General features: G+C 37.7%; 2 protein-coding genes across 6 annotated transcripts; both read right to left on the bottom strand.

Annotated features, from left to right (window-relative positions):
• Positions 1-11351: 11351 nt before the first annotated feature.
• LOC127419207 (6-phosphofructo-2-kinase/fructose-2,6-bisphosphatase-like) lies at positions 11352-35960 on the bottom strand. 5 transcript variants are annotated; one of them, XM_051660420.1, is made up of 16 exons: positions 35869-35917; positions 33690-33877; positions 32895-33020; positions 32342-32438; positions 31761-31827; positions 31318-31392; positions 31163-31219; positions 27215-27336; positions 26455-26662; positions 26033-26179; positions 25820-25924; positions 23100-23229; positions 22845-22907; positions 18794-18858; positions 14224-14349; positions 11352-13072 (listed from the first exon to the last, which is right to left on the bottom strand). In XM_051660420.1, the coding sequence occupies exons 2-16, from the start codon at positions 33778-33780 to the stop codon at positions 13013-13015; spliced, it is 1539 nt and encodes a 512-aa protein (XP_051516380.1). In that variant the 5' UTR covers positions 33781-33877; positions 35869-35917; the 3' UTR covers positions 11352-13012. The 5 variants fall into 5 exon arrangements, with proteins under 5 accessions (XP_051516380.1, XP_051516381.1, XP_051516383.1 ...); XM_051660421.1 differs by lacking the exon at positions 33690-33877 and having other exon boundaries at positions 35869-35960; XM_051660423.1 differs by lacking the exon at positions 14224-14349 and having other exon boundaries at positions 35869-35911.
• An 18921-nt stretch (positions 35961-54881) lies between these two features.
• LOC127419202 (structural maintenance of chromosomes protein 1A-like) lies at positions 54882-107212 on the bottom strand. Its single transcript, XM_051660410.1, has 26 exons — positions 106265-107212; positions 105466-105654; positions 103806-103918; positions 96633-96836; positions 92883-93121; positions 90461-90719; positions 86114-86254; positions 85945-86027; positions 85764-85863; positions 83929-84036; positions 83666-83851; positions 77927-78106; positions 77491-77637; positions 77262-77399; positions 73293-73409; positions 73101-73207; positions 71864-72005; positions 71637-71782; positions 65480-65633; positions 65230-65343; positions 64980-65136; positions 62981-63135; positions 62689-62840; positions 59299-59368; positions 58709-58819; positions 54882-55408 (listed from the first exon to the last, which is right to left on the bottom strand). The coding sequence occupies exons 1-26, from the start codon at positions 106371-106373 to the stop codon at positions 55328-55330; spliced, it is 3702 nt and encodes a 1233-aa protein (XP_051516370.1). The 5' UTR covers positions 106374-107212; the 3' UTR covers positions 54882-55327.
• Between the last annotated feature and the right edge of the window lie 497 nt (positions 107213-107709).

Raw genomic sequence — 107709 nt, 5'->3', positions numbered from 1 at the left:
TCAGGAAAGGGCGGTCCTGCACAGATGCCATATTTTCTGTCCGTCTGCTACAGCAGAGGTGTAGGGAATTCCAACAAGGCCTACATCTCTGCTTTATTGACCTGGTCAAGGCCTATGATACCATCAGTAGCCCTGGGATCTGGGTTGTTCTTCATGCTTTCGGTGTCCCTAACCCTCTACTCGCGATCATTAAGGACCTTCATGATGGTGAGCGGGCCCGGGTAAAACTACGTGGCCAGGAGTCCGAGCCATTCTCTGTACACTTTTTGGGTGCGACAGTGATGTCCTCTTGCTCCCACATTATTTTACATCTATTTTGACCACGTAGTTTGAAGCCTTCAATAGCTGTACCGGAGGAATTTCCATCTGGTACAGATCCAATGGGAGGCTGATCGATGGCCGGGTGCGATCAAGGGATGGCTCCCTATTGCTCAACCATGTTATGTATGCCAATGATCTAGTAATTGCTGCTCACTCGGGAGGAGTTGGGGGTGCTGCTGCTGAACCTGGAGCTTGCCACTAAGAGGTGGCGCCTTAACCATCAGCCCCACCAAAACTAAGCACCTGCCTGGGTATTTTGTACCATCGGACACTCCCCCCCAACTCCCAATTGGTGATAGAGCAGTTGTGGAGAGAGTGGAGAGTTTCCCATACCTGTGCAGTGTGCTCATGACCGGCTCCGTTTTAGCAGCAGAGGTCTCACTCCGAATCAGTCAAGCGGCATTATCTTTTCATCAGTTGCGTAACGCTGTGTGGAAGCTACCTGGTCTGTTGCTCCGCATGAAGCTTCAGGTCTTCTCGACCACGGTCGTTCCCTCCCTTCTCTACGCTTGCGAAACGTGGACCCTGTTAATGGAACATCTTCGCCGGTTAGAAACATTTAGGTTGACCAGCCTATGATCCATCCTGGGTTTAACCAGGCTGGATTGTGTGAGGAGCTCACAAATGCTTGAAAAATCTGGAAATAGTCCCATCGTTGAGCTACTCCGGCAGGTAAGGCTGCGTTGGCTGGGCTATGTAGCCCATATGCCCAGCCACCGCATGCCTAAACGGCTTTTGTTCAGCCGGATTGAGGGGGCTAAACGGGCACAGCACGGGTTGGAGAGGAGATGGAGTGATGTGGTACAGGAGGATCTGGAGCTGAGTGGACTTGCCGCTGCTTGGTACCAGCGGTGTCAAGATCGGCCTCTGGAGGAGGCTTATGAAGGACGCTACTGGGCAGTTGGAGGCAGTCGCCCTCCTGCAACAACTGAGGGCGGAGGAGCAACACTCACAACAACGAGCGGAGCGTCGGGTGTCTAAAGCACAGCAAGTTGGCACAGTAGGGGGCACAGGTGGTCCATCAGCCAGTCGTCTCAGTCAGTCGACTGTGTGGCATCTGGGTCTGCCCCGTGACCTCCTGCCAGTGGGCTTTTGACACTTCACGTGGCCTCAAGGTGCACATAGCCTGGCACAAGCGTCATGGTGATGTCACCGCCACTTAGTGGTGGTGGTGGTGGTTGTTGTTGTGTGTCAACACCGATATACAGAACATGATGTTAGTGATAATTGTGTGTGCTGCAGGGCTCTCCGTTAGTGCTGGATGAGGTGGATGCGTCCTTCAGTCAGGTGACATCACAGGTCCAGAGAGCCCAAGAGATCTTCACAACTGTCCAGATCGACTGCAAGGTACCCAACATCCACATCTTTACGTTGTATTCACTTATACTGTGGTACAGAACTATCATCTCAGGAGGACTGAACCTGTGTTATATCTACTTTAAGACACACAAATGTTCAAGCATCCGCTAATGAATACATGCTTGCTTTATTTGCCATTTTATTCAAATGAATCTATCAGTGACTTTGCTTACATGCTTCATCATTACTGATTGAGGTCTGATTAATAGTTTCATCATGCAGTGCCTTCATTTAACACCAAGACAAGCTGATATTTCAAGATTAAAATCTCAGCTTCAGTTTAAGGCAGCACGCTGAGGTAAGTTTTGGCTCTTATGCTAAAGCGGGCTTTTCTATGTAATGTGATGGTCATTTTTAGGGTGATTCTGTAACTTTGCTCTTATGACATCAGTTTTTAAGTGTACATTTTTAAATCAGTGCAGCAATATATCAGTGCGCATAGTCCCGCGTCCCGCATGTCATGGGCAGTATTTACACATTAACTGGAAACTATCGCAGCTACTTCGGGCTGATTAACTGTATAAATCCATGTAAACATCCAAGTTAAGTGTAAATGCCTTTTGCTCTTCTGTTCGCGTGATTGACAACTGGAGTACGAACAGACAGCATTTCTGCGCTTGCACAACGAGGTGTGCGAGGCGATTGTATGGCGAAGAGAGTAGCTGTGTCCGAAATCTTCACTCATTTACTATTTCCTATATAGTGAATGGCAGTTAGTGCACTATATCTCAGCAGTGAGTGAACGAAATGAGTGAGTGAATTCGGATGCTGACGTATACACCGAGCATCGGAGCTCTAGGTCTGTCACAGAAACAACATCACATATGAACTTTTAAAATACTTGGGCCTTGTTATTCTTAATATATTAATACAATAAATCTTCATTCTGTTTGTCATTTTTAATATATACTGTATGTTAATATAAAGAGTAAACACATTTGATCAAATAAAGAGTACATTTTAAAATGTATCTGTATGTTTTGCCTCTCTATATGTATTTTAATAAAGTAATGATTTTTCAAAAAGTAATTTAATACATTCAGCATGAAAGAAAACATTGCAGGAGTGAAGTAAACTCCCAGCTCGTACGTCTTCCCCGTGGTGGATTGTGGGCAATTAACTGTTGTCGAGTGTACATCAAATGTACACTCGGAATTAGAGTGCATTGTGGGTAATAATGAAAGTAAGGAACGAGTGGCTCACTCAGAATTCAGACAGTCCTACAAAATGGTGGACACTCGAAATGGTGCACTATATAGTGGATAGGGGTGGTTTTTTAGACACAGTGAGTGTTCCACGACCGGGGTTGGTGCCCTACGCAGGCTGCGTACTCTGCATTTAGAGAGCATTCTGCTGTACAGAACTAATGATCTAAATTCTTTTGATACTGAAAACTGTAACTACACTGAAATAAGAATCCACACAGTATTTTAAAAGCTATGGAATAGCGAAAGAAGGCATTAATAAAGCATGATCTTGCTTTGGTTTATATTTTAGCATTATAAATAATGACATTTTCACATTTTCACCATAATAATTACTAGAAAGGTTTCCAAACCTCTCGTCTTATTGACATTCATCCAGACCTGACAAGAGACCTTAAAGGGATAGTTCACCCAAAAATTAAAATTCTCATTATTTACTCACCCTCATGCCACCCCAGATGCGTATGACTTTTCATCTGCTGAACTTAAAGATTTTTTTGAAGAATTTCTCAGCTCTGTAGGTCCATACAATGCAAGTGAATGGGTGGCAACATTTTAAAGCTAAACAAAATCACAAAAGTAATCCATAAGACTCCAGTGATTAAATCAGTACCTTTAGAAGTGATGTAATAATGTGGATGAGAAACAGAGAAACAGATCACCTTCACATTCTTGTCAAAATCAAATCACTTTTATTGTCACACAGCCATATACACAAGTGCAATGGTGTGTGAAATTCTTGGGTGCAGTTCCGATCAACATAGCAGTCGTGACAGTGATGAGGCATATACCAATTCGGCTCGTTCTGTGTAATGTGTCCAAAGACGATCCATTTCAGTCATTGAATAATGTCTATTTTAATATCCATTCTGCTTTTTACAGTCATTTGTTGATCAAAAACAACAAAAGATAAGTATGTAATACTTTTATGTGTGTGAAGTTTTTTTTATTAGTATGTTTCACCGATAAAAGTCACTTACAAAAGTTCTAAAAGAACTCGCGCACACAATGTCCATAGAAATAATCTTCCAGGATTTTTAAGAGGCCAAAAAGTGTCAAAGTGCTCAGTGCAGAAACACAACATTTTCAATTTACATTGTCATCAGTGTCTGAAAGAACAAATAAACATTTAATTCTAATCACTCATAGCACGGATGAAGTAAAGAAGCCATTCGACTCCACTCTCTTTAATATGCGTTCAACTGAAACACTTCTGTGACCCCGTTTCCACCTGGTATTATGATGCGTTATTGGTGAACCAATCACATGTGGTCAGCGCTAAACACAGGTCTAAACGGGGTCTAAAACTTTTTGTGATCGGAACACAAAAACCACATACGAATGTGGTCACAAACTCATATGAACGCATCACATTTGAGGTATAAATGCTAATCCGTCCTGTATGTGTCCCGGCAGCAGAGAAGCTCCACCCCTCACCTGTCAATCAACGCTGTGCTAAAACAAGAGTTTAGACTTTGCCGGTTATGAGCGGTTTTAAAAGGAAATAACCGTCCGATTGAACATTTTTAAAAACCGGATGTACTGTATACACAAGCATCAGAACTTCATGAATCTTATTCAGTGTGTCTGACATCAACATGCAGGGACACTTATGAGAAGCACAAACATCTGCAGCTCAGGTTGATACCACTAATCCACTAAAATAACAGACAATTCTGCTCTAAATGTTGCGTTTGTGCTTAGATTAAATTTCAGCTGAATCTGGGAGAAATAGCACATCGTTTTTTTCCGCACTTTCTTTGTCTTTTCTGGATTTGTTGTGGTTTATTATCATGCAGTAATACACTGACAGTGATTGATGTATGTCGTCATGAAACAGAGTCCCTCCCCTCCAAATCCGATCACAAGTGGTCATGGGATTCGTTTAAACAACCAGGTGTAAACCGTTTTGTCTCACCTGACTACATGTGATCGGCTCACCTTAAACACATCTTAAAGTGACAGTTCTCCTCCCTGCTCAATCGCAACTTCACTAACTTTCACTTTCTCCTTCTGTTTTTGGTGATTCACAGTCATCATGCATATCGCCCCCTACTGGGCAGGGAGGAGAATTTATAGTAAAAATGACTTAAATATTGATATGTTTCTCACCCACACCTGTCATATGTCTGGACACATGGATTTAACCACTGGAGTTGTATGGATTACTTTTATGCTTTCATTATGTGGATTTTGGAGCTTAAAAATTTTGGTCACCATTCACTTGCATTGTATGAACCTACAGAGCTGAAATATTCTTCTAAAAATCTTCATATGTTTTCTGCAGAAGAAAGTCATACACATCTGGGATGGCATGAGGGCGAGTAAATCATGAGAGGATTTAAAATTTTGGGTGCATTTGTTTCTAAATATTTGTTCCCAAAAGTACTAAAATAATCGTTTTTGGAAACTTGAAGGAATCTTAATCAGTTAAAATAGTTAAAATCCTTATGGTTCCCATCCCTAATTGGAAGAGACTTGAGTTGAAGGCTGCAGGTTCAGTTACATATACTGGTGGCTGTAGAAAAGGAAAGTTTGTGAATTATGATTCTACTTTTATCAAGACTGTTCTAAATGTGACAAGACCTTTAATACTAAGGCACATCTGCAGGTCCTGTTCCTGTCTGTTAAATACTTGTTTGCATATTTTCATAACAGGTATTTGGTGTATGTGAAGATTCCTCACACTGAGCCAGTGGAATATGAGTTTTGCTGGGGTCTGCGAGCAGAGAAGGAACTGTCCAAACTGGAGTTTGTTGGAGAGGTTTGTGCAGTTTTTTTTTTTTTTTTTTTTTTTTTTTTTTTTTAAACCTTACAATCAAAAATATAACCAGACACACTGTCTTGCAATTATGACCAAATTATATGCACTGATTCATATTTGATTTTACCATGTTTACTTGACTTAAAAAATGTTTGCATATATTACACACACAAACAAACTTTTGCAGCCTCATACATCAGTTGAACACATTCAAGTAATTGACGTGCAAATAATGCAGCTGTTACTAAATGACAGACCGCTGATGACTGTTAATTATCTTGCATTTCTCAAAGAAGTTACCAATAGAGTGCTAATGACAGAAACTAGCCAAGCTTACACCAAATCCAACATTTGTAATGAATAAGGCTGTTGATTTAATGAGTTAATTGTAATTAATAATTATTTTTAATTCTATATTAATTATATAAGAAATAACATGATTAATGTTTCCTGTAGCTTCACAGTTGATTTAAATATGGCACTGCATGTCTTGATGTTTTTTTGTGATATGATGGTTAATCCCAGCTCTGAGACTATATTTGCATCAGGTGGTCATTTGAACAGAGGCAAAAACTCACAATGTCTCATTACAGAGGACAGCAGAGTAGGCACATTAATATAGAATGGTGATTAAAACGGAACTACCTGTGTATTAAACTGTTTTAATGCATAAATTAGAGTAGTCATTGTGTTAACGATGCGTTATAATCTTCTCAATCACCAACCCAACGCTTGTCAATCTACTGATGATCAATATGGACATTTAATGAATGGAGGGCCCCATTCAATCTAACATCTGCACACCTATGTGGACAGCAACTCCATCTTCTGCTCCTTGAGTGAGTCATATATGATATATGCAGGGGTGTAAAGTAATGAATAACAAATACTTTCGTTACTGTTAAGTAGTTTTCCCAGGAAATGTACTTTAAGTAGTTTTAAAATGGGATAATTTGAGTACATTTTAAGGGCTGTAACTGTACTTTTACTGCGCTATTTTTCCTCCATCTGTGTTACCTACGTCTGGATTTTATTTTTATCCATCAAGGTGATTTGACGGGAGTCACAAGACTCTCGTAGCCAATCAAAATATGCATAGAAAACTTGTACGGCAGCAGTAGATTTGGCTGAATAACTTTAGTAGCTTTAAAAGTATTAATGTAATATAAAACAGTGACATTTTAAAAATATATTTTTTAATATTGTTAGTTTTTTTTTTATATTACTGGCCCCTGATTTGAATCATAAATCACTATGGAAGTAGAGATCATAAATGTATTTATAATTACGCTTAGCCTTTATCAAGTCTAATGCTGGATAGAAAAGTATCAACCTTTTGTAGAGCAATACTTCAGGCAGAATATTCCCATCATCAGTCACAAATACACTTCAGAAAATTGTGCATCATGCATTAGAATGAGAATAAACTATTTCTGGGCTTAAAAGATATAAAAACTCAATGCGGAACATTGCATCTCAAAAGGAATAGAATGTGGCTCCCCATGTACTACTAAATGCCCAATGTGGCCCCTGTACCAAAAAAAAAACTTTGCCTTCCCCTGCTCTATACCCCCTCTATTGTGCTGGACGTGACATGTCAACTGCTAAGTGACAGTCTTTTTCTGCTTTTTAGCAGTCTTTGCATTGTTTTGAACATGTTTTATGCACAACAATAACTTGCTCTGGCATTAAGGGCAATTTAGACAAACTGATTTTAATGTATTTAAGAAACAGTGTATTGGAAATAACTTTTTCATCTGTTCAGTTGGCAGTTAAAAATACCTATAAAATACCTATATTTTTCTTTCTGGCAAACAGCCATAAAAGGGAATGCACATTACGGTATGTGTGCAACATTTTGAAATTGCAGCAAACAATGTTTATTATAAAGGGTCATGGCATTTGAAACCCATTACTCAATTCTCATTACTCATGAGTACTTTTTAAATGAGCTACTCTTTTACTATTGAGTAGTTTTTAGGACAGGTACTTTTATTTGAGTGATTTTTCAGGACTCTTTCCACCCCTGGATATGATCCTGCTGTTCAGTCTTGTTTTGAGGTTCTTCAACAGTTTGGATTTCATCGATATTTTGGATAAATCTGAAAGTCCTCCTTCACCTGTCACATTGCGTTAAGTCCCCAGAACACTTAGGGAGAAGTTTGAAGTTCGAAACAGCCGAATAACAACATATTGTTTGCGAACATTCAGACATCGGTCACACCATTGTGGGAGACGTTTAGAGCAGCATTTAAATATGAGGACACACAAGACTACATGTAAAACACCCAGTGTTGTGGAAGCTACTTTGAAACTGTAGTTTAACAAGCTACTCATATATTAAAGTAGTTAAGCTACACTCAAGCTACCCTTTTTCAAAAGTAGTTGGCTACATTGAAGCTACTTAATGAGGCAACATTTTTGCAATTTTAATATATAACCAATAATATTATTCTTATTTATTATTAACAATTTACACATTAATAAATTTATTAAATACAATAAATGTATTTAATCAAATGCATAGTAACACATTTAATAAATACATTTAATAAGTAACATTAATGCATTTTATAATGGCCAATAAAAAACAAACAAAAATAAAAACCAGAAAAAAAAAGAAAAAAACAAAACATAAATGACATTTAAACACCATTTAAAATTTTTTTTTTTTATTCTACAGGTGTACTTCACACTTTTCAGTCCTCCTGCCCAGGAGTAGCCTACTTCCCTAAAGATCATATTTTTAGGACAATCTCTCCTTGGCCTGACATTTTGTCACTATTTAGCATGGATAATATATGAATAGGGACTCTGACCTCGCCTGTGTTTGTTCATTGTATTTTCTGATATTTTTGCCATTGACACGAAAGTGCCAGCATTACAGGTCACATACAGAGGTTGTGCTACAAATATCTGACAGACTAAGTTGTAAAATTTCCATCATGGTCTATTTTCATCCATCATATTAATTTCAAATATCCCTGATACATAGTAAAGGCTATTTGATGTCTCAATATATTCAAAATTTTCAGTTAAAAGTGACTGCGTAGTAAGCATGAGTCTGATAAAACCAGTGTTCTATTTAATAATTTTGTGGAATGTACTTTTAAAAGTGTACTTACGTTATTGATGTTTCCTGCTGAGAGTGGCAGAACACGTCTGGCGAGAACGAGCAGGTAAGCACGAGAGAGAACGTGTAAATAGCAAGAATAATCACATAAGGACACATGTACACATGAAAACTGATCCACAGTATGAAATATACAGAAAGAATGATAGTGCTAATTGTAGAGATCACATCAACATGAAGACAAAGCCAATTCCTGGACATTTAGAGGCAATTTTGAAATGCCGACCGGACACTTTTTTCCAGGTCCAAAAAGAGAACATGTCTGGGGTGAAAAAATGAGGTGTGATCACCCTGTAATAGATAGTCACATAATAATACATGCCATAATAAATTCTTTATTTTACCAGTCATTTTATTTATTTGACATGAAAATAATAGTTAATTAAATACTAAGAAATGGAGAAAATGTGTCATCAAATAGTTATGCATGATAGGAATTATTTATCTCGCTGCTCCCGATAATGCACAGAAGCGAAATAAACATACTCAGAACAGAAAATGAGTCCCTCAAAAGGCAATAATAACTTATTTTATTTTAAAAGTCTATTAACAACAAAGTGTCTAAAACATTCTTTGTTTCATAGAATTATTGTGTTTTATCATTTTCAGATTTACCCACCCCTGTACTCTTGTAAAAGAAAACAAACTGTGGTTGACCAATAACTGTTGGTGGCTTTTCATAACCATCAGACAGCCTCTTATTATCCAAGTGAGCCGTAATAAGCTGCCTCATAGTAGATGGCAGTAATGCACTATTTTAGTTTGTGATCTGTCGTTACAAAAGAAGAAAGACGCTGTCTGATTGTGAGCTGCCAGTTCGTCAGACGCTTTGCCGGTAGAAGTTTGGATCCTATGCAATAAAGAAGGCTATTAGTTATAACCAGGGCCGTAGCTAGTGGGTCGAAAGTTGGTAATGATTCTAGGGGCCCACAGGTCCAAGGGGGCCCCACAACAGCATGTTTTAATAGGAAAGGGACCCAGAGCAATATAGAGTCAGGGTGGCCAGAATACTTTGCTACGGCTCTGGTTATAACCGTTATAATCTGACCAAAACATGATGTGGCATTTGGTTGCGCTACACCGCTACTTGATGGAAAATGTAGTTCGCTACTGGAAAAGCTACCCCGTTTTAAAAGCAGTTGAGCTTTTAAGCTGAAAAATGTAGTTAAGATTTGAATATCGATTAAAAAAAATATTTTTTTTGTTTTTTACATTACATGCATACAGATACTTGAGTTATACAGATTAATAGGTAAATTGATTTAACAACTGTTTATTAAAACTGTTCATTTAATTGTTATATTCATTTTGAAACATTTTTGAGGCTCGGGCTCCCTTGCATTACGCCACTCATAGTATGTGTCTTCTGTTTTCCAATCTGCATCTGATACATGCAAGTGCATTTTATCTGCACACACTTTATTCCTCCACTGAAATCTGCACTTCCTCAATTTAAAAATGGACGGTCATTCTGGTGGATGACTCACTGACTGACATTTATGCATCTCCTCATTAAATAATTGCTTCTAGATGTGAGATTAAATATTGACTTGATAAAGATATGACTCATAATTGAAAAGAACATGATGTAGGAGTGTAACTGAATAGTTTTTTGTTTATTGACTACTTCATTGGTAAGAAATGTATCAAATGTTAGTCTAGGTTTTTGATGTCTGTTAATTTCTGATTTTAAAAACCCTCTACTGTGTTGAAGTCATTGGTTATTTGGAATAATTTACTTCAATATCAGCATATTAATGTCTGGTTCTGAGGTACAGTGTTTTAGAAAACACCAAATCGAGGCTCGGTTTTCAGTATGAAACATTCCCAAAAAGTTCTGGGAATCAAAAATTGTAATAACGTGTAAAAAGTATTCAACTTTATCATTAACTTTTCATGGTTTTTTTAATGTTGTTGAACCAATGACAAGCCAGGATGATTAAACTTCACAGCTCAGGGTAAAAACATCATGGCTTCACTTGTTTGAGACGTCTGTGAATGTTAAAACCTGTCATCCATTCATCCGTTCCCAAACTGTTGACTCTGCTAGTGTGCTAAACAGCCTTTATCATGATACACTCGTGGTGTGAAATGCTTCTCACGTGAGCACATAAATTACACTAATGCAACTCATAATAAGATTTCAATTGTGTTCAGTACTATTGTTGATTGATGGATGTCTTCTCTAACAGCTTCATGATCAGGATCCTCAGAGCTGGACACAGCAGTTCAGAGAGGCCAGTACTGCTGACAACACCAAGAACATGAACCACTGCAGTACGGTCCTGTTAGACATCTTTCAATAAGTCAGAGCGCAAGTTTACTGAAACCAAAACATGCTTCATTTTAACAGACTGCATATGTGAAAATGCTACTTGTTAAATGTTTGAATTGAAATATTGTTTGAAATCAAAATTAAAGTTCTTTTCACAATACTCCCTGTACAGTATTGTATTTACGATCACAGTTTGTTTTCGTGCACCAGTCGTGACTCCAGCAGGGATCTGTATTACATTTCCTCTGTGCAACATTGATACAGATGAACACTGAAAAGACTTTCATATTCATCTTAAATCCATAAAACATTTCAAGAATTTAATAAGTTTAGTTATCATGACGTTGTAGGCCAACACATTTACCACAGGTTCCCTCAGGAATTCTTCTGGGTTTTTCAGTAAAATCATGTCTGTTTGACATCACTTGTAAAGGCTTTTGTTTAGTTGTACAATCATACCTTGTGTCATGAACAGCACGACCAATGAAGTCAGATTCTCTCATGAGTTGGCTCTTTTGAATCTATGCTGCAAAACATATCAGCTTGTTCTTTTTAGTTAATGAAAAACGTACTGAACCACAAGTTATTCATTTTGTCATGTCAAACTCGAAGCGAGCTGGCTCGTGAGACTCGATTACTTGAGGGTTGGTGATTGTAAGAAAGTGTAGTTAAAGATACACGAGTTTTTAAAAAACACAACAGCTTTTAAATGCACATCAGAGGTATGAATGTGTGTAATTTATGTTGCAGAACACTACGTGATATTCTTGTCATGTTAACCACTGGCCTTATTCATAAATCACAAACCACCATTCTAAAAACCTATTGGAAACACCTGAAGGAACTCATGGTTTAGGTTTCATGACAACACCCTGTACAGCTCTATTCCACTTTTGTCTTATTACATTGGCACTGAAGTCATGTGATAATCCTGTGACGGCACCACACAAACACTTCAGTACACTTGAGGTCATGGGCAGCTGATACAGAACTCTCACTTAATGTATTCTACTCTGGAAGAACCAGAAAAATGAGTTTCATACCAGCCGCCCATGTCAAAGTGAAATATCTCCTTAAAAGAAACTGTTCATGGCAACACAAGCACAAAGCAACTGCATACAACACATTACAACAGGCACATGGTTGCAGACATTACGTTAAAAAACAATTGCATATTTTCATAAAATATTTCACGTGCAAATTGCATATCACTACTTCCATGTTCTGACCTGCCTGATGTGAGATGGCATAATCCAGGACGTGCACAGCCACTCCAGCTATCAAGAGGCAAAAAGTTCATGATCGTCTGACAAGTGTTGGTGTAAAACTCTACAGTTTCATGCTGCTTGTTTTCATCCAGTATCAATGCCAATACTGTATTCACTCACTGCTCTAAAATACTAAAAATGTAATAGATTTTAAATTATTCTGTGAACTATAAGTCTTAATCAGTACTGCAGGTCACTTCTGCACTAGAAAACCAGCCTGCATTTACATTAAATGTTTTTCCCGATTTTGAGCAGCTACATATTAACATGTATACGAGTTCTGATTAATTTCTACACATTGATCTCCATTTTCACCGGAATGAACCCTGTGTGCTGTAAAGTTCATCAAACATGATCTGGACCAGCAGTCATCAACATCTGTCTCATAAAGGAGCTGCAGCGCCACTTTTTACCATATAATTAACATTATGAAAATGTAAAATAACTGTTAAAATGTCATAATACTGAATTCTTGCGAGCTGGCTTTCTCTTGTTAAGTTTTCATTAAAGTATTAAACAAACTTATGTGATTTCATGACATCTTCCTGACTTCATCTAGTCCACTTAACATAATAAACCACAATTATTGCCATTTTCATCACAATTATTAAAAAATGACACGTCAGTTCCCTACAAATAAGGAAAATATCCTGTATGTAGTGTTTCATGGAGAATTGCACTTGTCATCTAGTTGTGTTCTGGTACAGTCAGTAAAGCATCTTCTGGGTCTCGGTCCACATCAACATTCTGAAACATCACAATAACACCACATCAGTATCACATAAACTCATTTCTGAAACATACTGAGAGGAGGATGAAATAATTATTTTGAGTTTGTAAAGTCATGCATTTGTATGTCCACAGGATGTTCAATTATTGTGGTTTGTGTTCATGCAGGATTATAAGACTGAATCCCAAATATAAACCATATTTACTTAACACGTCTTCCAAAGTATCTTGCTTGTTATGAACATGCAAACTGTTTTGAGTGCTGTTGACCACTAGAGCTGACTGGATTCTATTTGTGCTAAAATATACAATATAGTAACAGCTGTGGCATGAAACACCTGTTCATCACAGATACTGTGTATATCTCACTGCACAGCACCCAACTATTAACTAAGGGATGTCAGGGGCAAATGTCAGACTATTGTTCCAAATACACAATGTGGGCAAAAACACCCATCAATTTAAAAACCATTGGTATCAATTCCCCCTTTGCAATAACAGCTTCCACTTTTCTGGGAAGGCTTTCCACGATAATGTGTGTAGCAACACGACTGCAGGTCAGACACTGATGTTGGATGATGGGACATGGCTCACTGCTGGGCTTGAGGTTGTGCCATATTGGGAATATTGTCATGACTGAAGGGCCTGCGCATGCACTTCTACACATTTAATAAAGAACATACAAGGGGTGGGGAATATGTTGGCACTCTCAGCTCCCTTTAACACGTTTCAGTGTGTTTAAACCTCTTCCATAGAATTCTGCAGCTTTTTCCTCTCAAAATCAGCACAGAAAATGTGAAGAAAGTCCACAGATTCCATCTGATTCTGCTTATTGCTTATGCTTATTTTGTTTTTTGTTTACTGCTTTATGCATATTTTGAACACTTTCAAGCAGCAGCTGTTGATAGAACTAAACGGTGTGGAGTACAAGTGAAAGTAAAAATCCCATTCATTTTTTCCATAGCCCAATTGATTTTTAATGTTTACTTAGACACCTTTAAAGACAGATCAGCCTTGAGTTACCATGAGTAAAGTAAATGCATTGTTTGTGTGAAAGTAACTATTGTGAGTATATTAGCACCTCACAGCATGAATAAGACTTTAGGAATTAGAGGATTACAGACCCTCAAGTTAGTAGTAATTGAGTGTATGATCTATCAGTCTGATACCTGCAGACTGAGTTCAGTCAAGCCCAGATCCTGCAAACAGGGCGCTCTGGTGGGTGCGGGACTTGCCATGGGCTGGACACGAGTGGAGCGGTACAGCGAGCTGTGACTGCAATGAGCATCCTCATTCTGTGGGGTGGTGAGGGATTCAATCTAATGCCACTTACACAAAGATCTCACCCCACAAGAGCTTCATTTGAGTTCAGTTTCGTCAGAGTTTTATACCTTTGATTAACATCACTATTGAAGTATAACTTCCATTTTAAGACTTAATGAATGTTGAGTGAACAGAAAAGTTGAATTTGTGTGTATTGTACTGGCACATTATCTCACATCAGCATAACATTTCTTACCAGTGCCAGCGTGCTAGTTAAACATCGTCTTGATCATCTATATATGAATAAAACTGTATATGCACCATTGCCTGTATTGAATAGGCTTACACATGATAGCAGTCACATAGCATGGCCAGCTGCAACATATAAAAGTTAAATGTGGGATTGGCTGTGTCTCAAAATCTAGCGAGCTGCCACTATAAATAGATTTTCTGGCTATCGCAGATGTGCTCCTCAAATTGTAAGTAGCAAAAATATGCTTCCGAGATAACTCATTAATGACCAAACTTGAGGAATCACATGATTCATGGATAAGGTAAATGTAATGCTTTACCAATGTAATGCAACAAGCACAGCACAAAAACTCAAGCTTGTGGAATGAGGCAAGGGAAATGTCAATCTTCACTTCACAATTCATTGCACTCTAGGATCTTCTTTATCTGTGGTCCGATGAAGACACCGGCTTTGACCTTTGCCTTAGACAGCTTAGGGAAGAAGTCTTAAAGGTACTTGAAGGCTGCCGACTCCTTATCTAGAGCTCTGACAAATCGTTTCATAAGGCCCAATTTGACGTGCAGTGGTGGCATCAGCACCTTCCGGGGGTCCACCAGTGGCTCCCAATTGATGTTGTTCCTCCCCACAGAGAACTCTGTCCGCTGTGGCCAGTCCCGCATGTGGTAGTGTGCCTTGGTGTCCCTGCTGTCCCAAAGGCAAAGATAGCAGGGAAACTTGGTAAAACCGCCTTGGAGACCCATCAGGAATGCCACCATTTTGAAGTCTCCTATGACCTCCCAGCCATACTCATCATACTTCAAGGCATCCAGCAAGGTCTTGATGCTGTTGTAATCCTCTTTGAGGTGCACCGAGCGAGCCAGGGGAAGAGAAGGGTACTTGTTACCATTATGGAGCAGCACGGCTTTGAGGCTCCTGGATGAGTTGTAAATGAAGAGGCGCCACTCATTCTGGTTACAGGCGATTCCGATTACCTCGAACAGGCTGGTCACATTGTGGCAGAAGCAGAGCCAATCTTGATGGGTGAAGAAGCTGGAAAAAGGTTGGTGATGCTTCCTCTGATCTGCAACTTGCACACTTTCATCCAACAAGTTCCACTGCTTGAGCCTAGATGACAAAAGCTCGGCACTGGGCTTGGTGAGACCAAGATCTCTAATCAAATCATTGAGGTCTTTTTGGTTGGGGTAGTATGGGTTTCTCTCCTCAGCTCCACCTCTGAAATCCCTAAAAAGTTCATATCATTGATGCTCATCTTGATAAATTCAAGGAGAACATGGGAGCGTACTCGGAGGAGCAAGGCAAGCGCTTCCATCAGGATATACTGGACTTTGAACGCCACTACCAAGGACAGTATAACGAGAACATGATGGGAGACTACATTTGGGGGCTGATTCATGAAAGTGATTTACAGTATTATTGTAAATCTCAAAAAACTACTCTTCTAAATCTTTTGTAGTCATTTTTGTGTTAATTTGGATTCATATGTTATTTTTTTCTGACTTTATGTGAACGAAAAGACACAAATTCACCCGTTTTCTCATTGGAAATAGGTACATTTCAAAATATCACTGTCCTGGTCACAAAAGCAAAGTTTGTGGGGAATAATAGCCATTTTCTATACTTTTGAGGCATAAGCAATTAGAAAATAACACTTACTACCCAGGAAAAAAAATAAATATATCAATTTGTTACACAGTGTAATGTTTGTCAGTTGAGGGTGCTATTGTGCTACTGCTGAATTTGACAGACACAGGAACAAACAATGCTGCTCTTTTGCTCGGTTTTGTTTTCAAAATTATCTTTGGAGGGCAGGGTTTTGAAATGAGGGGGCATGGCTATCAACGGCTCAGTCACATGAAAGCTTCAGAACGCTAAAATTGCTTACAGCACCATTAAAGCTCTTTTTCAGCAGAAATGTTTATTATGATGTGAATGAGGCGGTGAGCCTACAGTACTTTAAATTTTAAGTACTTTTTACTATTTTAAGCACAACCTGACTTTCTACATCATGTCTAATTTTCACTATTACTATTTTCCGGTGGAGATTACAGCCTCAAGTCTCTTTTGAGTATGATGCTACAAGCTTGGCACACCTATTTTTGGCCAGTTTCTCCCATTCTTCTTTGCAGGACCTCTCAAGCTCCATCAGGTTGGATGGGGAGCGTCGGTGCACAGCCATTTTCAGATCTCTCCAGAGATGTTAAATCGGGTTCAAGTCTGGGCTCTGGCTGAGCCACTCAATTGTTATCTTGGCTGTGTGCTTAGGGTCGTTGTCCTGTTGGAAGATGAACCTTCGCCCCAGTCTGAGGTCCAGAGTGCTGTGGAGCAGGTTTTCATCAAGGATGTCACTGTACATTGGTTCATTCATCTTTCCCTCGATCCTGACTAGTCTCCCAGTTCCTGCCACTGAAAAACATCCCCACAGCATGATGCTGCCACTACCATTCTTCACTGTTGGGATGGTATTGGCCAGGTGATGAGCGATGCCTGGTTTCCTCCAGACATGACGCTTGCCATTCAGGCCAAAGAGTTCAATCTTTGTTTCTCATGGTCTGAGAGTCCTTCAGGTGCCTTTTGGCAAACTCCAGGCAGGCTGTCATGTGCCTTTTACTGAGGAGTGGCTTCCGTCTGGCCACTCTACCATACAGGCCTGATTTTGTGGAGTGCTGCAGAGATGGTTGTTCTTCTGGAAGGTTCTCCTCTCTCCACAGAGAAATGCTGGAGCTCTGTCAGAGTGACCATCGGGTTCTTGGTCACCTCCCTGACTAATGCCCTTCTCCCCCGATCGCTCAGTTTGGCCAGGCGGCCAGCTCTAGGAAGAGTCCTGGTGGTTCCAAACTTCTTCCATTTACGGATGATGGAGGCCACTGTGCTCATTGGGACCTTCAATGCTGCAGAAATTTTTCTGTACCCTTCCCCAGATCTGTGCCTCGATACAATCCTGTCTCGGAGGTCTACAGACAATTCCTTGGACTTCATGGCTTGGTTTGTGCTCTGACATGCACTGTTAACTGTGGGACCTTATATAGACAGGTGTGTGCCTTTCCAAATCATGTCCAATCAACTGAATTTACCACAGGTGGACTCCAATCAAGTTGTAGAAACATCTCAAGGATGATCAGTGGAAACAGGATGCACCTGAGCTCAATTTTGAGTGTCATGGCAAAGGCTGTGAATACCTATGTACATGTGATTTTTATCGTTTTTTATTTTTAATACATTTGCAAAGATTTCAAACAAACTTCTTTCACGTTGTCATTATGGGGTAATGTTTGTAGAATTTTGAAGAAAATAATGAATTTTAATCCATTTTGGAATAAGGCTGTAACATAACAAAATGTGGAAAAAGTGAAGCGCTGTGACTACTTTCCAGATGCACTGTGTGTATATATATATATATATATATATATATATATATATATATATATATATATTTTGGATCAACGCATTTTCAAAGTACTGCATTACAATAATCTATCTGGAGGAAATATAAGTTGTGTATTATTGACATTAAAATAAAAATTAATTTCATGTTTCCTGAAAATGTCTCCTAAGGGAAGCGAATACAAGGAGAACAGCAGAGGACCCAATACATAGCCTTGTGGCACTAAATACTTAACTTGTACGAATATGTATGTAACCATGTAAAATAACAACATATTGAACAGACAGTACATCTAACAGCCTCACAGCAAAGCAACATGCTAACATCAAACTCTATTGAATTCAACTGTGACCGCTTATTGAGTCTTGTGCGCTTTACATAAGTAGTGTTATTTGTGTGGTGCTTGAAGGACCATTAACAGAGTTCCTGCTTAAGTAGAGCATTTCAAATGAGTCACTTATGAGGTTTCATGACATTTAAGATGCTGCCTTAGAAGATTGCTGCCTATGTCGACAGTAAGCAGTGAGGCAGCTCATTAGGGATTGAGACAGCCTGTGTGTCTTTTTCGCTTTTCTTTGGTTGAAACCTGACAGTTAAAGAGCAACACCTGAGTTTGAAAGGGTTTGAAGGCTACTGAAGAATAAAGGAGAGCCAGACACTACAGAATCACATAAATCATCTGGTTACTCAAAAGATAAGCGCTCCTGACATGATCTTTCATACACTGCTTTGTATTAAACTTTTAAATGTGTACATTGTAGCTAATTTTTCCAAAGCTTCTCAGATGTAACTGTGGAAGTACTCTTCAATTCAGTGGTATAATGAAAGTCTGACTGCTCACCACAGGTCTGTCTCTGTGAGTGTTCACTGCTTCAACATTCAGGAAGACGGACTCAACCTTACAACCTGCGAAGACAAGAGGAAAGAGATCATTTAGCTTTGAATTGCTCTAGTCCCTGTCTCTGAGTCATAGACATTAAGGAAAAACAATGTTATATGCAAATAATAAAATACAACTGATCATAGATGAAGTTACTGTTTACAAACATATGCTCTGCATTTTTGGGTTCTCTTGGCACCCCAGTGCTGTTTATGTAGTTCAAACACCCCGTTTCCGAAAGATCCATTGAGATTTTGGCTTCATAAAATTTCCATCAGGATCGGTGGATCAGGACAAACTCAGGGTTTTGAGTTTTAAGTTATGAGATTTCACAGCTCACTGTCATTGTGATTGCATCTGCTCTAAGACCCATTTGCCACACATCACGAAGTGAAAAACATCGATAATGGCTGTTTTTAATTTCCAAAGTGCAAACCCTGGACAGATAAGAGACCAAATATGATGAAACGATGATCTTGTATGAACAAGACCAACATGTATGATATAAAGTGACCCCATCTTTCCCAGACCACAGCACATCCTGGCTGTTTGTAAAAGGGTATGTGAATAAAATAGACTACTTCTAAAATATGTCTTTCTTACAGAAAGTTACTTATTCAATATTCAAACTTAATACAGCCAATTTAGATTGAACAAGTCAAATATTATTAACTGTATTTGGACCAATAATTTTAGCAGTAAAGGCATATAGTAGTTTTAATTTTTATATGCCACATTTCTGAGGCTTTAGAAGTGTGTTAAGCATGTGAGGATGTGTATTCATCAACCTGTTATCAACGTCTAAATCATACAGGGCAACTGAAACAAAGTTAAAACCTTCATACTGTATATCCCTGTATAATAACTATTATTAACATTAAAGGGATAGTTCAACCAAAAATGAAAATTCTCTCATGATTTACTCACCCTCATGATATCCCAGGCGTTCATGACGTTCTTTCTTCACCAGAACACGTTTGAAGAAAAATAGAAAAATATCTCAGCTCAGTAGGTCCTCAAAATGCAAGTGGATGGTGATTCAACTTTTGAGGCTCCACAAATTACAGACAGTCAGCATAAACGTCGTTGATATCTTCTAAAGCGATATAGTCATTTTTGGTGCGAAATAGATCAATATTTAAGTACTTTTTTAACTCTAAATCATCACTTCCATTCAGCAATGGTATACGCGTGACAGTCGCGTTGGCATGTTCGCGCGAGAACTGACGCACGTGCGACACACACGGAAGAGCAGTGCTGTTTACAACTGTGTAAGAGGAACGCTGTGCAGAAGCTTTGTTGGTTTTGGTTTAGATCTATACTTGTATCTGTTTCTTTACTCACAATAGGGCTTTACACACTGCACTTAACCCCAGGTGATCTCCATTCTAAAACGTTTCACACTTGTAATTTTGAAAGGGGGTTAGTACTGCTTTTTAACCGGGGTTAGGAAACCCCGCTCTGGAGCAGGGTTAGCACCCCATTTGCGGTGTTAACCCCACGTTGCGGTGCCAAAGGTATACAGTGTGAAACAATGCGGTCCTCAGTGCTTACCTTATTAAATATTCATGGGCTTTGTACCATCGCCGAAAATTTCACGCACCGTTTATGTTCTCCATCTGAGTAAAGTGTCGAACAATGGTGGCAAACAAGATAACTGCCGTGATGAAGAGACAGCATTCTGTGTTTTCGTGGCATATTTCAGAAGACGAAAGACAAACAGAGCCGATTTGCTTGCCGACATTTTACAGAAGAACAGAGCTGCACCACTGACAGGTCCGTCGCTAGCTGCATTCGTCCAATCAGTGTTATCGACACTGCAAATATGCAAATAAGAATGTTAACCCAGGGTTTATGAATGTACAGTGTGAAACACTGGAACATGAATACCCATTATTTTTTTATTTTTTTTATCCCCAATTTGGAATGCCCAATTCCCAATGCGCTCTAAGTCCTCGCGGTGGCGTAGTGACTCGCCTCAATCCATGTGGCGGAGGACGAATCCGTGCATCTCATCACGTGGCTTGTTGAGCGCATTACCACAGAGACATGGCGCATGTGGAGGCTTCACGCCATCCACGCACAACTCACCACCCGCCCCACCGAGAGCGAACCCATTATAGTGACCACGAGGAGGTTACCCCATGTGACTCTACCCTCCCTAGCAACTGGGCCAATTTGGTTGCTTAGGAGACCTGACTGGAGTCACTCAGCACACCCTGGGATTCGAACTTGCGAACTCCAGGTGTGGTAGTCATTGTATTTACTCGCTGAGCTACCCAGGCCCCCATGATTATCCATTATTAATTATTAATCCAGGGTAAAGTATGAACAGTGTAAGACATGAAAAAGGATAACCCAGGATTCTGATTACCTGGGTTTAGAATAACCTGGGGTTAACAATTTAAAGCGTGAAAAGCCCTAATGGTGCGTTTGTGTGCTTTCCCTGGATGTCTCAACAGAGAGAAAAACGTGAGATTACGTCTGTAACATGCCAACACGAATATGTCACCTGAGAGACCACATGAACTCAGTGCTCTGGTGAATGCATATACTGTTCCTGACTGGAAGCGATGGTTCATATTTAATCAATTAATTGGCTCTATAACTCTTCTCTCTCCTCACCACCAGTAGCTGGTGTGTGGTGAGCGTTCTGGCACACTATGGCTGCCGTCGCATCATCCAGTTGGATGCTGCACACTGGTGGTGGTTGAGGAGATTCCCCCTATACTATGTAAAGTGCTTTGAGTGCCTAGAAAAGCGCTATATAAATGTAAGGAATTATTATTATTAAAAAGTACTTAAATATTAATATTTTTTTGCACCAGAAGTGATCATGTCGCTTTAGAAGACATTAATTTAACCGCTGGAGTCGTATGGATGATGTTTATGCTGACTGTCTGTGATTTTTGGAGCTTCAAACATGAAATCACCATCCACTTGCATTTTTTTATTTTATCCCCTTTTCTCCCAATTTGGAATGCCCAATTCTTAGTAAGTCCTCATGATGGTGCGGTTACTCACATCAGTCTGGGTGGTGGAGGACAAGTCTCAGTTGCCTCCGCTTCTGAGACCGGCAATTCGCGCATCTTATCATGCTGTGCATGACACCGTAGAGACTCACAGCATGTGGAAGCTCATGCTTCTCTCCGCAATGCACACACAACTTACCACGCGCCCCATTTAGGAGACCTGGCTGGAGTCACTTAGCACGCCCTGGATTCGAACTCACGACTCCAGGGGGTGGTAGTCAGCGTCAATACTCGCTGAGGTACCCAGGCCACCCCATCCACTTGCATTTTAAGGACCTACTGAGATGAGATATTTTTACATTTTTCTTCAAATGTGTTCTGATGAAGAAAGAAAGCCCTACACACCTGGGATATCATGAGGGTGAACTATCCTTTTAACAAACATTTTTACATTATATAATTTTTAAAAGATTTTTAAAACTGTAGCACTGCTCAAAAACACCTTTAAAATCTGCTGCTCTGAAGAGCCCGGAAGCGTGGTTGCCTGCACTGTGACATCACGTTCATCTATAAGTATATATACCTAGATTAATTAAATAAACAAGCTTATCAACAAATGCTTCCCATATCTTTGTTGTTGACATCAAAGGCCGTGAGTCAAGTCAAAATCTATTGTACTGTGTCATTTGGTAGAAGACAGCCAAATCAGACAGATTCCAACATGGACAGGTTGTATGACATGCCCTCATCCTCAAAAACTACCTTTCACAAGGTAAAAGAAAATATGGACCAGACTACATTAAATACAGGTTAAACATGGTTTGTCCTGATGACAATGTGCTTCGGCTGTGATTTATTGGCATAGTAAATATAATAAATATATAGCATTAATACCAATACATTTCAATGTTTCATGTTTAAGACATTTGTGTTCACTTTTGTATGACAAGTAATTTCTGTGTTGGATTGCAACGTGATGTCCTAGTTAGGAACCACTGCTCTAGTGTTTAGACAGATTTGATAACATAAAAGAGACTGACCGTAGGCCACAGGAGTGAGTTTCAGCACAGTATGGAGAGGACACTTCAGATACGGCAACTCATCTAGAAAGGACAGATCGTTCATTACACAACAACAGAAATTACATTTATACAAACACATTTACATTTATACTCTAGACTGTCCACTCAAGATATGTACAAGAAAGAGTACAAATTCAGTGATATGCAGATTGTAATACACAGCCACTGTGTGAATGATGGATTATGGGTAATGTAGCCCCAGTAAGTCTATACCTGCACTTTTGTCCAGGAAGTACGCAAGCAGACAACGCATGACGGCCTGATGACAGATAACCAGAACATTCTCCTGCCGCTCCAGCTCCATGATCACAGGCTCTAAACGCTGCACCAGATCCTCATATGACTGGACACACACACACATTAAAATACACAATTCAATAGGACAACTAAAACAAGTCTTGTTTTTTTAATTGACAATATTCATTCATTTAAAGCATGGGCATTGATGTATTCCCAACAATAGCTCTGTCCTTTAATTAATGTTGGACTGATATCTAGAGCGAGGGACACTGATGGCTAATACAAAATTAATGATAAGACGGATATATCAGTCACGCTAATTAATCAGCCCATATCTGCCTTTTTATTTTTGGCCAGTTAACAAAAGTGTGCTAGTTGTAAAATCTCCCTGTTTGTGTGTCTTGTCTTTATCACTATCATTAAATTGTATTATGTACAAAATCTTAACTCATAAAACCTGTCAGGAACAAGTTCAGGTCATATATCATCCCAATAACAAGAAATTAAAGAAATGAGAAATTACATTCTGAATGAAGAAAATGAACCCTATTTTACATGCATTGTGACATTATTGTCCTGACAATTAAGCACTTTTCACCCCTACCCCAATCCAACCCATTATAATTACCGTGATTTGAAATAGACAGATAGATGGATGATTAATTATATAAAAAATAAAGGGTTAAAAAACTTTATGCAATTAGTCATGCTTCCTGACCCATTTGTAAATTGCATAATAAAAAGTAAATATTTTCCTAACATCAGACCCATTCAAGGTTGAAGTACATGTGTTTTTATGAGCCGCGTCATCAGGGTGCAATCAGCGCACCTCAACAAACCTCACAAACCTCACATTGACCCAGCATCAGAAATCACGTATGCGCTACATTTGATGACGCACGCACTTCTTGGCTGGTGAAACAGTTCTTGTTCTTTAGGTGTGCAGGTGAATGGATTCCAGACATACAGTACTTAATCCAGGAATGTGGGCATTGTCCCGTGACCTGAACATGTGATGTAATAGGTTTAATTATTACACGGCTCTCTGGAATACTCAAATCTGATTGATCAATGGTGCCATCCAGAGGTCTGATATTTCTCAGTAACAACCGCATATCCATGTATCAGACCGCTCGTCCAGGTATCTGAGCCATCGTTCCTGCTTATCTGATCACTGTATGATCTCTACAAGTGAGCTAATAAAATAATTTCAACTCAAATCAATGTTTTATATCCATGTATTCGGTTAGTAGCCGTGTAATAAGTGGGATAATGTTCAGTCAGCTGGTTGTTATCGCAAAATAAAATTATTTTGCGATGACAACCGACTGACTGTACATTATCCCTTACTTACACAAGCACTACATAAGCACAAGAAACCACTTTCTTGGTATATATATCACTTACAGTTTAAAAGAGCCACTTGACTCGTGGTTCACCACCATTTGTTTAAATTCAGCACTTTGAACTTGAATTTACCTCAGCTCCCAAAGCAATACAGGACAGTAGATTCTCCAGTTGATCCGCACTTCACAATCTCGCCTGAAATAGTAGGTCTGAATACTGAGGATTCGGACATACGTCTCCATTGGCATACTGTTTATAATATGGAAGTATGCATATTCAGATGTAGCATAAGAGACACATTCTTACAGCTTGACGAAGCACAACAGAATGCAGGGATCTCGAGACGTGATTTTCAAAGACAAACTACTTTAAACTTGACACAGTGTCCTAAAAATGCGCCGTTTATGACGCTGAAAACTGAGAGATGCCCCAAAAGTGTCCGTCTGACTCATATGTACATAAACTGACGGTGTAATTAAAAATACCACAGACGGACCGTAAGAACACTTCCTGTAAGAACAGGACAAATGACGTTTAGATTGAGTACTGTTGACTGACTCTAGGCTTATGTTTAATGATATGGGAATAAAACAAACAATATAATAATGACATCTAAAGCCACTTTTTGTAATGTCCAAACAATACTTTACTCGTCTGCCACAATAATGCAATATTTTCAATCTGAATATCTTAATTATTATATTTATTACAGGCCCTAAATATTAGAATTGGTTTATTATGTATTATTTATATATTATTTATAATGAATCTGAAATAATTGTATTTGCGATTAATTGTGATTAATTCGATTAATTAATCAGCATGTCATGTAATTAATTTGATTAAAATATTTTATTAGTTGACAGTCCTATAATTTAGGCATCATGGTAGCATTTGTTGTTCATTTAGGCTTTCATTTATGATTTAAATTTTTTTTATTTTTATTACAGTACAAACACTATTGCAGCAATAATAATCTAATGAGAATCACCACTGAGAATAATGAAAAAGACAAAAAAAAAAACTCAAAGTAAAACATCTGAATGCAATAAAGCAATGCTCAATTGTCAAGAAAAAATAATGTCACAATAAAACAGTTCCTAAAAATAGGACCGTCTCCAAATATGTTTTGTTCAAAATATGATTTTCAATTAATTTCTTTTGTTTAGTAGAATCATGACAAGGAAATGTTTTCATGACATTCACTCACTGGGGGAGCTTCGCTTCTATTAATAAGATCAAACAGTTTTTGACTGATGCCAATATCAATATGGTCAAACTTTGCCCTAATATTAATTAAATCATTCATGACTGATCCAATCAGAGAGCAGCAGGTATAGACTTACTTCACCCTTTGGATAGCGGTAGCGATATTTATCCTGGTCTCGGAGCGCAAACTCCTCCGGAAAGTGATCCTGAATCTCCTCATATGTCATCTCCTCACACACACCCTGCAGAATAAACACACACACTTCATGACAACACTATCACCTCACACACACTCTAAACCCAATGCCATCTGCATCTGTGGACCTGTAGTTGCCATCTGCCTCACTCACAGCATCGATCTCATTGAGGGCTTTCCACTGTTCATACGGCACACCGATGGCTTCTGCTGTCTGGATGGTTCTTCTCATGTGGCTGGTCCAGATCTTCAGGTCCAGGATACACTGACCTCTGATGTATGAGCCCAGAGCAGCTGCAAACTGACACACACACAGAAACACTTAGTGACTGCATGAAAACAAGGAGCGTGTACTGAGACCAGTTGGTGTCTGGATCTTGCTGTGCTGGTCTTGCGTGGAATAAGGTCCCGGGTCACTAAATGCCTGAGGTAAGCATTTAAGGTTAATGTCCACCAGGTAAAAATCATAAGTCTGATCACTTAGAAAAGTAACAGCACACTTCTCCTCAACAATCCACATGATTTGACCTTTCATGTTTGTACACACTCAAGTTTAAAACTTAGGCGTTTTCTAACCTTGATTCCTCGTGCTGAGAGGCCTGAATCTCCTCCAATGCGCCCCAAAAGGTTGAGTTCACTCTCTCCATGACGGCAGAGGTAGATGGTGCGAGGAGTGACATGGATGTTCATCAGGTAGTACACGATTCTGCTCTGAATATGATCCTGCACCTGATTCACCAGATATCTGCTGCCCACATTAAAGATCTTAATGTACGACAGGTGCCTGCATATGTGAATAAAACCTGATGATCCTGTTATTCAGCATGATTTGAGAATGTTTCAAAGAGCATCTTGTGTGTTTTTAAATGCAAGCAAGAAAAGAAAATTTGAGATTTTTAAAAATGTAAAACAAAGAAATGTACAGTGAAATAATTCATATTCTGCACTATTTCAAGGTTGTTCATGTTTGAACTTATTAACACAAGCGAAGCTCCCCCAATGACTGAATGTCATGAAAACATTTCCTTGTCACGTTTCTACTAAACAAAAGAAATTAACTGAAAATCATATTTTGAACAAAGAATATTTGCCAACCAGTCCTATTTTTAGGAACTGTTTTATTGTGACATTATTGTAACCATCTGTATAGACCTTTGTTTAGATGTCCAGAACAAACATGAACAACCTTGAAATAGTGCAGAATATGAATTATTTCACTGTACATTTCTTTGTTTACATTTGTAAAAATATCTCAAATTTTCTGGGGGTTTTTCCAGGTTTAAAATAAACTTCCAGATTTTCAGTGTGTTCTCAGACTCTATGTAAAATGCTTCACCTGTCTCTCTCATCATCCAAGGGAACATATGTGAGTTTGTAGCAGTCGATCCTCTTGAGGAAGTCAGCGACGGCCTCTTCTTTATCACAGTTAATGTAATCAGGACTGCTCAACTTGACTTGCTGCAGAGACAAAGAGAAGCTGATCTTCTAACAGTCACAGAGAGATCAAGCAAACTGCTTCCGTCTTTTACAAGAGTCGCTTTTATTAGCAACACACTGACTTCTACAGCAGCCAACTGAACATCACGAACAAGAAATGTTCAGGTCATATTTAACCCCAAAATCAAATGAAAAACTAAATCAATAAATTTTATTTTTGCATAAGAACTTTAGTATTGACAAGCACACACAAACACCAAATTCGAATTACTGTAATGCATTCGGATGTTTTAGATTTGAGGGTTTAACTTATAGCAACTGTATTTTTTTATTTGAAACCTGATTTTTATTTTATATTTAGTACAACAGTTACTAACATGATGTACTTTACTATTTAAATATAATGTTATTTTTGTCTAAATAAAATATTCTGTATATATATATATATATATATATATATATATATATATATATATATATATATATATATATATATCACACACACACACACACACACACACACAAACACACAGGCGGCCAAAAGTTTGAAATAATGTATAGATTTTGCTGTTTCGGATGGAAATTGGTACTTTAATTCACCAAAGTGGCATTCAACTGATCACAAAGTATAGTCAGGACATTACTGATGTAAAAAAATAGCACCATCACTATTTGAAAAAAAAAACATTTTTGATCAAATCTAGACAGGCTCCATTTCCAGCAGCCATCACTCCAACACCTTATCCTTGAGTAATCATGCTAAATTGCTAATTTGGTACTAGAAAATCACTTGCCATTATATCAAATACAGCTGAAAGCTATTTGGTTCGTTAAATGAAGCTTAACATTGTCTTTGTGTTTGTTTTTTAGTTGCCACAGTATGCAATAGACTGACATGTCTTAAGGTCAATATTAGGTCAAAAATGGCAAAAAAGAAAGCTTTCTCTAGAAACTCGTCAGTCAATCATTGTTTTGAGGAATGAAGGCTACACAATACTTGAAAAAACTGAAGATTTCATACAAAGGTGTACACTACAGTCTTCAAAGACAAACGACAACTGGCTCTAACAGGACAGAAAGAGATGTGGAAGGCCAGATGTACAACTAAACAAGAGAATAAATACATCAGAGTCTCTAGTTTGAGAAATAGACACCTCACATGTCCTCCGCTGACAGCTTCATTGAATTCTACCCGCTCAACACCAGTTTCATGTACAACAGTAAAGAGAAGACTCAGGGGTGCAGGCCTTATGGGAAGAATTGCAAAGAAAAAGCCACTTTTGAAACAGAAAAACAAAAAGAAAAGGTTAGAGTGGGCAAAGAAACACAAACATTGGACAACAGATAATTGGAAAAGAGTGTTCTGGATCTTAACCCCATTGATCATTTGTGGGATCAGCTAGACTGTAAGGTGTGTGACTGTCACATCTATGACAAGTGCTACAGGAAGTGTGGGGTGAAATGTCACCTGAGTATCTTGACAAACTGACCGCTAGAATGCCAAGGATCTGCAAAGCTGTCATTGCTGCATGTTGAGGATTTTTTGATGAGAACTCTTTGAAGTAGTTTAAGAAGTTCTGACCATTTGTTTTAAATTGTAATAGTAATTTTTCATGTTATTAATGTCCTGACTATACATTGTGATCAGTTGAATGCCACTTTGGTGAATAAAAGTACCAATTTATTTCCATAAGAGCAAACTCTGTACATTATTCCAAACTTTTGGTGACAAGTGTATATATACACATATATATATATATATATATATATATATATATACACACACACACAGGTGCATCTCAATAAATTAGAATGTTGTGGAAAAGTTCATTTATTTCAGTAATTCAACTCAAATTGTGAAACTCGTGTATTAAATAAATTCAGTGCACACAGACTGAAGTAGTTTAAGTCTTTGGCTCTTTTAATTGTGATGATTTTGGCTCACATTTAACAAAAACCCACCAATTCACTATCTCAAAAAATTAGAATATGGTGACAAGCCAATCAGCTAATCAACTCAAAACACCTGCAAAGGTTTCCTGAGCCTTCAAAATGGTCTCTCAGTTTGGTTCACTAGGCTACACAATCATGGGGAAGACTGCTGATCTGACAGTTGTCCAGAAGACAATCATTGACACCCTTCACAAGGAGGGTAAGCCACAAACATTCATTGCCAAAGAAGCTGGCTGTTCACAGAGTGCTGTATCCAAGCATGTTAACAGAAAGTTGAGTGGAAGGAAAAAGTGTGGAAGAAAAAGATGCACAACCAACCGAGAGAACCGCAGCCTTACGATTGTCAAGCAAAATCGATTCAAGAATTTGGGTGAACTTCACAAGGAATGGACTGAGGCTGGGGTCAAGGCATCAAGAGCCACCACACACAGACATGTCAAGGAATTTGGCTACAGTTGTCGTATTCCTCTTGTTAAGCCACTCCTGAACCACAGACAACGTCAGAGGCGTCTTACCTGGGCTAAGGAGAAGAAGAACTGGACTGTTGCCCAGTGTTCCAAAGTCCTCTTTTCAGATAAGAGCCAGTTTTGTATTTCATTTGGAAACCAAGGTCCTAGAGTCTGGAGGAAGGGTGGAGAAGCTCATAGCCCAAGTTGCTTGAAGTCCAGTGTTAAGTTTCCACAGTCTGTGATGATTTGGGGTGCAATGTCATCTGCTGGTGTTGGTCCATTGTGTTTTTTTTAAAACCAAAGTCACTGCACCCGTTTACCAAGACATTTTGGAGCACTTCATGCTTCCTTCTGCTGACCAGCTTTTTAAAGATGCTGATTTCATTTTCCAGCAGGATTTGGCACCTGCCCACACTGCCAAAAGCACCAAAAGTTGGTTAAATGACCATGGTGTTGGTGTGCTTGACTGGCCAGCAAACTCACCAGACCTGAACCCCATAGAGAATCTATGGGGTATTGTCAAGAGGAAAATGAGAAACAAGAGACCAAAAAATGCAGATGAGCTGAAGGCCACTGTCAAAGAAACCTGGGCTTCCATACCACCTCAGCAGTGCCACAAACTGATCACCTCCATGCCACGCCGAATTGAGGCAGTAATTAAAGCAAAAGGAGCCCCTACCAAGTATTGAGTACATATACAGTAAATGAACATACTTTCCAGAAGGCCAACAATTCACTAAAAATGTTTTTTTTATTGGTCTTATGATGTATTCTAATTTTTTGAGATAGTGAATTGGTGGGTTTTTGTTAAATGTGAGCCAAAATCATCACAATTAAAAGAGCCAAAGACTTAAACTACTTCAGTCTGTGTGCACTGAATTTATTTAATACACGAGTTTCACAATTTGAGTTGAATTACTGAAATAAATGAACTTTTCCACTACATTCTAATTTATTGAGATGCACCTGTATATATTTAATGAGAATTTGGGAATAAAATTTATATTTATTTATTTATTTTTTCTGATTAGGGGGTGAAATACAATCTGAATACAAAAGTTATTGACAAGTTTCAATCATGAGATTCAAAAGTCCATTTTCAAAATCTGGGATTCAAAAAATAATTTCAACCTGGAAATAAACAATGTTTTAGGATCCTGAAAAAGGTTAAGATGTGAAATGAAGAAATGAAGATTTTGCACTATTTGTAGGTCACTAATCAAATAAGCAAATTTGTGACATTGAGCATATTAACTGAAAAAATGAAATGTCATTTTCAATTCAGTTTTTCACTCAGTTCATTTTGCTGCTAATATAATTTATATAGAAAAGAAAAATGTATAAAATGAGAAAAACGCAAAATAGAAGCATTTTCACGTGAGGACTTTTGAACCCTACTGTACTGGATGTGATTCATGAATCCTGAAATCAATTTCTTTCTGTACCTTGATGTTTTCTGCAATGATTTCTGGGTCATCACAAAGTGACTCAACAAAAAAGACCTACAAGAAAGAAAACATTCTTTAAATGCTATGTTTTGTAGAGATATTTTCTGAAAAGTTTCTAGAGATTCTCTAGAGATGTTATCAACATTACTCACTTTATAGCCGTTGTCTTTGGCAAAACTGAGAATCAATTCTCTGCGATCTCTCGTCGTGTTGGTCGCGTCAAACACCTGCACACACATTCAGCTCTTTCATTTCCCATCTGATTCACTTCATAAAAGGGAACTTACACTACACTAGCTAAATCCAGAATTGAAGAAACAACCGTTCTGTTGAAAAAAAAAAAATCTTTATTTAAAACATAAACATATTATCAATGTGCTTCCACGGTTGCTTCACCAGCTTTTAAACTGCAGATTTTTCTGGAACTGATACAGAAAAGCAGGAGAAACGGTTGATGAAATTGGTGCTATCGATCTCTATAATATCTAAATCTCTAAAATCATCGATCATGCTCAGTGGAAATGTCAGTAACCGTGTTAAGGAGTGTGTGTATGTGTGCGTATGAGAGAGTGTGTGTGTGTGTGGTGTCTCTCACCGCCACCTGTCCATGATCCTGAGTGAAGTAACTACACACGTCCTTCAATGCCGCCAAAGCACATGCTCTAAACACACACACACACACACAATTTACACAAAAACACCACAATCTATTGAGGTGCTGGGTCATGACATCATCTTGCAGGCCAACCAAGAAGGTTAATTTGTTTTTTTACAAAAGCAGTTTTCGATTTAAGATTAAAATAAGGTCAGTGATTAACATTTCTTGAACAGACTTTCACATTTTGTTCTATAACATAATTTACACAGTCATACCTGAAACATAAACTGTGCAGCTGCTGTGCTTCTTAAAAATGTTGCAAATAAGTTGCTACATTAGGACTACAACAGTTGTATGATTCGCCAAGAATGTAAACTTGCATCTTTGTGGCAGTTGCAGCCCTTGTGTAGGAACTTGTTAACAACTCAACAACGCAGTCGCTTCAAAAGCCACTAAGTCTTTTCCAGGTTTTAGGACTACAACCTGAACAGCTTTATACAAACAGTAAAATTATTTCTAATAACATAATCACTGGCTCACTGGTCATGAAACACATCAGTATAAAGTGTGAGTCTTACTTGCGAATCTGCATTGCATCTTCATTGTCTGGGCGGAAGAATTCAAAATTCTTGTAAGTTTGTACAGCATCTCTACGGTACTGTCCAACGTTATACACTGTCAAAACAGTTTCACATCAGTGATAGCGGGATTCATTCAGTCTATCAAGTGATACCATTTTTTAAAACACTGACATGAAGCAAAAGTTGCCTTCTCAACAGGGCAAATGAGATTGTAATTGGCTGTTAATAATCAACATTTAGATATTAATCGGTCCTATCGATATTATTAAGATGTCAGGACCAAAATTTAGTTTACACCTCATTTGCCATCATTAAATAAAATGGGAATACGTAGTATATAAATACAAGCCACTATTCTCTTTGATAAACACATATTGGTCATGCAATACTTAAACATTCATGCAATGAAATTGATATAGCACCCCAAACTGCCATTAATAAATGCACAGTTCATCAGATGTGGAAGAAGGTCTTGAGCTTCTGAAAGCCAAATGATTGATTGACTGATTGATTGATTGAGTGGAATATTTCTTTCAATTATGAAACTCACCTTTAGTAGGAACTCCGATCCAGTTGAGGTAGCGAGTGAGTTTTTTGGAGATATAGGTCTTTCCACGTGCAGGAAGACCAACCATCACTATCATCGTGGGAGAGTTAGTGAACTGCGGCACGGACGCTAAAACACACACACCACATGTTTAAACACACATTATGATTTTACAACAGAAAGAAGCCTCATTTATATTCCCACATATTTGATTAATTTCCATGACTTAAGAGACTCTGTCTGTACACGTGTCTTGTTTCAGTGTGTGTGTAAAGGGCAGTGAACTGAACTCCAGTGAGGTGAACAGCCCTGAGGACACACACACAATGACAAACATCACTAGAACATTATCACTAAATATACTCAGATATTACACTCCAGTATTATTACATTCAGACAATATTCTCGGTGTGCTTTTAATACAAATACATTTTCTATTTGACCATTACACTTTCTTAACTAGTTTACAAAGGTTTAACAAAAAGTAATTTTCAAAGATTTTACAAAAACTAGTTTGCTATGGTTTTGTGAGAAGCAGTTTGCATTGGTTTTTACAAAAAGTAGATTTTACGAAGAAACACTTCATGAAAATACTACATGAAAATTAGTTCACAAAGGTTTTACAAAGCGTTTTTGAAGTTCAGTTAGTAAGAAATTTTCGTTACTAACATGACTGCGTGTCTGAGACACCTGTGTGCATGATAATGGTAAAAACATATGTTTGTGAGCTGATCGTAAGACCGAGGATAGAGTAAGTGTTGAGACAGTGAGAGATGTTTCTCCAGTCGTGTGACTTACAGCCTCTCCTGCGTCTCAGTCTGCTGCTCATCCATGGCACCCAGATCTTCTCCAGAGGATTTTGAGTCAGTTCAGTTTGAGAGTGAGACATTATCACTTTGATTTGAGTGTGTGTGACAGCTGTAATGATGAAGACAGCTGCTCAAGCTGATGTCTTGTTCTTTAAAGAAAGGACATGTAACCTCATCCTGTATGGAGCAGATGTGCGTGCATGTGACTCATGAACTCTGCTGTAGGAGGCGCATCAAACACCTTACCATTACAGTGACCATGACATTATTCAACAAGTCAAGTCATTTTTATTTTTACACACATCGTTTTACAGCAGCTTTACAGAAAATTATGCTGTAATGTTTCTAATGTCTTAAAGTCCTCACTGAGCAGTGTCACTGAAAAACGAGATTAAAAATCACACCTTCAAATATATATATTTTTAAGTTTTTTTTTTTGTTTGTTTGTTTTTTACTTTAGGCCCCCAGGGAGCAAGAGAAGCGACATGGCAGGGAACCCAAAACTTCATAAGACAACACACACCATCAATACTGTCCTCACAATACACATATGATGAATTTATGGTATAAAGGCATTAATCACAATGATTAAACTGCCTGTTTTCAGCAGCATGAGGGCTGAAGCTATTTCATCCTGAATACTCCCACAATAATGAATCTGGATTCTTATTTAAACAACATGCCCTTGTATCTTGTCAGTAAAACATTGAAGTCTTTGAATGCGCACAGCCTTTAAAGGAATATCCCGGGTTCAATACAAGTTAAGCTCAATCAACAGCATTTGTGGCATAATGTTGATTACCACAAAAAAATTATATATATATTTTGACACGTCCCTCCTTTTCTTTTTCTTTTTTCTTTTCTCCCCAAGTCCTCATGGTGGCGTAGTGACTCGCCTCAATCCGGATGGCGGAGGACGAATCTCAGTTGCCTCCACATCTGAGACCATCAATCTGCGCATCTTATCACGTGGCCTGTTGAGCACATTACCGCGGAGACATAGCGCGTGGAGGCTTCACGCTATTCTCCGCGGCATCCACACACAACTCACCATGCGCCCCACCGAGAGCGAGAACCACATTATTGCCACCACGAGGAGGTTACCCATGTGACTCTACCCTCCCTAGCAACCGTGCCAATTTAGTTGCTTAGGAGACCTGGCTGGAGTCACACAACAGGACCCTGGATTCAAACTCGCGACTCCAGGGGTGATAGTCAGCGTCAATACTCCCTCATCCCTCCTTTTCTTAAAAAAAAAAAAAAGAAAAAGCAAAAATTGAGTTACAGTGAGTTGTGTATTTGAGCCCTAGCGTTGTATAAATCGTCATTTTTGCAGTTGTTTTAGGGTTTACGCTGTTATGTCATCATTGCAATGAAGTTGGTAATTGTCCATAACTTTACACAAAAAAGGTTAGTTTATGATTTTATGACATTAAAATCATGTTAACATGTGTGCTGAATACATCTTGTGGCTATACTTTTGAAAAAGTATTTTAACATTTACGTCTTGGCCCCATTGACTTCAATTGTAAGTTCCTCACTGTAACCCAGATTTTTTCTTTTTTTCTTTTTTTTTTAAGAAAAGGAGGGACGAATCCAAATACATTTTTGTGGTAATCAATATCATGACACAAATGCTGTCGATTGAGCTTAACTTGTATTGAACCCGGAATATTCCTTTAAAACAGCCTAATGTCTAGCTGGTTTAACTGGTTACCCGGCCTAGCAAAGCTGGTGTTCAGCTAGCTGGTCTCCTAGCTTGATCAACTAGCAAATGCTCAAAACCTCTCTAAAACTAGCAAACCAGACCAGACCCTGGTTTAAGCTATTTTACCGCTGGGAATGAAGAACTGAAACAGGTTAGTTATGTGTTGAGTGTGATTCAGACTGAACGCCTTTGGTCTCTGTCCCGACACACTGGACGTCTGTAAGAAGACACCACATAACTATTCCTGTCTGTCTGTCTGCCTGTGTGTGTGTGTGTGTGCGTGTGTGTGTGTGTGTCCTCTACATGCAAATACTCTTATATGGTGTCACTGTTCCCAACACACATACATGTGATCATAATAACAGTGTATTTGCTGTGTATCTGCTGAATGCATGTGTGATACAGTCTATTTAAACACGCAATATTCGCTCTGTATTCATGAATATATAATGAGTCTCACCTGTGCTCTCACAGCGCGTTCGCTTTCTCATGACGGCTTTCTTTCGGTGCTCCATTAATGTAATTCACACATGGACACAAACACATGACGGCCAGCGAAATAACCAATCATACTATGGCAAAGGCATGCGCTCTTCATGACGTTCCTTGCTGTCCTTCCTTTGCCAAAGGCATGGCTCATGAATATTAATCTACCCGAGGTGACGTTTGTTTGTTTCTTTCCAATGGCGAAGGCATTGTTTATGAATATTAATTAGTAAGGATGACGTTAGTTGGTTGCTTTCCAATGAAGCAGGGTTGGCTTATAAATATATTAAGGAACCTCTGTCATAGTAAGATTCGCTGGAGGACTCGACCAGTTTGATTGTGTTATACAGAGGCGCCCCCTACAAACGACCCATTGCCATTTATTTATTTACTGCACCGACCAGAGAAATGCGATACCGACCGCGTGTCCTTTGATTTGATTTGAGCTAGACAAGACAAAATCTACTGGTTTATACACTGATCAGCCACAACATTAAAACCACTGACAGGTGAAGTGAATAATTTATTATCTCGTTACAATGGCACCTGTCAAGGGGTGGGATATATTAGGCAGCATGTGAACAGTCAGTTCTTGAATTTCATGTGTTGGAAGCAGGAGAAATGGGCAAGCGTAAGCATCTCAGTGACTTTGACAAGGGCCAGATTGTGATGGCTAGATGGGGTCCAAAATGGGGTGTTCCTGGTATGCAGTGGTTAGTACCTAACATAAGTGGTCCAAGGAAGGGTCATGGGCACCCAAGTCTCATTGATGCGCGTGGGGAGTGAAGGATAGCTCCTCTGTGCTACAGTAGCTCTTCTGTGAGATCAGACCAAATTGCTGAAAAACTTAATGCTGGCCATGATAGAAAGACACACAGTGCATCACAGCTGCTGCGTATGGGGCTGCGTAGCAGCAGACCGGTCAGAGTGCCCATGCTGACCCATGTCCACCGCCAAAAGCACCTTCAATGGGCACGTGAGCGTCAGAACTGGACCATGGAGCAATGGAAGGTGGCCTGGTCTGATCAATCACGTTTTCTTTTAGATCGTCTGGACGGCCGGGTGCGTGTACGTCATTTACCTTTCTTTCAGTGGCAGGGAGAGCCACCACTGAGACCTGTCACTGCCACAGGCAACTTTCACTCGACTCGACGCTGTTCTTTGCGTCTCTCTCATGATGCTTCACCTTTCTTTGCATCTCCCTTTCGATGCATCACAGTTGTGACACCCTTTCGATGCATCACCTTTCTTTGCGTCTCACTCTTAATTTGTCACAGTTATTTGCATCACCCTCTGGATCTGTCACCATTCTTTGTGTCTCCCTCTCGATCCGTCACCGTTCTTTGCATCTCCCTCTCTATCCATCACAGTTATTTGCGTCTCCCTCTCGATGCAGACACAGAGCTTTTTTGCTGGAATGGGTGGGGCTTAAGTGTAAAAAATTGGGCTTTACTTTCTGCACCGTTAATATTTTACTCTTCAGCAACCTCAGTTTGAATCTTTAGGTTCAAGTGCTAGTCGTTTTATTGTTATTCAGTCCCACAAGGATTTCATGGCACTTTTTCCTGATTTTGTGGCCCAAAATGACAATTTGCTGCAGCAATGCAATTTGCGGAATGTTTTTAGGTTGTTTTGCTGTGAAAATTCACAAATCATAATTACAAACCTCTGTAATTGTGTTAATTACATTGTAAATGCAGTTATTGAAAATATTTTAGTGCACAATAACTGAATATGCAAGAAAAAAAAAAAAAGAATTACACACAAAAATAGGCTACCATACATTTAGGAGAAACCTGTGGGTATTGGAAGACCCTTAATTATTTTCTGCCTCAGACAATGCAAAAAAAAAAAAAAAAAACGTTTAAAAATAGACGTTCAATACATCTGTAAACTAAAAACAAATGAGGATTCATTAGGCCTATTGCAATTATTACATTGTCTGAGATATGGCCATATACAAAGCCAGTAATAATTAACATATTTAAACATTTATGTACAAATTTAAATTCCACAAGTATTTTGAAAAAATGTTACATTTATGAAAATGGCAATTTGTGTCATATTTTGAAAGATATGTTGCATATCCTGTATGTATATATGTGACCTTTTTTATATCAGTAAAAACATTTATGAACATTTATTTTCCGCATACAAGTATTCAGCATATATTGCTATTTTCAGATTCGTAGCCTACTGTATTAATAGCACTTCAAATTCTAATCACATTTTAGTACACAACTAATGGGGATTTTAAGTGAATGTTAGGGATTCTTTGTATAAACGCAGGGTTTTGTGTCTCATTCGCAGCACTCCGGGTGAAGATTAAACACGAGCTGTGATGTATGTGTGCTGTCTGCGGTCCCGTGAAAGTTTAGAAGGATTTTGATAGTGAACGCACAACGTGGAGGAGACGAGGTGGAGACACTTACTGTTTCTATTGAGATGCAGAGGTGGCACTAGGAAGGGTCTAGCGTGTGCTTCAGCCTCCCCAAATGTTTGTAACAGCCAGCAGATTATTCTCTGTATGAAGAGTGAATGAAGAAACATTTTCCCTGACAATATTTTAGCAATCATGTCGTGTGTCCCGTATTTCTGTCGCCTGTTTAGAATCAGAACTAGTGATGCGTGATTTACGAATGAATTAATCATTTGAGTCGATTCCTTCAAAGAATAAGTCAAACGGTTTAGCAAAATGGTCCCAATCGTTCAGACAGCTTACACACTGTATCGTTTGGAGCGTTTCTCACTCCGTAAAAACAGAAATGAAATAAACAGAACAGAAAACAAGCAAGTGGAATATTTACTGTCATAATACACAGAGCAGATGAGGAGGTAAGCTTAACTGTTGAAACTTTATTAAGTGCACTCCAATTGTATGTCTCACAACAACTCTCAGTAATGGTGGAGCAGCCCCCATAACCTCACAACCCCAGACCCTGCTTTGTGACAACCAGAGCCCTTCTACCAAGATGAGCCTGCAAAGTTAGCAAAAAGAAAAGCATAATGCAGCGGTTCCTTAGACATTAGCGGTTCACTGGCAAGGAGACAAGAGACAACAATAAATATAGCTGCAAGCAGCAATTAAGGGGCCAAGCACATCAACCATTATTAGGCACAACAATGGCAAAAAATAAGTAATTAAAGCAATCTGGTCATGATTTTAGGCAAAATGAATATTATCAATTGCAATGGGACATAAAAGCTTATTACTTTTGACCACCAGGTGGTGCTGTCACAAAATTGATATGGTGTGGTCAAGATAAAGATAACTGAAAACCATTCTGGCATCGTGCCATCAAATTCATTATTGTGTTAAACGAAAAAGGTTTGGTCTATCAACACGAAATCCATAACTTTTTGTCAGCATGGTCTGAAGGTGGGCTGATTCAATTTTGGTTCAAATTTGACAAACGTTCTAGGAGGAGTTCGAAAAAGTAGGTTTTTAAAGGATTTCAAAATGGCGAACACGAAGTTCGATCGATCATGGAATAATTGGAATCCACGTTCATGGCATGACCCACGGAATCTACCAAGACTGGTCTCATGACAATAGCACAAAGTAATCAAAAGTTATTAGCATTTTATGAAAATTTGGTATAACTTTTGACCAGAAGGTGGCACTGTCCCAAAATTTTGAGTACCTTCAGGGCATTGTGCCAATGACACATAACGAGTTGCGTAACGATATGTCAATGTGTTTGAAAAACAACAAAATTAGATGCACAAAATGGCCGACATAGGACAATTTGGTATCATTCGACTCGGCATCCCACACAGAATCTAACAAGACTAGATTTGTGATTTTAGGTGAAACCATTCGGAAGAAAAAAATATGTATTTTTCTTATCTCGTGACCACTAAGTGACACTGTGCTGAAACTGTGCAGGTACTCTCAGGTCATGGTTGTCATAACACACACCAAGTTTAGAGATATAGCCTCACGTCCAATTTGGCGTGCTCTATGTTGAATTTGTTTGCATGTTATTCGAGAACAGTTTGACTTATCAACTTGAATTCCATAAATTTTTGTCAACCTGATTACATTTTCGTGCAAATCGGACAAACGGTCTAGGAGGAGTTCGATTGGAGTTGGTGCAATCGATTCTTCTCGAGCCAAGGAATCAGAGGAAAAAATAATTTTGATTCTAGCACTTATGTTTCAAAAGTTATTAGCATAAACATATGTGAAACTTTGGGCAGCATACGGTTCTATGGGCTGCCATAGATTCTATGGCGGAAGAAGAAGAAGAACACTAATGATTACAATAGGTGCAGTTTTAGTGCTTGGCCCCTAATAAACTGCTTTTATGAGGAAACAGCACATCACGTAATGAATTGGCTGCCTGTTCACTTCAACATGTTTTACACTCAACAATCCTATTGGAGTGAACAGTGTGTGGAGTTTACTATGATAAAAATAGCTGTTTTTTAAGAGAAGTCACGGGCGATTTTGCTCTCCCCGTTCATACAGTGACAGATATTTTTAATCAAAACCTGCAAGAGCATCCTTTGTTTGACAGCAATGAAAAATGTCTTTATTAAGTTCAACACCTGCGTGTGCAGCTTTTGAACAACTCAAGGTAAAGCCATTTTTCCAACCAAACAGGTATCAAAAGGTATCACTGCATGTTTTTTTTACATGTACATTGGAGTACTGTGTAAATACCATGGTGTACATTAGGGCTGTCAATTGAGCAGAGAAACTAAAAGCTGATTTTTAAATTGACGTTGTTTCCTTAGTCCACAAAAGGGTGCAATAAATACATAAACCATTCAGCACCATTATATTATTGCAAAGAACATTCCTGGCTGTTAAAAAAAGAGCATTTCATTTTCAAATAATGTGCATAAAATAAATAAATAAAAAGTTTCATACGGTCCATATTCTCAAATATTAAGTCAAAAGTTAAATGAGGGGGGAAACGCTTCAATAGACAGTTGGTGTTACACTTGCACTGATTCCTACTACTCCAGACTTACGCTACATAATAACAGCGAAATAGCACATTGTTTTTTTTATGCAGTACAGTTGTATGTAGAGTAGCAATTTTCACAGATAGCAGTGGTATTTGGCTGTTCAAACAGACGGAACACAACAGACTGGAACCGAATGCGAGAATCTCGAGACACATATTTACAAATTGAACATCTTTCCTGACAAAGCATTTAAACAACTCATTGCTTAATCTGAAAACGGCTTATTAAAGGTGCAGTTTGTAAGATTCAGAAAGCCTTGTTATTAATGACACATGTGGCCGTTAAGTGAACTGCAGCCTGTTGCTCGTGATCGCGCACACACACTCCAAATAGACTGAATGTGATTCACCGGCATCATGATGACAGATAAGGTAGCATAATTAAAATTACAGTTATGATTGTTTTACTACAAACTTTGAGACCGTATATTATATTTGACTCTCCAGTGCTGGAACAGGGCTAAAACAAAGTGTGGATATAGGTCTGGCTATGCGAGACTGTAGTATGAAGTAATCACTTTTCTTTGCATGATATATTGACTGCATTTATACGATAGCCAATGTCGGCGTTAGCTAGCTAACCAGCTTTATCAATAGCTGTTAGCTAAATTTGGTGGATGAAGACAGTAGCTGTTTATAAAATAGACTGTACATTATCAATATGTTGACACAATTCAGTATTGATGTGATTCCATCACAGCTGTCATTTTGATATATCGATGCGCTATTGTTTTATAATAATAGAATGTATATATTTTATGTATAACCAAGTTATGTTACACTAATGAATGGGTCTTTTTGCATTATCTTGAACATTGTCTAGCATTCATTTCATGTGTTATTGTAGTTTACCTTGCTGAATAATTACAGATTAACATTGACATTAACCTGACTTTTAGTATAAAGAGAAGATCGTTGAAATTATTTGAAAGTTATGAAGCAAAGTAGCTTGCAATTCGTCAGCGTTAGCAGGCAAGATCAAGTTAGCTAAAATTACACAGATCAATCCTTATGGCACAATATTTCACATGCTTTGCAGTTATGTAAGCTTACCTGACCAATAAGAAAAACGCCAATTCAGGGTTGGTTTTGATCCCCAAAACAGAACGTAGGTCCCTCCAGGAATCAAATGTCCTGCCGGTGTACACTCTAGTTTTCACTCGACCACGATCATGTTCCCGCTTAACCAGACGGGATTCAGTAAATTTTTTTTTTTTTTTTTGGCTTACTCTGAGTTTGTGTAGGAGTCAGTGTTGTGCTGGGAGCCGGACGTTTGCTGTATTCCATCTCTTAGATAACATTACCTAGTGTTGCAGACTGTCTGTTGTCACTGTTGAATAGTGGAAGCACAGAGGCAAGGCTCTCGGGAGCACGCATAAACGTCACATCCTTTGGATTTTCCCGGCAAAAGCGACCTGCTCCCTTTGCATGAAAATCAGTCTACAGGCTTTAATAAGCAACCTAGGAAGTCCGGGAAGGGCTCCCTTTTTAAGTTGCGTTACAAGCCATTCACACATTGGCAAAAAAAAGGCGAATATTACATGAAAAATGTTACATATTGCACCTTTAAGAGAGCAAGACGCAATGGCCAAAGACCTCCACCAGTTGTAAGCGGCTGCTCACACTGAACGCTTTTGCGTTTGTTTTTCTATGTAAACGCACGCTATATGAACATCTTTGTTTCACTTTGTTTTTGTATATTCAGGGTCTTGTGCAGGAGCGCTGTTTTTAAGATGCTGTGTCTAATTAAAAATAACTTTAAAAAGTCAGATCTTGGCACACATCCAAAATTTGAATGCACATTTTAAGCATTTGAATGTGCATTTCTTTCTTAAATTCAACGAATATTCGAATTTCAAATTTTAATTTGACAGCCCTAGTGTACATCAATGCACTGCAGTATTACCATCTGATACCATTACAATACCATGGTCCTGCCACAGCATGCTATTATTCTTTTTTTTTTTTTTTAAAGGTAGCTGATTTTGAGAAACTTTAACTAGTGCTGGATTTGCTGTGTGAATAAGTCTTTTATCAATGCTTTGTAGCCCGTAGTGTCCCCAGACCTCCAATAAGGGTACACTGTTTTGCTGTACATGTGCTTCAGATAGTATTGTAAAAAGCTGAAAACACCCCTGAAAGTGTGTTGCCTGTTTTATTGAGGCTGCAGCGTAGAGATTTCACTTCTGTTGTCACCACGTGCAAACTGATATTAATAAAATTGCTTGGCCATGCCGGGTTTTGCACATATTTAGTGACCAAATCTCAGCTCCCCCGTCAATGATTTAGCACCTCTTCAGCACCAGCAACAAAATTTGCTGGCGCCACCCCTGGAGATGATACAATAGCAGCTGTGCATTTGGATATGTTGCCACTGCTTCAGGCTTTTCAAGCATTTATTTTGCCGCTGTCAAGCATGAAGGAAAACGATGGGATTCCCTCAGATTTATGGAAATAATAATTACAAAAAACTGAAAGCTACCAAAAATAATGCGGAGGTTGGTTGAATTTGCAAGAATTCTTACGATCACAAGATCCTGGAGGGACTGGTTATTTCTCTTCTGTCTGGCAGGGGATGAAATGTAACACAGTGTCTCCTGAACCAAAAGTAACAAACATATGACACACCTTAAAAGAACAACATTTGGCACAGATGACATACATGACCAGTAGATCCATGTATTATTACAAATAACAATAAAACAATAAATCCAGTTTTCCTGAGCAACCACTGGGAGGCACCATGATGATTCTAATTGCCTGTTTTGTATTTCTGGTCTCAAGACGCCAAGTAAAAACTGCCAAAACGAGCGACCCTGAGAAGAACAACAACCATTTAAGTGTTACTTGGTGTAAAAATGAATTTCAGGCTCAACTTGTGCAGTTGTTGGTTGTCATAACAACTCAGAATAATTAATGATATCAATGTAACTAACCTCGGACCATCGTTTCATGTCATCTACACACTCAGGTGAGGCACTGTCTGTAAAAAAACGGTAATCTTGACTCTTTGAAGTATCGGCATGTTTTTGACATTTTTTTTTTTTTTTTTACAAATGTATTACCATAAACATTACCTGCTAAGAAAAACAGTAGAATTGTGGAACACTTCCGCGTTCAGGAAACAGGTGGAGACAGTCAATAAATACATAACATTTACAATTAGGGGTAATTTACAGTGAGCTAGACATATGGGAAAGTGGTACACACATCTTAATATTAGTATTACTGTTGTGCAAGTTGCACATCTGCAAATATTGCACCGATGCAGGCTTTACATTGTGAGGTTGCAGCAAGTTCTCTTGTGCAAAAGACAGGCAGAATGCATATGGATTGTAGAGGCAAGAGAAGTGCATATAGGAGTGCATATATATGTATTAAGTAGTAGTGTATAGACAGTATACATGTGCACATTTGGAAATATTATGAAATATTATGTGTGTATATATATATATATATATATATATATACACACACTGGCGGCCAAAAGTTTGAAATAATAAAATAATACAATTTTGCTGTTTTGGAAGGAAATTGGTACTTTAATTCACCAAAGTGGCATTCAATTGATCACAACTGATCCCTCCCGCCCACTCAAAAAATTTTTATCTCGGTGATTTGGATTGTGGCATGATTGTTGATGCCAGACGGGCTGGTTTGAGTATTTCTGTAACTGCGGATCTCCTGGGATTTTCACACACAACAGTCTCTAGAATTTACTCCGAATGGTGCCAAAAACAAAAATCATCCAGTGAGCAGCAGTTCTGTGGACAGAAACGCCTTGTTGATAAGAAAGGTCAACAAAGTATGGCCAGACTAGTTTGAACTGACAAAGTCTATGGTAACTCAGATAACCGTTCTGTTCAATTGTGGTAAGAAGAATAGTATCTCAGAATGTTATTCTGAGATGCGGGTTGGCGCTGTTTTGGTGGCTCGAGGGGGACCTACACAATATTAGGCAGGTGGTTTTAATGTTGTGGCTGATCGTTGTGTGTGTGTGTGTGTGTGTGTGTGTGTGTGTATATATATATATATATATATATATATATATATATATTGTTTATATATTAATGGTGACGGATCACAAGAGAGACGCAAATAAAGGTGAAGGATCACAAGGGAGACACTTATGACTGTGACCACGCGAGTGACAGGCAGTGACAGGTCAAGTGAGAGCTGCCTGTGGCGGTGGCAGCTCTCTGTGGCAGCTCTTCCTGCCACGGAAAGATTTTCCCCCCTCTCTGGCCGAGGCAGTGTGATGCTCTGGGCAATGTTCTGCTGGGAAACCTTGGATCCTGGCATTCATGTGGATGTTACTTTGACACGTACCACCTACCTAAAGATTGTTACAGACCACGTACACCCCTTCATGGCAATGGTATTCCCTGATGGCAGTGGCCTCTTTCAGCAGGGTAATGTGCACTGCCACACTGCAAAAATTGTTCAGGAATGGTTTGAGGAACATGACAAAGAGTTCAAGGTGTTGACTTGGCCTCCAAATTCCCCAGATCTCAATCCGATTGAGCATCAATGGGATGTGTTGGGCCAACAAGTCCGATCCATGGAGGCCCCACCTCACAACTTACAAGACTTAAAGGATCTGTTGCTAACGTCTTGGCGCCAGATACCACAGGACACCTTCAGAGGTCTTGTGGAGTCCATGCCTCGACGGGTTAGGTCTGTTTTGACGGCACGTGGGGGACCTACACGAAACGAGGTAAAGACAGTTTCAGGTTGGATATTCGGCTGCAGTTTTCCTTATGTCCATCAACAGTGGTTAGGGACGGTCAACATAGTGATAAAATAAAATGTTTCACATTTCAATAGCTCTTAATCCATTACGCCAAACACTTTCAAAACTGGTACTAGCTGACCCAATGGAAGAGACACATATTACACACACTTTGTAGATTTACGTCTTGCACTATTTTAAATTATTTATTACAATTTGTTAAATTCAATAGCTCCTTGTTCATATGACCTACAACCCTCAAACTACTTTAAGAACATCCACTCACTTGCCTTAAATATTGCACCCTTTTGTTTGTCCATTTTCATCTCAGGTGATTTTACATGAATTTGTATGTTTTTCATTGTTGCAAATTTCTATAGCTCTCTGGTCATGTTACCTATTGACCTCAAACAAGGTTCAGAATGTCCATTGACTACCCTTCTATATTGCACATGCTTTAGTGTGTCCATTTTCATCTCGCATGATTTTACATGAATTTTCTGAAATTTAGAATTTCAATAGCTCCTTTGTCATGTGACCTAATGGCCTTAAACTAGGGTCAGAATGTCCAATTTCAGTCTTTGGGCCACTTCCAGGTTCTTTATCAGAGGCACACATGGAGCAGTTGTTAGCTTTGTTGAACTCTGAAATCATAGACATGAACTGGACATATGGTTGTCCCTCACAACTACATAAAAATCAATAATGGACAAACTAAAGGGTGTGCAATATAGAAGGATAGTCAGTGGATATTCTGATCCTTTTATTTAAATATTGAAATTCAAATGTAAAAAAGTTTGTACTTTGTTCATGCTCCCTAATTAATTCAACTGGGAATATGGAATGTTGCTCACGTTTTCACGTTTATTAGCTTTGGAAAGTGAATTAATGTCTAATACATGAAAATAAGACCTGTGCAATGTTGTGCGAAAGTTTTCCAACATCGTGACACTTATTTGGAGTCTGTGGCTCAATTGGTTTAAAAGCTATTGAGGTTTGACAGCGTGAATATCTGTCAAATATTCAACCTGAAACTGTCTTTACCTCGGTTCTACTCGATATTAAGCAGCTGGTTTTAATGTTGTGGCTGATTGGTGTTGTATATTATTATATGCTGTTGCATATGGACAGACTTCCTTAACATAAACAGCAGAGCAATTTTTTAAGGCAACCAAAGATGAAAAAATTATAATGAAAAACAATGACCTCAAAGGCTCATGACAATACACCCTAACATTCTGGGTTTGCCCACAAACTGTTAGCTATGTTGTTCTTTAGAATGACAAATGATTGAGTAAAATTAATGACATATCAAGATTTTATGATAGAATTTATGCTGTTTTGAACGTTGGTCTTGTGAAGTCTTCACTAGTTCATTTAAAATAGTCCTGCAGTGTAACAGACTATTTTTTTTAAAAGTACAAATAGTATTATCTCAATTATAAGGTCATAAAAGCTGCATAATAATGCAAACAATCGAAAATGCTTTAAAAAAAGTTTTAGATGAAAGACATGCCTCAGGACATGCCGATTTTATTGTCACGAGGGGGACTGGGAGATCATGATTTAATACACAACATCTGGTAGAATCTTTATATCCAAATCGAAAATAGTTGATTTAACTCAACATTTTTCTACAAACATTAAACATAAAATGCTGCTTTTGGGAACAGTTTTGAGCAATGAATCTGTTAATTTAAAACAAACTGTCCTGATGAACAGATGTGCTATAATGAATAGTGCTTTCCAAAACTTAAGAATACTTAACCCAAAAATGAAAATTCTCTCATCATTTACTCATCAGATGTGTATGACTTTCTTTATTCTGCAGAACACAAATGAAGATTTTTAGAAGAATATCTCAGCTCTGTAGGTCCATACAATGCAAGTGAATGGTGACCAGAACTTTGAAGTTCCATAAAGCACAAAAAGGCAGCATAAAAGTAATCCATATGACTCCAGTGTTCTAATTCATATCTTCTGAAGTGATACTAAAGGTGTGGGTGAGAAACAGTCTCTAATCTCCATTCACTTGCATTATGTGGACCTACAGAGCTGAAATATTCTTCTAAAAATCTTCATTTGTGTTCTTCAGAATAAAGAAAGTCATACACATCTGGGATGGCATGAGGGTGAGTAAATGATGAGAGAATTTTCATTTTTGGGTGAACTATCCCTTTAATGCGTTTTTCTCGACTGATTCTCCAAACTCAGAACACAGCCATCTGAACCATTCTATAATTGTTCTAAACAAATTGTACATTTTTCATAATTTTCATCATTTTCTTGAAACACTACACACAAATTTCTCTGATCCAAGATTCATGCTTTCAAAACAGTTAACGCAGACAACTAAATTAAAGTCAAATTCTCAAATGCACGTCAGGTTGTGAAATCCCTTTATATTGATATCTGCTGTGTTAGTAACGCACACAGCAAAGAAAATGCAATTTACTAAATTTTTCACAACTATCATGACTTTGCTATCTATAAAATGAGTCAATTATGAAAATTCAGAACAAACAAACAATAAGAAAAGGAAGAACAAGACAAAGAAGAGTTGCAACCTGAAAAGAGGTAAAGTGGGTAAAGGAAGAGGAATTTGGAAGAAGTGATGAGAAAAGGGGAAAGTTTTCTCAACTCTTTCAGGTGCAAGTATTGAAAGAGTTGAGGAGAGACCAAACGGAGATGGTGAGCAGAGAGAAAGAGGACAGCAGGGAGGAGGAGTAAAGAAGACACAGAAGAGGCTCAAATGATCTGAGAGTCCCTCTAATTGATCATGTTATGAATCACATTCTCTCTGAAGACACACAAAGAGATCGGCATAATGTGAGCAGATATGCAGTGACTTCAATCTTAAAAAAACAAATAAATAAATAAAAAGAGGGAGGAAAGGCATTGGTCTGCATTAGACAATCAATGTCCACAATTACTGTACCATCCGTGCTTACGATGCTGTCTTACGTAGGTTCATACAGTATAACAAGACTGCAATTGTTTTTTTTACAGTAAACATCCTCTTTCCACAGGAAATGCAGTAAAAAAATAAAAAAATTTTTTTTTTTTTACAAAAACACAAACAAATGTCTTTATTGTGGATTTTAATGACAAATGTGTTATTTCAATAGTAGAATTGTGTGTCCATAGCTGAAAATGCTATTAATTCATAGAGAACACATCTATGGTTTTGATGTTAGTATTTAGTTTTACTAAATGCATAATCAGAAAAGAATACAGTTCATTATGTAGTGAAATCGAATTGTTCTGCAAAATGAAGTGTCTGTTTTGTTGGATGTGTGAATTGTTTTGAGGGCATTGCCTATAGTTTGGAGAAGTGTGTAAAATCGATCGAGACAAACTGTAACAACTGTACTGATGCCAAATGTTGTTAGAGTAAAAAAGGTTGAAGTTGATGTCACAATTTTAATTTGCTTATGAGAAAATGTTTCACTCAGAAATGTATAACCAGTATTGGGTAAGTTACACAAAAAAAGTAATCCACTACAAATTACTAATTACTTCTCTAAAATTATCAGATTACATTACTAATTTCTCATGGAAAAGTAATCACAATACTAATTAGTTTACTTAAGTTACTTTGTAAAACACTTTTCACAGAAGTTTTTTTTTTCCACTCAATGGGCCTTGTTCATGAAACATGAGCAGAACAAATTTGTGTGTATTGTTCGTAAACCGTTCCATTTAATTCAATGGGGCAATTTACGTAATATATAAACAGGGTTGGGAAGTAATGAAATACAAGTAACGGGAATACGTATTTAAAATACAAAATATAAGTGTATTCCACTACAGTTACAATTTAAATAATTGGTAATTAGAATACAGTTACATTCAAAATGTATTTTGATTACTGGAGAGATTACTTTGCATTTTATTGTCATTTGTTTCATTTAATATTTAGTCCTTTTAGATGGAAAACATTTATACTTATAAATATGCGATGCAAAGTGCATTTGAACAGCGGTGAAACACTTTCTTATGATGTGTTACATTCATACGAGCAGACAGAGAAGTAAGTCTGAAGTAAGTTTGGAGCAGAAGAAATAGCGTAAAGCTGACAATTTACACAAGGTTTATTTCTAAGCTAAAATGCTATTTCTAGCCATTTTACATGCACGATCATATTTTTATCAAGAAAAGTCACGTTGGATCATAATTTCTTTTTTTCTAGTAAGACCTTTGATATTAGGGCAAAAATCGTATTCTTGATAATTTTTGTATTGTTTTCCTGTAAAAATATCTAAAAATCCTTAAAACAAGATCAGTTTGATTTATCTTGTTTTAGAAACAACACTGCATAAGATATTTAGGTTTTTCAGAGAATGTATTTTTAACGTGTATTTTGTCTTACTGTACTGGCAGAGTTTTTATAGTCAAAAAAAGTGAAAAAAAAAAATCTACCAGTGCTGAAGTAGTAATCCAAAGTATTTAGAATACGTTACTGATCTTGAGTAATCTAACGGAATACGTTACAAATTACATTTTACAGCATGTATTCTGTAGTGGAATATGTTTCAAAAGTAACCCTCCCAACCCTGTAGATAAATACATATACACACATACAGGTGCATCTCAAATTAGAATGTCGTGGAAAAGTTCATTTATTTCAGTAATTCAGCTCAAATTGTGAAACTCGTGTATTAAATAAATTCAATGCACACAGACTGAAGTAGTTTAAGTCTTTGGTTCTTTTAATGGTGATGATTTTGGCTCACATTTAACAAAAACCCACCAATTCACTCTCAAAATTAGAATACATCATAAGACCAATAAAAAAAAAAAAAAAATTAGTGAATTGTTGGCCTTCTGGAAAGTATGTTAATTTACTGTATATGTACTCAATACTTGGTGGGGCTCCTTTTGCTTTAATTACTGCCTCAATTCGGCGTGGAGGTGATCAGTTTGTGGCACTGCTGAGGTGGTATGGAAGTCCAGGTTTCTTTGACAGTGGCCTTCAGCTCATCTGCATTTTTCGGTCTCTTGTTTCTCATTTTCCTCTTGACAATACCCCATAGATTCTCTATGGGGTTCAGGTCTGGTGAGTTTGCTGGCCAGTCAAGCACACCAACACCATGGTCATTTAACCAACTTTTGGTGCTTTTGGCAGTGTGGGTAGGTGCCAAATCCTGCTGGAAAATGAAATCAGCATCTTTAAAAAGCTGGTCAGCAGAAGGAAGCCTGAAGTGTTCCAAAATTTCTTGGTAAACGGGTGCAGTGACTTTGGTTTTCAAAAAACACAATGTACCAACACCAGCAGATGACATTGCACCCCAAATCATCACAGACTGTGGAAACTTAACACTGGACTTCAAGCAACTTGGGCTATAAGCTTCTCCACCCTTCCTCCAGACTCTAGGACCTTGGTTTCCAAATGAAATACAAAACTTGCTCTCATCTGAAAAGAGGACTTTGGACCACTGGGCAACAGTCCAGTTCTTCTCCTTAGCCCAGGTAAGACGCCTCTGACGTTGTCTGTGGTTCAGGAGTGGCTTGACAAGAGGAATACGACAACTGTAGCCAAATTCCTTGACACGTCTCTGTGGTGGCTCTTGATGCCTTGACCCCAGCCTCAGTCCATTCCTTGTGAAGTTCACCCAAATTCTTGAATCGATTTTGCTTGACAATCATAAGGCTGCGGTTCTCTTGGTTGGTTGTGCATCATTTTCTTCCACACTTTTTCCTTCCACTCAACTTTCTGTTAACATGCTTGGATACAGCACTCTGTGAACAGCCAGCTTCTTTGGCAATGAATGTTTGTGGCTTACCCTCCTTGTGAAGGGTGTCAATGATTGTCTTCTGGACAACTGTCAGATCAACAGTCTTCCCCATGATTGTGTAGCTTAGTGAACCAAACTGAGAGACCATTTTGAAGGCTCAGGAAACCTTTGCAGGTGTTTTGAGTTGATTAGCTGATTGGCATGTCACCATATTCTAATTTGCTGAGATAGTGAATTGGTGGGTTTTTGTTAAATGTGAGCCAAAATCATCACAATTAAAAGAACCAAAGACTTAAACTACTTCAGTCTGTGTGCACTGAATTTATTTAATACACGAGTTTCACAATTTGAGTTGAGTTACTGAAATAAATGAACTTTTCCACGCCATTTTAATTGATTGAGATGCACCTGTATATATCAATAAAGCCTAATGCATTGAGCACCACACATTTCTTCCTTACAATGACTCATTAGTGACTTTTCAGAATTCACAAAGGCAGACATACATATGAAAAGAATTCATGTTTTAAAAGAATTACACAATTATATTTTAGAAATGTCTAATTAACTCAATTAAAAAGTCAGCAACTGTAATGCTTACAACAATCTTCGTTACACTACTTTTTGACTAGAATTTACAGTAACTACTTTGTAATCAGATTACAATCAATAATGTTAACCCTTGTGTGTCAATTTAAAAAAGTTACTCAGAGGTCCTTAGAGGACAAAAATGTCTGTCAAAAAACTGCCATAAAAATATAATATATTAATATTATTTTCCACTTTTCACTGACCTAGATTTTTTAACCAACATCAGTCCTGATCATAACTACCAAATATTCATTCATTTTCAGGATTTTAACCCTTTAAATGCCAGTTTGTTTACATAATGCCACTGTTGTTTTTTTTTACACACAAATTTCTCAATACACCCATACAAAACACACTCTGACATCCATACCAACACACCCACACAATTTTAGCTGCATCATTTATTCAGTTGGCCTGCAGTGCTCTATAATACAGCAAACAGAAAATAGGAAAAAAGCATGTATTTGCTTCATAGGCTAAACATGAGAAAAATGGTGCCATCTGGTGGAAAATATAAAACATTAAAATTTTGAAGCCAGTGCAAATTCTGGAATGAAAGCATATCATATAATTCATGATTTTATGCTTTAATGGCAATGGGATCAAATATTGCCGTTTTAATGGGTTTCAATGGGGACATTTTTGTCCTCAAGGTCCTGAGTGTAACTATTTTGTGTACAGTGTATTATAGATGTATTATAGGAACTGAGGTTGAAATATCAAAATTCCCCCAAAAATACACACCTTTGGCAAAATTTATGACGTTGGCATTAACAGTCAAAATTATTGAAAAAACAAAAAAGACAAAAATGTCCCTAAAGTCACACAAGGGTTAATAACATTATCAGCAGCTCAGCTTTTAAACATGTTACTCAGTTCTGATTTTCTTTGACAATCTGAATCTTTCCTGAGGGAAAGTAACACTGATATACAAGGGCAGCCCCCCCCCCCAAAAAAAAAAAAAAAAAAAAAAAAATGGGGCCCACTGTGTTTGATTGCTCATATCTTAAAAAAATACATAAAGGAATTTGCTTGATTTTTGGCATACTTCCAACAACTTTTAGTAAACAACAAAATGACATCACTGTGATCAATGGCAGAAAATTAGGTGCTTCTCTTTCATCAAGTGGCCCTGTTTTTTTTTTTTTTGGCCCAAACGATTTAATTTTTTGTAGCAAGATGTTGCTCATGATGACGTCACAGTGACGTCATTTTGTTGTTGACAAAAAGTCATAAAAGTATGGCAAAAATTATGCAAACACCTTTATTAATCTTTAAAATATGAGCAATCCTTTTTGGGCCACCCTGTAGAAAAATATATGCCTGCATCAATGGTCAAAACCTGTGGACATTTACAAAAATCTAGAGTTCTGGCAAAGTTGCCGCAAATTCGCCGCTCATCATCTTCACATGCAAATGAGCCTGTTATTCACCACAAATGTTTGCCAGAAGTTTGCAGCTCTTCACTGGTAGTGGTGAACCTGCAGCAAACCTTTGGCAGCAATGAAGAGTTAGCAAAACTTATTTACATGTGAAAATTGGGGCAGTGGTAGCTCAGCGGTTAAGGCTCTGGGTTACTGATCAGAAGGTTGGGGGTTCAAGGCCCAGCACTGCCAAGATGCCCCTGTTGGGCCCTTGAGCAAGGCCCTTGACCCTATCTGCTCCAGGGGCGCCGTATCATGGCTGACCCTGCACTCTGACCCCAGCCTAGCTGGGATATGTGAAAAAGAAGAATTTCACTGTATATGTGCAAAATGTATAATGTGATAAATAAAGAAAATTATTAATTATTATTATTAAATTGAGTGGAGAATTTGTGGCAAGTTTGCCAGAACTCTCGATTTTTGTAACGGATGTGATGCATAGAAAATCAACCATACTGTAATAAACATTCCTGCAGTTTATATATAAATGCACGTGTCGATGGCTTTGCATATACAGTGCCCTCCATAAGTATTTGGACATTAAGACATATCAGAATTTTGGTTCTGTGCGCCACCACAAAGAAGTGCAGCTTTAATTTGAAGAGATTTACATCCAAATTGGGTAAATGGTTTAGGAATTACAGCCTGTTTTATACACAGACCCCCATTTTCACCACAGTTGTTTTCTGTGGTCGCCTAGGCCTTTAGGTGTTGCTGAGCTCACCTTCTTTTTAAGAATGTACCAAATTGTTGATTTGTCTGCTCCTAAGTTTTCTGCTATGTCTTTTTGTTTTTTCAGTCTAATGATGATGACCAGCTTTATTTGCACTGAAAGCTCTTTGGACCTCATAATCAGAGTTCACAGCAACAGCTTCCAAATCCAGATCCCACATTTAAAATCAGCTCAAGACCTTTTAACTGCATAATTTTTAATGAAAAGACCTGGGAACAGCCCACACCTGGCCATGAAACAGCTTCTCAGTCCATTATCCAATTACTTTTGAGCCCCTGAAAATGGGGGGTGTATGGATAAAAAAAAAAATGCTGTAATTCCTAAACCGTTCTTGGAAATATATCCCTTGAAATTAAAGCCGACAATCTGCACTTCAGTCACATATTAATTGCTTCATTTCAAATCCATTATTGTGGCGTACAGAGTCAAAATTATGAAATGTATCTCACCGTCCAAATACTTATGGAGGGCACTTAAAGTCCATTCATTTATAATGAATTTGACAAGGGACTATCAGTGGGTAACATGCAGCTACATGGACCTGTTTCCAGCAACCAGTGAGAGATTTCAAAATCATATACAGAAAGATATAGAATAGAAAAGCTTCCTGTATGTAGCTCAAATGGAAGAACATAGTACTAACAATGCCAAATATCACTGGTTCAATTCCAAGGAAAGACAAACTGATACAGTATAATGTGCAATACCTTGAATGCACTGCGAGTCACTTTTGGATAAAAGCATCTGCCAAATGTGTACATGTAAAACTACCATAACAAAGGTTCAGAGGTGAATGTCATGGCCAAGACAATCAAATATTACTGGAAAACAGTTTATTTTAATGGAGAAATTGATTACAGTTAAAACTTGCTGACAATACACTGAAAAAAGAATACATTAGCAAAGCATAAAATAAAAAGTGGTGATACAATAACAGTCAAAAATATCACACTTCTCTATGTGTCATCACTGAGTAACATTTAATTAATTCCCTCTATGTAAAAGAAAAGATGCACAGTTAAAAATGTTGTAAGAAAAGTCTGACTACTCTCTACGGTTTCAATGAATCGATCAAAATGACAAAGCAGTGATTTGGACTCCTCCGGAGCACACTGTATACTTTCATAACATTCTTGGAATGAGACTGTAATCAGAAAATATTACAAAATATAGAAGCTATGCTAACAGATCAGAAGAAACATGATGCAAAATGTCAGTGGGAAAGTGAGGTGGTGTTCATTCGTTGGGATTGGGGTTGGCGTCCAGATACTGAGAGAGGTCAAAGGTCAGGACCTTACTGATGACGCAATCTCCTTGCTGTTGATGAGACAGAGACAGTGAGTGATGTCACAAACACATAATGTGTGCACATTAGTGTGAACTCTGACCTCTGGCAGTGTCCAGCAGAGCACGCTCCGACTCCATTGTTTAAAGAGCTGAGCTGACGGTGGTTCTGCTGACAGTGCGGAGTTAAGCGGTGTCTTCACGGTAAGTTGCTAACTAGTTTGTGAAATACATACTGGAAAGTTAATAAAAAAAAATGACCCCATCATTTTCCCCTTTCAATATAACTAATATAACATTAACCCTGTCCCTGACAATTATGTCACTCATGTTTATCAGATCTGTTTGTTATTAGCAAGCTATATTTTGTCAGAGCATCTTCTTGCAGCTCAGCAGACAATGGTGCGGTAGTGGATTGTGTCTGTTGAGTGTTGATTTCATGCTACGTTGTTACCTAAGACGTAATGCTGTAAAGTCAATAGACAACGTCCGTCTTTTACTCTCTGTGACAACGAGCTTATAGCTACCTAGCAAACCACGTTGATACTTTCATTGTTGTCAGCTGAGTGGAAGCTAATGTGTAAACATGTATTCACCAAACTGTTTTGTTCAGGATTCACAATTTGGTGCCCCCTTCAACCGAACAATTCCAGTCGTTACATTTATCAAATGTAATATTTAAAAGTCTGGTTTTCCACCGTTGAAAGTTTCCCCTGAACTTGTATAGCAGAATACGGTGTAACACCGCTGCCGCTGTTTATCTTGACTCAGCAGTATTAATAAAGTGAGCATTTGACTGATACTAAACATTAATACTGATGTTTATTTAGCTATTTATTTTATTTGTATTTATTTTTTATTTTAATGGTCAGCATTTGACTGATACTAAACAGTACTGATGTTTATTTAGCTATTTATTGTATTTTGATTTATTCTTTATTTTAATGTTCAGCATTTGACTGATACTAAACAGTACTGATGTTTATTTAGCTATTTATTTTATTTTTATTTATTCTTTATTTTAATGTTCAGCATTTGACTGATACTAAACATACAGTACTGATGTTTATTTAGCTATTTATTGTATTTTTATTTATTCTTTGTTTTCTCAAGTGTTCATTTCTAGAATTTGTTGACAATGTATAATAATAATGTCAAATATTCTTTGATAAAAATATTTATATAAAGCAGACTTCTGAGTACCTTTTCATAGTCATATCAGTGCAAAATCCACATAGAAAAGGTCTGTTTTCATTCCAACTCAAATGAACCATATCAGCCACCATATCGATAATCAGTGAATTTTCCCCCTCTAAAATCAGTATCGGTCTCAAAAATCCCATATCGGTCGGGCTCACATATATGTATACACTCACCAGACAATTTATTAGGTACACCTTTACACCTGCTTATTCATGTGATTCTCTAATCAGCCAATTGTGTGGCAGTAGTGCAATGCATAAAATCATGCAGATATGGGTCAGGAGCTTCAGTTAATGTTCACATCAACCATCAGAATGGGGAAAAATGTGAACTCAGTGATTTGGAGCGTGGCATGATAGTTGGTGCCATACGGGCTGGTTTGAGTATTTCTGTAACTGCTGATCTCCTGGGATTTTCATGCACAACTGTCTCTAGAATTTACTCCGAATGGTGCCAAAAACAAAAAACATCCAGCGAGTGGCAGTTCTGTGGATGGAAATGCCTTGTTGATGAGAGAGGTCAACAGAGAATGGCCAGACTGGTTAGAACTGACAAAGTCTACGGTAACTCAGATAACCGCTCTGTACAATTGTAGTGAGCAGAATAGCATCTCAGAATGCACAACACGTCAAACATTGAGGCAAATGGGCTACAACAGCAGAAGACCACGTCGGATTCCACTTCTGTCAGCCAAGAACAGAGAACTGAGGCTGCAGTGGGCCTACCATTTGTGTACCTCAGCAGAAATTCAGATTTGTCAGAACAGGCGATGTTTTTCCAATCGTCTACTGTCCAGTTTTGATGAGCCTGTGTCCACTGCAGACTCAGTTTCCTGTTCTAAGCTGACAGTAGTGGTACCGGAGGGGTCTTTTGCTGCTGTATCCCATCCGCCACAATGTTCGATGTGTTGTATGTTCAGAAATGCTGTTCTGCATAGAACTGTTGTAATGTGTGGTTATTTGGGTTACTGTCACCTTCCTGTCAGCTTGGACCAGTCTGGCCATTCTCTGTTGACCTCTGTCATTAACAAGGCGTTTTCGCCCACAGAACTGCCGCTCGCGGGATGTTTTTTGACCTTTCTCTTTACACTCTTAGAGACTGTTGTGCGTGAAAATCCCAGGAGATTAGCAGTTACAGAAACACTCAAACCAGCCCATCTGGCACCAACAATCATGCCAGGGTCCAAATCACTGAGATCACATTTTTTCCCCATTCTGATAGTTGATGCGAATATTAACTGAAGCTCCTGACCTGTATCTGCACGATTTTATGCATTTCACTACTGCCACATGATTGGCTGATTAGATAATTGCATGAATAAGTAGATGTACAGGTGTACCTAAAAAAGTGGCCGGTGTGTGTGTGTGTGTGAGTGTGTGTGTGTATATATATATATATATATATATATATAAATTGATGACAATGTGCAAAATGACAAAAGCATGTATCAAACTAACAGATCAAACTTTAACCAAATATTCAAATATTTTAAAAAATATAAAAACCTAGTATTAAAATTTTTTATCAAACATATTAAAGATTTATCAATATAAACAACATGAGAAAATTGCCTCATCCACACTGGGATGGATCTTTTCTTCCATCAAAACAGAGACTTTTGAAAACGCTCTCCATTTCCACATACTACGGAAAATGATGTTAGGAAACTAAAAACTGAGTTTTCAAATGTAAGCTTTGACGTGGCCTTAGTTCACATTCAGCTGTTCATTGGCTTCACTGTCTGTGCAGATGTAAGGTACAATGTGACGTTTATGTTGTGGATATAGTGATTAATCTCATATATTAGATGTGATTAGATGTTGAGTGAGGTTATCAACATCAGTGCTCAGTTCAGCGGTGTTCAGCTCTTTCTGCTCAGGCGGAGAAATCCCCAACATGCTATGACTGGATTATTTGTAACAATTCCTTCTAGATTTTTGTTTTGTTTTTTATTGACAGTGCTCTTATCTTTTATCAGTATTGATTTTATCCTCATCATATTTTCACCAACATTATGTTTTACTTAAAGTTTGATTAACGTCATGATGCGTCTTTCTCTTGGAGTTTGTAAAGAAACCCTTCATCAACTAACATTATTATTATTATTTCAATGACGAGATTCAGACTCACCTCAGGATAGACTCCGATGAGAGAGTCTGCTTTAGTGTAAAACTCCTCTTTCAGAGAGATCACAATGGCCTGGAAGTTCTGCACAGACTGATCCTTGATGTAGTTTGCCACCTAAACACACACACAAATGTTAGTGTAACACGTATATCTGAGTAAGCTTAAATTTAATTTTAAGAGCAACCATGTTTGAGGCTTTTGAAGACCTTTTAAAGACCCGAACAAATACAATTAACAGTGTCCATACCAGAACAAACCAACACAATCTCAAAATGAATCATGTATCACAGATTCTTTTGCCTAAACAGAGAGAACAAAAGAATTTATACGCCCCCTGGTTAAACACACCAAAGTCATGTTTTTGTCTCTCAGTGAGCTTATTAAATCGATTTGGGAGCAACAGTTCGGGTGTGCAGTCTTTGGTGTGTGTTTTCAAGGAAATATTCTTTTGTTGTGAATTTGAGTCAAAACTGTTCTATGTTTTCCATGATTTTTGATATTCCCCCTTGGTGAAACATAATATCATCAATATACAGTATGGTCTGTTTTGCAGGAAGATGTGTTCAGATTGGCTAGTCATTAGATAAACACACCTTGCCGATGTTGGTGTTGTCCAACGCAGCGTCGATCTCATCCAGCACAAAGAATGGAGCAGGTTTATAACTGTACAGATGAGAGATGCGTGTCAGACAGGATCAGACTGTTTGTAATGAACATGAAGCAGGGCTCCAGACTAAAAAAATGACTTAGGAGCCATTGGCTCCTAAACTGATACATTAAGGAGCCAAACGGCTGTTTTTACTCACCAATTTAGTCAGATTTAGATTGCTGTTCAGAAACAAGATAGAAAGCTGAATAAAAGGAAGTCAGCTGATAACCCATTCATCAGAGGTTTAATAAACAGTATATATAGTTGAGAAGATAAGTTTGCATTCCCTTTTGTCTCATAAATGTTTACACCCCTTTCATAATTTATATATTTATATATAAGAGATGAAAGATTTTTTTTTAATTTAGTACTGCTCTTCAGAATCTCCATTAGGGTGACCAGACGTCCCCGTTTTCCAGGGACAGTCCCAGTTTTTGGTGGAACATTAAACATTACATTGCAAGAAAGCCCGAGCAGCAAAGCCTACCGTGTGTTGTTTATTTTGACCAACAGAGGGGGCTGCTCGCTATAGCAGCTTCAATTCATTCATCTTCCTTCACTGATTATTTGGTTGGGCCTATTTTGCCATTAAGAACTGGACCAGGCAATTGAAGATAATTAACATCATTGTTATAAGCTTCAAAGTAAGGCACACACTAGCTATTTATGTTATAAAGTTATATTATGTACTTTATAACAGGTTCTGAATTATGAAAGATTGGCCTTCATAATGTGGGATTCCCGCACAGACCGCACAAACTATAACATGCTGGTGAAAAGCAGTCAAATTAATCCCCGAAGATGAACAACTAAAATCAATAATTTTATCTTTAATCAGTGTGTGTATATCAGTGCTATCGGCCCACAATCCCCTCTCCCTCCCTCCCTCTCACACTAGTAATATTTACACAGTAAAGGAAGCACCTTCTCACATATTTAATATTCAACATTTGTTGAATTAACATACACCCGAAATCAATTTAAAATAAGAACATGACATTAATAACATGGAAAAATTAAAATGTATAATAAAATATCTGCAAAGAAATGTACAGTAAGTCAGTACATTATAGCACAGATTTGCACCTTGCAGGGAAACAAGTGAGTGAAAAGGAGCACCATAATACATAAGACTTGATCAAAATAAAATGTAGTAATTAAGAAAAACAGGTCCATATGAGATATGCAAACAGTTAGGTAAAATTGCATTATAATAATTATCATCATCATTATTATAAAATATTGAATATCTTTGTGTCATATGATAAAATATGTTTTAGATGTTAACTGTTTACATTCTTCACTGTATTCCATGATTAAGATGCTCAAAGGGCAGGACCCCTGTGCTGTGGAGTCAGCTGCAATAGCTCCTCTTTGTTTATAAATGTTTGTTTAGTTCACTTTTATGCCACAATGTCATCTGTGCAGCATAGAAAAGAATGAACTCATTGAAGATGAAACAGAAGAGCACTAAAAATGATCAGCTTTACCTCCGTGTTTGAATTTCATTGAGACAGGCTACAGTATTCATTATAGCATGATATACCACACTGCAAAAAATATTTCCATGCTTTGTTAAATTTACATTCTTGCCAGATCAACTTAGATTTACTAATTTCTTCAGATAACATAAGAATCTGTGTTTTATTGAGTAAACTAATGGCACAATGGCAATTCACTGATATAATGTAAAACAAAACATACAGTGCATCCGGAAAGTATTCACAGCGCTTCACTTTTTCCACATTTTGTTATGTTACAGCCTTATTCCAAAATGGATTAAATTCATTATTTTCCTCAAAATTCTACAAACAATACCCCATAATGACAACGTGAAAGAAGTTTGTTTGAAATCTTTGCAAATTTATTAAAACATTTTTTTTTTTTTTTTTTTAAATCACATGTACATAAGTATTCACAGCCTTTGCTCAGTACTTTGTTGAAGCACCTTTGGCACCAGGTGATGAGCGGTGCCTGGTTTCCTCCAGACATGACGCTTGCCATTCAGGCCAAAGAGTTCAATCTTTGTTTCTCATGGTCTGAGAGTCCTTCAGGTGCCTTTTGGCAAACTCCAGGTGGGCTGTCATGTGCCTTTTACTGAGGAGTGGCTTCCGTCTGGCCACTCTACCATACAGGCTTGATTGGTGGAGTGCTGCAGAGATGGTTGTTCTTCTGGAAGGTTCTCCTCTCTCCACAGAGAAATGCTGGAGCTCTGTCAGAGTGACCATCGGGTTCTTGGTCACCTCCCTGACTAAGGCCCTTCTCCCCCGATCGCTCAGTTTGGCCAGGCGGCCAGCTCTAGGAAGAGTCCTGGTGGTTCCAAACTTCTTCCATTTATGGATGATGGAGGCCACTGTGCTCATTGGGACCTTCAATGCTGCAGACATTTTTTTGTACCCTTCCCCAGATCTGTGCCTCGATACAATCCTGTCTCGGAGGTCTACAGACAATTCCTTGGACTTCATGGCTTGGTTTGTGCTCTGACATGCACTGTTAACTGTAGGACCTTATATAGACAGGTGTGTGCCTTTCCAAATCATGTCCAATCAACTGAATTTACCACAGGTGGACTCCAATCAAGTTGCAGAAACATCTCAAGGATGATCAGTGGAAATAGGATGCACCTGAGCTCAATTTTGAGTGTCATGGCAAAGGCTGTGAATACTTATGCACATGTGATTTTTTTTTGTTTTTTATTTTTAATAAATTTGCAAAGATTTCAAACAAACTTCTTTCACGTTGTCATTATGGGGTATTGTTTGTAGAATTTTGAGGAAAATAATGAATTTAATCCATTTTGGAATAAGGCTGTAACATAACAAAATGTGGAAAAAGTGAAGCGCTGTGAATACTTTCTGGATGCACTGTACATAAAAATAGTTAATTCCACTAATTGTTAGTTTACTAGACCTTTTTATTCAAATTATTATTTATTTATTTTATTTAGTTGTGAGCTCACTGATGGCTGATTCGCTGAGAAAGTGAATCTGATTCAAACTGCTAACCTAAGCTCCTGAGTTCACACCTTCAGTTCTTTTCAGGTGATTCATGAAAAAGATCCGGTTCAAAAGAGTCATTTGTTCATGACTTTCTCGCGCTCCTCAGTAACAGAACGGGCGAAAAGCAGCGCGAGACACACTGGTGTGTGCTCTATAGATGTATTCAATAACTCACAAGATGATATCTGACGAAAACGCATATGAACGCACACAACCCGACTGTCGCCAGTGGCGACTAGATTTTAAATTAGTGTCGCAATCAATTATTTTTGGTCGCATTTGCAACCATTTTAGTCACAGTCTGGAGGCCTGTGAAGGTGTGCTGCTGCAGATACCTGTGTATGGCGAACAGCAGAGCCAGAGCCGCCACAGTCTTCTCTCCTCCAGACAGGTTATCCATCGGCCTGAAGCGTTTGCCTGGAGCCACACAGTTATAATTGATGCCATCCAGATAAGGTTCCTCTGGGTTCTCAGGTCCCAGGAACGCCTGATACAACACACACACACACACACACACACACACACACACACACACACACACACACACACACACACAAGGTGTTGGTCATCATCAGCAGAAAGAGCGATCTGCAGTGTTTCTAAAAGGCTGTGTTAGTGTTGAAGTACCTGAGCGCTGCTGTTGCGGGACAGAGATTTATAGATCTCATCAATGTTGGTGGCCACAGACTCAAAGCAGGCATTGAAACGGTCAAATCTCTCTTTCTTTATCTGCTCAAAAGCCTGCTTGGCTTTCTTTGCTCTCTTCCTGGCAGCTTCAAACTCTACAAAAACATTAAAGAATGAAAGCAACAGGATTAAACAATCTGCTCATTCTATTTTTAATTCTAATTATTTCTTAAGGTTGTCTTATAATTAGGGTTGGGCGATATAAAATCAAGCAACATTGTGAATACCACAATGATATTTGTGCACGTTCATTTCTGTCAGTCAGTTCAAACGGTCCCTTTCAATGAGTAAAGTATATGCAGGTAAACATTGCAGTTTATTACTCTGTATTGTTGTATATTGGTGCATTTAAATTAAATGAATTAAATATCATCATTCTTGTGTTCCACGGTTGGTGCAGGGTTTTTAAAATCAAATGTAAGACTTTTTAAGACCTTTTTCAAGATATGAACAAATAAAATTAATACTGTATCCCCATACCAAAACAAACCCACACAATCTCAAAATAAATCATGTATCACAGACTCTTACTTAAACAGGCAGGGGCACACATTCAACATGGACTTAACATCGCTTATCAGTAAAACATAGTGGGCTATATGCAAGATTAAAATACTCAAGACATGTTTTCCACATTTATATCACATTAAAATTGGATTATGTACCATTATGTAAATAAATACAAATTAGATGTCGATCAATATTGGATTGTGCTGATTTGATAATGTGTTGAAATAAAGGCAATTAATCTGCCAATATATATTAGAGGGAGCATTGGTAGTAACCATGGTATATTAAATGTTCTTAGTCTTTCCTGCAGTTTATGGTTCAACCAAAATACCAATAACCATGGGGAAATTTTTTTTTTTATTCATAGCGTGGAACTTTTAACTTTAAATGCACTTAAATTTGAAATACACTGGGGACTCTTATTTTGAAATGTTTGCGCTTCACTGCTTCCAGCTGCTCATTCAAACAGATAATGGAAATAAAACGTGCACTCCTACAATAATCTACAGCGTATTACAAAATCATTAGTAATCGTGTGTCATAAATTTCCGATATGGCTTAATGATTGTGAACTTCTCTGCAACAGCTGGAAACACTCACAAACCCCCACGTGCTTCGAGAAAATACAGTGCCACGTTTTCACTCTCAAGGATGCAGCGCATGCATTTATTTAATTAAATCAGATTCTTTTGAAGTTTGATAATCACATTAGGTCATATCACAGTTCCTGTCTTTCCGCTCCCAAATTTAAGACCTGTTTAATTTGATAATTAAGACTTTTGTTGTATCATTTAAGATAGTTAAGACTTTTTATGACCTTACATTTTTGAAAACTGAATTTAAGACATTTTAATAGTTATTAAGGATCCGTGGAAACCCTGTGTTCATTTAGTGAATTTAATGGATCACCTTTAGGAGACTACTTCGTCATGTCACAGGGGCAATAACGTAATAACGCAAAAACACAAATGTGTTTTCTCTAGCAGAGGTTTTGTGTGTTGGTTTCAAACACCTCAAATTAGAGTAAACTTTCTCAATATCTCGAGTAAACAAGCGAACATAATCAAACCACACCGGCATACAGTCAGGTTGGTTGCATGTTGTCATACATGTTAATAACAGGTTCCATTGTGACAACTAACCTCATACACTGTGACAAAATGCTGTCACAAAAGGTCAAAGTGTGTTTAATGAACTGTTATATTTTTTCCTGAGCAAGATCAATGAAAATGTTCAATAGCTTTTTTTGTAGCCAAGACCTCAAGACTTTCAAAAATAAACCTACACTGAGAAATATTCACTGGAGTAAAAGGTGTGACAACTATATTGTATATTGTCAAAAGGCTTAAAAATGTGAAGCTCAGTATCGCCCAGCCCTACTTCTGTTACGAGTGTTACTATAAGATGAATGATATTGCTGATGTCTGACCGTCACTGGTCTCCTGGAACTTGTCTCTAACGCTCTCGAGTTTCTCCATGGCCTTCATGTTTGGAGCGCTGATTCTCTGCAGGATGCTCTGCTGCTCATTCAGTCTCTGCTGTAATGTGTTCATCTCACCTTTGATCTCCTCCTCTGACAGAGAATCCTGCAGGAGAACATCAGTCACTATACACTGGACACACACTAGGAAGGACATGTCCATGACAGTGCAGATCCGGTAATGTGAGTGTCAGCTTACTTTGAGGTCCTCTGACAGGCTGCTGTAGTCGATCTCAATGAGAGCTTCTTTAGCCAGGACCGTGCTGGAGGTCTTCTGACTGCTGCTGAGACTCTCCTCCGCCTGAGAACTGCCCTACAACACACATTTAGAAACGCTCACACAAACATTCCTTCTGCATGTCTTATTACTAGCCATAAGTGGAAATTATGAGACCACCCATCAAGTCACAGGAAGGTGGCCGGTCGATTGGAGCATCCCTAACCCGTACCTCTTCCTGGCTGATGTCGTCCATAGTTCCTGAACGGAGGGGCAGTTTGATGTCCTGCATCTTACAGGCCTGCAGCAGATTGTGTCTGTCACTGCGTTTCTGCTCCAGTTTGGTCTCGATGGCTGTCACCTCCTTCTGTAGCTGTGTCAACTCCCTAAAAACACACACAGATCAGGAGCGCTCCATTAGAACAACACGCCCAATTCCTAAAAAACATGGATGGGTATTCCATTAACTATGGTTACTTTTGGTCCTGTCTATTAAAATATGCTTGTCACACTCTCAATAACTTGCTGAGTGGGTTAACAAACAAATACATTCATCAAAGAGAATTTAGTCAGATGTGTCATTTATACTCAGTCATGCATGTTTCCACCACATCTCAAAACAAGTAATGTGTTTGATTGCAGTCTGTGATGAAAATGACAGTTTTTGGAATAAAATGGCTTGACAAACACTTGACAAAGCAAGCATTGCATGTATCCAAAATACACAATTTTGACTCTTAAGAGCAGATGACTCTTAAAGGGGTTATGACAAGGAAAACATTTCCTTGAACTTTTGACATGTCAGAGTTAATTGCATGCCTACTGTCAAACTTTGACTTTCATTTGTGATATCACACTGATGAAAACATCAGCACATGACCACCTCTACAGCAAAACATCTGTCTCACACCATCAGCTCTGGGACACTTCACTGTTTGTATTACTCCACTTGTGTTCGTGGCGTTCTAAACTTAAGTGTAAGAGCAGCGCAGATGTGTCTTTTCATTTTTAGCCAGCAGGGGGTGACAAAAGCCCATATTTAAGTGTTATGAGCAAGTTAAGTTTCAGTCAGTGCACATCAGTCAGCGAGCAGTTTCTTTGAAGTCTTCAGCATTGCTTCTCACTCCATGATCGCTCGGATTACTACTACAGCTGGGAAATAAAGTTCAACTAACCGCTTCAGCAAAAAGGCTCATCGCAGCTGAGTAATACAACAGACGGAGTAATCGCGCTTACCTGATACCGCAGTTTCCACTTTTAGAGGAGATGTAATCATTCAACATGGCGGAGGAAAGTATGGTTACTATAGTGAATGACTTTTGCGCACCGGCTATGCTAAATATGCTAAAGCACCCCTGCTTGGATGGCTATTTTTACACAGAGAAAATAGGATGCACTTCACCAGAATTATATTATCTTCAGCAAGCTGACTAACATTACAGCTGAGGAATAAAGTTAAACAGCTTCAGCTTACTGTTCATCTCTGCTTGGGAGTCGCACGCACACACACACACACGCTTCATTTTTAAAATTAGTAATGGAAGCTTGTGTGCATCTTTTGAACTAGCAATGGCAGATCCAAAACCGTGACATAAGAAAGTAGTTCCCTGCACAACAGCATTTTTTGTGACAGTCCTTAGTTTTTTCATTACCTGCAGCATGAGGCCGCTGCGGCTGAATCACAGCCATGCTGATATAGGGCCATACAGCACTCTTTCTCATGTGATATTGCTTTAACGTTTTCCACATAAACATGCAATAAACAAACTGATTTGACCTTCATCATGCATCTCGCAATGCTTTTAAAAGATGCAATGTCGAGTTATAATTCTTAAAAGGAGACCCCTCCATTCTGCATCTTGCAGTTTTGAGTATTTTTGCACCCATCTACACTATTTTTAATATTGGTATATGTGAACATCAGGGATGCACAGATGCATTACCTGGATCAGTATCAGCTCAGATACTGATGTTTTTAACTGGAACAGGTAGCAGTTAAGGGTGTAACGATCAATCAATCTGGTGTGATGCAACGATCAATTAACCAACGATGCGATGTCATCAATGCAACCCGTAGACATCGAAGTATATATTTAAGATGCACCTTTATTTGACACTCTAAAGCCAGCCATAACTGTATGCATTTCTGTCAGGCGATACAGCAACCTTATGGTATTCATCTCGAAGTTGCACTCTGCTCTATCCATGTGCCCATCAACTGGGCCTCCCTTGAAATGCAAGCTCCGGTGACAAGATAGCACAGAGTGACTCACTTTATTTTTTTTTATATTATTTATTTTTTAACCACTGAAGTACCTTATTTTGTTATGATGTCCCAACGTGGATACTAGATTTGCACTTATTAAAGAGCGCAATAAAAAATGTTAATTACATTTTGGTTGCATTTGTGAGATAATAAATGTAACTGATTGTGTAAAATAGGCACATAATATTGTAATATCGATTGCAGACCCCTGAATCGAATCACAATCACAACAGACTTTGAGGCATCGACAAACATTGGATCACTGGCTAACAGAATCAATATAAGATTGTATCGTGATGAAACTTGTGATTTACACCCCTAGTATCGGTCCGGTAAGCCAGATCCTAATCCAATAAAGTTTGTTAGTGATGGTTGTTACTGTCAAGCTCCAAAAAGGCATAAAAAAGCCATAAAAGCACCATTAAAGTAGTCCATCTGACTTGTGCATTTTAATTAAAGTCTCTTGAAGACATATGATAGCTTAGTGAACTACAAAAGGCTGCGTTTAAGAAATAAATAGTCTGCATGCATAGTCGGTAAACGAGTGGGGCTTTGTTGTGTCGCACACACATAAGCATGCGCAGGCTGACAACGCACTGCTTTTTTCAGCTCTCTGAGGGGCTCACATTATGAGTGTTCCACATGAACTACATCTCAGAAGAAGATGCTCGACAGTTCGGTTCGCTTATAACATGCATTGAGACCGGCACCGGAGGAGCATTTCACCAGATTTTTATTAAGAAAATAAGTTGTTTTTGAATTATTTTAAAAATATTTGCAAATAAAAGGTCTAGAGAATTAAGTAGGCATCTTTACTCAATTGTTATTACAAATTATTAATAACATATTAGTTTTCTAGTGGTGATGGTATGTGATGGACATAAAAAAAAAGGTTTTTAATTAACTTATGTATCAGCAACAACATACTAAAACGATGCTAAAAGCAGACGACTAGATGACTGAGTTCAAAATAAACAAGTTGGACTCATACAGGCTAGGTGGCTCTTATGAGTTACTAGACCGGTTATTGATCCAAAGAACCTGTTCGAAATGAATGACTCAAAAATACAGACAGAATCAAAAGTAGCTATTCAGTCATGTCTGACTCAAAAAGAGCCGATCCAAACAACTGCCGAAGTTTGCAGAGGATTACTGAGGAGCTGCTGATACTGTGAGCATGTATTTACAGAGGACTTGAAGGAGCCTGGGGCAAAAAGCAAATTTCTTTAATAATAAAAAAAAAAACAAAACAAAAAGTACTAAAAAATATGCTTGATATTTTATTAAATACAATTTTTATTAAAACATGCAAAAAACATTTCATTTGAGAGATGTACAGGTGCTGGTCATATAATTAGAATATCATCAAAAAGTTGATTTATTTCACTAATTCCATTCAAAAAGTGAAACTTGTATATTATATTCATTCATTACACACAGACTGATATATTTCAAATGTTTATTTCTTTTAATTTTGATGATTATAACTGACAACTAAGGAAAATCCCAAATTCAGTATCTCAGAAAATTAGAATATTGTGAAAAGGTTCAATATTGAAGACACCTGGTGCCACACTCTAATCAGCTAATTAACTCAAAACACCTGCAAAGGCCTTTAAATGGTCTCTCAGTCTAGTTCTGTATGCTACACAATCATGGGGAAGACTGCTGACTTGACAGTTGTCCAAAAGATGACCATTGACACGTTGCACAAGGAGGGCAAGACACAAAAGGTCATTGCAAAAGAGGCTGGCTGTTCACAGAGCTCTGTGTCCAAGCACATTAATAGAGAGGCGAAGGGAAGGAAAAGATGTGGTAGAAAAAAGTGTACAAGCAATAGGGATAACCGCACCCTGGAGAGGACTGTGAAACAAAACCCATTCAAAAATGTGGGGGAGAACCACTACGCACAGACGTATGCAAGACATGGGTTTCAGCTGTCGCATTCCTTGTGTCAAGCCACTCTTGAACAATAGACAGCGTCTGAAGCATCTCGCCTGGGCTAAAGACAAAAAGGACTGGACTGCTGCTGAGTGGTCCAAAGTTATGTTCTCTGATGAAAGTAAATTTTGCATTTCCTTTGGAAATCAGGGTCCCAGAGTCTGGAAGAAGAGAGGAGAGGCACACAATCCACGTTGCTTGAGGACAAGTGTAACGTTTCCACAGTCAGTGATGGTTTGGGGTGCCATGTCACCTGCTGGTGTTGGTCCACTGTGTTTTCTGAGGTCCAAGGTCAACGCAGCCGTATACCAGGAAGTTTTAGAGCACTTCATGCTTCCTGCTGCTGACCAACTTTATGGAGATGCAGATTTCATTTTCCAACAGGACTTGGCACCTGCACACAGTGCCAAAGCAACCAGTATCTGGTTTAAGGACCATGGTATCCCTGTTCTTAATTGGCCAGCAAACTCGCCTGACCTTAACCCCATAGAAATTCTATGGGGTATTGTGAAGAGGAAGATGCGATATGCCAGACCCAACAATGCAGAAGAGCTGAAGGCCACTATCAGAGCAACCTGGGCTCTCATAACACCTGAGCAGTGCCACAGACTGATCGACTCCATGCCACGCCGCATTGCTGCAGTAATTCAGGCAAAAGGAGCCCCAACTAAGTATTGAGTGCTGTACATGCTCATACTTTTCATGTTCATACTTTTCAGTTGGCCAAGATTTCTAAAAATCCTTTCTTTGTATTGGTCTTAAGTAATATTCTAATTTTCTGAGATACTGAATTTGGGATTTTCCTTAGTTGTCAGTTATAATCATCAAAATTAAAAGAAATAAACATTTGAAATATATCAGTCTGTGTGTAATGAATGAATATAATATACAAGTTTCACTTTTTGAATGGAATTAGTGAAATAAATCAACTTTTTGATGATATTCTAATTATATGACCAGCACCTGTACATGAATTTTACTATTGTTTATTTTGTATGCAGATTATATTTTAAGTTGTTATAAACTGAATCATGGTTTCTGGTGCGTTGATTAAGACTAGTTTATTCTCTTTATATGCTTTAGACACGTAGAACATATCCGCGTTTGTGCATCAGTTTGTTCGCTTCAGGTGCAAAATTTTAATGTAGGAAACGTATCCAAGCTATTTGTATTTAACATGCAGGATCTTAGAATGAAACACTGATGACAGTAAAGACCCTTATTATTATTGTAATTTAATTTAATAAAATATCAATCACTTATGGCTTTATTTAAATGTTTCAGCATGAATACCATGACACCGGGATGTTAGAATGTTGTACTAGTTACGTCATTACGTGATGATGTAAAAGAAGCGCTGAATCGTTTTTTTGAACCGGTTCATAGAAACGAACTGTCCAAAAGAACCGGTTCGTGGAAAAGAATCGGACTTCCCATCATTGATGTAAACTAGCCCACACACAGACAAAGTCACAGTCTTCCTGAAGTGTCAATATAAAAGCCCCAGGTTTTAAAGTTAAGAAATTACAACTGAAATGAATACATTACTATTATAGTATTAGTATATAATATTTATTATTATCATTATTAGTAATAATAATAATAATTATTATTTTATAATTATATAATAATATATATTATAAAAAAATAATTCAGATAATAAGACAATACAAAAATTGGCTTAAGAACCCAATGTATTGTTTATTTCCATACTATTAAATACAGGGGAAGGGACAGAAGTTTTTACTTCCAATCATGTCTGTCAGGTTTGTGAATTTTTAATCGATTATTACACTTGATGTTCATATGATAACATGCCACTTTGTCCAATTTGGCACATGACCTAAAATGGGCATGACACACCCGGTTTAGATTATCATAGTATTTCTAATGTAATAATATTTTTCTGATGGATTTTTATATTTTAAGAATGAAAGGGTCTGGGTCTAGGGTAAAACAATAACATTTATGCAGAGGTATCTGGAAAAAAAGCAAGAAGCAAAAATGAATGATGACCTGGTAAAAAGTTTCCATGACCGTTTTAATGTGACCTTCAAATAACAAAAAGAAACAAGCTGAAATGTGTTGGTTTCAATAAAAATCAACATATGGGACATAAAAGTGCCCAAAGGTGAAGAAACACCCCTATATGTGTCTGGGATAAATTCATAAAAGATCTCACTTGTTGGCGCCTCCCAGTTTCTTACGAATCTCCTCCATCTCGTGGTTTTTATCGTTCACCTCAGACTTCTTGGCCAGGTGCTGGTTCTTCAGATCCTGCAGTTGTGCCATGGTCTCATCAATGATCTTCATGTTCCTCTGCTCCTCCTGTCAGGACACATTCAATGACATTCAGTGAGTGGGAACATTATCCTAAAGCTTCATGAGAGTGAATCTGTATGTTTTCACCTTCTTCATTCTCTCAATCTCATTCTCATCTTTCTTAACCGTCTGCTCCCACATGATGACCTTCTCCTGATCTTCCTTCAGCTGGTTCTTCTCATAGTCCAGCTGGATGGCCAGACGAGTCTTCTGAGTCTCAAACTCCAGACTGAAGGAAGAGTTTGAGGAAAGGATGAGTCAATTGAACATCACTGGTTCTCATAACAATCAGTAACTCTATTTGCATGTGAGGGGGAATCTCACAAAGCCTCACAAGAACATGTCCGAGTCAAATGTAACTTTATAGGGTTCCCAGCCTTTTTTACCAGTGAATTTCCATGTTTTTTCCAGCCGTATTTGATCACTGGACACAGATTTTTTGTTTTTGATTCAGACTTGATTTGCAAATGAATAATTTAGACCAATTTGTGAACCATTTTCACTTATTAACTGAAAAGAACAATTAACTGACAAATGAAACATGACTGTGGCTTGTGAGCAAGTTTTTCTCTATACAAAAAAAAAAATATAGCAAATGAAATATTTTAGAGCAGAGAACAAATAGATTTTTTTTTTTTGTCTTTTAAGATTATATTAATTCCCATGACTTTTCCAGACCTGGAAAACATCATTTAAAATATTTCCAGGTTGTCCATGACCATGGGAACCCTGACTATAAAATAAAAAACATTTATAAAAAATGTATAATTCTATTTAATAGCTGTAAGACATTTCTTGAATTGTAACATTTCCATAATTAAGCACTTTTTCCTCCCAAATGCAAAAAAAAAAAAAAAAAAAAAAAAGAAAAACCACACTATTAAAGTAGAAAAATAATGACACTTTTTCAACTGAAGTTATTTATGTGTCTTTGTAGTATTTCTTGCACTGCCTGAAATGTATGCAGATTTAAATAAAAATTTTGCATGGGAGTAATTGTTTAAATGTTGTAAATTATTTATGTAAAAAGAATGCTGTATTTACAGTAATGAAAATAAAAAATGAGAAATACAAAAAAAACAAACAAACGTAAAATGCCCAAATAAAATACATTAATGAAAATAGGGAAATTCATATATATATATTTTTTTTTGCCATAACAGTTAAGAAAATTAGTGCTTGATTGTTACTAAAAGTAACAATGCAAATAATCTTTAAGGTCCTAAAATCGGCTTCATTTTCTTTATGCAAATATAATTTCTCATTTTGACACTGATTTTGGATATTCTTGACAGGTTTCATGAGCAGATGGAGTTGATCTCACCGTTTCTTTGCAATCTCATTTTGTCTTTTGACCTTCTCTTCTTCAAACTCACGGATGTTTCGAACCCCAATCTCTTTACAGAACTCCAAAAACACCTCGTCCTCCACCTGAATAAAACACAAACATCAGCATGATTTCAGACAGGTGATACATGAAGAAATGCACAGTTTCTGTGACTGTGCCGTGTCTCACCAGATTCATACGGTCCTTCAGGTCCTTCATCTCTCTCTCTCGTGATTGGATGATTCTCTTGATGTCATTGATACGAGGACCAAAGTTAGCAAGCTCACTCTCCAGCTTTGACTTTTCCTGAAAGAGAGAGTGTGTGTGTGTGATTAGGGCTGGGCATTGATACAGATTTCCAGATTCATTTAGATTCACAAGCTCTCGATTCAATTCTGATTCGAATCGATTCCGATTTGATTCAATATGGGTTTATTTCAGTTATAATGTCCCCTTTGCTTACATATAAAATAAATGATCTCCCAGCTAATGCTGTTAATTATTCAGGGAACCTTTTAACTAGGTACATTAAGAAAATATAAATTTTACTAATTATATTTATTTTATTACTTTTTCATCATTTTGGTCATGTTTAGGCTTTTTATAAATGAACAAATGTATTCAATCAATAAATATTAGATTTCATATATTATTTTTCTTACATATTTATTGTTAAATTGCATAATTTGTATTTACAAGTATTTACACTGATTTGTTGAATGCGCTAAAACCGGTACTGTCTCTTTAACAAAAAAAAAAGGCATTTCTGTAACCAGTGCTTTTAAATGAGTGCATGTTAACTAGAGAGGACTCGAATGGCTTTACCTCATCTGTCATTGTTTTTGATCAACAACTGACTGTAAAGAACAGAAAGGTATTAAAGGAGACAGTATTCAATGACAAATGGTTTGCGTGGATCTCGTCCTTGGACACACATTACACGGAACAACTTTTACTCTCAAAACACCGTGAAAGGATCTCGCTGATGAACACTTCACGACTAAACTACACAATTACTGGTGAGTGAAATGTAAACATTTACCAGTCAGTTGCCAAATATATTCACTTTAGTGGCAAAGCTTGCAAATGCGAGTGATTTCCTTTAATTGTAGTAGAGGGTTGCACACTGAGTGAAAGATTGCGATTAATCGGAAAAACAATATTTTTACCTACTCCTATGTGTGATCACAAGGTGTTTTTTATGACAATCACTACTTTATGAAATCACACTGGGAAAGAAAAAACAGGAACAAATATAAATTACATTTTGCCATTCAAATGAGTTAGATAGACGAGACAATGTCCATGAGCTTCTATTTAACCAACATTGAGATTTTAGTATAAAATGTATATGAAAGTATAACAGAAGTACATATTCAAGGTGCTGGGACTGCTCACCATTTATTTTAAGTTTTTAACCTTCACTAGTTCATTTCAAATTGTTCTGCAACTGTCAATTAACCAACAATGCGATGTCATCAATACAACGTGTAAAGATCGATGTATATTTTTTTAAGATGCACCTTTATTTTAACACTCTAATACCAGCAACGTCCGTACGCATTTCCATCATGCAACCTTATGATATTCATCTCGCTTTATAAGCACTTCCTTCCCACATAATACAATAATTTACACATAAATATGTCCATTGATTTATTTGCAAAGTAGCCATGTAAAATTTGGGCTGCAACAAATTATTACTTTTTTCCCCAATTTGGAATACCCAATTCCCACTACTTAGTAGGTCCTCGTGGTGGTAAGGTTACTCACCTCAATCCGGGTGGTGGAGGACAAGTCTCAGTTGCCTCCGCATCTGAGACAGTCAATCCACGCATCTTATCATGTGGCTCGTTGTGCATGACACCACAGAGACTCACAGCATGTGGAGGCTCATGCTACTCTCCACGATCCACGCACAACTTACCACGGGAGAACCACTAATTGCGACCACGAGGAGGTTACCCCATGTGACTCTACTCTCCCTAGCAACTGGGCCAATTTGGTTGCTTAGGAGACCTGGCTGGAGTCACTCAGCAAACCTTGGATTTGAACTCGCGACTCCAGGGGTGGCAGTCAGCATCAATACACGCAGAACTACCCAGGCCCCCAACAAATTATTATTTTGATAATTAACTAATCTAACAATTATTAGAAAGATTAAATCGACTATTCAGGTGATTATAGCAATGATTAATCAACAGCTCTTAACTCACAATACAGCTTGTGCCTTGTACAGTTTTTCTTCAAAATGTCAAAATGTCTTCGGTGGAGGAGCATGTGTACGGACATCCACATGCTCGAAGTCGGTTTACTGCATAACTGCAATAAATTAATATAAAACTTGACTGCTTAATTGCATTCATAGGATACACTTTTTTTTTTAATCATCTAAGCATCTGGAACCTCTTAAATACACAGAACTTTTTTACTTTAATGTGTTATGTGAAATCAATATAAACTTAATTTTATTAACACCTTATTTCTACAGGACTAGTCATAATATTCTGACTGTAACTCAGTTAACTGGTCAACTCATCGGTAAAGGGACTGTGCTAGTGAAAATGTTTGTTTTCTACTCCATAACAGATACACTATATGGCCAAAAGTTTGTGAACACCCCCTTCTAATTAACTAATTTGGTTACTCCATTAAATCCAGTAAAGTTTCTTTATGTAATGGTTTGGGCTTTGTGTGCTTCCAAATTTGTGGCAACTGTTTGGGGATAGCCTTTTTCTGTTCAAGCATGACAATGCCCCTGTGAACAAAGTGAGGTCCATAAAGAAATGATTTACTGTGTCTGGCGTGAAAGAAACTGACTGGCCTGCACAAAGCCCAGACCTGAACCCCACTGATAGCCTTGTGTCTGAATGAGAGCAAATCCCTGCAGCCATGTTACTACATACAGTATAGTGGAAAGCCTTCCCAAAAGAGTGGAAGCTGTTATTACAGCAAAGGGGGAAATTGATGCCTAAGGTTTTGAAATCAAATGTTCATCAAGCACATATGGTGTCCACAAACTTTTGGCCATATAGTGTATTGTTTTCTTCATCAGGGTCTTAATGATTCAAGTAATCTTTAGGAATATTCAAAGGTAAACAAGGTCGGTTTCTTTCCTAATATCAAACATCATTCAAACAGAACATACAGTACACAAGAGGAAAAATTTCTCCATGATTTGTCCAGAAGTCTTTAAAGACTTTAACACCCTTTATGTACTTGCTTCTATATTTACAGTAAGAACAGGATGGGTGGCTCCTTATTACTGTGTTAATGTAGCGAGTCTTTCAAAAAACAAAAAACAAAAATTGTATAGTATTTGTTCTGCCGTTTACAACACTTTCAGAAACATTAACTACAACTGGCACAGTTGTAATAAAAATGAGGTCTAATAGATTCTACCTAATAGATTATTTAATATGAAACTATAATATTTTTGTCAAAATACCACAGTTACTGTTACTACTGTAAAATCATGATCAATTTAAAAACAAATTTTTTTTTTTTAAACATGGCACAGTATTGTCTCTGTTCCTCGTCAGTGCTGTTTAGCATGTTGGGCTGGCTGTTGTTTGAGGGTTTGACTCATTTCATAGTGCTTTAAACTAGAAAATTCTCAGTAGAATTCTAATGGGACTTTGTGGGTTCCAGCTTAAAAAAAATAAAATAATAATCATTTACCTGAGAAGCAACACTGCAGAAGATATTTAGACTTGATTTCAGAGAATGTATCTTGAGTACATGTGCTTTGCACTTGATTTTTTCCACTGGTGCACAGTTACAGTGCAGTAAGATACACAAAAAAAAAAAAATACACATATTCAGGATACATTCTCTGATATCAAATATTAATATTTCATTCAGTGTTGCTCCTTAAAAAAACGTTTACCTAGTTTTAAATTATTTCAATAATTTGATTGGACAACAAGTAAAAAAAAACAAAAAAAACAACATCTTTATGCGACGAAAACATTTGCTGGCACTTTTCTGTCAATGTTGCCTTATTGTTTCAGTTCTGTGTAATATACTGCTAAAGAATAATATATTCAGATAATGTCCAGTCTGTGATGATGGAATCCCACTGTAATCTCTGAACACTTGTCATCATTTCCACAGTTTGTTCGTCTAATATTCAGTGTCTGAGTGAGTGTTGTGTACCTGCATGTTGAGGGAGAGGTGTCGTGTCTTGGTTTGCTCCAGATCACTTTGAGAGTATTTCAGTCTCATCTGCAGACCGTGAGCTTGAGACTGCACCTGACGCAACTCCGCCTCCTTCCTCTTAGCCTTCATTTGCTCCTGATGAACACACACATGATATTCAACCAATCAGAGAACAGCAAATACACCTGCCCTCATCCAATAACACACACAAGACTTCATGACCAACTTTCAATTCATCTGTGAGCTTCTCTTTGCGATCTTTCAGTTTGTCCACAGCTTTCTCGTCCCAGCGGCGAGCTTTGGCCTTCAGATCACTGGCACCTCCAGAGATCACACCAGACTTCTGGAACAATGTCCCGTCTAGAGCCACTGTCTGAACACATCCACACAAACAAAAAATGCTTCTGAGAGCAATCCAGGGTGCAGTAATTTTTTTTAAATTAATCTGCCAGGAAACAAGGTCAGGTTTACAAAGTACCAGGCAGATACAATGAGCAAAACAATGAACAAACCACTCAATAGGATTTGCCAAAAATTGGCTGGTTAGTGGCATTGAATCTTTGAAAGTTCCTTAAGTGTTTAGTTTAAGGCACGTTGTTTTCAGAGTTCTGTCCGTGCACTGATCTGAAGACACTGTGATCAGAGTCTATTTTCCTCTATACCTTGTGTCTGTAGGGTCCTCCGAAGGCGATTCTGCGAGCGTCCTCCACGTTCTCACAGACCAGAGCGTTTCCGCAGGCATACTGCAAGGCTTTCTTGATGTGTGGCGGCTCGTAGCGAATCACATCAATCACCAGTTTAGCACCACGCAGCTCACGCAACTTCTCATCAGTGGGCTTCACCTGTACAATAAATTATACCACACAGATCAACGCAATCAAAAAAAATTACAGCTCTATATTTTTCAGTCTTCTGCTGATAATCAATATTTATCTCAATAGGTAATGGCTTAAGAGTGATTTTTTCTCCACTTCAACCAAACAGCCATTGTTGCCAAGTACATTCAGCACATTTAATGTAAGAATTAAAATGCAGTACAAAAAAGATCTTATTATTATTTATATCCAGCAATATAACAATACACTGCATTTGGGCTGTCAACAGGGCTGAGAAACTAAATTTGAATTTTGAAGTCGACAGATTTTTAAATTGACATGGTTTCCTTAATCCACAAGAGGGCACAACAAATACAAATAAACCAAACAGAACGTGTTATGTTATTGCAAAGAAAACAACAACAACAAATCAAACGGATTTAGCTAGTTTATATTCTCAAATGTTAAGTAAAAAGTAAAAGGAATAAAAATTGTTTCAGTAGACATTTGTTAACATGGTGCTGCATTATAGCAACAAAGCAGATTTACTGTATCATATTCCTACAGCATTTAAACACCTGAACATGACTTTTACCTGAAAAGATAACAATCGTCTAATGATAATAATTTTGAGTATCAATAATGTCCATTCGTCAGTGTAAAGCACATTTCACACAAGTTTAGTCGAGGCATTAACGCTCCTCTCAACGGCAGCGTCAAGCGGTACTTTGCCTTCCACATGACAAGCGTCACGGAGAGGCGATTTTACAAGCTTGCCAAGCAAGAAAGCGGGAGGTGTGCATGATAAATATTGAAAACATGTTTTTGGAAGAGAAGAAAATGCCAATTGCTTTGACTGCAGAAAGAAATGAGAGGACTTGTTAATGTTAAGTGTTTTCTTAATCAATGTATAACTGAAGTTCAATAACTGGGGTCTCTGGATACTCTGAAACAATAAGGTCATATTTCATTAAAAGAAATTATGAGACATTCAATATCTCTTCATAAATTTGGATTTTTTTTTTTTATTGTTGCATTGTACTCTCAAAGACTGAGACAAAACCATGTGTGTAAAATGAAGATTTTTAGAAGAATATTTCATCTCTGTAGGTCCATACAATGCAAGCAAAAGGTGACCAGAACTCTGAAGCTCCAAAAGTACATAAAGGACACATTAAAGTAATTCATATGACTCCAGTGGTTTAATCAAAGTCATCTAGAGCAATCAAATTGGTTTTTGGGTGAGAACAGACCAAAATGTAACTCCTTTTTCACTATAAATCTTGACAGTAGTCTCCTGATCTCAAGCTCGATTACACTTCCTATAGCGCTATCTAGCGCTCTGCACATGCATCAAGCACTAGGAAGTGTAATCAAGATTGAAATCATGATCGTGCCTAGAGACTGCAATGGCAAGATGTACAGTGAAAAAGGAGTTACATTTTGGTCTGTTCTCATACCAAACTGACTGGATCACTTCAGAAGACATTGATTAAAACACTGGAGTCATATGAATTACTTTTATGCTGCCTTTATTTGTTTTTTGGATCTTCAAATGTCTGATCACCATTCACTTGTATTGTATGGACTTACAGAGTTGAGAAATTCTTCTAAAAATCTTCATTTGTGTTCAGCAGAAGAAAGAAAGTCATACACATCTGGGATGGCATGAGGGTGAGTAAACGATGAGAGAATTTTCATTTTTGGGTGAATTAGTTGTCAGCGTCAAAGCAGGTGGTGCTCCAGGTCACACCAACCGATGATATGGACCAATGGTAGTAAGGTGTTTAGCATTCGGTAAAAATGTTTTCCTGAAATTTCAACCTGGCGAGCAGTTACAAACCATTGAAACGAACATAAAAACACTAATTTACGTCACACAAGTTCGTTCTTTGATTTCGTAGGAAGTGTAGAGGCCTTAAGGCATCTGCTACTAAATGCTAGCAAACCTCTAGCCATTTTTACACTTAATAACATAGCCACAGTGCCTCAAACTTCAATTTGTATTTAGCGCTTATTTCTTATTAAGTAGTAGTGCTGCACGATCAATCATATCGCAAACGCAATGTCAGCCTGCGCGATTATATGATGGCAAAATGCTGCGATTTATTTAAATAAATAAGCGCATGTGTGGACGTGACAACCAATTCTCTCTGAGAGCTGTTTGCCCATTTTCTACGCTGCTAATAAAAAGATGACCAGTCAGTCTCAGTTTAGGCAGTGGCACGTGTGGCGCGTATGGTCATGTCATGTGACTTTACGGTGTGCAGTGTGGAGACCAGGTGAAGATGGATGCCGAGCAGACTGACACTGAACTGGTGGCCAGAAAAAATGCTACCTCTGTTTCATGGCGATATTTTGGCTTTAAGATAACCGACACTGAGCAGAGGGAGGTACTGTGCAAAATTTGCCAAATTAAAGTTGCTACGTGGCAACACGACAAATTTATATCAGCACCTGAAACAGCACAGAGAAAAGTATGATGAATGCATGATGGTGAAAGCCCAGATTAGTAAAGAGACAGCTTAACAAAACACAGAACAACCTGTAAGCTGAACAAAAAGCACAATTACAGATGTGTTTGCGAGTGTCGCCATATGACAAGTCTTCACAGAGATATAAAGAAATCACAGACTCCATAACGCACTGCTTGGCAAGAGACATGATGCCCATATGGACATATGATGCCCATATGTCCAGTGGTGTATATCACTTAGCAAAGTGGGATTTCAGAAAATGATCCACACACTGGACAAGAGGTACCAGCTGCCCTTGCGAAACTATTTCTCTCAAGTTGCAATCCCTGAACTTTACAGCAAATGCTGTGGTGAGGTTCAACTGGAAATGGCTACAGTGACGTTCTTTTCAACCACTACGGACCTGTGGTCAAGCAGGATGACTGAACCATATATTAGCCTAACTGTGCACCACACGGGAGAGAACATAGCTTTGGGCTTGAGAGGCACTGGCTGAATGGGACCTCTGTGAGGAGCGTCAGGTCACTATAACAACAGACAATGGCACTAACATTGTCAAAGTGGTGGAGCTTAATCAGTGGACTAGATTCCAGTGACATAGACTTTATCTGGCCATCGGTAAGTTAAATTGATTTAATCTTTTGTTATTAGGCTACAGCAAATATTTTATACTACTGTACTTTTAAGAGAACAGCAATTAACCATGGGGTTTGGGGTAGTTGTCCCATCGATTTAAGAATAAGATAACTTTAAATACAGTGTAGAATTCTGTGTGCCACAAAGCATACTAGGAGTGGACTATTTCATTTAGGGCTAATTATTAGCATGAAACATAATTCTATAAGAGTTGGTTGTGTGTAAAGTACACATCTGCCACAGCTATTTGCCTACTACTGCACTATCATTCATTAAGCTTAGAGTGGTGACATGATATGAATATTAACTGTGTGTTTGTTTGTTGTAATTTTTGTATTGCTGTTTCATGCTATTAGTATGGAACTGGGCATGTAATCAGAGTGTGAATATTAAATGTTTTGCAATGTCACTGTAGTAAGTAAATGTTCTGTCTTTTTTTCCACACTCTTATCATTCACAGGAACTGCTCTGAAAGATAATGCACAATGCAATAACAGGGCTACTGGGATATGCAGGAAGATGGTGGGCCACTTCTCCCATAGCTGGAAGAAAAGAGTTGCCTTGAGGGAAGCACAAAGAGAGCTCAACCTCCCAGAGCATGCCATGGTGACAGATTGCTAAACATGATGGGGTTCTACTCAGAAAATGATAGCAAAAGTCCTGGAGCAGCAAAATGATATAATGATCTAATACAGATCGCAAAGTGCGACACCTACTGCCCTCATGGCAGGACCTGGAGGTCCTGGAATCTGTGAACAAGGCACTCAGCCCACTCCAGGACTTCACGGATGCCCTGTCAGGTGAACGTTATGCGAGCATATATTGCGTGAAGCCTGCTCTGCATCTTCTGAACACCTCAGTGCTGGCTGAAAAAGAAGAGGACACTGACCTGACCAAATCACTGAAATCAAAAATTCTTAACTACCTCAACGAGAAATATTAAGTCATGCAGGACCTGCTAAACATGTCCACTTTCCTACACCCAAGGTTCTGAACACAATACATCTCTGCAGAAGAGACCCAGACCTTAAAGGAACGAGTCATCTCTGAGTTGATAGTGACTGAAACCACAGTGTTTACTTAACTGGTAAGAATTCCATGTAACAGATTTCTAAAACGTGCATTTTTTATTTGTTTCAGGAAATTCACCAGCAGCAGCCTGTAGCCCAAAGCACTGCAGCGATGGAGAAGGATAGCCTGTACGTGGAAAATACACCTGCTGCTAAAGCCAAGAAGAAAACTCTGGCCAGTTTCTTCAAGAAAACCACACGCACAACGCCAACAGCATCACTGTCAACCACATCTGATCCCATGGTACAGTTTAGAGAAGCAGTGGTTGTTGAACTCAATGCTTACATTTACATGCCATGTGTAGACCATGGAGAAGATCCACTGAAATGGTGGAAGTTTCACAAAATAAACTCCCCTAGTTTATGCAAACTAGCACAGAAATATCTGTGCATACAAGCAACAAGCTCTGCATCAGAGAGAGCTTTTAGCACTAGTGGTAATCTTCTATCGAATCATCACTCCTGTCTGAAACCAGAAAAGTTGGATATGCTTGTTTTTTGGCAAAGAACCTCTCAAGTGATAAGTAGAACTTTTTAGAAAGAGGATTTGGAAGTACCAGTTGGTCATAAAAAAAAAATATAAATAAAAAAATAAAAAAAAAACAGTTTTAGTGGTTTGATTGAGTGAACCACACTTTTATATCCAGTTTCCTTTTCAAAAGAGTTCATACAAAGTATATGTTACATCCTGCTTAAATGTCCCTGTTTGTTTGGACAAAATCTTATTTTCATGAAAATTTGTATGTTCTTATTTATTGTTCAATTTATTTTATTTAGCTGTACTATTGAGAAAATAACAAGTTTGCAGAAATGCAATGATGTTATTGTTATTTAGTTTTGTAGAAATATTATTTTAATTTGAAAATAAAAAATAAAGTTAATAAAAATTTCATTATCGATTTGTTTCTTACACCAACCTTTTGCTTCTGAAGACATTAACTGATCGACTGGAGTCATGTGGATTATTTTATGCTGCCTAAATATGCCTTTTGGACCGTCAGACAACCAGCAGCCTGATGACACCCATTTACTTGCATTGTATGGACAAACTGAGCTGAAATATTTTTCTAAAAATCTTCAATTGTGATCTGCTGAAGAAAGAAAGTCATACACATCTGGAATGGCATGAGGGTAGGAAATGATTTTTTTTTTTTTTTTTTTTTACTCATAACTTGAACTTGAACATGACATTAGACAGTTTTTAAATGTCTCTGTCTTAATGTCCTTAAACCTGCATGGAAGGAATTCCAATAAAAACTTAATGGTCAAATAAAATGCATTAAAATCATTGCAATATTACTGATGTTCCATTTCATCACCAGAAAAATCACTGCACATACAGTATATTTTGAATATTCAATATATCAGTCATCAGTGTGATGAAACAGTGCTGTTGTACAGACCTCCAGGTAATCCAGAGGCAGGAAGGTCTCCGGTTCACCTCGCTGTTCTTTAATGTACTGGATACAGTCTCGACCAGTCTTCTCCGAGTCCACAATAATGGCGTCCATGTTCTTGCCCAGGACTTTAGTGACAGCGATCTGGTATTTCTTCTGGGTGGGCTGGCACAGGTCGATCAGTCTGCCATACTAGAACAGGAGAGGAGCACACGTGAGCAAACAGCTGTTATGAAACACAGATGAGATGATGCGTTGCGACTGCTCACCACTGATCCAGGATACAGTCTCTTGATGCTCTCCAGGATCTCAGCTTTCCGCTGCTGCCTGCTGTTCTCCTGTCTGTCAATACGAGCATCACCCAACTGCTCCATCACCTGCACAACAGCATACAATATCATCATACTGGTGCACATCAAGTAATCCTACTGTCTAAACTAGAGGTCAACCGATAGTGGATTTTACCAAAACAGAAGTGGTGGAAAAGGTTGATAATCGGCTGATAGCTTTTGAAATCGATTTAAAGAATGTTAAAAAATGTCAGTCTAAGACTTTCATTACTATGACGGGCACTGACACTGAGGCCACCATGCCAAAATATATAAAATTCCAGATTCAGATAATGAATCTGGAATTTCTTGTTTTGACAAGAAATAGTAAAAACTTACTTATTTCAGGACTCTTATTTTGAAATGACAGACTTGGCTTTGTTAAAATGCTCTCTCTCTCTCTCTCTCTCTCTCTCTCTCTATATATATATATATATAAGTATTTCCAAATTAAGCTTTTAAAGCATATAGATTCAACAGATGAGGTTTTGTTTGATTATTCAAAACATATGAAGTTGGAGACACAATGTACCTACTGTATGTGCTGACGTGGCACTTCAATTTAGAACATTTGATTTATCTTCTAAAATAACAAATATGCATTGAAGATAAAAATATGGATGAATATTGTCAACGATGACAATATTTAGATGTTATAGCAATTCCCCTATGAGGTGTCAGTGATTGTTTTTATTTTACCTCTAGAGGCCGCAGTTATACTGTAGAAGCAAGCGTTCTAACTGTAGAACCATATGAAAGAGGAACAAGGAGGAATAAAACCAAAAACTCTCTGCAACTATCGGCACAGATTTCTGTCGATAAATGACAGTTCCGAACTATCGGCACTGATTAATCAGTAAAACTGATATATCTGTCTACCTCTAGTCAAAACTGAAGAAAAACGCTGTTTAATTCAATTATTTGATGTTTAAAATATAGCAATGCGGAGAATGACCTTGAACCAATAAGATTTCACTGTGGGCGGGGCTACTGAGCAGATCACAATAAAAACAAAAAGATGAAGATCAACAAAATGTCTTAACGTGTGCTCTGATTGTAATGGCTGGTTTACAAGATAAACATGGAACATTAAGATTGATTGTGCAAGCCCTAATTTCTACAAATTAATGTACATAATTTACGTTTATATATAACATTTTACAATTTTATTATATCCCTGTCACTGCCATAATGGCCCATTTCAAACAATCCTATGATACAAGCCTACATTGTTTTAAAAACACACATGCATATTACTTTGCAGCATAACGTGTCAAAATTACTTTTGAATTAATTTATGCTTTTAAACTAATGGATTCAGATGAGAATTAAATTAGCACACAACCTAGCAGTAAAAAAATAAAAAACAAAACAGTAGGTAATTCAGCTGGGAATTTTCTTGCAGGTGGCGGGATAAAAAAAAAAACAACAGACATTTCAGATTTGGACGGCACTAAAATCTGTAATCTGTAAAATCCCTGCAAATACTGGGATTACCTCGCATACCCAACCTTACGGACCTTTTTCACTGTAGCGCCATCTTCAGTTTTTGACAGAAATGATAACGAGGCTGTGACAGATACACTTACAGTCTCTTCAGTGGTCTCTACTGTTGTTTAAAGTGTTTTGAATCACTCCTCTGACTAAACGTGATCTTGGAGCTTTAAACATCTCTATAAATTCCAGCCAAAAATCAAATATGCTGCTTCTATGAATAAGGTCTTAAGGGCTTTATGTTCAAACTTACTGGACAAGACCATTATTCAACCTCTCACCTGATTGAGCTCCATGTTGATCTCATCGATTCTTCGTTTGGCTTGTTCCACCTCTTCTGTGAGCTCCTCCTCCATCCTCTTCTGCTCATCCAGAGACTGCCTGATGAATACAAATAGAGAGATGATGCAGTGACACTCAGCTCTTTGCAGTATCACATGTGTCTTTGTGATGTGTTCAAACCTGCTGGTGGTGATGTAGTCTTCCAGCTTCTCAATGCGTTTCTGGTTCTCCTCAATCTCTCGGATTTTCTGCTTGATCTTGGCCTATAGAACAACACCACTCACATCATTCCAGCAGCTCTCTTTATTTATTTCCATGTATAAATTCAGAGGTCAGAAACTCTGCGCACCTCTGTCTCTATTTTCTTTCTCTCCTCCAGGTCAAGTCTGTCCTGATCGGCTTTCTGGTCTCGATTGAATTTCTCCAGCTCCTGAGCGAGGGTAGCGGCTCGTTTACTGGCCTCCTCCTTCAGACGGTGATATGCCTTCACCTAAGCACAAAAAACAGACACAATCAGATGCAATTTACACTTTGCTTAGGCCCACCCTGAAAGCGTTTCTGACCAATGCTATCTTAGCAAAGGCTGCCTCGCTGCCATTTCTCCGACAAGCGTTTGCCTTTTTACAATGAGATGAGAGCCTACAGGAGTAATGTGTGTTTGAGTAGTTTTAAGCGAGATTTTATCGAAATTATCCAAAAAATGTTTTAGCAAAATTACCGGTAAAAAAATAACCTAAGAGAGGTGGCAGTGTCTTGGTTGTATTTTTACACAGAGAAACTGTATGTAGGTCTTAGGAATGGGCATTCAGTCATTTTTAAAATATTTTTCAAATAAAGCTGAACAAGGTCTATTAGTAAAAATGGTTAACTTCAGCAACTCCTGTTGCATTATATGCCAAATATTGGGAAGAACACTTTGTTTTGGGAATCAAACCCATGACCTTACTAGCACCATGCTCTACCAGTTCAGCTACCAGGTCCATTCGGCTGTCACCACATGTGTTCAGATGAGAGCATCTCATGTTCAGCAGCATGAGGGAAGTGCCAGGTTTTGGTTTGAGCACCACAATGTGAAATGCTCCAACTTTGCACACATGCAAGTTGCAACGTTGAAAGCTTTTTTGATTATAAACAGGAGCAAACGTTTTATTGCAATGCTCGCTTACAGAGACACAGTATATGCCATTTGCAAGTTGGATTAATAGGTTTATAAATGTGTAAAATTTTAACAAAACATCACAAATCTTAAGCGTTCAATACACTGCTGAATGCTGCACAAGAGAGAGGGAAAGCGAGAGATAGAGAGGCAGAAGTGCTGATTTACTAATGCAGATTCTGGAATTACAGTTTTAAAAATTGTTTATGGATCTGATTTGTTCATCTGTATGAATTGATTTACCAATTGTCAGCTGTATAAAAGTGTACGGTAATTCCCCACTTTATGAACATGGAACATGCAGGAATGATTATAATTGTGCGCAATACCAGCAATCCAGTGCCGAATTTCAGGCTCTGATTACCTAATGTTAACTGGTCTTAACCAGTCCGAGAACTCAGTATTTTCAAGCCACTTGTTGTTTAAAGCTGCACTTCGTAACTTTGTGCTCTCTCACAACATATGTGGTTGAAATTTAAAATTGCAAGCAGTTTTCGGAAGACCACTTTACGTCCATCATGTTTCGACACTAATGCTCTGGCGGATGAATCTCATGATTTGAGGTTGCCTGGACATCGCCTGTGTGATCATGACTGAAGATATTCAAAGTCATAACGTGCTATTTTCATGTTGATATAATTATGTTGTACAATTAAAGGTGCTATATGTAATATTTTTACTGTACTAAATCGTAAAATGAACGTAATATGTCATTAGAGAATTAGGAAACATGCTAACATGAAATACTGGCTTCTCCGATATCAATGCAACAGCCAGTACATTCAACTTTGAAGTTTCCATTCTGGGCCGGAATTTATGTTTATGTTTTGGCCTGTGTGATCCCGCCCACTGCCCACTCACCAATAGTATTTTGACACCGCCGGGTTGCCAGATTTGAACAAGTTTGCAGGCAAACAACACTGCGTGCTGCAACCATGGAAGCCAGCAAACGAACTGGATCAGAGATAACAGATTCAACCCGATCTAAAAAGCCTCACCATCCATCTAAAAACCACCATGACCAGAGGCGTAGTAAAACAAGGTTAAATATTGGAGATGCCTTTGGAAGATGGAGATAGCTTAAAGCCCAGAAATCCTTTAAAACGGATGCTGAGTTGGCTTCGAGTCTGAGGCGGGGCAGACAACTCTCCAATATTTTGAATTTGGACTGCAGTACCCATTTCAAACACTTGTTGTCAATCTTACATATGGCACCTTTAAACATTTAAAAATTAAACATTACTTGCTTTGATGAAGATAAACAACACTCTTATTTACATATTTTGAATGAATGAATTGTACACTTTTCTGACGCTACACTCAGTGTTTTACATAGAGAACAGGGGGCTCTCCTGATTCACCACCAGTTACAAGTATATTTTAATATGATTATTCAAGTGGTTTATCAACTATTAATGTTTGTATTGCATTATACTTATCAATTTAAGAGATGAAACTCATGATGCTGCTGATTCGAGTTCAAATGTAAGACTTCATAATTTTGACATTATTAATCTCGTCAACCAAATCAATGATGAAAACGTTTGTTGACAAAAGGTTTTTTGATTTAGTCAACAATTACGAAGACGAGACAAAAAGGCACATCACGAAGATTATTAAATGATTTTATTAAAAGAATACTGTTGACAAAAATAATTATACTGCAAGTTATTAACAGTGCAAGATATAAACAGAAGAAACATCTTGAGAATCTGTAAATAGAAGATATTAGATATGGATTAATTTAATCCATTAATCCAGTGTGTTTGGTATTTCTCTGCTTCAACTGCACGAGTTGAACTTGCTAACACCGGCCAAATTAGCCACTTTAAAATGGGGTAAATACCTCATTCAAATGCATCCTATTTATACATGAGATTCATCAATATATCCACAACATTTATGGAACAACTTACATCTGCATAATGAAACAAATTAACATGTGAATTTGAATTAATTGACACGCTAATCATTATAATCGTAATTTGCTTTGCGTAACTTGCATTGTGAATATGCGGTTTCCATAAGAAACATATCCTTTGTAATGTGCAATGTAATATCCTTTCACGGAAAATTCTCTACAGAATTAAGAATTTACAGTACAGTAGGCTACTTCTAAAAAGTAGCAAATACTTCAGTCTATTCATTATTATTTCAGGAGCTCAGGTTTTTCACAACAAGGACAGTATGTGCATTTATACTGTATGTTTGTCAAAATGTTTTTTTCTAAATATTTGAATATTTGATTAAAGTTTGGTCTGTTACAGTTTGACACTTTTTTTTATCCATTTTGCACATCATCATAAAGTAAAAGACATTATTATTGTTGCCTAAAATTGTATGTTATTTTTGACAGTAAAACTGACAAATATTAATGAATATAACATGACAAAATATTGACAATTTTTAAAGGACATTTTCTTCAAAAGACAAACTAAAAATAAAATATTAACACAGCAGTTGATGAAGCAAGTGAAACTGTAGTATTAATAACACTGTAAACTAAAAACATAAAACGAGCAGTAATGGGAATAAAATATACTTTATTAAACATGACGATAATATGTACAAGAAGTCAACTTCAGAAGTCATATGTATTAGTAACATTGCACAGTAACTTCCCCTGACAACGGATCGCGATCGGTAAACACACGAGTAATGTTCGATTCATAAAAGCATGACCCTTACCAGACAACATACTGTATCCAATTCTAAGCATTATAGCAGGTTTACCTTCACCAAACGGATATCAGATAAACATCCATCCAGACTGCAACAATGCTGTCCTGAACTGTAACAGTGACTGACTGAACTGAACAGCATCCTCAGCCGGAATGTGACAGCTGGCACTTCTTTCCTGTGTTTACGGACATGACGTCATGACGCAAAGAGGAACGACATAAGCCAGCGATTTTGTGCCAAATCCAACCCGACAGTTCAAAATACTAATTATTTTTATAGGCTTACCGCAATGAATTGGGGTAAGGTAAGGACATTGTTTTGTACACTGATTGTTTATGTACTCAATCAATAATGGCAATTTGTTCATTTTTAACCAAAAAATCTTACATGGTGCAGCTTTAACTTACATTTCCTTACTGATTGGTACTTGCTTCCTTTACCTCAAAATGCACCTCAGCGCATCCCGTACCGCTCTAACAGCTCTGTTAGCATGCAAAACAGTTCCCATAGTTATCCCCAACCAAAGCAAAACACACGTTTGCTGTTTTAAGAGTCTTCCCTATTAACCCCCAAAAATGTAAGGCCTCTGCAAACGATATTTAAGACTTCTTGTATTTTAAGATTTTTAAAACCTTAAACATTAAAAAGGGAATTTAATAATTTTGAAGATTTTTTTAAGGACCCACAGGTACCCTGGTCAATGCCCATCATTGTAAGGAAAGATCAAGATTTTCTTTACATCCTATAAATCAATTTGAAAAACTATCAACTGATTAATAGTTTTTTGGCCTTTTCCACAATCTTAGTTATCAGTATCAGCAAAATCCACTATCGATGGACCTCTAGTGTCAAGAGTACCTGGTTCTCCTCCAGCTGCAGATCTTGTCCCTGACTCTGAGCCTCCTCCTCCATCCGTTCCTCAAACTCATGTCTGGCCATCTCCACGGCCCCCTGCTCACGGTCCAGCTCCTCCATGTCTGCTTTGCGCTTCTTGTAGCATTTCTGGGCGTTCTGCAGTGATTTACGGGCAGCCTCCAGTTTCTTGATCTTGTGCGATGTGTTCTCCTTCGCTTTAATGTACAGCGGCCTCTTCTGATTCAACTCTGCATCTTTCTCCCTGAGAACATCAGGCAAAATCAATTCACAGCACACTGATCATGATCATTCTTGATGATTCTTGGTATGTACTTTTAGGTTCTTCACATGCATTTTTTTTTTTATTAGTATCACAGTACAGAAGTTATTTTTCAACTAAATTAATTACATTATATACTTAATCTCATTCGATTATTTTCCCTTTTTATTTGGAACATGAAACTAAAAAAATACGATTATTAGTAACAAATGAATGATAAGTCTGGCTTCACATTAGGGCTGAACGATTTGGACAAAAAAATCCAATTGTGATTATTTTGAAAAATATTGCAATTTGAACTGCAATATGATTAAAAAAAAAAAAAAAAGAGATTCAGTTTCCATTTGACCAAAATCAAGTCATGGGCAAACATGCTCTACTGCCAATAGAAATACTGTTCAAGAAAGTACCTGAGTGAGGAAATAGGAGAGAGCACTTAATACAATGTACTGTACACACTTACCTTGCACATGCACATATACTAAATAAAATGAAGCATAATAATTTTTATGAAATTAAAATCGTATGTGCAAGTAACAACTAGAGCCCGACCGATAAGGGATTTTTGAGACCAATTTTGAAGGGAAAATTCACCAATTACCGGTATGGTGGCCGATATAGTTAATTTTTGAGCTGGAATGAAAACAGACCTTTTCTATGTGGATTGTTCACCGATTCTGCACCGATATGACTATGCAAAGGTACTCAGAAGGATGCTTTCTTAAACATATATTTTTATCAAAGAATATTTGACATTATTATTATACATTGTCAACAAATTCTAGAAATGAACACTGAGAAAATAAAGAATAAATAAAAATACAATAAATAGCTAAATAAACATCAGTATTACTGTTTAGTATCAGTCAAATGCTGACTATATTAATACTGCCGAGTCAAGATAAACGGCGGCTTTATTCTGCTATACAAAGTTCAGGGAAAACTTTCAACGGTCAAAAACCAGACTTTTAAATATTACATTTGATAAATGTAACGACTGGAATTGTTCGGTTTAAGGGTGTACCAAACTGTGAATCCTGAAAAAAACAGTTTGGTGAATACATGTTTACACATTGGCTTCCACTCAGCTGACAACAATGAAAGTTGCTACGTGATTAGCTAGTTAGCTATAAGCTCGTTGTCACAGAGAGTAAAAGACGGACGTTGTTTTTTTTTACTTTCCAGCATTGTGTCTCACCAACAAGGTAACAACATAGCGTGAAATCAACACTCAACAGACACAATCCACTACCGCACCATTGTCTGCTGAGCTGCAAGAAGATGCTCTGATGTTTACCTTTCAATCTGCTACATTACTGACTGCACTGACAAACTATAGCTGGCTAACAGCAAACAGATATGAGTGACATGGTTGTCAGGGACAGGGTTAACATTATAATTGTAATATTGAAAAGGGAAAATGATGGGGTCATTGTTTATTAACTTTCCAGTATGTATTTCACAAACTAGTTAGCAACTCACTGTGAAGAGACACAGCTCAACTCCGCCCTGTCTGCAGAGCCACCGTCAGCTCAGAGTCAGCTCTATACACAGTGGAGTCGGAGCGCACTCTGCTGTACAAACTACGATATGACACCAATTCTAAAGCATTGTTTCCTGCAATAAATGTTCTGAAAAAAGTTTTCGTATCGGTAAACATATACGATATATCGGTCGGGCACTAGAAACAACAGAACTGAAATGATAATTGAATAGTTTTGAGTAATTCCTTGCATCATTTCATATCAGGAAAATGTAATGACTCAAGAGTTTGAGTAGCAGCTCTATATGTGCTTTGCAGTGACACATTAACACACATATAAGACACATCACTGTTCCATTACAAGTGTTCTTGGTGAGAGAAATAGTCTATACTTTATTAACATATAGGGCATACACAAGCAAACCATGGGGCACAAATTATGATTAAAACTTGCATAATATTAAGTTTACAATATAAAGTTTATGCATAGTGGCAATCCAGTAGCATCTTTTAATTATTATTTTTTTATTCTTAAAGTGACGCAGCCTGCAGCACCTTATTTTCTTTCTCTATTTGATGCCTAATAAAAAAGTTTGGTCTGTTTACTGTCACATCTGCCAGACTTACTCCTTTCATTTATTTATTGCTCTTTCGTGACTCACTTGATCTCTTTCTCGATCATCTGCTGGTCTCTCATCATTTTCCCCAGCTCTTTCTTCTTCTCCTTCAGCTCTTCCTCCACACGGTCCATGCGCTTCCTGTCCTTATCAATCTCTTTGTTGCGGTGGGCCAACTCTCGATTCAGTTTTTCTATCTCGGATTCGTTGTGGTAGAGTTTGAACAGCTGCAGCTGCACGTGAGCTCGCACCACCTCATCCTTCAGACGCTGGTAACGCTCCGCCTGCAGAACAGATGAAGAACACAGCTCAGATCATGACTTCAGTAGAGGCTGAATGGATGCTAATGGATGGCTAACTACTAGAGCTGTCGAAACTAACGTGTAACACATTTGATTAATATAATGTTAAATTTTCACATAAAATTTTGAGTTCGAAGCACTGGTTGAAAGAGCGGCACCTCTGCCATCTTCACGATTGCTGTAGCAAAGTGGACAGCCATGATTAATAGAGGAGGATGAGAAGTTAAGAGATTTAATGCCCAATTGCAATGAATTCTTAACCTAGTTTTTTCAATTAGTCAACCTCACACTTGAATTGATGCTATTTTAGTGCACTTATGTCTTTATATTGTAGAACACTTTCTTTGGAAAATGTTAAAACATTATTGTTATATATTATTAATTTTTTTCTAAGAAGGAACTAAATGTATTTTGACAGGATATACAGTGGTGGCCAAAAATATTGGCACCCTTGGTAAATATGAGCAGAGAAGGCTGTGAAAAAAAAATCTGCATTGCTTTTGATCTTTCATTCAAAAAATACACAAAAATCTAACAATGAATTGAAGATAAAGGATTGAAATGGGAAATATCTCATTATTAAATACACTGTGTGCCCAATTATTAGGCAAATTGTATTCCTCAGGATTCGTTTTTTTTTTTAGAGTAGGTACAACAAATAAGTAACACAAAATGACAATTAAATAACATTTTTGGCCTTTCAAAAACATTCAGTGACCAATATAGCCATCCTTCTTTTCAATAACCGCCATGAGCCTTCCATCCATGGAGTCTGTCAGTTTTCTTCTCAACTTTTGCTGAAGCAGCAACCACAGCCTCCCAAATGCTGTTCAAAGAGATTTATTGTCTTCCCTCACTGTAAATCTCATGTTTAAGAAGGGCCCACAAGTTCTCAATAGGATTTAAGTCAGGTGAGGAAGGGGGCCAAGTCATTATTTGGGAATCTTTGAGGCCCTTGCTGGCTAGCCAAGCAGTGGAGTACTTGGACGCATGCGATGGATCATTGTCCTGCATAAAGATCAAGGCCTTCTTGAATGCTGAGGACTTCTTCCTGTACCACTGCTTGAAGAAAGTACTTTCCAGAAACTGGCAGTAGGTTTGAGAGTTGAGTTTCAGTCCATCTTCAACTCGAAAAGGTCCAACTACCTCATCCTTAATGATACCAGCCCATACCAGTACCCCTCCTCCACTTTGCTGGCACCTGACTCGAAGTGGTGCCCTGTGTCCATTAGTGATCCAGCCACGGGTCCATCCATCTGGTCCATCAAGTCACCCTCATTTCATCTGTCCATAAAACCTTTGAAAAATGTGTCTTCATGTATATCTTTGCCCAATCTTTATGCTTCAGCTTGTGAATATATTCAGTGGTAGTCGTGTTTCAGCCTTCATGACCGTGGCCATGTCTCTGAGCACTTGACACCTTGTACTTCTGGACACTCCAGGTAGGTTCCAGTTCTGGAATATGGTAGCATTGGTGGATAATGGGTTCCTGGTAACTTCACGTTTAATTCTTCTCAAGTCTTTTGCAGTTTGTTTGCGCCTTTTCTTCTCCATGCGTTTTTGCACCACAGTTGACTATTCGCAACAAAACGTTTGATTGTCCGGTGGTCACACCTCAATAGTTTAGCTATTTCAAGAGTGTTGCATCCGTCTGAAAGGCATTTTACAATATTTGACTTTTCAGTGTCAGTTAAATCTCTTTTTTGGCCCATTTTACCTGAGGTAATGAAGCTGCCTAATAATTATGCACACCTTGATATAAGGTCTTTCACCACACCCTCCCTCATTACACAAATACATACCACCTGAAAATGTTTGAATCCAATAAGCATTCAAGTTTATATGGTTTGGAGTTGGAAAATGTGCATGGAAATAATGACAAGATCAGAATACTCACTTGCCTAATAATTGGGCACGCAGTGTAAATATTTTTCTCTAAAGCGCATTGGCCATAATTATTGGCACCCTTTTATTCAATACTTTTTGCAACCTCCCTTTGCCAAGATAACAGCTCTGAGTTTTCTCTTATAATGCCCAATGAGGTTGGATAACACCTGGCAAGGGATCTGAGACCATTCCTCCATACAGAATCTCTACAGATCCTTCAAATTCACAGGTCTATGTTGGTGGACTCTCCTCTTCAGTTCACCCCACAGGTTTTCTATGGTGTTCAGGTCAGGGGACTGCGATAGTCATGGCAGAACCTTGATTTTGTGGTCTGTGAACCATTTTTGTATTGATTTTGATGTTTGATTTGGATCATTGTCCTGCTGGAAGATCCAACCAGGGCCCATTGTAAGATTTCTGGCAGAGGCAGCCAGGTTTTTATTTTTTATCTGTTGGTATTTGATAGAGTCCGTGATGCCATGTATCCGAACAAAATGTCCAGGACCTCTGGCAGAGGCCCCACAACATTAAAGATCCAGCAACATATTTAACTGTGGACATTGGGTACTTCATCTCTGTGTGCGCCAAACCCATCTCTGGTGTTTGCTGCCATAAAGTTCTTTTTTGTTTCATCTGACCATAGAACCCGGTCACATTTGAAGTTCTAGTAGTGTCTGACAAACTGAAGATGCTTGAGTTTGTTGTTGGATGAGAGCAGGCTTTTTTTTCTTGAAACCCTCCCAAACAACTTGTGGTGATGTAGGTGATGTCTGATTTTTTTTTTTTTTTGACTTTCTGACCCCAAGACCCAACTAATTTCTGCAATTCTCCAGCTGTGATCCTTGGAGATTCTTTGGCCACTTGAACCATCCTCCTCACTGTGCGTGGAGACAATATAGACACATCCTTTTCCAGGCCGATTCTTAAGATCTCCAATTGATTGGAACTTGTTAATTAATGCCCTGATGGTGGAAATGGGCATTTTCAATGCTTTGGCTATTTTCTTATAGCCACTTCCCATTTTGTGAAGCTCAACAACCTTTTGCCGCACATCAGAACTATATTCTTTAGTCTAACCCACTGTGATTGATGATTAAGGGAATTTGGCCTGTGTGTTACCTCATATTCATCCATGACCCCTGTGAAACAGGAAGTCATGGATGAACTTTTTGATGTTCCTAGTCACCCAGGTGCACTAAATTTTTTTAAATATGAATGGGAATATACTTCACATATATTTTACTCATAAGAATTTCTAGGGGTGCCAATAATTGTGGCCAATGTGTTTTGGAGAAAAATATTTAATAATGAGATATTTCCCCTGTTTCAATTGTTTTACTTCAATCAAATGTTAGATTTTTGTGAATATTTTGAATGAAAGATCAGAAGGATAAACAATCCAGATTTTTTGCTCATATTTACCAAGGGTGCCGATATTTTTGGCCACCACTGTATATAAAGAGTCAAATTTAAATACTTTCTTTGCCATTAACCACGATTAACTATGAAAAATCATGCGATTAATCAGCACTAAATATTTTAATTAACTGACAGCACTACTGAATACTTTAAAGAACTAAAAATCATGATTATATAGCGAGCTCACCTCTTCTTTCTCTTGCTTGGCCTCTTTTCGCTCAGCAGCGATGTTCTTCTTGCGATGGTAGTTAAACTGCGTGTCCTCCTCGGCTTTCACCATCTCTTTCTTGCGTCTATCATACTCTTGAGCGAGTTCTCCTGAGCGAGAGATCTCTTCGAACAGAGCTGTTCTCTCTTTAGGGTTCTTCATAGCAATGGACTCAACAGCACCCTGCAGGACAAACACACCATAAACCTTCTGTTCCAGCTAGCTTACTTCTAAAGGTGGATTGAGGATATTGAATCCTAACAATATTGAATCTTCATATGAAATAACGGGTAAATGGGTGTGATGTCATTTCAAACCAAACCTGGCCAAAACTAAGTTGTTGTTTTTTTCTTACATTTGTTTCAGTGGTTCATAACAGCTCATCAGCGTAAACTTTCAGGAAAATGTACCGGCTGCTAAACACCTTCTTACTGCCATTGGTCCACATCATCAGTAGGTGTGACCTGGAGCTCCACCTACTTTGAGGCCGACAGCTGATACCCGTTCAGTCAGTTAGAATGTTCTCACACTAGCACTACTGGTGCGCACCGGGTTTGAAAGGCGTCAAAGTTTGGTTTGTTTGGATGATGTGAACGCTGTTTTCTGCTTGAAAAGGTTGTCTGGGGTACGGTTCATATGAACTCTGGTACGGTTCGCTGCTGATATGATTTGTACCAATTGTACCAAATCTAGGTAATGAACCACTTGTGATGATGTGTAATTCGAGTCTTTGCAGGCTGCCGATCGCAGTTATTATGGTACAGTATAATGCATTTCTACCTGCTTATCTTCAAATAAATCACCTTCAGAAAGCAGTTCACATTCTTTAGATCACTTGCAATGCATCCACGGGCTCACGACAGTCAAATGCTAATATTCATCACATGTAAGCACAGTCACTGCACTGTGGCAGACAAACACAAGTGTTGTTCTGTGCATATAAAGTGTTGGTGGTAAATCCAAGAGATGAACACCATAATTGTTACCTAGTTACAGTGGTAAACAGCTGCCGCTGTAATCATGGTGATGACGCAATCGGACCATGATTCGGACACCAATAATATGATGTGAACAGAGACCAGCAGAGCCAGAGGAAACTAACTCGGGTTCGGTCCAAGCAATCGAACCAAGTGTGACAGCACTCTTAAGCAGGGACTAAACGGTTCAAAAAATGAAAAGAAAACCAAAAAACTAACAATTTTTGCAGAACGTAACCAAAAAAAAAAAAAAAAGATTTTCAATTGTTCCAGAGTGAAAACCTTATTTTTAAATGCTGGTAACCGGTTATAACTGGTTAATTTTGTTCCGATAATTTTTTCATAAACCTAAAGGCCAAAGAGCTTATCACAGTCAATTTTTGGATCTTCATATTGCCCGTAAAAATTAAACATGTGCTTTAATCCTGAAGGAAACTGCTGCATCACACATTTCCTTGCCTAACTAGCATTCTGTAAATTATGACATTTTTAACAACTATGCATAATTACTACATATACATGCATGACTAATCCAAATACAAGGAAAACATTAGAGGTAAAAAGTACATTTCTCTTTGTTTCCAAGTCTTCACTGAATAATTTTTTAGATATGATGCATTAATACAAATTTGATGCTGTCGGTTTTTGACTGAGAAGCAGATCTATACTTAAAACGATACTAAACTGTTAATTAATGGTATGCTTGTTTTGATTTCTATGTTGATAAATTCACCACACAAGAAAAATATTATTGCTTATTTTTACTTATTTTGGTGAGGCAAGTGGCTTATTTTTGGCTTGTTTTTCCAAACCTTGTTTCTCTTGCGAGATTTTGCAACACTGCAGCCGGTATTTCACCCACCCCTTAGCAAAGAGTATTGTCATGTTTAAAAAATTTTTATTAACCGTTCTTTTATTTTGTTCTAACCCGTAACCATTTGGAAAGGAGGCTGCGGAACTTCTTAACTGGAATGAAAAAAAAAAAGTTCTTGCTCAGAACAAACCGAAATGAAAAACATTTAGTTTTTAGTCCCTGCCCTTAAGATCAGTCAACACGAACACACCGGCTTGCAGTTTGCAGGAGTCATTAGCGAACTGGTGCAAAGTTACCTACATCTGTATGATCGTACACAGAGACATTTAACAAGAACATGTCATGTGATTTTTTTTTTTTTAATTACTCTACAAAATAAATTATATCTACTCAAATTCTCTTAAGTGCCCATTCACACTTTTGTTTTCTATGCTGCTTCACTCGCGTCGTAAGCCGAAAGCCATTCACGCATCTGCGTGAGATATGCCTCTATAATCATCATTCTTGTGTCTGTATTCTACCCATTAACACTCTTTTATACACTTATATTTGCAATAGTGTCACTGTCATCATAAATTACAATAACCGTGTAACCGGTGCATATTATTGCTGCATATAGCGTTAGCACATAGCATGTTAGCACATTAGCTCCATGAATGTAGTTTGTAAACAAGACAAATTACACATTACCTACTGCATATATATAAAAAACTTTAAATCATCATTGAGTGGTTAAAACAGCTTCTTTTACTAATCTCGTGTGAATTCTACCAGAGATTATTTAGCAGAGATGGGCCACTTCTATTGGAGAAATTGGAATGCCCAACCAAGAAGCTCTAGCACCCAACGGTCAACAGATGTAGAAAGGAAGTTCCGCCTAACAGGTGTAAGGCTGGCACCAGAATGTCTACAACCAAAAGGCGCCATTTCCGGTAAAAGTCAAAGAACTCTGCGAGAATCAACGTCATAGAACTCTCTCACTAAAGCTGAAATCTACACCTGAATATCACCACAGTGAGATAAATTGCAAATCACCTTGCTGCCCCCCCCCTTCTCTCTCCCCCTTCTCCCCTTCATCAGCTCTGAACCAACACAAAAGACACAAGATTTATATGTAAAAATATAACAAATACCATGAAAACAAAGAATGCAACTGTATGTGTTTGATATAATTTAAGAGGTCTCTGTGCGACTGGCATAGTGGTCTCTTTCCCATGTTGATAAAACTCATGATAACAAAGTTATAAGGTCTTTGCCAAATACTGCATAATTCTGGAGGTCTATTCCCCTCCTTGACCTACAATTTAAATGATCTCCTGTATGTTAACAAGGTTAAACCCCAGGAAGTCAAGAACACATTCACCCCCAAATTCTCATTGTTCAAAGGATAATACCATTTGGTACACAATGTTTATTCTGTCTAGATATTTAAGGAACGTTGGCATGAAGCTCTAGGAATCTGTATACAGATCTCCCATGCTGTACCGCTGCATGTAGTTTTGTCAGGTATGTTTCTTTGACTTGTCTTTTATTTTTAGTAATGCTTGTTTATTCTGATCATGTGAAACTGGCTTTGATTTGAATTTCTGCAACAATGTTTTATATCCTACCTGACAAATAAATTGTTATTATTTGATTTATTCTGAATTCCTCTGAAATCATTACTGGAGATTTAATATAGGAGGAAGCCATTTAAAGACTCTCAGTTTGAATATAAACCACTCAGGACAACCAGGTAGGATAACCACCTAGGACAGCCGGGTAGGATTTGAATTTCATTAGACCAGGGTAGACCATACTGGAGCTTTAATATAGGAGAAACCACTCAAGACAACCGGGTAGGAGAAAGCCATTTAAAGACTCTCAGTCATTGCTCACCGCCCGTCTTAGCAAGTTGTATGTACGTGACTAAGCGGCAATATCGTCTGGTTATGAGACAAGCCAAACCAGACGATATTAGTTAACCATACAACCACAGACTAAGAACGGATCTGGCTATCCATTTTCGGGAGGTTTACGTAATTTAATAACGGCCGGCGTAAGTCTCCAAAGATCAAAAGGACAATGAATAGAAGAGGATTTAGAGTAATCAGTAACCTAAAAATGTTAAATTAAAAGAATGATCAGAAATTAATTAGAGCTTAAATATAAATTAGAGGTCAACTTAAAATTGGAGTCAGATTAATATAAAATTGGAGTCAGATAAAATGAATAGATAATCAAATGTGTGAATTAACAATAATTGCTTTACTTCAGCGCTCAGAAAAGACAGAACAACGCAGAGACCTTCAAGAGCAATTTATTGAAGTTCCACTCCGGAACGGATAGAAAATTATCCTCTTTTTTTTTTTTACACAGGTAAAAGTGGCAATCACCTTTTAGATACAGACATCGCTTGTAAATTGACTCAAGAACACGCATGCTCATTAGTTACACAAGCTGGGAACATTTTTTTTTTTTTTTTTTGCGTAATCTGAGGTAAAGCAGCACAATTTATGATTTCAGTATTATCAAATTTCACTGCTGATTTGAAATATGTTCTTTGATCGTAATCTTGACCAACTGTTTTTGAGATTTGGTGTTTCCCCCACTCAAGTAGGTAAGAGCTGCACTGTCATGATAGGAAAATTTGATTTTGATTCTACTCATAGAATGAGGCGAGAAGTCATTGATAACACATTTTAATGTCAATTAGCACAATTCAGAATTGAATGAAGAATGCCAATTCAATTCATTTGAATTTAAGGAAGTAGAATTAAAATGGAATGAAATTCATATGATTGTTTTAAATTTTATTTTTTAATAATACATTTAGTTTTTCAGTATAACATAAAACATATTATCATATGGATAACAAATGGGGTATTTCCAGAAACATTATGCTGTTAATAAAAAAATTCTTAGATCAAGTAAATAATGCTGAAAAGAAACATCGAAAGATTTACTTGATTAGTGTAGTTTTTTCAGTTTGGAAAATTTCAGGAACGCAAGTAATGCATCTCAATGCAGCTCTTCTATAATTACAACATCCTTAGATTAAGTTGAACCAACAAGCACAACAGCATGCACTGGGGCATGAATAATATAGTTGCATTGTTTGGCCTTTGGCATGGTTTTATCGTTAACTGTGTTGTCATGGTGTGTAACTTGTAGTATTGCGATGTCAGGATGACTTTGTTTCTCTAATAAAATTATCATTTTGCTGACTGTTAACCTTGTTGTGTTTTATGTACCAAGTGCCAAGGTCTGTGTGTGCCATTTTAAAATACTTTATATTTTGTTTTCTTTTCCTCAAAAGTGGTCAGGTGATGAGTAAAAATGTGATATTATTTAAATATGTAATTGTTAAATTTGTGAAAATAAAAAAAAGGAATATGCACAGCTAATTTGTAAAATACATTGTAGGTTGACATTTTAAGTTCTGTGAACTTCAATGAAGTAGATTAATTCAACTTAAAAAAAAAAAGCAATGTAAACTTAAGTTTTACAAACACATACATTTTTACAGTATTAACAATTCATAATAAATATAATAAAATGTAATGTTTAAAATGCCACCTATAGAAATTTGTATTTCATTTATTCCACTCTATTTAATACATTTTCATTTTATGGACAAAGGTGGAAGAGCACTTCATTTCCAGGAACGCTCAAATTTGATTAATACATTACGGTAAACAGTCAATAAATTAAAAATTTGAATCGTTTAATTCTGAAATTTTGCACAACCCTGCATATTAGTTGATGTTTTACATGTAGCCTTGAGCGTACTATTATTTATAGGTTCCTCTGAACTCCTCCTGTGGTGTGGCCAGTGTCTGAATGTTCACAAACAGTATGTCATTGCACAGCTGTTTCAAACTTATTTTGGCTCAGAGTGAAGAAGAACTTTGTCGCGAGTATACCAGGGCTTGCAATGACTTACTATTTATAGTATTTGCACTAGCAAAGGTCTAGATACATTTGACTTAAAAATCTATTTAACCTAAAGGTTTATGCTTAAATGCTTGAAATTAATGTTGTAAACAAATAAAAAATATTATCCAACAAGAAAGAAAAGGAAAGAAAAACAATCAACAAGTGTCCAGCATAGAGTTGAACTCCTTCACAGCACAACTGCTATACTTCCATTAATTGTTTTGTTGACTTATTCTAGAATGTGGAAAAAAGTCACAAAAAGGAATGATTAGGTTTAGGGGTGGGCGATATACTAGTAGACATGATAAACCGGTAGACATTTGGCAACCGGTATAGATTTTTGATTATCGTCTGTTTCACAATTATGCAAAACCGCCAGCATGTGGCAAAAGAATGTGCACCTCATTCTATTCACGTAGTAGGTACGCGGTACACATTCTGTCTGAGAGATGGAGGAGGAAGGCGGAGCAGCATGTGAGACTGACAGAATTGAATAAACAGGGTTTTTCAGGTACTGACCATTTTTCAGCGGCCGCTCAAGTGAAATTTCAGGCAAATTCAATTACAATAATCTCGGGTTCTGCATATGCTTCTCATCAGATACACGCAGCTGTGTTTCACGTGATTTTCGACTGCACTGAGTCTAGCTGGCTTCCAGATTGGGCTCCATGGACACTTGCGCTACTCAGCCGGTTTCTCTCCATTGTGGCACAAACTTCAAAACTTGCGTGACCCACTTGAACTCTACTGAGCTTTGAGTTTTAATTACCCTAAAGCACTTAGGAGGAAGCTAAACATCTCAAACGGCGAGAGAGCCCCTCATTCTAACCAACACTGACAAGGAAAACAGCTAAAACAATGTGTCATGCACCAACAATTGTGTCATCTGATATGTGGATTTTTTTTAAACTACACATCACCCTTAATAAAATTCAGTTTGAATGATGTTAGATATTAGAAAACAAAATCAAGAGCCTAATGAAGTGTTTTATAATAATACAAATACTAGTCAACAACATCAGAATGTGAAATTTAGCATTGTTAAGATTGATTACCACTTTTTGAATCCCAGCAATTTTTTATTTATTTATTTTTTTACTCTATGTTTGTCAAGTTCCAAATAAAGAGAAAATTATAGAAGTGCAAGTAGTTTTCATTTATAAAATATTTAATTAAATGAATGGATTTTTCAAAAATAGGCATTACAAAATGGTTATAAGCCTTTTTTTTGGGGGGGGGGGGAATTTAACTGTATCATGATTTAAAATTAGTGATATCGTGATATGAGATTTGTCATATCACCCACCCCTAAGTAGGTTATTATATATATTAAAATAAGGATTCTGTAAATGTAAACTTCTCTGAACACAATTTACAACATATTTGGGGGGAAATGAAAGGATTGACAAATGAACACATTTTATTCAAAACAAATGAACTAACCTGAAAGACGAGGAAGTTTCTGGCCTTGATGAGGATTCCCAGTTTCTCCAGTTCGTCACTGTATTCAGATAGACCCACCACTTTATTATTGATGCGGTACTCTGATGAAGAACCTACACAACACAGGAACAATGGGAAGTTCAGACATTCCCATCAGAACTACCAGACACAAAAACAGCTTCCCCCCCACAGGCAGTGGCCCTCATTAATACTCCCCCATTGAAAGAACAGACTCACACACAACTGAATGGCATATTTTCATGACGCACTAGTTATTTTCAACTATTAGGCCTACTCTTAAGTTACTACCATTTGACTCCATCTGTCTTATTTATTCTGCTTATTAGAACTGCACACTGCCTATTTAAATTGCACTTTAACCTTTATGCACTGTTCATCATTAAATCACGTTCCAGTTCAAAAGTGACAATAAATGTGTAATTCTTTTAATTGTTATGAAAAAAAATGTAACAACTCTAAATTAAATAATGTAAAAGCATAAAGTTGTGCATTTGGGTGTATTTCGGGGTGGGTATTTAGACCTTTTTTATATTATTTACTAATTTATTTACCTATATGACCTTGAGCTTGAAAATGGACTTTTCTTATATTTTCTCAAATACTGAACCAATCTTCATAAATTATATACCGTTTGAAAGCTTAAAGTCTCAAGAATCCACAAAAAATAATTAAATTAAAACCAAATGAAATTACAAGTATAAACACTAGATGGTTGGAGAGAGCTACTTATTCATCCCTGGTTGAAGAGAAGATGATTTCTAGATTTTATCACAAGTTTTGCATTTAGATATATATTTAAACATTATCAAAGACTACTTTTGTCTAAGTTTTGCATTTTGTTTGAGGCTATTTTTGTCCGTTTTTGCATACCTGAAATGAGTAGTATAACAAGTAATAACTTAATTTATCCCTAGTTGTAACAAGATGAATGTGTGTGTGTGTGTGTGTGTGTTCAGCATTGTAGATGTGTTATGGTCTCACCAATTCATTTTGGTGTGTGTGTGTTCTGCATTGTGGCTGATTTATTATTTTTGTTTTTTTTGTTGACAAATAAAAAAATTCTGTTTTATAGTCTGACCAGTTCAGTTTTGTGTGTGTGTGTGTATGTTTGTGTGCGCGTGTTTTGCACTCTTGATGTTTGGTAGTCTCACCCCTTCATGTCTGTGTGTGTTTTTTCTGCATTGTGGCTGTTTTTTAGATTTTATATAATAATGAGAGAGAGAAAAAAAAAAGTGATTTTTAGTGTTTCCCATTCATTTCCTATGGTGGTCACTTTTGACCGGGAACAGTAAAAGTGTTACTTTGTTTTTCTACCACTTAGACTGATTAAACTTTCTTTGTGTGTGTTCAGATATCAAATGGACGAAAAGTCACCAAGTTTCGCATCCGTCAGCTAAAGGAAACCAGTTTTATTGGAGGAACAAAATTTATTTCGGTCAAAATGATCAAACAGTGCATGAGAGTTAATCCAGCATCATTATCACACACCCTGTATGTGTACATGTACCGTTACATGTTGTATTGTATATTGTGATTTGTTCTGGAACAACCTTGTATGCGTAATTTACTTGGCCAATAAACCAGATTCTGAATCCTGCCATTAACTAGCAAAATAACAGTTTACATTCAGTGGCAGTACCTATGATGATTCTGGAGAAGGACAGATCCTGTCCGTTGTCCAGCTGGTACACCATGGTCACAAACGCTCGGTTCGCTGCAGGTTTACCCACTGGAGCGCCATGAATCAAATCCTTCAGTGTTTTCACACGCAAGTTACTGGTTTTCTCTGCCAGAACAAAGCTGATGGCGTCCATGAGATTTGACTTGCCTGAGAATAACAGGATCTTTTGTTAGATACATAAAACTCATATAAACAAAACACCCTGGAAAAGCTTGAGTGTAAAATACAGCAGCTACAGACAGATGCAACAACATAAATACTGTATATCAGATCTGTATCGCAAACATTTTGTCAACATACATACAGAAACAATGTACAAAAAAACAACAACAACACTGAAATCAAGCATTTCAGGCTACATTAATATGAGTTAATACTTAATGATTAAATCATTGGAATTGCGACTTATCCGGATGCTGGGAATATCATTGCTTTCAATAACACTGGGCCAATGAATGCTTTGGTGCATCTGTCAATTTCCCCAAGTGTGTACTGTATGAAGAGTTACTTCTGTAAGACCTCAATAAACGTGTGATTCTGTAAAATATATTAGACCGATTCTGCTGTTCATCATGTCATCGATGCCTGATTATTATCCTAGATGGCTGAATGAAAACCAGTGTAAATAATACACGCACCATGATTATAAACTTATACTCACACGATCCATTCGGCACAACAATCCTTCATTACATGTAAAGTGTTGATAATAATAGTAAATTCAGTTGATTATACATATAAGCTAACACACACTTACCTGATCCATTTGGCCCAATAATAGCTGTAAACTTGTGGAAAGGCCCGATGATCTGTCTGCCTTTGTAAGATTTGAAGTTTTCTATCTCAATCAACTTTAAATATCCCATGATTAATGATTTACTCAAAGAGTTAAATGAAAATAAAAAATATACAGCTGTGGAGAGCGCGCACTGACTGTTAGCACAAGCGCGCCAACATCAACTCGCATCAAATAACGGGAAAGAGAGAGAAATATCCCTCCCAAATAATCTGCATTTCACAACCCAATAAAATTTGAAATGTAACCGTTAAATTGTAATTGTGTGTTTGTAATATTACAGCCTAATCTGGTAGAGATAAATGTTCAAACGGTAGTCCTGCAGCAGCGCGCGCAATGGCTACGCCACATCGCAGGTCTCGCGAGATTTCACGTAAACGTCGCCAAATGTAAAGGATATCGCGATATTTCAGACATGCAATGGTCGCTGCGCAACACGCGAGATTTCAAACGCCCGCGAATGCGTGCGTGTGTGTTCCTTTCATTTGTTCCCTGAAGTTTTACAGAGTGATATTAAGCCGGTGTCCCCAGGGGGTAACCGGCACAACACTAACAGACTCGGAATAACTCGATTTGGGTGGGAGTGGTCACACTAGCGACTGTTGTTCCTGGCCTTGCTCTCGTCTTCAAGTCGGTGGGCCATGGAGGACACTTCATTGTTACGCCCCATTTTCGCAGCCAATCAACCCGAAGCTCGCCGAAATAAGAGCAAGAGCACTGCGCAGCGCCCGAACATTATCAACAACCATGAGTAATAATCAGTGTGTTGTGGCAGCAGTTGCATTTTGTGTCTAATCATTTGCGATTGCACACGGAAAGAGGCAGAAAAAGAAGCGCCGAAAGGTTTGAACGAGACCACATTTGCGGGGTACAGGACAATATGGCTTGGCATTGCTCCAGCGGTCATTGGAGGTAAGAACGCGCTTATAACAGTTGCTTATTTACACGTGTGAATGTTAAATAAGGCAGAACGCTCAGTTAATTTCGCGATAATAGCCGGCTAATCAAACTTATTACACAAGTAAATATGAAATAAATTGACATATTTTTTAATGGAGCATGTAACATTGACATCAAGCGTTTAAAATTGGTACTGCAGCCCAAATTCTAAATATTGAAGAGAGTTGTCTTCCCCCGTATGGAATCAAATCCCGTCAAAAGTTTTGCTGTCACGGATACAAAAATAATAAGCGTGAATCAAAAAATAATGTGCACATGAAGAAATAAGCGCAAAAATAAATAAAGTGCAGATCAAAATAATTAGCGCAGATAAAAAAAAAAAGCATGAATCAAAAATATATAAACATTTAAAATATGCTGCTGCAAAAAAAAAAAGCAGTCACCAGAATTGCAAACAAAATCATGTTTTCCTTGGTTATATTACTGTTTTTTGTGCTCTCTGACAA

The sequence above is a fragment of the Myxocyprinus asiaticus genome, chromosome 28 (assembly GCF_019703515.2).
Source record: "Myxocyprinus asiaticus isolate MX2 ecotype Aquarium Trade chromosome 28, UBuf_Myxa_2, whole genome shotgun sequence".
In the NCBI taxonomy this organism is placed as follows: domain Eukaryota; kingdom Metazoa; phylum Chordata; class Actinopteri; order Cypriniformes; family Catostomidae; genus Myxocyprinus; species Myxocyprinus asiaticus.
Note: the sequence above shows the minus strand (reverse complement) of the source record. Positions and strands in the feature narration are given on the sequence as shown.

Bases quoted from the DNA above. Each gene is read 5' to 3' on its own strand.
- LOC127419207 (XM_051660420.1), bottom strand. From the start codon at position 33,780: ATGTCTCACTCTCAAACTGAACTGACTCAAAATCCTCTGGAGAAGATC. The intron at 31,220-31,317 runs GTGAGTAATGTT...TCTTTCTTGTAG, and splicing joins CCAAAGACAACGGCTATAAA to GTCTTTTTTGTTGAGTCACT. The intron at 22,908-23,099 runs GTATAGACTTAC...TGTCCTTTCTAG, and splicing joins CTTCCTGGACAAAAGTGCAG to ATGAGTTGCCGTATCTGAAG.
- LOC127419202 (XM_051660410.1), bottom strand. From the start codon at position 106,373: ATGGGATATTTAAAGTTGATTGAGATAGAAAACTTCAAATCTTACAAA. The intron at 83,852-83,928 runs GTGAGCAGTCGC...CTCCTGTTCTAG, and splicing joins GACTGTATCCTGGATCAGTG to TATGGCAGACTGATCGACCT. The intron at 78,107-83,665 runs GTCTGTACAACA...TTTATTGTACAG, and splicing joins TGCCTCTGGATTACCTGGAG to GTGAAGCCCACTGATGAGAA.